The 144,179-nt window shown below is 38.9% G+C and overlaps 5 protein-coding genes and 1 long non-coding RNA gene across 6 annotated transcripts in view; 3 read left to right on the top strand and 3 right to left on the bottom strand.

Moving 5' to 3' along the window:
- The window catches only part of LOC131952470 (cilia- and flagella-associated protein 300), a 68,300-nt gene extending 58,906 nt beyond the window's left edge, over nt 1–9,394 (top strand). Inside the window, exon 7 of the mRNA XM_059315153.1 lies at nt 9,218–9,394. Within this exon, the coding sequence (XP_059171136.1) occupies nt 9,218–9,343 (126 nt within the window). The 3' untranslated portion in view covers nt 9,344–9,394. The remainder of the gene's footprint in view (nt 1–9,217) is intronic.
- Nucleotides 9,395–14,218: 4,824 nt separating this feature from the next.
- LOC131952546 (integrator complex subunit 4) lies at nt 14,219–31,806 on the bottom strand. Its single transcript, XM_059315268.1, has 19 exons — nt 31,738–31,806; nt 24,305–24,617; nt 23,937–24,043; nt 23,516–23,704; nt 23,283–23,422; nt 23,043–23,163; nt 22,507–22,578; nt 21,589–21,763; nt 21,090–21,295; nt 20,826–20,968; nt 19,903–20,018; nt 19,553–19,686; nt 19,018–19,172; nt 18,305–18,398; nt 17,622–17,693; nt 17,201–17,388; nt 15,775–16,072; nt 14,933–15,053; nt 14,219–14,536 (listed from the first exon to the last, which is right to left on the bottom strand). The coding sequence occupies exons 1-19, from the start codon at nt 31,801–31,803 to the stop codon at nt 14,403–14,405; spliced, it is 2,844 nt and encodes a 947-aa protein (XP_059171251.1). The 5' UTR covers nt 31,804–31,806; the 3' UTR covers nt 14,219–14,402.
- Nucleotides 31,807–40,184: 8,378 nt separating this feature from the next.
- LOC131952576 (uncharacterized) lies at nt 40,185–44,667 on the bottom strand. The gene is made up of 3 exons (XR_009388546.1): nt 44,536–44,667; nt 42,913–43,085; nt 40,185–40,613 (listed from the first exon to the last, which is right to left on the bottom strand). It is a non-coding gene; the product is annotated as an uncharacterized LOC131952576 (long non-coding RNA).
- A 16,119-nt stretch (nt 44,668–60,786) lies between these two features.
- Nucleotides 60,787–89,685, top strand: LOC131952629 (run domain Beclin-1-interacting and cysteine-rich domain-containing protein). The gene is made up of 25 exons (XM_059315377.1): nt 60,787–60,818; nt 65,462–65,615; nt 65,989–66,217; nt 67,167–67,271; nt 69,631–69,737; nt 71,769–71,949; nt 72,468–73,892; nt 79,645–79,754; nt 80,135–80,320; nt 80,524–80,569; nt 81,007–81,063; nt 81,290–81,340; nt 82,630–82,707; nt 83,759–83,801; nt 84,230–84,365; nt 84,475–84,549; nt 84,967–85,040; nt 85,293–85,357; nt 85,704–86,004; nt 87,325–87,403; nt 87,702–87,776; nt 88,016–88,106; nt 88,417–88,489; nt 88,711–88,876; nt 89,560–89,685. The coding sequence occupies exons 1-24, from the start codon at nt 60,787–60,789 to the stop codon at nt 88,874–88,876; spliced, it is 3,939 nt and encodes a 1,312-aa protein (XP_059171360.1). The 3' UTR covers nt 89,560–89,685.
- A 2,097-nt stretch (nt 89,686–91,782) lies between these two features.
- On the top strand, nt 91,783–98,294 carry LOC131952617 (mucin-2-like). The gene is made up of 4 exons (XM_059315366.1): nt 91,783–91,868; nt 96,177–96,301; nt 96,759–96,951; nt 97,276–98,294. The coding sequence occupies exons 2-4, from the start codon at nt 96,248–96,250 to the stop codon at nt 98,292–98,294; spliced, it is 1,266 nt and encodes a 421-aa protein (XP_059171349.1). The 5' UTR covers nt 91,783–91,868; nt 96,177–96,247.
- A 551-nt stretch (nt 98,295–98,845) lies between these two features.
- LOC131952607 (phospholipid-transporting ATPase IF) lies at nt 98,846–129,138 on the bottom strand. Its single transcript, XM_059315356.1, has 31 exons — nt 129,004–129,138; nt 126,769–126,907; nt 125,789–125,911; nt 125,287–125,376; nt 123,948–124,028; nt 123,362–123,472; nt 122,814–122,942; nt 121,886–122,096; nt 121,528–121,609; nt 121,200–121,335; nt 120,468–120,549; nt 119,784–119,899; nt 119,520–119,678; nt 118,681–118,847; nt 118,010–118,152; nt 117,465–117,568; nt 117,016–117,129; nt 115,768–115,890; nt 115,365–115,513; nt 114,373–114,529; nt 113,663–113,765; nt 113,227–113,372; nt 112,532–112,591; nt 112,103–112,230; nt 111,277–111,335; nt 110,859–110,938; nt 110,536–110,601; nt 109,968–110,074; nt 109,383–109,584; nt 106,437–106,529; nt 98,846–102,347 (listed from the first exon to the last, which is right to left on the bottom strand). Exons 2-31 carry the CDS (start codon nt 126,841–126,843, stop codon nt 101,715–101,717), a joined length of 4,029 nt encoding a protein of 1,342 aa, XP_059171339.1. The 5' UTR covers nt 126,844–126,907; nt 129,004–129,138; the 3' UTR covers nt 98,846–101,714.
- Nucleotides 129,139–144,179: the final 15,041 nt, after the last annotated feature.

Raw genomic sequence — 144,179 nt, 5'->3', positions numbered from 1 at the left:
CTTAATTTAAACTTCTTAGTTATCATTTTTTATTTCTATAAGAATGCATTTCTAGCCTCTGATTGTTTCCCCTGCCTGAAGATCTGTATGGGTTGCTTCCCTTTAGTGCCTGCGCTTGGGGATTGTCGATGACTTGGTTATTTCTTACTTGACCGAAGGGGAGAGAAGTTGATTTTCTCTTCACTGCTTCTTTCCCCTTCTGCTCACAGGGGCGACAAATCGGGATGTCCTGAGGAAACCAAGGCCCATAACTCGTCTTTCTAAGAACCGATTTACTGTGGGTTTTTTTTTTTTTATTACTCCGTACGCTTTATTTAAAGATTAAAATAAAATAAATTACTAATCTTCAATTGGGTTTTAATCACCTGGGTTAGAGTAGGAATTAGTAGAAATGGATTAACTTCATAATTAAATGTTTTTATTCCATTTGACCGGCTGGTTTAAACAGCCGGACAAAATAATCGAACTCGTGAGTTTTCGGATCAATCACTGTGCCACGGCTACCATCATCGACGGTGGTAAAAAGATGTGTGTTTATTTAGATTAATCTCTCTTAATCCTAGTCCTAATCCAACCGTGATTGCTACCTCGCGTCTCGCGTGGTCCCGTTTAACGGAAAAGTTCGACGGTTTCCGAGACCACGCCCATGGTGTAAGACCCCAGCGGCTGTCAGGGGAAGACAATCCTGTCCTGATGGTAACTGCGGGTTGTTGTTCATGTCATCAATCGTCGGGAGCTTCACATTTGTAACTTTAGTGAGCACGCTCGTCTGCGCATGTCCGTGTGGTTACCACACCCACACGGCGTGATCACCACACACCCACACACTCGCACCGCCGACCACTCTATAGTTCAGCGCCCTCTTGTCAGCCTCGAGTTAAATTAACCTCAGCGACGTTGTTAACATTAATCTCAGTGAGGTGCCGTTAACATTAATCTCAGTGAGGTGCCGTTAACGTTAATCTCAGTGAGGTGCCGTTAACATTAATCTTAGTGAGGTGCCGTTAACATTAATCTCAGTAATGTGCCGTTAACATTAATCTCAATGAGGTGTCGTTAACATTCATCTTAGTGTCGTTGTTAACATTAATCTCAGTAATGTGCCGTTAACATTAATCTCAATGAGGTGTCGTTAACATTCATCTTAGTGTCGTTGTTAACATTAATCTCAGTGAGGTTCCGTTAAGCTGCGATTAATCGCAGTGAGATGCTGTTGAGCTAACATTGATCTCAGTGTGAGCCTATTGTGTTAAAACACCGCACTAAGGTGACACTAGTGACACCATTTTGCACAGGGGAAAGAGGTCACACCAAGGCCAAAGTCTGGTAGAAACACTTGCTACCTCGCAAAAATTTCAAGATTCACCAACTTTTGTGTGAAAGTTAACACTTTAGGTTACTTCCTCCCTCCCCAACACCCCACCCTCACCCATCCCCCCCCCCCAAACCATGCCCCTACCCTCACCCATTCCCCCCCCCAAACAACGCCCCTACCCTCACCCACCCACCCCCCAAACCACGCCCCTACCCCTCACCATATTGAAATCCTGTCACCATCGATCCGATTATCTTTTTTTTTTCGATGACGTCACTGATGTCGCGTCACTGGATCACATTACCCGTGCAAATAGCAAAGGGTGTTCACACGAAAAACTATTTGAAACGTCTCGAATAATTGGCGCGAAAACACTGTCAAAATTGCACCGCCGTGAAGAAAATTTGTTCTAATTTGTTAAAACACGGATTTTTTTAAATGCTTGGATTTGGTTTGAACTAAACTCCTGTACTGAATAAACCAGCCAAAAAGACGGGAGACACGTGACCAAGTGCTGGAGATATTTGTCTGGGTTTAAAACTGAACCCAGACAACATGAATTATCGTTCCTGCGTACAATTACTCGCGGATTATTTCCCCTGCACGAAACGTTTTTTTATGACTAGAAAATCCCTTGTGCTGACTGACACAGGATAGATAGGTCAAGCAGACGGCATTGTGTTCAGACATATTGTTTTTGTATGTGTCTTGAGTGTCAGTTGGTTTGTTGGTTTGTGTGTTTAGTCCGTGTATGTATGTTTATTCATGTATGTGTGCGTTACGTCTGTGTATGTGTGTGTTTAGTTTGTGTATGTGTGTGTGTTTAGTCTATGTATGTGTGTATTTAGCCTATGTATGTGTGTGTTTAGTATGTGTATGTTTGTATTTAGTCTATATATGTGTGTGTTTAGTCTATGTATGTGTGTATTTAGTCTGTGTATGTGTATTTAGTCTATATATGTGTGTGTTTAGTCTAAGTATGTGTGTATTTAGTCTGTGTATGTGTGTTTGTGTATGTGTGAGTATAGTTTGTGTATGTGTGTATGTTTAGTCTATGTATGTGTGTATGTATGTGTGTGTTAGGCTGTGTATGTGTGTGTGTATAATCTATTAATGCCTTTATGACAGCTTTGTTTCTATGCCTTCTTGTTGAGAGTTACAAATCCCTAAACCAAACACACACACACACACACACACACACACACACACAAGCAACTTTACAATTCTTTCAAGCTTCTCGCAGATACACAAATATATTCACGTACAGTCCCACCATCTGTTCGCTCAATCGCCCTAACACCCCCACACCCCACGGACACTTGATATCCACACCCCCGCATACACTGAGGCCTACATATACAACCAGGCTACTCCCCCGAGCCCAAATAGAAATGTTTTGACGCTCGGTTGTCTTGTTGAATTATTTTTACACTACATCAAAGCTTCTCTATTAGCTGATAGATCCCATTCAATGATGGAACAGGCCACACGCTAACGGTCCTTACATTAATGGACCAGGCCACACGGCCCTTACATTAATGGACCAGGCCACACGGCCCTTACATTAATGGACCAGGCCACACGGCCCTTACATTAATGGACCAGGCCACACGGCCCTCACATTAATGTCCACGTCACACTCTAACGGTCCTTAAATTAATGGACTACTGTCAAACGTCGAGCGCCCCCCCCCCCCCCACTAGCTCTAACTGTCGATTCTCGAGCCCCCCCTCCCCAACTGTCACTGTCAAATCCCGAGCGCCCCCCCCCCCTTGACTGTCACTGTCAAATCTCGAGCGGCCCCGGAACATATTGGTCTGAGTTAACTTTGTGAGCCGCGTCTATTTATAGCCACAGATTTATGCCATATCACACCCGTGGCTCACCCATCTCACGTGCACAATTGTGAGACGTGGTGCAGACGACATCCTGCACCCCACCCCCTCCCCCACACCGTCTCAATTAAACTGCTTTCAACCCCAAAGTTTGCTTTCGGTTTGAACTGGCCTGGGAATTAATCAAGACATTCCAGGTTCGCCGGCCATGTCCAATGGGCGAAAACGAGGACAATTAGTGCACATTGCTGTTGTGTCTACAGCAGCGACGTCTGCTTGTAGCTACACCGTCAATCTTTGCTACATGTAGCTACACCGTCAATCCTTCCTACATGTAGCCACACCGTCCATCCTTGCTACATGTAGCTACACCGTCAATCCTTGCTACATGTAGCTATACCGTCAATACATCTTTTCTAACAGAGTAAAGGGGGATCAGGGTGGCATCTCGGTTACATCTGTCATTATGTAGTACCTTGGCTACCTACACATTTCGTGATGTATCATCATGGCTACACCTGTAATGATGTAGCACCATGGCTACACCTGTCATGATGTAGCACCATGGCTACACCTGTCATAATGTAGCACCATGGCTACACCTGTCATGATGTAGCACCATGGCTACATCTGTCATGATGTAGCACCATGGCTACACCTGTAATGATGTAGCACCATGGCTACACCTGTCATGATGTAGCACCATGGCTACCTACACCTGTCATAATGTAGCACCATGGCTACACCTGTCATGATGTAGCACCATGGCTACCTACACCTGTCATAATGTAGCACCATGGCTACACCCGTCATGATGTAGCACCATGGCTACACCTGTCATAATGTAGCACCATGGCTACATCTGTCATGATGTAGCACCATGGCTACACCTGTCATGATGTAGCACCATGGCTACCTGCACATGTCATGATGTAGCACCATGGCTACACCTGTAATGATGTAGCACCATGGCTACCTACACCTGTCATAATGTAGCACCATGGCTACACCTGTCATGATGTAGCACCATGGCTACACCTGTCATAATGTAGCACCATGGCTACACCTATCATGATGTAGCACCATGGCTACACCTATCATGATGTAGCACCATGGCTACACCTGTCATGATGTAGCACCATGGCTACACCTGTCATGATGTAGCACCATGGCTACCTGCACATGTCATGATGTAGCACCATGGCTACACCTGTCATGATGTAGCACCATGGCTACCTGCACATGTCATGATGTAGCACCATGGCTACACCTGTCATAATGTAGCACCATGGCTACACCTGTCATGATGTAGCACCATGGCTACACCCGTCATGATGTAGCATCATGGCTACACCTGTCATAATGTAGCACCATGGCTACACCTGTCATAATGTAGCACCATGGCTACCTGCACATGTCATGATGTAGCACCATGGCTACACCTGTCATAATGTAGCACCATGGCTACACCTGTCATGATGTAGCACCATGGCTACACCTGTCATAATGTAGCACCATGGCTACACCTGTCATGATGTAGCACCATGGCTACCTGCACATATCATGATGTAGCACCATGGCTACACCTGTCATAATGTAGCACCATGGCTACCTGCACATGTCATGATGTAGCACCATGGCTACACCTGTCATGATGTAGCACCATGGCTACACCTGTCATAATGTAGCACCATGGCTACATCTGTCATGATGTAGCACCATGGCTACACCTGTCATGATGTAGCACCATGGCTACACCTGTCATGATGTAGCACCATGGCTAAACCTGTCATCATGTATCACCATGGCTACACCTGTCATAATGTAGCACCATGGCTACCTGCACATGTCATGATGTAGCACCATGGCTACACCTGTCATAATGTAGCACCATGGCTACACCTGTCATGATGTAGCACCATGGCTACACCCGTCATGATGTAGCATCATGGCTACACCTGTCATAATGTAGCACCATGGCTACACCTGTCATAATGTAGCACCATGGCTACCTGCACATGTCATGATGTAGCACCATGGCTACACCTGTCATAGTGTAGCACCATGGCTACACCTGTCATGATGTAGCACCATGGCTACACCTGTCATAATGTAGCACCATGGCTACACCTGTCATGATGTAGCACCATGGCTACACATGTCATGATGTAGCACCATGGCTACACCTGTCATGATGTAGCACCATGGCTACACCTGTCATAATGTAGCACCATGGCTACCTGCACATGTCATGATGTAGCACCATGGCTACACCTGTCATAATGTAGCACCATGGCTACACCTGTCATGATGTAGCACCATGGCTACACCTGTCATGATGTAGCACCATGGCTACACCTGTCATAATGTAGCACCATGGCTACCTGCACATGTCATGATGTAGCACCATGGCTACACCTGTCATAATGTAGCACCATGGCTACACCTGTCATGATGTAGCACCATGGCTACACCCGTCATGATGTAGCATCATGGCTACACTTGTCATAATGTAGCACCATGGCTACACCTGTCATGATGTAGCACTATGGCTACACCTGTCATAATGTAGCACCATGGCTACACCTGTCATGATGTAGCACCATGGCTACACCTGTCATGACCTGTATTGTTATGTCCATGTCTATCTCCTGCGTTCCAGCCAACAAAACTATTTTTATCTACATCAAAGAGTTCCGCCCCCTTCCTATAAAACCACCTAATCATCGCCATAGCTTTAGATCGAGATATTTGAGTTGACGCCATTCTTCACGATAAGCCTTGTTAACCTATGTATCAGCGGAACTAATTGCTGTATAATCGCATTGCGCATGCGCTGTTAACTAAAAATAGCCTCGTGATTTGTAAAAACTGTAAAGCTGATAATATTTTAAAAGCTCAGAAATTCTTTGAAGTTGCGAGTTGCATCAGGTTGTACCATCGGTTGATGGTTGGGTTCATACTGTGATCAGTTATTGATTGATTGCGGATAATTATTGGGGATATCTGGTAATAGGTGGCTACTTTAGCTTTGGTTTGAGGCTACCTTGTAAGGAATTAAAGGCTACCTTGTAGGTAATCTAAGGCTACCTTGTAAAGAATTTAAGGCTACCTTGTAGGTAATCTAAAGCTACCTTGTAGGTAATCTAAGGCTACCTTGTAGGTAATCTAAGGCTACCTTGTAAGGAATTAAAAGCTACGTCATGTGTAATTCGATTCGCTTAATCAAATCATTTGAGTACGTCTGTACTTCCCCGTCCATCATTATTGTAGCGGCCTAATTAGTTTTAAATAAATATAGCTAATTGAAATTCAATTTAAGCAGCGCTATTAAGTATTTAACAAAGATCTAATTGCAATCGTGTTTGGGTAATTGTTGGTCCAATTAATTTACATTTTTTTTAAATTAGTGTTTGATAATGAAGTTAGGAACCTTGGATGTAGTGGGCTGTTACACTGAGTTGGAGTGGGTTGTTACACTGGTTGGAGTGGGTTGTTACACTGGTTGGAGTGGGTTGTTACACTGGTTGGAGTGGGTTGTTACACTGGTTGGAGTGGGTTGGTCACCAAGTCCACTGGTTGGAGTGGGTTGGTCACCAAGTCCACTGGTTGGAGTGGGTTGGTCACCAAGTCCACTGGTTGGAGTGGGTTGGTCACCAAGTCCACTGGTTGGAGTGGGTTGGTCACCAAGTCCACTGGTTGGAGTGGGTTGTTACACTGGTTGGAGTGGGTTGGTCAACAAGTCCACTGGTTGGAGTGTGTTGTTACACTGGTTGGAGTGGGTTGTTACACTGGTTGGAGTGGGTTGTTACACTGGTTGGAGTGGGTTGGTCAACAAGTCCACTGGTTGGAGTGGGTTGTTACACTGGTTGGAGTGGGTTGTTACACTGGTTGGAGTGGGTTGGTCAACAAGTCCACTGGTTGGAGTGGGTTGTTACACTGGTTGGAGTGGGTTGGTCAACAAGTCCACTGGTTGGAGTGGGTTGGTCACCAAGTCTACTGGTTGGAGCGGGTTGGTCACCAAGTCTACTGGTTGGAGCGGGTTGGTCACCAAGTCTACTGGTTGGAGTGGGTTGGTCACCAAGTCCACTGGTTGGAGTGGGTTGTTACACTGGTTGGAGTGGGTTGGTCACCAAGTCCACTGGTTGGAGTGGGTTGTTACACTGGTTGGAGTGGGTTGTTACACTGGTTGGAGTGGGTTGTTACACTGGTTGGAGTGGGTTGGTCACCAAGTCCACTGGTTGGAGTGGGTTGGTCACCAAGTCCCCTGGTTGTAGTGGGTTGGTCACCAAGTCCACTGGTTGGAGTGGGTTGGTCACCAAGTCCACTGGTTGGAGTGGGTTGTTACACTGGTTGGAGTGGGTTGGTCAACAAGTCCACTGGTTGGAGTGGGTTGTTACACTGGTTGGAGTGGGTTGGTCACCAAGTCCACTGGTTGGAGTGGGTTGTTACACTGGTTGGAGTGGGTTGGTCACCAAGTCCACTGGTTGGAGTGGGTTGTTACACTGGTTGGAGTGGGTTGGTCACCAAGTCCACTGGTTGGAGTGGGTTGGTCACCCTATACTTAAGACATCCTCTGGGTCAGCTGACAATTGCTACCCCCGGTGACCAGAAGTCAGCCCCGCCCCTCTCGTCTGCTGGTTCCCCTACCCTGCCATTACAGCCAATCTCTCACACCGTTCTCCATCTTACAGACACCATCGGTTTTCTCTCCCTATCTCTCTCACTCTCTCACACCGTTCTCCATCTCACACCCTCAGTTTTCTCTCCCTACCTCTCTCACTCTCCCATCTCCCTCTCTTTCACTATATCTCCCCCCCCTCTCTCTCTCGCGCGCTTTCTCTCCCGATTTCTTCCCCACCCTCTCACGCATCTCATTCCCCCTCCCTCTCCCTTTCTCTCCCAATCTATCTCCCTCCCTCTCTTGTTTCGCTTCCCTCCCGCCTCTCAATTGCCCCCCCCCCTTTCTCTCTCTCTCTCTCTCTCACCAAAAAGAGCGACCAAATTAACCCCATCTTTAAATCTCTAATGTGATCTCTCCACCGCTCAACTTATTTTTAACTCAATTATTTCCAGTTTAACGTCTTTTAGGATTCGGTTAACTTCATTTTGGATACGTTAATTTGTATTGTTATCTCATTTGGGTTATTTGAACTTGTATCGTTACATCGATACTTCATTTGGGCTACGTGAACTGGTATCGTTACCTCAATTACTTTTCAACACAATCCAAGACTGATTGGATTGTAGCTAGCGGTTTTTACAAAACTCAAAACGAACAAATTTAATGGGATCAAACTGCATTTTGTGCTCATTGAAACGAAATAATTCGAATTTTATTTTTTATTTAAAGGCATAAAAGGGTTGATTTTATTCTTAATTGGCTTTGTCAAAATTGGTTTACCAAATTAATTCATCGACTAAAAATATAAATATATTGCACAGAACTCTTGAAATTTTATAATTATGGTTTACTAGGCGAAAATTTGCTATTGATTATCAATTCTTGAAATATTTGGGATATCTACTATAGGATATAGCTATAGGATATTAACCTTAGGTGTCTACTATAGGATATAGCCATAGGATATTAACCTTGGGTGTCTACTATAGGATATAGCCATAGGATATTAACCTTAGGTGTCTAGTTTAACTATAGGATCTTGACCTGTCTTTGTCATATTCAAATGACATTTTGTAAAAATTGTTTTAAACAATAAAAAATATTTCTCGAGCTGATTTTAATCTTTTGTTGACCTTTGTACACAAAACGATTCCAACTTTGATATTCTAAACGCCCATACATGAAAACTAAAACCACCCCCTGTGGATTTGGTATCTTTTAACCCCCTTCATCTTGCGGCCAGATTTCAAATATTCAAGTCTAGATTATCATTTTTTTTCTACCCTAGATTTTTTTCCCCTCTCTCTTTCAACCACAATTATTTTTATTCATGATAAAAAATTTATCTCATTATTAACAAAAATACATTTTCTCACATTTTATATTAACCCAGGCTCTGTATCCAAATCTGATAAATTTTGATTTTTACCTTTTTTTAAACAGGATGACAAAGGCGGGAGTTACTTCCCCTCTAGCAGACGTCACAGACAAAACTTCGCCTACCTAATCGTTGACCCACTTAAACGAACTGTCATTTGCCTCTCGCACACATTTGGTGGAGGTTTCTAGAAGCTCTGAATAGCTTTTTTATCGAATGTTAATAAACTTTTGTGAATTTTCTTTTTTATTCGGTTTTGCTTTACTGTTCTTCGTTGTTTTTTGTCGGCTTTTACTCTAGTATGTTTTAATAAATTTGTCTTGGGCGCTGTTCTCAATGTTTTTTTATGTCCTCACCAGAGTAGAAAAATGTCTAATGCAGATTAGATATCGGTAGATTAATTTAGACTGTCTGCAGGTTAATCCTGAATCCGCGAATTTTCGCAGATTAATCCTGTACCTCTGACATTATACAGGTTAATCTTGTGACTGTATGAAGGTTAATCCTGTAAATGTGACAGCCTGCGGGTTAATCTTGTACCTGTGATAGCCGGCAGGTTAATCCTGCACTTGTGTCAGACTCCAAGACAATCCTGTGTCAAACGATCCTTATAACGGAGTCAAAATACAAACTGCTCAGGTTTTATTCATGCCAGCTATTTACCCAACACAGAAATTTCCCCTTTTTCTCATGACCTTTAAAGGATATTTTTAAAAATTGTAATTCATTTTAGAATTAAAAACTAGAAATACGATATTTTATCAGGATGGTTTAATGTGCCAGCGCGTCTGGTTTCTGCGCATGATCAATCGTCTTTTATGTCTTCTGCGCATGGCAAGAGATTTCTTCCTAATAAAAATTTATTTCTGACGATGGTGGCATAGCTTCCAGCCCGTTCGAATTTTGTTGCTGCTTTCAGACCGGATGTGGACATTAGACAACTGCGCATGTCAAGGCATGAATTCCCACAATTTTATGGGAAAACAAACTTTGGAGAGGTGGGGGAGGGGAGAGAATATTGTGTCTGAAGCTTTAGTCGATACAATAATGGCGGGCAAGGTAACCGATTTTTTTTTTCTTAAAGATGTTGATGTTTTGTAGAGATTCACTACCAAACTTTCCAGCACTTAGCTTTGGATATTTTGTAATATTTTTTAATATATTTGAATAATACAGTACTAGACTGCTAACCTGAAAGTCTTGAGTTCGAATCCGTGCTCAAGTAAGTAAAACGTCCCTGAGTCCACCCAGCTCGTTAGGGAATGTAAAGGCAGCTGGGCAAATTGCTGACCATTCATTTGCCGAGGTCACAGAAACAGGTGAACTCTACTTCGCTTGCCTCATGGACTATCAGATTCGAAAAGGGAACTTTACTATTTTAATACTGATAATACTTATCTTTTTTCATGTTTTATTTAGTTTTAAATTTTTTTTTTTTTTTTTTTTTGTCGTTTGTTAAAAACTTAAATTTGTGCATTTTGATGTAAGCTCTGCATATTTTATAACGTTACTTCCCGGCAGTTGTGTAGCAATTTAATGTTTATTGATTTTTACAACAAACATACATTTTTTTTTATCATAGGCAGGTGATGTAAAGCTCACCTGGTGGACGCTCTTAAGGGGTAGGGGAGGGTGGTAGTGAGTGAGGGACGGAGGCTCTAAAAATTATATGAGGGGTTTGTCTTCAGAAATGTTATGTAACGTCTAAAGATCTTCCAGTCTAAAGGGGAGAAGCGGGGACCAAAAAATGTATTGTTGTGTTACATGGGCTGATGCAGGAATCCTAAAGTTAAAACTATGATAGTCTAGTATTTCGTTATACTTGAGTATAAGAAACTCCAATTGTTGGAGTTGCAATATAAGGGTAAATTACACAAACATTAATTTGAGGGGTTGGGACAGGGACGGACTGGCTATATCTAAGCGGCCCGGGCATTAAATAAAAGCGGCCATCTCCCGACTTAAAATTTTCATAGAAAATTTTTTTTATCCAAGTCTGGAGACCGAGGCCTACAAAGTCACGTGTCACTTTACAGATTGCAATATACATTGACAGTGATAAACAAACGACAAATAGGAAGGGTGAATCAAACAAAGATATTGTTTTGTTTAAGTCAAAGCACTCAGTGGCGTAGGCAAGGGGGAGGAGGAGGAGGGGGAGGGTTTATAACCCCTCCCATAGACCCCTTTATATATATATATATATATATATATATATATATATATATATAATATTGTATACATATGGAAAAATGTTTCAAACCCTCCCATGACCAATTCCTGGCTACGTCACTGAAAGCACTGATATGTCAATAACAGCATTGATTTTGGCGGCCCACTGGGATTTTTTGTCTGCCCACCTGGACTTACCCCCGTCCACCCCCGGGGTAGGGGCGCGGACGTTAGTCGCTAATTAACGGTTTCGTTTCTCAGATCTAATGAAGGTGCTACTGTAACAAAACATTGTTTCTACTCAATGCGGGGTCAGGTATCGATTCCCTTTATGTGGAGATTAAGTATCGATCCCGCCTATCGGAGTGAACGATGCTAGAGTTCTGTCATCCAGAAAAAAAAATGTCCATTGATCTTCCAGTTGAAGTGGCAGCTCTCAAAAGGTGAAAAAAAATCTGGAAGATTCTAAATTTTTAAGTTTCTAAAGGAGCGTGTTGAAATATTGCTAAAAACTGTCCACAATATTGACAGGACTCATTCATCAATTTTTATTTTTTGTTATCAATTCCAACGGCGATTGTTTTCACGAGATATTTTTATCACGCTGCAGTTAAGGGGAGAGAATTCTGTTAAACCATATCCAAGGGAGGTAACAGCACGATGAAAACCTGTATCCAAACACAGTCTTCTAGAGACTTAAATAAATTTATTATGTTATCTTTAGTGATGGAATAGTAGATTGGCATTTAACTGTAATATAATAATTTAGGTCACGTATTATAATGTAGTGCAAGATATCAAATATTTTGCAATGTAATCATTCTGATTATGCCTTGACTTCATATCATTTTTCCCATCCCATAGACTTATTTTAAAACCACATAGTGCCAGTAATATGTAGCAATTTGTGTTGTGTAATATTAATATACTGCTCTGTTACAAGTCCCTATAACAAACAACTGAAGATCATAGAAGGTCTTCAGTGATGATATCTAGGCTTATGGTGGGACCCCATATCTCAAACCACTATGGCCCTTATCAAGTCTAAATCCAATCCCGTCCATAGACCAAAGTCATATTGATACACCTTAGAGTTGGGTCTGGTTTGTTTGATGCACAGTGTATGTTCATAAAACATAATAAATATGCCAAGAAAATATACAACGGTTTGCCTGTCCATTTCATTAAGTGGTCATATGTGACATCCATAAAACAGTCGAATTTTAGTCGTCATCCCCCCCCCCCCTTCCACAATTTTACCCCAGACTTTGGACCCACTGATCCTGATGTGGATATCCACAGAAACCAACCAAACCTCTCAAAAAGTTCTCCCAATAATTATGCTAATTTAATATGTTTTTGTACATGTACCTTCCATGATGATAATTGAAGTGTTTTATTTTTTTTAGAAGTATCTTTTACTATATTTCAAAAGTAGAATCTAAAATGTGTTTGGAAAAAAAATATTTTAAATGACTAAATATATGTGTATTATTTATTTTATGGTTTTTTCATATTAACCAAATTTTTTTGGTATCATTACAAGTTATTGTGTATGCACAGAATAATAGCATAGCGCAACGATCCTGTAAAACCATGAGGGTTCGTTACTTCTATTTCCTGCATCGCTCACTTAGTGAGACGCACTACTTTATAAATATGGCTACCGTGATTAAATAAACTGTTCAGCTGGGTTTCTATGGCAACAGGGGTACAGCCCTGTACATGACAGTGTGTACATTGTGAATGCAGGTTAACCCTTTTGTGTGTGGATGTGAGGGGGGAATTTTACAGTAAATAATAAAGTAGTAAATATTGGTGAACAAGTGCAAGTAAGTTGATTCAGTTAGACAAGTAGAAGTATACACCTAGGCCTACAGTTGGGCAGTTGAGCTAAATTTAAAAAAAAAATATTCTAGGATCAGTTCACATAAATTCCACAAAATTATTTAATCTCTTTAACAATTAATTACACTTTTTACAAACACAACAAAATTGTGTCCAACAAAATACATGTTTTCAGATAAAACAATGCCCAAAAAACACCAATAGCCTTGCTTGATGCAAGCAGTCTATCATGTGAACTAACATTTTGTTCCATGGCAAGTATATCTGTTTCAAGTTGGTCGGCCAGACTTGATTCAAGCATTACGATATCAAAGATTTAGTCCCCCACTGAGGATCTTGACCATGGTGACCAGCTTAAAACTTGTGGGCCTTGGTGGAGACCAGGATCTTGACCATGGTGACCAGCTTAAAACTTGTGGGCCTTGGTGGAGACCAGGATCTTGACCATGGTGACCAGGATCTTGACCATGGAGACCAGCTAATAACTTGTGGGCCTTGGTGGAGACCAGGATCTTGACCATGGTGACCAGCTTAAAACTTGTGGGCCTTGGTGGAGACCAGGATCTTGACCATGGTGACCAGGATCTTGACCATGGTGACCAGCTTAAAACTTGTGGGCCTTGGTGGAGACCAGGATCTTGACCATGGTGACCAGGATCTTGACCATGGTGACCAGGATCTTGACCATGGTGACCAGGATCTTGACCATGGTGACCAGCTTAAAACTTGTGGGCCTTGGTGGAGACCAGGATCTTGACCATGGTGACCAGGATCTTGACCATGGTGACCAGGATCTTGACCATGGTGACCAGCTTAAAACTTGTGGGCCTTGGTGGAGACTAGGATCTTGACCGGGTATGACCAAGATCTTGGCCATGGTGACCAGCTTAAAACTTGTGGGCCTTGGTGGAGACCAGGATCTTGACCATGGTGACCAGGATCTTGACCATGGTGACCAGCTTAAAACTTGTGGGCCTTGGTGGAGACCAGGATCTTGACCATGGTGACCAGGATCTTGACCATGGTGACCAGGATCTGACCATGGTGACCAGCTTAAAACTTGTGGGCCTTGGTGGAGACCAGGATCTTGACCATGGTGACCAGGATCTTGACCATGGTGACCAGCTTAAAACTTGTGGGCCTTGGTGGAGACCAGGATCTTGACCGGGGTGACCAGCTTAAAACTTGTGGGCCTTGGTGGAGACCAGGATCTTGACCGGGGTGACCAGCTTAAAACTTGTGGGCCTTGGTGGAGACCAGGATCTTGACCGGGGTGACCAGCTCCACCATGGCAGGTTTCTTGAAGAGCTGCCTGAAGCTGCTGCATGGTTCTACCACCAGGGAGATTTCAATGTTACAGCTCTCTGTGTGGTGGGGATGGTGGTGGGGTGTAGAGTGGTAAGGGAGAGATACAAAGTGTGAGACAAGTAGGGATACAAATGGTGAGACTTGAAACAAGTGGTGATATAAATAGTGAGACTTAGAACAAGTAATGTTACAAATATTGAGACAAGTGGTGATACAAATGTTGAGACAAGTGGTGATACGAATGGTGAGACACATGGTGATACAAATCTTGAGACAAATGGTGAGACAAGACAAGTGGTGAGACAAGAAACAAGTATTGAAGTAAGAAATGTGAAAAGTGGTGAGACAGAGTGAGATATTTAACCAAGAGAACTGACCTACAGCTGAGACACCTGAAGGTCAGAGGTTAGGTGAAGACCTAGTGAGCAGCTGTATATTGAGGTAGGTCTTACCTGACCAGAGGGCGTGGGACATGACCACTTCTGTGTCCAGTCTATATCGAAGGTTACTCAAGCGTGTCCAGCAGGATGACGGGGGACTCACCAGTTGGCTCTGTTGGTCAGGGTACTTCACCTGCGTCACAATACAACATTAGATGGTGCTACACCTGCGTCACATACAACAACATTAGATGGTGCTACACCTGCGTCACAATACAACAACATTATATGGTGCTACACCTGCGTCACAATACAACAACATTAGATGGTGCTACACCTGCGTCACAATACAACATTAGATGGTGCTACACCTGCGTCACAATACAACAACATTAGATGGTACTACACCTGCGTCACAATACAACATTAGATGGTGCTACACCTGCGTCACAATACAACAACATTAGATGGTACTACACCTGCGTCACAATACAACATTAGATGGTGCTACACCTGCATCACAATACAACATTAGGTGGTGCTACACCTGCGTCACAATACAACAACATTAGATGGTGCTACACCTGCGTCACAATACAACATTAGATGGTGCTACACCTGCATCACAATACAACATTAGGTGGTGCTTCACCTGCGTCACAATACAACAACATTAGATGGTGCTACACCTGCGTCACAATACAACATTAGATGGTGCTACACCTGCATCACAATACAACATTAGGTGGTGCTTCACCTGCGTCACAATACAACAACATTTGATGGTGCTACACCTGCATCACAATACAACATTAGATGGTGCTACACTTGCGTCACAATACAACATCAGACAATGCTACACCAGTGTCACAATACAGCATTAGACAATACTACACCAGCATCTAAGCACAAACCTGAATCCTAACCAGCTTGACGTCTGTAATATTTTCCACCACCCCCACCACCCGTAGCCCTGCCGTCAATCCAGCAGCCATCTTGATTGCAGTTTCCTGGTTTTCTATTGGCTCTTCCAACACAGCATGCATTACCCTGACTCCGCGCAGGTGCGGGACTGGGCTGGGTCGTAAGATGGCGAGCGCGGTCTGCAGCACACTGTGTGTACCCTGCAGGTGTGTTGGGTCGATAAGGTCAAGGTGAGCGAGCAGGTGGTGTGTCAGCACGTCTGTCTTGCCAGTTTCTGTCTCCATGGACCTGTGTAGCAAACAAACAACACGCTGGATCTGAGGGTCAAGGTCAGAGAGGTGCTGTGTCTTCTAGAGTTTTAGAAATTTTACGTAATTATTATGAGCTGACCCGCAACGTAGCATACGTCGCTATCTAGTTGTTTTATTTTTTGCTTATCAGCAATTCATAATTTGTGAAACCAACACCGGCTCAACGATTGTAAACCAAAGCTCGCCAGACTGGTGGGGATGAGGGTGTTGGCGATATGCTAGGAGAGCAGGGGAGTTGCGGTGTGTGTTTACGTTGTGTCTCACATGGTCCCCATGAAGAGAATTATATATATAGATAATATCATGGTTGTGGTAATTAACATAAAAGAATAAATTTTGTGGACAACAGCAAAAAAGACATTTGACTTGGAACTAATTAAGAATTATTTTAATGATTAGAAAATTGAATTTCTAGCAGGTAATTGATATCAAAAGTTTCGTGTCAGGATCTAATATAGGACAGAGAATATAAAGCTATAGAAAAACGGTAAAATCAATCCTTTCCATCGATCCCAGTGTATAGTTGCCATAGTCAAAGACAGGCTCTGCCATATCAGCACAATCAATTCATGCGCCTTTGACAATATTTATTACTTTTAAAAAAATGCTTTATAAATTTAATTTTTAATATTGAGACACAGTTCTTCAGATAAACTGAGGTGTTTTAAATTGAATGCAGGCTGTAGGTCTAATAGCACAATTCTTTTTTTCATTACAGGCCAATAAGTAAAATTATTTTCATAAAATATTCTACAATTTGTTTTTGGGGACTTTAAAACTTCAGCATGAAAATCTGGCAAGTTGTTAATCCTATCCAAACAATAAAAATATGGCTACCTGTGGTAATGTGAGTCAAACAATAAAAATATGGCTACCTGTGGTAATGTGAGTCAAACAATAAAAATCTGGCAACCTGTTAATATAATTCAATATAAATCTGGCTACCTGTTAATATAATTCAATAAAAATCTGGCTACCTGTTGATGTGAATTAATAAAAATCTGGCTACCTGTTAATGTGAGACAATAAAAATCTGGCTACCTGTTGATGTGAGTCAATAAAAATCTGGCTATCTGTTGATGTGAATTAATAAAAATCTGGCTACCTGTTGATGTGAGTCAAACAGTGCTTAAAACTTTCACACATCCTCTTCTTCTCCTCCGTGGTGCCCCGGCTCAAGGTGACCACGAGCTGTAGGGTGAGGGCCTTAAGTTCCAGCTGACGAACTGACCAGATCAGGTCACTTGTCAGGCCCAGGTACATGGTCTGTAACTTTGTTGTTAGCTCTAGGATCTGTGGGTTCAACAAGATAGATAACCTGCATCAATATGCCATGAATTATTTCCCTTTTCTCTGCACACTAAAAAACTCATTTCCATTTTAATAAATTCCACATAAAAATGTAATCAATTTTGTAAAACTAATATCATATAATAATCATAAAAATTTACTAGCAAAAGAAAAAATATAATGTGTCATTTTTGTAGTATATTGTTTTCAGTTATTCTGTTTCTGGTAGGGTTTACCTTCTCCACTGAAGAGTTCACCCCATCTGTATCTGAGTCACACTGGGAAGGGTCGTTGACCCGGGTCAGTAACTGGAACAAAACAAAATCTTGTTAGCAATTTGCCCAATTCTGATGCTAAGACATTCTAATAACAAAATATTGAAAAATCTATTATTTTCTGCTTCATGGGTACATCTAATTTCTAATTAAAACTTAGTTTTGATTATATTTCATTAGCAGTACATTGTTTCTAAAGTGGAATGATTACCACTGCGTCAAACCTAAGTTTGAAATAGCTCAGACAATTAGCTCTTCATCATTAATTAGTTTAAATCCCACTGCCTTAGAAGAAATTAAAAAAAAAGGCAGAACTAATTAATTATCTAAGTATATAGTTAGAAGATGAATTATCTAAGTTTGGTTACCTTAGAAGATGTTGAAACAATTAGCTTTAACTCGTTAATTATCTAAGTTTGATTACCTTAGAATATGTTGAAACAATTAGCTTTCACTCGTTAATTATCTAAGTTTGATTACCTTAGAAGATGTTGAAACAATTAGCTTTCACTCGTTAATTATCTAAGTTTGATTACCTTAGAAGATGTTGAAACAATTAGCTTTCACTCATTAATTATCTAAGTTTGATTACCTTAGAAGATGTTGAAACAATTAGCTTTAACTCATTAATTAAGTTTGATTACCTTAGTGAGAAGAAGCTGAGCCTGCAGAAAGATGCTGGCACAGTCCGCTGATGCTGAGATTCTCTGGTCCAACTGTTTGGCTTGGTGTAAGTCTCTGTCAGAACAAAATGGCAAGTAGTGCTCAATTTGGACTTCAATGATCTACACACATGAACAAGGTCAACAGAGTAAATGTAGACAGTCAACAGAGTAGGTGAAGACAGTCAACAGATGAAGACAGTCAACAGAGTAGATGAAGTCAGTCAACAGAGTAGATGAAGACAGTCAACAGAGTAGATGAAGACAGTCAACAGAGCAGATGAAGACAGTCAACAGAGTAGATGAAGACAGTCAACAGAGTATATGAAGACAGTCAACAGAGTAGATGAAGACAGTCAACAGAGTAGATGAAGACAGTCAACAGAGTAGATGAAGACAGTCAACAGAGTAGATGAAGACAGTCAACAGATGAAGACAGTCAACAGAGAGTTGAAGACAGTCAACAGAGTAGATGAAGACACTCAACAGAGTATATGAAGACAGTCAACAGAGTAGATAAGGACAGTCAACAGATGAAGACAGTCAACAGAGTAGATGAAGACAGTCAACAGAGTATATGAAGACAGTCAACAGAGTAGATAAAGACAGTCAACAGAGTAGATGAAGACACTCAACTGGGCCCAAAGATGTTTGTTTACATTAAACAAAATCTGGACACGACAAAGTGTACTCACCTTACAGCCACCTCTAGTATAGAGACAACAGATGAGAACTCCATTGAGTCAATGTTACGCAGCCTGTGGGTGAGCTCCTCCAGGAACTTGCTCGTGTCCATGCTGCTGGTCACTTGATGCTTCACACCTTGGGCTGGCTCCACCATTTCAAGACTCTGATAGTCAGGGGAGAGAAAAAACAAATTTTGCAGAAAGATATAAACACAATTTGGACGTGGAAAACAGCAAACTAAAAGTTCTCAAATGATTACATGAAAAGGGAAGCGCTAGCAATTGCTAAATGACAGGACAGGAGAAGAATATGGACATGAGGCTACAAAAAAATTGATATCTAGGGGAGGTGGGTGTGGGTTGATAATGAAGAGGACATGGCATTGTGTTCATACTGTTTAACTGACTAGACCCTGTATAAATGTTGTTTAACCAGGCATGGTCAGGAAAGGATATGAAAGGGACATACCCAGAAGACAGGGACATACCCGGATGTAGGGACATACCTGGATGATAGGGACATACACGGCTTACTGGGACATACCTGGATGATAGGGACATAGCCCTGTAAACAAGAGCGGAGGTAAGAGTAGTGGCGTCGTGTATGTTCCTGGAACAGTGGTACCATTGAGGGGGTGATGGAGGCTGCATTGAACACTAGAACAAGAACTGTGATGTCTGTGCTAGTCAAAGAAATCAATGCTGAACACTGTGTTTTACATTTTTTGGACAAGTTTCTTTTGTGTTTGATAGCGCTTAAAATTTATTGGCATAAACTTGTCTTTAAGTTACAAATGTACGTTAGGAAATTAGCTCAAAAAATGTGCTTTGATAAGTGTATGTAGAATGATATGTTGCATGGTGTGTATATATATGTGTGTGTAGCAAGGATACACGCTGGGTCATCCATGTCTGGTTCAGGTGTGTCCAGGTACGGGTGTAAACAAAGCAGGTCTGGCGCCAGAGCCAAGGTGTGGGCGGGATGTTTGGTGCCAAGCTGCTGGGAACACCTGGACAAAAATTGTAAACATCACAGTACAGGTGAGGTAACAATGGTGTGGCAAGTGAGGGTTGAAAGATATAGAACTTCCTTACACACAGAAACTCAACACACACAACGCCTATGACCTTGCTACACACAAATCCCATGACCTAACTACAAACAAATCCCATGACCTGCCTCCACGCACAAACCCCATGAGTACTGCCACACATAAACCCCACAACCTTCCACCACACAGTACCCTACAACCTACCTCCACACAGAACCCTACAACCTACCTCCACACAGAACCCTATGACCTACCTCCACACACAAACCCCATGACCTATCTACACACAGAACCCTACAACCTACCTCCACACAAAAACCCCACAACCTACCTCCACACAGAAACCCCATGACCTACCTCCAGAAAGAAACCCCATGACCTACCCTACACAAAACCCCATGACCTACCTCCACACACAAACCCCATGACCTACCTCCAGAAAGAAACCCCATGACCTACCCTACACAAAACCCCATGACCTACCTCCACACAAAAACCCCACAACCTACCTCCACACAGAAACCCCATGACCTACCTCCAGAAAGAAACCCCATGACCTACCCTACACAAAACCCCATGACCTACCTCCACACACAAACCCCATGACCTACCTCCAGAAAGAAACCCCATGACCTACCCTACACAAAACCCCCATGACCTACCTCCATACAGAAACCCCATGACCTACCTCCACACACAAACCCCATGACCTATCTACACACAAAAACCCCATGACCTACCCTACACAAAACCCCCATGACCTACCTCCATACAGAAACCCTGTCTTGTGGGTACCTCTGCAGGTTGTCTAGCAGCGCCATAACACACATGTTGACACAGTTCTTTGTGGCAAGCCTGATGTGGCCCAGCAAGTTCCTCAAAGCTTCACGACTGGTTGGGGAGAAATCCTGCCAGATAAATCAAACAGTTTTCAAGTTCAATTCAACATAACCACATTGCCTTCACAGAGTCTTAAATAGGATTCTAGACTTGGGTTCACATGACATTTCTTAGAGCAGCCTGATTTACCTGTAACACCCCCAAAATTATTTCCACCTGATCCTCCCTCAGCAGTAGGTGGTGGCTGATTTTACGTAAACTGTTGATGGCGTTGAGCCGGACACTCTCAATCTCATCGTTAAACATGTCTATGATGCTGTCTTGAGAAAGGGCAGAGAACTCTGGAGAATTGGAGGCCAGCTCACAGAGTGAATCAAGGGCAGCATTTCTAACCTCTGATTTGAAAAGAAATAAATGCAGTATTAATTAAAGCAAGACAAAAACAAAATAACCATTGTTATGTTCCTTAAGATACAAAAATGTATTTAATTTACAATCACAATTTATAAACAGTAAAACCTGCATTCAAATATAATTTAGGCATAAAAAATTAATAAAATGTAAAACCCTTATTAAAATATAATTTAGGCATAAGACAATGAATGAAATGTAAAACCCTTATTAAAATATAATTTATGCATAAGACAATTAATGAAATGTAAGACCTTCATTAAAGTAAACTCTTTACCTAAAAATTCATCCTCCAGCCCATGAACAAAAGCCCCACAGGCGCCTATACTGAGTAGATTGACAGAGTCAGGGTCCACGTCTTCCTTGGGTGCGTCGTCTGCCCACTTTTGACCAGTTGACCACTCACCCGAGGCAAAGTGTTCTCTGGCCCTCTCATGGGCAGACCTTTTACGCTGAACAAAGGTTATTTCATTACATTGATTTTAAGATACAATCAACTATTTTATGTTATAAAAATAAAGCCTGTATAAAACAGAAAGGGTTTATGTACTTCTATTCTTTTTCATGCGAGTTCTGCTTCTCTTCCTTTTTTAAAACTTATCTTCATTTCATCTAAAGTTCCTTTTAGAACCTGGTGGTCCATGGGGCTAGTGAAGTAGAGTTCACCCATTTGTGTGACCTTGACACTATGCCAGGCCGCCTTTACTTTCCTTAACGTGAACTGTGTGAACTCGAGATTTTCAGGTTAGCAGTCTAGCGCTCTACTGCTAAAGCATGCAGTCCCCCCATTTGACCTAGGCTTCTTTCAAATAAATGGATCTGATTTAAATAGGATTGGTTGTTCCATTACAAGACACTCTACAAAGTCTAGGATTGGTTGTTCCATTACAAGACACTCTACAAAGTCTAGGATTGGTTGTTCCATTACAAGACACTCTACAAAGTCTAGGATTGGTTGTTCCATTACAAGACACTCTACAAAGTTGAAACTGAATTAAGCCTCAAACCTAGCCCTTATGTTTTGGCCAGTGTGTCCACTTTCAACTTCAAGCAGCCCACACAGTTGAAATAAGTCTTGCAGTTTGATGAATAAAGGCAGATTGCTACTGAGCAACCCATACAGGATGACAGCTGTGTTTATAAAACCCCTAGAACACATGTACATGAAAGTGAGAGGTCATGTGATCAAACTTACCCGCAACTGTGACATGATCTTCTTGTCTAGCGTCTGCTCCAGGAATTTGGGGCTCACTAGATGAAGGGACCCCTGGAGAGAAGACAAGATTAGCAACACGATAAAACTTTAAGTGGGGAGTAACAAATCTCGGATGTCAGCAATGTTTTCATTTTGCACTGGAGTTCACACAAAAACAAAACTAGTTTGTCTGAATTTTAAACTGTACATAAATGTACCCACAGTGCACATGTTATCACAACACAGCACAAATGTGCCCACAACACAAATGTGCTCACAACACAGCACAAATGTGCCCACAACACCAATGTTCCAACAACACAAAGGTGCCCACAACACAACACAAATGTGCCCACAAAACAAATGTGCCCACAACACAGCACAAAGGTGCCCACAACACAACACAAAGGCGCCCACAACACAGCACAAATGTGCCCACAAAACAAATGTGCCCACAACACAACACAAATGTGCCCACAAAACAAATGTGCCCACAACACAACACAAATGTGCCCACAACACAACATTGTACCCACCAATAGCTGCAAGGCCTTGACCCTGACTTTGACTGAAATGTCTGTCACCATGCTACAAATCTTAGCAAACCCATCATCCAGTAGTCTGAGCTCTTCAGCTGAATCTGTCACAGGCACAAAACTGGAAGAAAATTTTGAAACTAACATTTCTCTTAATGAAAACAATTTTTTTGATAAATCAAGTGGCCTGTTAATAGTTAAAAGTTTGTCTGACGTTAAAAAAAGAAATCAAATAAAGACCTTTCTGGGTACAGGTGACTGAGGACCCAGATCAGTTGGACGGCTGCTAATCTCACGCCCTCGTAGTCATCCTGCAGGGCGGAGCAGGCTTGTTGGTAAACAGATAGCCCTAAATATTGACCACTGTTGTGTAGTGTCAGCTGTGAAGTTTTAAAACAACAAAGTCATTGACAGTTTAAAAACACAATCTAAAGTAAAGCAAATAACTAGGAAGATGTAAACCCTAACCCTACCATTGCCTCAAAAGCACTGCATCTGACCCTAGGGTCCTCATCGCTGATGTATCTGGTCAAAACTTCTTGGATGGACACAGGCCAGTCAGGAGATGCTGGTGTATCTTTCCGCTGTTGTTCACACGATGCCAGGCAGCCAATCAGCTGCAAACAGCTTCTGCGCACTTGATGATCGCTGTTAGAAACATGCTAAAATACAAACAGGGTGTAATAATTAGAGTCTGAAGAATGCCTGTTGGTAAAAAAATATTTTAAGAATTATTTACATCAAATAAAATTTAGCAAATTCACAATGTCATTCAGATAGACATAGCCGCTTTTACCTTCTATTTTTAATATTTGAACATAAATTGTAAAAGGTTTGCTAAAAGCAATGTAATGGTAAGTGTGTGATTGGGAGGTTAACTGAGCAGGATTTTACCTTAAATGCCGCCCTCATAAAGCGTTGAATATTATGGCTGCTGGGAGAGAACATCTGACTGACAGACCTGGCAGTGACAAACAGCTGACCAAGCACTTTATGTGAGCCTAGAATGAAAATAACTAAAACTGCATGTTTTTTACATCAACTTGATCTCAGGAAATTTAATTGCAATTAACAAGCTAAACTTATTTAAACAAACAAGCTAACTGATTATTTCAAGTTTCAGGTACTTGTTTTTGCCAGGATAAGAAAAACAGTTTATTTATTCAAAAGTTATCTTATGGTAAATTGACTCAAACACCTTGTTATTTTAAAAGAAAATTGTATTTATGAAAAACCGGATTTAAAAAACAAAAGAAACAAACTTTCTGAGCCTATTTTGTTGAGTAAATCATCAGCCAGGAGTTGTATGTTGAAGCCAGGGACCAGAGCAAGCTTGGCAAACATTGAAATAATCTTGCACCTAACTATAGCATCACGTTCTCCAACCAAGTGCTCAGAGAGTTCATTGTAAACCGACTCTGCCCCTTCCTTCTCTGACGGTGAGTTTTCTTCTAGCTTAAGAAGAATAAAAATAACTTCCTGGGGTGAGCTTGCACTTGACAAGTTCAGTGAGATGGTGGGTGCAACGGAGCGCTGAATAAGTCTTAACCTTTTTACAGGTTGGGGTGGTTCTTCCTGCAATAATTACAAAATAATAAATTAGAAAAATACAAAATGAAAGTGCAAGCCTAAGCTGATCTAAATTAATGCTCATGGTGATTCAATTTATTTTGAGTTTTTATTCATAAAAATGGATTTAGTATTAAATAGTATTTTAACTTATTTTAAGCTAAGGAATAATTACATTAAAAATTTTAAAAGTATTAAAATGTAGGCTAACAAGACTAAAATAGTTTTTTTCAAAATCAGGGTCTTTCACTTTCATTAAATTACAAAATATGACTATTCACTTTTTTCAGTGTTTTTTGGAAGGCCTAGAATAATTCTAGATCTAGTGTAGTCAGTAAGTAGTAGTGTAGTTAATTAATTTATAACTAATTAGTAATAGTACTAATTAAGTAGTAGGGAGTAGAAGTAGTTCTAGGTAGTAAGTATAAGTAAATTCAGTCTGTCTTCTGGCTGCAAATACGGAGGTGCTATTGAAATCCTTTAACATCGCGCTCCAGTTATTTTTTTTATTTTTTAGAATCATATCTAGATCTATGACAAATGAAAACACACTGCTTATCTCTCTCAATCTCATCATGGTTTCAATGTGAGACTATTAATATATGATTCATCAGCCTTTCTGTACCACAAAAAAAAAATTGAGCAATTTAAGTCCAAAAGTAATAAATGCAATTTATGTGGAAATTGAGTGCAATTTTAAGTGGTTGGCATCTCAACTTTGTATATAAAAATAAACACTTTTTCTTGATAATCATCACCGTGAAAAGTTTTTATATGAATTATTTTAATTTTTATTATTTCAGTCTCAAAATTATTAGGCAATATTAGGCTTTGACATTTGTGGTGTGTTGTCAAATAATGGAGATCGATATACTTTGCAATGGAGTAGGTCAAATTAGGGCATACTTTAATCTCCAATTTAATGAGAAAGATCTAGATCTAGATTTCTAGTAGATCTAGATCTAGCACTTTTTCTTTAGTCCTGACTTTTCACTGAAATGTTTATTATATTATAAGTTCTCACTTTTCTGTTTCACTGAAATGAAAGTAGATCTAGAGGAGTTTACACTTTTCGGACACACACCAAAAATTACGTAGGAGCGAACACTTCGTCGGTTTTTGGCTCATAGAAACTTTAATTAGCATGTCTCACGCGAAACCACGGCGCCTGCACGTAAACTGTTCATTTATGAACACTTCCGTGTCAAGTACTTCCGTTTCCTTTCTCAAGAATTATTTTTAGAAATTTTTTAACGTTGCATGGTACGCACATTTCTATTTTTACACCAGCCGGATGAAGTGACCTAGGGTTGGACTTAGGGGCAAAACTTGAACCAATCAATGCTTAGCTAAAAGGTTACACTATAAATAGCTTCTATATATGTATGGAACATCGTAAATGTCAAGGTTAATGGGTTTTTTTGTGCTTGAACAATAAAAAAGGGGTGTTCGCTAACTTATTTGGCCTTACATGGGACCGGACAGCAACACAAAAATATTATTAAATAAGAATTTAGAGCATAAAAGGGGCTGGTTATTGAAGGGAAAGGGTCAAAATAAGGTCAAGAAGGCAGTGGAATGCGAAAGAGGAGGGGGAATCATGTGACCTGGCTGGCTTAGCAGCGTACTGCGCGAGCCGCAATGGCTGAATGGGATGAACTTTGGGAGTGTGGGAAAAAGGTTTTATACTATTAAAATTACCTCACAAACAATCAATAACACAATATAAATGCATATAATATATGTTTTTATTCATTAAATTGACTTTAAATTATTCTAAATGAACAAAAAGTGCTATGTCCGATGACGGGTAAAGGTGTCCGAACACATGTAAAACTGTATTACATGTGTTCGAACACACGTTAAGACCCCCCAGTCACTATAACAAGAATAGCTTAAGTTCTATGCGTATGAATACAAAATGACACACACATTATTAAAGTAGAATGGTTGCGGATAGATATGATACTTTTTTTTGTTTTCTATGTTAAGCGGTTACTGAATGAGACCGCATGGAATTTTTACGTTGCGTTTTTTCGCTATGTGTGTCCGAAAAGTGTAAGCTCCTCTAGGGTAATCTATCGCTTTAGCGTAATCAATTCGGCCGTCACTAGTAATGTAGGGATAAGGTAACTAATAAATATGGCTTAAATATGGATATATTTTTGCATATTTTACTAAATAACTAAAGATAATTGAATATTAAACCACATTTAAGGTTTAAATCAATAAAAATGTCAGGAAATTAAAGTTTAACAACGATGTTACAGATACTAAATTTGCTATTAAAAACAGCGGCCATCTTAAGAAAATATTATTTTGAGTCATTTCCCTTTAATTTCTATTTGTATGGAAATGTATTGATGTTTGCTGTTAAATAGGTTAGTCTTGTGTTTAAATACAAAGCATGCGTTTTTTTTTTAAATTCTGCCCTTTAAACAATTTAATTGACTGACAATAAACATCAGTTCTATAATTATTATTATGAGATGCAATTTTTATACATTAAGATACTCCCTATTTTTATAGAGCTACCACTACATATCTAATGTTTATTTAAATATTAGTTTGAGTTCATTCTTATTGTTTGTGTTATTGTTTGTTTCCTATTTTCATTTAATATTTTCATGCTTTTTTCCTTTAATTAGTGATTTAATCACAAATGACGTCCCGTTTTTGACCTCTCTTCACCTTAACCCCCCCCCCCCCCCCATTTTCGCCGTCACGAAATAGTCGTAATGTTGAAAATTACCTTTTTGTCCTGTCTATTAAAAAGTCAAGCCATAATTCTAATGAAAAATATTTTTAGCATTTTTGTATTAGGCGAAATACATAACGTTTCACGTTTCTTACCCCTCCCTCTTCCCGCGTAAAACGTCGTCTCAAAACCAGTTACTCCACCCCTTAAGTGTGCGATGTCATTTAGGGTAGATGTCAAGTCCTATATACATTTTGAATAACCTTTGTTGTCAAAATGTTGATACCAAATACCCAAAATGAGTTTTTTGGGGTTGCCCATAAACGATGTCACATATGCAATGCTAATGTGACGTCAACTTACCAGTGGCGGAACTAGAAAAAAAAGGCTCCCCCGCAAAAAAATTTTTTGGCCCCCCCCCCCCCTATATGTATATATATATATATGTATATATATATATATATATATATATATATATATATATATATATATATAGGCCCTATATATATATATATATATATATATATATATATATATATACATACATATATATACATACATACATACATATATATAAGTAGCCCGCTCCTCTAAATTTTAAATAGTCTATTACCTGAGTATTTTAATCAATTTTATAGCAATGTATAACCACTCTGAGATAACGAACCAGACATCAAAGTCAACAATAAGTCCGAACTCATTTCGGGCCCGTAATAATCGTGTTTAACAAATGTTTGTATTACGTTTTATGGTTACCGAAAATTGCCACAATAGTGTTGGCTGGTCAAAATTATATAAACACGTAAGCTTGATTTTGCAATGGTTTCTCGCGTTATGTTTATTTTTATGATTTTTTGTATTTATATTATTAGTTTTGAATACATTAATTTTTATAGCTATAGAATTCTTTAGTATGCCTCATTTAAATAATAAATAAGAGAATAAATGGCTCTTTAATTTACATAGTACAAAACTATTTAAATGAGGTTTATGGGCACTTGTGTTTTAATGAAGGGCAGTAAGTCATGGAAGTAGTATGAACGTTTGCCTATCTTTCAAAGCAGAGCTCTTGTAGATTTTATATTTTTCTACGCAACAGTGTGTGTTAGTTACTGTAGAACAATCACTGCTATAGTAGACCTGTTTGTTTTTTACAAAACCACTATCAAGGTGCACGAAAAACATTATTTATGAAAAGAAAATTCATTGTTTTTTTGGTCGGAATTGGGCCCCTAAACGTCGTGGGCCCCCCCGCATTGCGGGGTCTGGCGGCACTGTAGTTCCGCCCCTGCAACTTACGCAGGGTGGTCGGGGGGGGGGGGATGCGTGACGTCTATTTTGGAATCTTCTATAAAGCTGTGCTCAGTGAAAATGAGGAACATAAAGCGTTCGTTTTCATGCATACATTTGTTCATAACTATTGCATGCCTGTTGTACTAAGCGGTGTTAAACAACCTCAGCACATCATCCCCGCCAAAAAGGGCCTGCCACTAAATGCCTACCGACGAAAATAGGCCGCACTATATTGACTCCAAATGAAATAACTTCTGACAACAAGGCTCAAACCAAGTAGCTCCTGTCAACAATATTCGACAATTATTGACTAGCAGGTAAAATGGGACAAATCGAAAATTGAAAGTTTGTCGCCTCTGGGGGGTGACACCATTAAGTGCCGCACCGGGTGACACTCGACCTCGCTACGCCACTGAGCTAATGTAAAGCCACAGCTCAGTATAGGCTTGAATTTAACATAAAATAGTGTTAGCAGTGGACAGCCTCTAAGACTGTGCATTAGGAGTACGGCCGTCGGCAAAACGCCTGAGTCCGACGATATCTGAACATCAATTTTGTCTTTTATGAAGTGCGGAGCACCTTTAAGACCTGAGCTTGGCCCCTGTTGACACCACCACTAGCTTATGTCCATATATTAATCACACGTTTTGCGTGGAGCTTAATGGACAGACGTTTATAGGTGGGACCGGGAACCTAAATGCATTTACCGAAGCCGCTGTGTCGCGGGCATTTTAGAGCCGAACGTCTCAGGGCAGCAGGTTGCAGAAATTAAAAGCACGTGAATTTGTATAGTAGAGGGAGAATATCATGCCACTGTAATAAATTAAACACCAATATAATTCACCGAACTAAGGTTATTTAGATCTATTCGTCAGGCTAAACGTCGTTAAAGTCTCATCGCCATAGTGATTTAGGGCCTGTTTTGATTTTCTTTTAATTACGCGGTATCTTTCTTAAACATTAGCCTAATGACAAATGACGTCACGCGCGCCGCGAACTTTGTGACGTTGTGCTTAGTGGGGGATGAAACGGCGTGGTTGAGAAAAATGACGTATTTCTTTTTTTTTTTAACAGACGAATAAGTGATAGATTCTAATTTTCCTACGAACTATACGTTGATCTAGTTTTTTTTTTTTTCTAGAGTGGGATATCACTATATTGTGATGGGCGATTTATATATAATCTCAATATATTCTGATCTACTACTATTCATACGGCAACTATTATACTCGTGAGGAGGACGGGAATCACTCTTATGTTCCGCAGACACTAATTAACAATGTCAACAACTTAGTTTATGAAATAACATGAACTTAATTAACACACACTTATAGATCATTTTCACAATATCAAATAATACGTCAGTCTTCTACTATATCTAACCCCCAACTAACTTCACTGCTGCGTCTTACGTCATCGGTACATTGTCGCACCATGCTCACGTCACACTCACGCCACACATATTTTATTGAACACGCGCACAATACTCTCGCACCAAATCGTCTACCGTCAAGTTCGTACCGTCCTTAGTAACCTCTACTCGTCTAGTCTATTTCTATATATCTACGCTATGACACATATAGTGGGTGTTTTTTTTTTTTGGTAATAATGGATGGTGGGGAGGGGTAAACATTGACTACTGAAGAAATCAAAAACTGATGACAGCAGAAGGCAAAGAAAAAAAAACCCATGTGGTATTCAAATGTAACTAATTAAAATTTGAACCTATTTTAAAAAACACAGTAATCTTAATTCAGAAAAAGTGTAGGCCTAAGACTAATGTCTACAGACACAATAAACAACTAGGCTTAATTAAATGGATCGCCCATAAATGACATCATACTTTTCCCGACAATTTCCCTCTCACCCAATAGTTACTAAAAGCAAGATGATGATTTAATATCATATCGCAGTTCTACTATACCCGAACCCTTAATCACAATTTCTAACGAAAACGAATATATTCTTCATCATTTTTGAAAAAAAATTTTTTACACCGTCCCATATTTTGAGTCCAACGTCATTTATGAGGAATATGGACGACCTAATAATTGACAAGTTAAGGGGTCATCCATAAATGACGTCACGCTTTTTTAATATGATTTTTACCTCCCCCCTCCCCTCCGTCACACGTCGTCACAAAAAGCCAGACCCCCCCCCCCCCTAAAATGACGTCACACATCAGCCTACACCCCCCCACCCCCCTCAAAATTGCAGTTGATTTTTTTTTTAAACATTGATATTTTTCCAAAATCTTGTCTGAAATATGTCAAAATATAGTATTTTAATCAATTCCTATTATAATTTATTAAAACTGTTTTTTTAAAAAGCTAAATAATGTCTAAAATTCGTTTTCTAACTTTTCTTATCTATAAAGCAAAAGTGTGACGTAGCACCATCTGAACCCCCCCCCCCTCCCCGTCATCACACATCGTCACAAAATTACCGACCCCCCCCCCCCCCTCCCCCCTACGATTGTGACGTCATTTATGGACGACCCCTAATCAGTACAAAAGGGTTTAGTAAATGTTGGACCTCCCAAAATTTTTTGAGATCTTGGAATGTACATACATACATAGCCTTCATTTCACTTGAAAATGAAATTAAAGATAAGAAGACGGCCCTCTGACTTACTTATATTAAACAAGACAGGTATGTATATTAAACAACAAAGTCAACACAATATACATACGAATAGACATTTTTATCCAGGGAAACTACTCTAAATTTTATTTGGAAAGATGGCCGCTGTTTTTTTTCTACTAATATTTATCTCAAACACCTAGTTTAAAGTTAGTTTCATGTTATTTAAATTGTTTTGGTCACTGTTTGTTATTTTAAATCAATTATCTGTGATATTTTGTAAAATTTGACTTAAATAAACTTATTTAAACAAATATATTCATCAGCTACCTCTCCCGCACATTACTATTGCAGCCGAATTGATTACGCTAAAACGATAGATTACCCTCCTCTAGATCTAGATCTAGTTAAGTTACTTTTTTTACTAGACGCCTCAGAACACAAGGGGCTTTATTTAAAAGTTAAATTACCAAATTAAATAATTAAGATGGATTAAACTAGAAGTTGGGTGACTAATAATTAATGAAAGTAGCATCGACAGTAATCTATTACCGTTACAACATAACTAAACTCCGCAAGGGCTCGTTTTTTCAACTTTGCAGCCATTTTTGTAAACATGAAACGCTCTCTTCTTTTAGAAAAGAAAATAGTAGGACGAAAATGAGAAAACGAAGAAAGTAAAAACTATAACTAAATTTGGAATAAAATAAAACAAAACAAATATTCCATGTAAGGTGGGAGGCCGGGGGTTGGTCTAAATCATTTGCTACATTTTTTAGCGGAATTTCCATACTCGACAATTGCAATTATTAACTCGTCATTTCTGGATGGATGAATGAATGGATGTATGTCCGCAGCTTTAAGTCGTATCTCCTCCTCAACGAAGCAATATCGAGGACTAGTTCCAAAAGCAAATATGTTAAGCAAGTTCAGAGGATGATTGTGGGCTAAAAAAATTCCCCGAATTCCTTCCTGGATTTCCCGGAAAAGCCAAAAAACCTCGAAAAAAATGCAGTTTTTGACCCATATCTCGGCAACCAGACCACTTAGCGACTTGAAACATTTACCAATCGATTCCTGTCATAATTTAGAACAATATTGCCGAAGAAAGTTTTCAAAAATATCCTTTCGTTCGGTCACAACAAATTAATTAAGAACATTTAAACAGAGCATCGCGTAGGCCTAGGATGATATTTCTTTTTTAAACTGAGCATCGTGTAGGCCTACTCGTTAAAATAAAACTATTTCCGTTGATGTAGGTTAATATAGTTGTCTTTTTTAGCGCAAAAAAATATCCTTTCGTTCGGTCACAAAAAAATTAAAAATTGTTATGGATAACATAAGGAAATTGCGCTTAAATTGTCACTAGAATTTTATATTAACTTGTTTTAATCAGAAGCCATTGAGCTTATCAACGGTAGTCTTTAAATTACAATTTACTTTTTTACTGAACGACTTTATGACAGAGGCGTAGCGACCCTTCCCCTTTTCATTTGCACCCCCCCTCAAACTTTCGATTTGCACCCCCCCCCCCTCGAACTTTTCATTTGCACCCCCCCCCCCCCCTCAAACTTTCGATTTGCACACCCCCCCCCCCCCTCGAACTTTTCATTTGCACCCCCCCCCCTCAAACTTTCAATTTGGCGCCCCCCCTAAGGTCGGCGCCCGGGGACATATGTCGCCCCCCCCCCCCGCCCCCCCCCCCCCTCGCTACGCCTCTGCTTTATGAGAAAAGCCTATGCCCAATCAATAACAAGGGTGGGGCGAGAGAACGGGAAAATAAGCTGTAATATACGTCAGTTTTTAAGTAGGTCTACAATAGATTGGGAGAAATGTTCATTTGAATTGTATACCCCATTTTTCCGACTGTTTTTGTATTTTTATGATCGTTGTCTAGCTTTGCAAGCCTTGTAACGTAAAGTAAACAAAGGCATAATTCAGATGTATTCTATGCTGAAACCCTCCCTTCGAAAGAAGCCGAAGTGTAGTAAGCCAACATGGGATAAAAACGTTGCAATACGATACTGAGATTTCTCAAGTTGACGGTTTCATGGAGTAAGGAAAAAAAATTAACGGAGTGACGCAAACCAATACTTTATATAGCCTTGTTATTCTCTCATTTGGTGAAAACTAAATAAGGGTTGTCTCCCCCCCCCCCCTCCCCCCCCCCTCCAAGCCCGCCCGTTATAACTGATCACACACAATCAACATACATCAGCACTTTACATTACCTCTCTACCGTGGCTTCACCAGGTCGAATGACGCTCGATGTGGTAACCCAGGTGTCACCCCCCCCCCCCTATTCTGTCAATAACTATGTATATGAAGTTTTAAGATAGAAAAAGTTTAGCTCTATTTTATTTTGTTGACAAACCTTGGACGGTGCAACACGGTGCGATCCACATCCCCCCCCCCCCACCACCACCACATGACACTACTGCCTCTCCTCCCCAACTACACCACATCGAAATCCACTTCCCTCCCCACCTACACCACCCTCAACATCCACTTCCCTCCCTATCCCCAACATCCACTTCCCTCCCCACCTACACCGCCCCAACACCACCCAACATCCACTACCCTCCCCCCTACACTACCCCAACACCACTTCCCTCCCCACCTACACCACCCTCAACATCCACTTCCCTCCTCACTCCCAACATCCACTTCCCTCCCCACCCCAACACCACCCAACATCCACTTCTCTCCCCACCTACACCACCCAACATCCACTTAACCACTACCCTCCCCCCTACACTACCCCAATATCCACCTCACGATTAATGCCCTACTCTTGTTTGTTTCACCACTCAATGATTAATAAATCACGCGGATACATTACCTAACACCTCTCGCGTGAACATGAAATATCGTCCTCACCACGTGACTGTTATCAACCAATTGATTGTGGCACCTGACGTAATCTTGTGCTGTAATGAAGTCAGCTGTCGATCACGAACCAACGATAAATCTCAGACGTCCGATCCGTAGCAAAATTTAGATTAGCTTTTTAAAAAGAAAAAAAAATGTGTTTTCTCTAAAAATTTAATAAAACGGTTGTGATATTTCTCGTAAATACTTATGTCACAGTAAAGGGGATGTCACTTGTAGCGCAATCTGGCTAGAGAAAATGTTTTTTTTTTTTTAATTAATCTTGCACAAAAAAATGACTAAGTTTTCCCAGCTCAGAAAGGTTGTAAAACATCTAAATTTGTCAACATCTTGATTTAGATTTTTGCACGAGTAAAATATAGACCTATCCCTTATATTCCGTATGATAAGGAGGTGTAAAACGGCGAAAACGGTCAAAGTATCTGTTATATACTCAGCATGATTACAATACTTCCTCTATACTCTGTATACGAGAAATTAAAAATGAAAAAACCAACTCTGACTTGTTTATGGTTAACTGTCAACACAGCCCCGCACCTCAAACGTGAATGTAACGGTTATTTGTGTACACAGCTCTACACCTTTAACTTTATTTTAAAGATACACCCACCAGGTCCCACCATAGCAGAGGCGTAGCGACCCTTCCCGGCGCCCCTGGAAAAAACTTTCAATTTGGCGCCCCCCTCGGGAGAAACCTTTCAATTCTCAATTTGCACCCCCCCCTCAAACTTTTGATTTGCACACCCCCCCCCCCCCCCTCAAACTTTCGATTTGCAGCCCCCCCCCCCCCCCAAATTTCAATTTGCACTCCCACCCATATATTTTTTTATATTTATAATGAAAAACTGCAGCTAAAATGAGATTTTAATTTGTTTTTCCAACCCATTTTGGCGCCCCCTAAAGTTGGCGCCCGGGGACTTATGAACCCCCCCCCCTACGCCTCTGCACCATAGCGACTAGAGTTTCCAATACACTCGAACAGGTTTTTTTTTAAATTCTTTTTTATAGCTATTCACTGCTGTTGTAGTGTTTTTGTCTAACCCAGCATTTTATAAATACCTAGCAGGAGTTGGGAAAACTTACTCAGTTCTTAAAATTACGAGACCATCATAATGTCAAAGGAAGAGACAGTTGCTACTGTTTGAATGTGATTGCGTGAGTGCTCGTGTGTGTGTGTGTGTGTGTGTGTGTGCTCGTGTGTGTGTTGGAAAAGTGGGCGGGGGCTTTGAGGCAGATGTTGGCAGGTTAATGTGGAAATGTTTGCTTGTTTAGGGCATACACTTTTTTAAATGCGTTAACGGTGTTTAAATGTAATCATTGCCCCAAGCTATCCGTGTTATCTCAGTGTTGTGTACACACAAATTGCAAGTATATGTCCCAGTATATAAGCATACTGTGTTTTGTAATATGTAGGCATTATAATGTAGGATCTATTATATATGTATATCATGTTGGTCTGTATGTATAAATACAATAAGAGAGATTGGGGTGGAAAATCATATAGACATGAAGGGATCATCCATAAACCACGTCACACGTACTTAGGTTACCCCCCCCCCCCTTTCCGTCCCCAGTCGTCACACATCACCATAAAAAGTCAGACCCTCCTTCCCTCCTAAGATGATGACTCACTTCTTCCTACCCTTTCCTAAATTTTATTCCTAAAATATTAACTTAACAATGTCTAGATTATTTTGTCTTTCAAAATGCGAAAGAACTGTCATAGTGTAACGTCACGTTTTGTAAATCCATCCCCTTGTCACACATCGTCACAAAAGTATGAAACACCTTCCTCTGCCAGTGTAGTAGTAGATCTAGTGGTGTAGCGTTCACGAACGACCCCTATTATTAGTATTAGCCTATAATAATGTTATTATGTTACCCCTTAGAAATACAAATACTGCACATTTTCAACTGCAGCCTTTAAAAAAAAATCTTATCTACTTTTCTATTAAAATATGCTGGACACCTCCCCCCCCCCACCACCACCACACACACCACGATTGGCCCGAAGTTTTGACTACATTTTCAACATGACGTCTGTTATTCTATTCTAATCAACCAACTACACGGTCGAGCAAGTCAAGGAACAAAGGAGTCATTCTACAGTCTACACGTTTCCATTGTGTGTTAATCACCGAGCCACCCCTACCCCCAGTAACCACGTATCATGGTGTACGACATACACAGTACACAATGTGTTTTATTCCAGTGTGATCATCATAACGAAGATCGCGTCGCTAAGCGATAATGTAAACAATGGTTGACAGCCGTAGCAACTGGTGTTATGCCAGATTTTTATACATATGCTAGTTCACTTTGTTTATTTTTAAAATTAATTGTGACCAACTTCTAAAAATAAAAACATGCATGCGCTTGAAATTGGGTAAATAAACTAGTAAGTTTAAAATTAGTTTCATAAAGTACGGAGGTAATTTGATAAAACGAACGGTCGTTGCGCAGTAGTTTCTAAAAAAAAAAACATTTAAAAAAAACACAAAGTAAAAACATAGGCCTAATATGGCACAGTACCACACTAATGTTTAGTTTTTAAATAAGGTCTAAGTTTGTTTTTTTCCTGATGCAGCACTTTCATGAAGCGAAGTACCTGGTGCTGATGTACTTGACAAGTTCTAAGTCAAATAATTTATGTCAGTGGTTCTCGTGCCGTTCGCATAGGGTAGGCCTATATCATTTGTTGTTGAAGTGTCGAAGCAGCTCTTCAGATCTTTTATAATACACGTGTAGACCCTACACTACAATGTACTGTTTCGTGTTGTTATGGTTTTGTCAATAAACGACGTACATGGATGATAAAAATCGACAAAAAACGTGACGTCACTAAAGGGCAACTGCCTATGCAGCACAGCCAACAGAGCAGAACGTGCCCTAACAATGTTGATTTTGATACCTGAAGTTAGTAAAACATTTCGTTCGACTAATAGCCCCCAGCATCATAGTGCAAAAAAAATTGCATAGAATAGTCAGTTTGTTATTTACCCAAGGGGCCTGTGGGAGGGAGGGTATTGGAAAAAAGTTCAAACTAAACTTCTAAACAAAGGAACGAATCAATTCCATCACGAAAGAGGACCGCAGAACGTTCAATATGTATGCACCCATCCAAGTGGGCTGTAATGGCCTCTCTGGCACATGTAAACAAATCAACTCGTGAGTGAAGAGTTCTACACATCGTGAATAAATGACGTCATAATTTTTAGTGCAGTACTACCACAGATAGTGAGGTAGAAAGATAGAGCACACAGCTCCTAACTCGAAAGTCTCGAGTTCAGATCCCGGACTCAAGTATGTAGTATCTCCCTGAGTCTACCCGGGGTGGGGGAAACGAAAGCAGAACCGACCCCACTATCATCCCACTTGCCGAGATCACAGAAACAGAAGAACTCTACTTCATCTACAGTTTAGACCGTTTGATCTTGCAGGTTGATCATAATTTAACTGACTTGCTTATATAGATTTACATGAAAACATTTCATTTATAAGTGACGTAGTGCATCACTATCTGAAAAGATCCATCTAAGTAATAATCATCTGATAGTGGCTAACAAAACAAACCTACACTACCTAATCAACATACCATGGTAATTCCCAATCTACAGGCAGTTCGTTATTTTTGGTGTAACCTCCCTATTATATTTTAGTATCAAATTTGTCTTATTTACTTGTCATCCGAAACCTTTTTTTTTTTTTTGCAAAGCCAGCTAGGTTACGAGCCTATGTTTGACAGTTTTGGAGAACAGTTAGTTCATTCACGAGCTATTGGAGCACGATCTAGTCATTGACTAACTAGCAGTGCCCCTGGACATGCGTCCTTTTCAGAGGCGTAGCTAGGGGGGGCGGGGGGGGGGGGGGGGGGCGGCCGCCCCGGGCGCCGACCCTTTGGGGGCGCCAAAAGGGGTGGGAAAAATTTTTTAAAGCTGATTTTATGCTGCAGTTTTGAATTATAAACTGTCTAAGTTAAGAAATGTAATGGCTACACGCCTTTACAAACTGATTTAACTGTTTTCTACCTTGATTTCTTAATGTAAAACATATACTCTTAAGAAACAGTGACCGGCAAAACCGCTTTGAAGCTTTACCTAGATGGGGGGGGGGGGCGCTTTTTCGAGACTTAAAACGGAAGAATTTACACTAGATTGTTGAGTCGATAAACGTTACCACTATTAAAAGAAACCAATTGTATTGAAACGTATTGTACGATTGTTGAACTGTAAAATACGTTAGTGACTTTTATCAAGATGGTGCAGGGGGGGCGCTTTTAGGCTAAATAAAATAGCAAAATTACACAGGATTCTGAGAAAACAACCTTTAGCTCTCAGAAAAAAACGAATTGTACTGTGCATTGTATAATTGTGTAACATTTTTAAAAAAAAGTTTGTTACGTTAAAAACCGCTCTACAAACTTTGTCCAAGATGGTTGTGATGAGTGTGTGGGTGGGGTAGGGGGCGCTTTTTTCGCTAAAAAAATCGCAAGTATTTGTACTGGATTGGTGAGCAGATAACTCTCTTAACACTTAGTAAAGAAACCAAGTGTATTAACGCGTAATGTACAATTTCAATAGCCAGTTTTGTTTTAAAAAAAAGACGCGACTAGTTCTTTGTAAGATTCTTACGATTCTCTCAACTTCAACGTGAGAGATCAGATACTTTTGATTGATTGCATTACATCTTACCTGGATCACTGAACTATATTAAAGAGAACTAAATATCACGGATTCTTGAATCCCTAAGCCACTAACCACCACTTTTTTCCATGCTCTTATTTCATTCTCCACTGTCTGTAATCTAGCTCCAAGCCATACAGTAAAAGAGACCCACATTTAGTTATAGATCCTGATTGAATTTTTTTGACAATGCATTTGAATTCTACATTTTCTTAGAGTATTAAAACCGCGTTTTATTGCTGCTGATTATAATCAGAACGTCATGGGCTATCATTAAATTGATTGTTACTGCTTCTTCCAATCAATACAATTAGTTTCTGCATTTGTTGTTGGACGTTGTGCGAGCAGTGTTTCTTCCAGACTTTTTTCTTCGGGGGGGGGGGGGGGGGCACTTGAAATTTTCGGGGGGGGGGGGGGCGGTAGACTTTCTTCGGGGGGGGGGGGGCGGACACTGTTAAACGTATATATTTTCTATATATAAATTTCATTTCGTTCGGGGGGGGCGGTAAAATTTTTCGGGGGGCTTCGCCCCCCCCCCCCCCCCCCCGAAGAGATGCCTGGAAGAAACTCTGTGTGCGAGAAGGCAGGGCTAATCTGCGAAATCCAAGACTACGAGCTGTTAACATCCGTTGGATTCCAGTTTGTTTTCTCTAGCTTGTTTGTCATACCATCAACCAATCAACGAAATACCCATGTCGTATTCCAATGTGAACTATAAATATTTCTGATAACTTCTTCTTGTATGTCACTTGTGTGTCCTTACTCTAACAAACTTCGAATCCAACTATGTACCATATCACAACAGAGATCGTTCCAAACTAGAACATTAAAGGCTGGTCTAAACATATTAGCGTTAGCTACAAACTACCCTCTAACACAGATCAGGCTTATTTTTTTTTACTGACATTACTAATCTTTCGTAAAAAAAAAGTTAAACGCATCTTAATGGGAATTAAATTATCGTAAAGTTTTAAGGAATGAAAATCATACAATGTAATTATTAAACCTTGTCCGGACTGTAGCGTACACGCTTACTCACACGCTTACACACACAAATACACTCTTACCCACACACAAGCTTATATATAAACACACTATCACACACATAATTATACACACACACATGTATATATATATATATATATATATATATATATATATATATATATATATAATATATATATATATATATATATAATATATATATAAGCGGGGGAGGGGGGGCGCCAAATTGAAAGTTCGCCCCGGGCGCCGGGAAGGGTCGCTACGCCTCTGGTCCTTTTGAGTGAGACCTCATCATTGGAAATAACTTTTTGTAATTAAAATTCTCGCAACAATCAGCGATGGAAGCAGGTACTTTGCCTTATTGAAAAACACATACACCTACTTCATCGTGTGCTAATGACATATTGCATTGACTTCGTATAACTTTTGTTTGTTTTGTTCTGTTCTCTCATCACAAACGTTGGGTTGAAGGTCTTCAAACATTAAAATAACAGCCAACAACCATTTGTTTTGTTTCATGTTTAATCTCAATTATTAATTTTTATAATACTGAAAAAATGTAGGAATGTTGTTGTTTTTTTTTAAAAATGGTATGTACACATTTCAAGTTGTAAAAAAAATAAAGTATATTATAATCTCTCGATTATTATTTTCATACGTTAAAAAACTTGTGTAAAAGTAAAAATATAAACTCATGTTTTGTACTGGAACAAATTAGTTATCACAGCTGTTCATATGTTGTAAAATGAAGGAATTTCCAAAAGGTTTAATGGATGACATAACAATGGACGGAAAGTTGATGATAATTAAATAATAACATTTGCAGCAATCCATCTCATATAGGAGAATCTGAAATTACACAGAGAAAAAAACGCTCGTATGAATAACAGTTGGCATGTTAATAGCAGACATGTAAAATGTTTTACCTCATTTTGACATAAGCACCCCCACCCCACCCATGTTCAGTCGTTCACTTTACGCTGTGGTGTAAAGAGCTTAGACTGACACTTTTATAAAACAACAACTTGAAACACCCGCTCTTTATCACACCGATGTGGAGTGTTGGGGTAATGGGATCACTAGCACTGAGTTATGGGATCACTAGCACTGAGTTATGGGATCACTAGCACTGAGTTATGGGATCACTAGCACTGAGTTATGGGATCACTAGCACTGAGTTATGGGATCACTAGCACTGAGTTATGGGATCACTAGCACTGAGTTATGGGATCACTAGCACTGAGTTATGGGATCCAAGACTAGTCAACCCATCTCTATAACTTGATTGGGCGACCGAGTCTATCTAGGAGGGTGAAATGAACCCTGAGTCTATCTAGGAGGGAAGAGATGAACCCTGAGTCTATCTAGGAGGGTGAGATGAACCCTGTGTCTATCTAGGAGGGTGAGATGAACCCTGAATCTATCTAGGAGGGTGAAATGAACCCTGAATCTATCTAGGAGGGTGAAATGAACCCTGAATCTATCTAGGAGGGTGAGATGAACCCTGAATCTATCTAGGAGGGTGAGATGAACCCTGAATCTATCTAGGAGGGTGAGATGAACCCTGAATCTATCTAGGAGGGTGAGATGAACCCTGCGTCTATCTAGGAGGGTGAAATGAACCCTGCGTCTATCTAGGAGGGTGAAATGAACCCTGCGTCTATCTAGGAGGGTGAAATGAACCCTGCGTCTATCTAGGAGGGTGAAATGAACCCTGCGTCTATCTAGGAGGGTGAAATGAACCCTGAATCTATCTAGGAGGGTGAGATGAACCCTGCGTCTATCTAGGAGGGTGAAATGAACCCTGCGTCTATCTAGGAGGGGTGAGATGAACCCTGAATCTATCTAGGAGGGTGAGATGAACCCTGAATCTATCTAGGAGGGTGAGATGAACCCTGAATCTATCTAGGAGGGTGAAATGAACCCTGAATCTATCTAGGAGGGTGAAATGAACCCTGAATCTATCTAGGAGGGTGAGATGAACCCTGTTGGTGGGTTTGGGTCACGAGACGAAACATATACCTCAGGGGTCACATATCCATGGTGGAAGCCCACTGTTCTCTCTCTTTCGCCACAACCCTCCCTCCAACCAGTGCTTCTTTCAGACATCTCTTAGCCCCTCCCCCCCCCCCAGTAAGCCTACAACTATAATTTATATAGAAAATATGTTTTTACCAATACCTCCCCCCCCTTGAAAAATTTAGTCCGTCCCCCACCACAAAAATTTCAAGTGCCCCCTCCCCAGATAAAACAGTCCGAAAGAAACACTAACCCCCACTCCTTACAGAAGTGTACATATCATTAAAAAGATTTGAAAAAGAAACCTTGTATCGTCCCAGCCATACCCCAGCATGGAACCCACTTAAAACCAAACCTATGTCATGAATTGAACTAGTTACCTGTTTTCGATAACCGAAAAGTAAAGAAATAATTATGTTGACATATACATACACAACTTGAAAAGTTGGACACATTTTTCCGAGGATCTCCCACCCCTATCTCACCCACCCTTTGGTTGTATGTCAACGTGTATGACGTAACCACCAACAACGTTGTGTCCCCCCCCCCACGGTCTGGCGGTCACCGTGACCCAGTTAACCAGGAGCCTGTCAACCGTGTCCTTTTTGATCAGACGAGCCGTAGACACGCAATCGATGATCTGTTCGATAGCTGGATATTGATTGGTATGAGATCAGCTTCAGATCACAGGCTATTGAATTGGGTTTTTGTAGATTTTTTTAACCCCTCGTCAACTCTATTGTTTCCCTGTTGTTAAACTAGTTTTATTCGTCCAGTCTTTCATTCAACTCATGGGGGGCCTGATTTTAATGGCCACATTGATTTGTGTATATCACAGCCATATATATATATATATATATATATATATATATATATATATATATATATATATATATATATATATATATATATATATATATATATATATGAAAGAGTAATATATAATTATAGATATACCCATGTATATATATATATATATATATATATATATATATATATATATATATATATATATATATATATATATATATATATATGTGTGTGTGTGTGTGTGTGTGTGTGTGTATGTGTGTGAGTGAGTGTATGTGTTTATATGAAATGTTGATGTTAGTGCCACTGTTGTACTGACCTCTGACTCTGCCCCCGTCACACATCTCCATGAACAGTTCAAATGTGACGTCACGCTGTGCACTCTCACCTCCCTCTGTCGTCTGCTCCTGGGTGGTCTGAGGCTCTCCCCCTTCCTTGGCGGCACCGGCAGCAGCTGTGGACTTTGACCCTTTGCAACCCATGATGCTGAAACTACCAGACACCAACGTTAAGACACGAGACTACGAGACACTAACGTTAAGACACGAGACTACGAGACACTAACGTTAAGACACGAGACTACGAGACACTAACGTTAAGACACGAGACTACGAGACACTAACGTTAAGACACGAGACAACGAGACACTAACGTTAAGACACGAGACTACGAGACACTAACGTTAAAACATGAGACTACGAGACACCAATGTTAAGACATGAGGTTACAAGACACCAACGTCAAGAGAAGATATTACGACACCAATTTTAAGGCAAGTGACTGCGAGACACCAACATTAAGACGATACTACAAGACACCAAGGTTCAGAGTTTCTTCCAAGCATCTCTTATACTTTTAACGGTGACCGCCCCCCCCCCCCCAGGAAATTTTACACCAACATTAAGACGATACTACAAGACACCAAGGTTCAGAGTTTCTTCCAAGCATCTCTTATACTTTTAACGGTGACCGCCCCCCCCCCCCCCCCCCCCAGGAAATTTTACTCCGCCCCCCCCCCCCCCGAAAATTTCAAGCTAGTGCTTCCCCCCCCCCGGAGAAAAAAGTCTGGAAGAAACACTACAAGATACCAAGGTTAAGACATGAGACTACGAGACACCAACCCTCCAACGAAGACAGTGTTATTTAAACATATAGTAAACACTTGAAAGACAGAAACTCCAAAAAAATTCACCAAACTTCAAGTCTATACCTAAGCCTTGTCTTTATAAATTACACATCTAAGCCTTACTTAACACAAACCCTATCGAATATAAAGACGTCATACTATATAATCTGACAAACCCAAACCATTAAACTAAACCTCAACCATAATTTAAACACTTGTAAACCTCTATAAACAGTGTCTACCAAACTAAAAATTAATCTAAGAGAAACATTTTTCACATTTTATACTGCTGATGAAAATTTTAAAAATTGCACTGGTTTAACACAAAAGGATAGCATTAGGCGAGGGGGCGTAGATCTACATTTATTTAGAAAAGTGCGCTCCCCCCCCCCCCGCCCCCACCCCATTGGTGCCAAAGTCTTTCGCTCCATGCTAGCTCCTTAAGTCTGTACATGTTTCTATCAACAATTAAGAAATGAACACTTTATAAATGAAATCTACTTGCATATTTATTTTCTAGAGACTTTATTCAATACAAAAGTCAAATTCATAATTCACGAGGCACGTAGATACATTTTAAATCAAACTGAAATGTTTTTTTTTAGCTAGGTCCATCAAAAGGCGTAAACAAAACTCTTTAACTATTCGTTTGATTATTTAGCAATTTAAAAAAAAAATTACGAATCTCGTCAAGGACAATATTGCCATTATATTATAAAGTATAAAAGCGAAAAAAAAAAGAAACGATTCGAAATACAATAGTAAATAAATAATTACATTTGAAAAACTTGCAGATGCTAACAAGAAACAAGTTACCTTTTTTTTCCCACGTAAAGGCACTGTCGTCGGCTGTTGTTAGCGTGTGGTAATTGAATGCACGACTCCCGGTCTTAAAACCCAGACAAACCCCCGCTAACAAAACATCCCGCGGCGAATAACTGGGTAAACAAAGCCCCCACAACTCCCGTTAGCCGGGTAGTTAAGGAGTGGGGGGGGGGGGGGGCAATAAGGTGATCAGGGGGGTCTTTTTTTATGCGAGGGTAGAGTAGATAAACAAGGTAGGGGTGGGTGACGTAGTTGTTAAGTGTTGACTTGATTCTTCCGTGTTGGGCTCTTCAGACTATTACGACGTTACGTTCTAACGCGAACAATGGCTCGGCTCGCGTGTTGGGGTGTGTGTGTGGGGGGGGGGGGGGGGGGGGGCGGGCGGGGGGTGGGGGGTGGTGAGGGGGATATGTACGCCGAATGTTGCAAGTGCAGGGAGGATTTGAGTGTGGACAGATCGGAAAATCATCGACCGTGACAGCAGAACCAATAACCGTGGCAGAAAAATCTCAGACCCACAAACTTGAAAGACGTGGGTCGGTTGTCGACACGACAGGATGGAGCTTGTCCAGAATTGGGGCCAATTTCTTGGAACGGTCATCGAGACTTCGGCCTCATTTCTAGGACTGTCCAGATTTTGGTCTAGTTTCTAGGATAAATCAATCAGATCTTTGTCTATAGTTTCTTGGAAATATTTTGTCAAGATGTCTAGAATATACTGCAGATTTTTGTCTAGTTTCTAGGTAGATTCTTCAACATTTAGCCAAATTTATAGAATAAAGACCAATTATTATTTTTCTAATTCTTATGATTGATTCTATCTTGATCTAGCTTCTTATTCTCGAGTACAGAGTTTCTTCCAGGCATCTCTTCGAAAAAATTTTACCGCCCGCCCGAACGAAATGAAATTTATATAATTTAAATAGAAAATATATACTTTTAACAGTGTCCGCCCCCCCCCCCCCCCCAAAAGAAAGTCTCCCCCCCCCCCCCCGAAAATTTCAAGTGCACAACCGGAGAAAAAAGTCTGGAAGAAACACTGCTCGAGTAAAGGTCCATACACCTAGATCACTTTAGTGTTAGTACAGAGTCACGTTCAGACACTGATATCATCATCATCATCATCACCATCATCATCATCATCATCATCTTCGTGGAGCATTGGGACGCAACAACACCTCTCCATCGTCGTTGGTTTTTTGGCGATTCCAACCAGCCACTTTGTCCACGTTGAATTTTAAAGTACACATGGCATCCAGATGGCAACAAAATAACTGGACAACAGACGATCACAGTACACGGAAAATTATCACTTTATAGAAGTGATCACATGGCTGTGATCGCCCTTCCCTTGACCCCTCAGCCTTGACCTTAATGGTTTTCTTCGTAGTTTTTTGAAAATGTAAACTTATTGCACAGGTGTTGGTTTATGGGTATTTTGATCGTTTGGTGACGGTTGTGGTAGTCTTAGATTTAGATCAGGGTTAGGGGTAACTTGTGATTAACTAAATGGTAGATGTAGTCGAAAGCCGGGGTTGCCAAAAGGTTAGAAAAAGCTAAGTTTGGTGAATGGGCTAGAAATTATATTAAGATTAGAAAAGGGCAACATTAATGGGTCTTACTTTTATAGGACGGCGTGACCTAGCGGTAGAGAGCTACACCGCTTACCCGAATGTCTCGAGTTTGAATCAGGGTTCAAGTCAATAGAACGTCACCGAGTCCACCCAGCTCAAATGGGTACCTAACTCACGTTAGGGAAAGTAAAGGCGGCTTGCCATAGTGCTGAGCTCAAAGAAACAGTTGAACTCTACTTCCCTTGCCCCGTGGACCGTCAGGTTCAAAAGGGGAACTTTACTTCCTTAGACTAATTGGCACTAAATTCGAGTTTGGGTGGAATAAGACTTGTTAGATGACCATGATTTAATAGAGAACATGAAGTGACAATCTAGTTGAGAAAATTCAATGAAGTGACACCCCCATAGAAATGGTTTGATGTGATAATCAGATTGACACAAGCAAGCGAAGCGACAAGTTGATAATGACAATGCAGTTACGTTAAGCTTGTTTACATTAGATAAGTTATAGTCAGCTGACCAGAGACTACTGTCTGCAGGCTACCGTCAGCAGGCTACCGTCAACAGGCTACCGTCAGCAGGCTACCGTCTACAGGCTACCGTCAACAGGCTACCCGCTACAGGCTACCGTCAACAGGCTACCGTCAACAGGCTACCGTCAACAGGCTACCCGCTTAAGGCTACTGTCAACAGGCTACCCGCTACATGCTACCGTTAACAAGCTACCGTCAACAGGCTACCGTCAACAGGCTACCCGCTACAGGCTACCGTCAACAGGCTACCGTCAACAGGCTACCGTCAACAGGCTACCCGCTACAGGCTACCGTCAACAGGCTACCGTCAACAGGCTACCGTCAACAGGCTACCCGCTTCAGGCTACCCGCTACAGGCTACCGTCAACAGGCTACCGTCAACAGGCTACCGTCAACAGGCTACCCGCTACAGGCTACCCGCTACAGGCTACCATCAACAGGCTACCCGCTACATGCTACCGTCAACAAGCTACCGTCAACAGGCTACCCGCTTAAGGCTACTGTCAACAGGCTACCCGCTACATGCTACCGTTAACAAGCTACCGTCAACAGGCTACCGTTAACAGGCTACCCGCTTAAGGCTACTGTCAACAGGCTACCCGCTACATGCTACCGTTAACAAGCTACCGTCAACAGGCTACCGTCAACAGGCTACCCGCTACAGGCTACCGTCAACAGGCTACCGTCAACAGGCTACCGTCAACAGGCTACCCGCTACAGGCTACCGTCAACAGGCTATCGTCAACAGGCTACCGTCAACAGGCTACCCGCTTCAGGCTACCCGCTACAGGCTACCGTCAACAGGCTACCATTAACAGGCTACCGCTACAGGCTACCGTCAACAGGCTACCGTCAACAGGCTACCCGCTACAGGCTACCCGCTACAGGCTACCATCAACAGGCTACCCGCTACAGGCTACCCGCTACAGGCTACCCGCTACATGCTACCGTTAACAGGCTACCCGCTACAGGCTACCGTCAACAAGCTACCGTCAACAGGCTACCCGCTTCAGGCTACCCGCTACAGGCTACCGTCAACAGGCTACCCGCTACAGGCTACCGTCAACAGGCTACCGTCAACAGGCTACCCGCTACAGGCTACCCGCTACAGGCTACCGTCAACAGGCTATCGTCAACAGGCTACCCGCTTAAGGCTACTGTCAACAGGCTACCCGCTACAGGCTACCCGCTACAGGCTGCCCGTTACAGGCTACCGTCAACAGGCTACCATTAACAGGCTACCGCTACAGGCTACAGTCAACAGGCTACCATCAACAGGCTACGCGCTACAGGCTACCCGCTACAGGCTACAGTCAACAGGCTACCCGCTACAGGCTACCGTCAACAGGCTACCCGCTACAGTTACTTCCGCTTCACACCATCCCATTTCTCTTGTCTCAACAGCTCTGTCATTTATTATTTAGCGGAAACTGAAACCTATTTTAATTGCGTCCACTGTACCATAAGCTCGCTGTAATATTTAAAGAATTTATGTTCAACAGTTTTCTCAACAGCTCTGGCCAGCCAATGTGGGATACACACATAGACCCGGCTAGCGTCGATATCAGCTCGACTAGTCGTGTGTTACGAAACCATTGTTCCAGTGATCCAATGCCACGACTTTGTTTTCCCGGCTGCCTAGCAACCAGCATAAACAAATTCCGGGTCGTATGCAGCTGAAGCCATTGCCTCTTGGACCCATTGTATAAATGGACATTTTTAAATTCTAGACTTGTCTTGGGGCAGGTTAAGGCATGACGTACAATAAACCGCCGAGGGGAGGGGTGGTATTTATTAATGACGATAAGCCCACCCCCCACATAGTTTACATAGTTTACACGAAAAATAAACTAACATACTACGTGCTATTTAACGCAAGGGTTAATATTAGTAAAAACAAGTTAATAAAAAGTCTAGTGACAATTTAAGCGCAATTTCCTTATGTTATATATCAACGGGAATAGTTTTATTTTAACGAGTAGGCCTACACGATGCTCAGTTTAAAAAAGACGTATAATGCTGCGGTGCATTCAAGCTAGGAGAACGATCGATTTGTAGTTGTTTTCTAATTTAAAAAAAAAATTTGTGACCGAACGAAAGGATATTTTTGAAAACTTTCTTCGGCAATATTGTTCTAAATTATGGCAGGAATCTATTGGTGAATGTTTCAAGTCGCTAAGTGGTCTGGTTGCCGAGATATGTGCCAAAAACTGCATTTTTTAAGGTTTTTTGGCTTTACCGGGAAATCCAGGAAGGAATTCCGGGAATTTTTTTGGCCCACAATCATCCTCGGAACTTGCTTAACATATTTGCTTTGGAACTAGTCCTCGATATTGCTTCGTTGAGGAGGAGATACGACTTAAAGCTGCGGACACACATCCATACATCCAGAAATTTCGAGGTTTTTTGGCTTTTCCAGGAAAATCCAGGAAGGAATTCCAGGATTTTTTTTGGCCCACAATCATCCTCGGAACTTGCTTAACATATTTGCTTTTGGAACTAGTCCTCGATATTGCTTCGTTGAGGAGGAGATACGACTTAAAGCTGCGGTAAAGCTGCGGACACACATCCATTCATTCATTCATCCATCCAGAAATAACGAATTAATAATCGCAATTCCAGTATGAAAATTGCGCTAAAAAATAGCTGAAAAAGCTTGAGTAGGCATAAACATGAAGTTATCTAAACAAATATAGGCTATAGGTCTATATATATATATATATATATATATATATATATATATATATATATATATATATATATATATATATAGTATATATATATGTAACTAGGGGAAGTTACCAAGAGACATAACGTGTTACAGTCTGACGTCACAGTGCAGGTGTTGGCTGATGCCAAGGCGTAGTATCTCGGGAAGCGATACGAAAGACGGTCTGTCAACTTTGATGTGACAGGATGCAAGTGGCTTATTAAAATCGGACTGTACGACAGAAGCGGCGTAATTAACAGTCTGATGTAACGATTAGAATCGATTACAATTACGATTATGATAGGACCGAATATGAGTACGATTATGAAGGGGATATAAGGAAGGCGACGGCTGAGCTCGAAGTCTCTCTCAGTCAGAAAGTCGGTCTCTCAGAAAGTCAGTCTCTCTCGGTCAGGCAGATCAAGTTGGTTATATTGTGTTAGGAAGGACGTTAGACATGTGTATTCAGTTAGATGAAGCCTAGTGAGGACTGTTGGGGGTCCGTTGATTCAGACTATTATTGTGAAACATCTCTCTTGATTCAATATATTATTGTGAAACATTCTTTGATTCATGTAATAAAAGGATCAATAATGAACCTGCATCTTCGAGTATCTATGCTGTGGTCAATGTTGTGTGGAATGAGTGGTTAGACTCGGGAAGGTCACATTTGGCTCTGCGAGCAGGATAAGACTCGTTACATTTGGCGTTGTCGGCAGGATAGACTCGGGGACTCGTTACATTTGGCGCTGCGGACAGGATGAATTCAACGAGACTTGCCGCGTTAGGCACCCATAGTCAACCTAGTTCATAACTGTGTTTAGTGTGTGTGTGAATTCGGACATTCAGGAACAGTGAAAATTGAGGAACGAGGAAAATTTTTTCATACACACACGGTAAGAAAGAACTCTTTTTTTTTACTAAAGGAATAAAATGTCTACTCTGGACGAGAAGCAGACCCATATTGTGGTCCTGCCCAGAGAGTCCCACATTAACAAATTTTACGGGGACGGTAATCCAACTTTAACCAACAGGTTCAGTGAAGAGGTCAGGGCTGCCTGGGCCTCGAGAAACATGTCACCAGAGGAAAGATTAAGACTGCTGATGGGCAGTATAGGAGAGACGGTTAGGGCAGAGGTCAAATGCCACGATAAAACCGTCCAATCAGATCCAGATAAGGTGCTGGATCTAATTATGGAGACCTTTGGGGAGAGACGGTCGGGATCGCAACTGCTATCGGGGTTCGTAGGCGTAAAGCAGAGAATGGCGGAGAGTGTGATGGAGTATTCACACCGAATAAACAGGGCCTTTGATTCGGTAAAGGGCAAAACACCTGACATTGATGTACGCCTACTGAGGGACCAGTTCATCGAGGGGCTAGCAACCCCGATCTTAAGGAGAGAGTTGAAAGAGGAGGTCCACAAAGATCCGCAGTTGACCTTCCTTCAGGTCAGGAACTCAGCGATCCGCAGGTCCGAGGATGAGGACCAATCGAACTGTTCGGTGGACAAAGTCTCTGTGCCGGAACAGGAACAATCCCCACCCACGGGGACCGGCACGGTGGAAACCATGATGGCTCAACTGTTGGCCCACCTGGATAAGGTTAACCAAAGATTGGAGAGGTTAGAAAGCAGGTCAACAGCTGAGAATCAGGAAAAGAACGGTACAAAACAGAGACAGGTTGGACGGCCGCGACCCGCCGGTCCATCACTCCGGTGGACGGCTGACGGTCGACCAATTTGTTTGTCCTGTTCACAACCCGGACATATGGCACGGTACTGCCAGGGAAACGGTCGTCCTCTGTAAGGCAGGGCCAGGCTACAGAGGGGCGAGGTTATGGCCCAAGAAGCAAAATGATGGGAGTCTGTCCCGAAATGGTGATTACGATTGGGGACATCGCGGTGAAGGCGATTGTGGATACAGGCTCCCAGGTGACGACAATCACGGAAAATTTTTACACCAAATGGATGAAAGGAAAAGACCATAGGTTGAGGTCTGACACATGCATGCGCCTGACGGCAGCTAATGGACTAACCATTCCTTACTGTGGTTATTTTCTGGCGGATGTCGTGGTGGCGGGACATAGGTTGAAGCAGGTTGGGGTGTTCGTTACGAAACACAACCTAGAGACAAATGTGTCAAATATACCTTGCCTGTTGGGCATGAATATTCTTGGCCAGTTGCCAGAATTTCTTACAAATATGGTCGGATCGACCACACCAGGTCGGGGATCCAAGTTGGCCAGGTTTGCCAAGACCAGAGGAAGGATATCAGTCCCGGCAAACACGGTCAAGGCAATCACATTACAAATTGGTGATAGAGGCGTGAATGGTGATGTGATGATAGAACCATGTGGCGCCGCACTGAGGGCAGGCGTCGTGTTACTGCGGACATACACATCAGCGGAAAATGGACTAGTTCAAGGACTAGTGGCAAATGTTTTGGATGAGGAAATTTTTATACCGCCTAACACTCTGGTAGGAGTACCACAGAACGTCGAGGTACAAAAGTCGGCACAGTGCATCGAACTGAGCAATACCAGCAGTAATGAAGTAACAATTAGGTCGGTCAATGTGACGGCCGAGGTGAAGAAAAAGGATGGCCGATCATATACATTCCCGGAAACTGAGGACCCAAAACTAAATGAATTGTTGAATAAGTACAGGGATATATTTGCCTCGTACGAGGGTGATTTGGGTTACACGGAAGTAATAACACACCAGATACCCTTACTACAAGACAAGCCGGTGGCGCAACCTTATCGAAGATTGCCACCAAGTCACTACTCGGCGGTGAAAGCACACCTGAACGATCTACTAAAAAAGGGAATTATTACAACCAGCACTAGCCCGTATGCGGCACCGATAGTAGTGGTAAAAAAGAAGTCAGGGGAGATAAGACTGTGTTGTGATTACCGGAAAGTGAACAATATCACAAGAAGGGATGCATTCCCCTTGCCTCGTATTGATGAATGTCTTGATGCGTTGGGGGGAGCAAGATTTTTTTCTACCTTGGATTTGGCTAGTGGCTACCACCAAGTGGCCATGCACCCCAACGATCAACATAAAACTGCATTTATTTCTCCACTGGGACTGTACGAGTGGACCCGTATGCCGTTTGGTCTAACTAATGCACCTGCTACATTCCAGCGAGTAATGCAGAGTGCTATGAGTGACTTTCTATTTCAAATAATGTTGGTGTACTTGGATGATATACTGGTTTACTCAAAAACTTGGGAGGACCATCTAGAAAGATTAGAACAAGTGTTTCTCCGTCTTAGGGAGATAGGAGTAAAGCTGAACCCAGACAAATGCTGCTTCGGTCTGAAATCGGTACATTTTTTGGGTTACGTGATTTCGTCGGATGGCATCGCCACTGACCCAGATAAAATTGCAGCTGTTAAAGAATGGAAACAGCCAACAACTACGGTAGAGGTCAGATCATTCTTGGGCTTTGCTTCCTATTATAGAAAATTTGTGCCTGGTTTTGCAAAAATTGCCGCACCATTGCATGACTTGGTAAACAAAATGACAAAGAAACACAGTAAGGAGAAAAAGAAAGGTAAAACACAACGGATAGGTGAATTATGGACTGATGAATGCCTGAACTCGTTTAAGCTATTGAAAAAGGCTTTGACAGAGGCGCCGATATTAGGATACGCAGACTTTGACAAACCATTTCGGCTAGAAATTGACGCCAGCTCTAAAGGTCTGGGAGCTGTGCTATCACAACAACAAAAGCAAGGCTTCAGGGTTATTGCTTATGCCAGTCGAGCTCTGAAGGAATCAGAGAAGAACATGACAAATTACAGCGCCATGAAACTAGAACTTTTGACATTAAAATGGGCTGTGACGGAAAAATTCAGGGACTATTTATTAGGTGCTAAATGTGTGGTATACACTGACAATAACCCCTTGAGTCACCTAAAGACAGCAAAGTTGGGATCCATCGAACAGCGATGGGCAGCAGAATTGGCACTCTTTGACCTAGAGATAAAATATCGCCCGGGGCGGTCCAATGGCAATGCGGACGCCTTATCAAGGAATCCTTACGAGAGACCGGGCGATGAGGAAGAAACGCTGACAGGAATATGTGAGGTCAGAGCGTCAACAGATATCCCTCACGGGGTGCAAGTGAGGCAGAACGGACAGACCGGGGTGGAGCACATTTCCACAGAGCCCGGACATATGGACATTGGTAATTTTAATTGCCTTAATCACAAAGAGATAAGAGATGCCCAGAGAACGGATAGTGGCTTACAGCCGCTGTTGAAACACGTCCAGGAACAAAAATTCCCAGGAAGAAGGGAAAGAGAACAATTTGGTCGAGAAACAAAGAAAATACTGAGTCAGTGGGACCGTCTCAGTATACAGGATGGTGTTCTCATGCGGAGAATTTATGACCAAATTGATGGGACAATACACCAGGTGGTGGTGCCTGGACAATTACGAGAAGAAGTGCTAAGGTTGGCACATGACAGGGCAGGACACCAGGGTCAGGACAGGACGCACAAAATATTACGACGAAGGTGTTACTGGCCCAATATGGAAATGGAGGTCAAACGCCATTGTGAGGCTTGTGTGAGGTGTCAGCATGCGAAAATGCCAGTTGTCAAAATGAGACAGCCATCGGGACACCTATTAGCGACAAAACCACTAGAGATTGTGGCTATGGACTTTACGTCGTTGGAGCAATCATCGGATGGGACGGAACATGTGTTGGTAATGACTGATGTTTTCACCAAATGGACTGTGGCGGTGCCCACACGAGATCAGACTGCCAAAACAGTGGCAAAGGTCTTAATAGAACATTGGTTCATCAAATATGGCATACCAAGACAATTACACTCTGACCAAGGAAGGGCCTTCGAGTCAGAAGTAATTAACCAACTGTGCAGCCACTACGGGATCAACAAATCTAGAACAACCACATTTAATCCGAAAGGAAACGGACAGTGCGAGCGGTTCAACCGCAGCATGCATGATTTGCTGCGTACTCTAGAACCTGAACAGAAAAAACGTTGGCCTGATTTTCTCCCAGAGTTGGTATATCTATACAACTGCACACCCCATGCCACAACCGGCTTTTCGCCATACAGGTTGCTGTTCGGACGGGAGGCTCGATTGCCCCTTGACTTGTTCCTAGGAAAAAAGGAGAGTATGACTGGCTCATACACTGCACTGGAATATGTGAATGAACATATGAGACGAATTAGAGAAATGTACAGGGTAGTACAGGAAAGACTAGAACATGAAGCACGGCGAAGGGAACCGCCGGTACAGACAAAGGACCCGCCACTCAAACTGAACGACAGGGTATTACTGCGTAGCCACCCATTAGGCAGAAACAAAATCCACGATCTCTGGGGACAGGAGATATGGCAAGTCGTGGAGATGCCTAAAGTAGCAGGTGGCCCCTTTAAGATAAGACCCATCGATCACACCAAACCGGATCGGTGGGCGAATATTGCTCAATTAAAGAAATATTGTCATAGTCAAGGAGAGCAGTTACACACAAGGAAACCCAAGACAATTAGGGAACCGGAAACTATAACGGAAATTCTCATACCCATCCCGGAACCATGTCACCATCAACAGAACAACAGCGACACACAAGGGGAGGATACCGGCAACAAGGAGGATCCCGGTCCCTCCAAAAGCAGAGAGACAGTAGACCATCAGATAAGTGGTCCGCGGAGAAGTTTGAGAAACAGAAAGAATACGAAATTTTTTGTCAGCAACCATCAATTCTTTCATGGTCGCGCTGGTATGAAAACAGACTGTTCAAAAAGTCATAAAAGTGAACTGGTGAAGGCACCAAACGAAAAAAGGTGGATGTGAATTCTAGAACTGTTTTGTGTCTGAGGAAGATGATGTAGACACATTGGATATGTGAAATAGGGATAACTGTCAATCTTATACGAATGTGACGACATTGACAGTGAGTGGAACAATGGATTTTTTTTTTTACGGTGGTGCGATGGACTTTGAAGGACTGCACCTGCCAAGCGTTGTTTGTGGTTGATAACACACAAAAAAAGGCAGGGGTGGATGTAACTAGGGGAAGTTACCAAGAGACATAACGTGTTACAGTCTGACGTCACAGTGCAGGTGTTGGCTGATGCCAAGGCGTAGTATCTCGGGAAGCGATACGAAAGACGGTCTGTCAACTTTGATGTGACAGGATGCAAGTGGCTTATTAAAATCGGACTGTACGACAGAAGCGGCGTAATTAACAGTCTGATGTAACGATTAGAATCGATTACAATTACGATTATGATAGGACCGAATATGAGTACGATTATGAAGGGGATATAAGGAAGGCGACGGCTGAGCTCGAAGTCTCTCTCAGTCAGAAAGTCGGTCTCTCAGAAAGTCAGTCTCTCTCGGTCAGGCAGATCAAGTTGGTTATATTGTGTTAGGAAGGACGTTAGACATGTGTATTCAGTTAGATGAAGCCTAGTGAGGACTGTTGGGGGTCCGTTGATTCAGACTATTATTGTGAAACATCTCTCTTGATTCAATATATTATTGTGAAACATTCTTTGATTCATGTAATAAAAGGATCAATAATGAACCTGCATCTTCGAGTATCTATGCTGTGGTCAATGTTGTGTGGAATGAGTGGTTAGACTCGGGAAGGTCACATTTGGCTCTGCGAGCAGGATAAGACTCGTTACATTTGGCGTTGTCGGCAGGATAGACTCGGGGACTCGTTACATATATATAGTATAATATGTCAAAGTGTGGTGTAGATGACATCAGATAGTACCATACAGATGTCAACGTGTCACCGCGTCAGATGTCATCAATGAGACAGACAAAGTGACATCATGACGTAGACTAATTGACCTCTGACCCATGAGCTTTGGCCAAACACTCCTCTACCAGGAACAATGTGTTTTACTGCCACACTGACAACGTGCCTTCCCCCCCCCCCCCCCCCCCACTCCCTACACCCACCCTCCACCCCCGCATTAGTCTTATGCCACGTCAAGGGACATTGCTTTAACTTGAGACTAGTTTAGACTGATCTCACACTTGCCTATACGTGGGGACAGACTGGAAACACACATTTGGTGTGGGACTAATGTCAGTTTTAATGACCTTTGATTAGTTGCCCTCCCCCTCGACCCCCGCCCAGGGGCGGAACTACAGTGCCGCCAGACCCCGCAATGCAGGGGGGCCCAGGCCGTTTAGGGGCCCACAGCCGACCAAAATCAATTTTTTTTATAGTTAAAAAAATAATTTTCTTGTAAAAAAACCCAACAGACCTATTACAGTATTGATGTTCTACAGTTTCTAGGTAACACACGCAGTTTTGTAAAGGAAAAAAAAAGTATAGGCTACATGAGTTGTAGTGTGAAAGATAGACAAACATTCAAACCACTTCCTTGACTTATTTCCCTTTTTTAAATAGTCAAATACGTGTGCTCTTTAGAAACTTTTAATAGATTTGCACTAAACAAATTAAAAAGCAATTACTTCTCTTAATTATAATTTAAAAAAACATAATAAAGGATGACATAGTATAAGAAGGAAATTTATTAAAAAGTAATAATATAAATAAAAAAAAACAACATAAAGATTAACATAAGGCGAGAGACCATTACGCATACACAGCTTTCATGCTTCATATTCTTTTGACCGACTTGTAATTTGGGAAGGATTATGTCAGACATTAAAACAGAGAATTTCAAAATAGACTAATAGCACTCACACAAATAGCACTCACACAAAAAGCACTCACACAAATGATGTGTTGTTATAACGTGCTTTAATTAAAAATAAAAACTAAGAATTTTAATTGTTTCAAATTTTAAACAAGTCCGTATTGAGTATTCTATGTTCATATTTTCGTATTTTGTTTATATATATATATATATATATATATATATATATATATATATATATATATATATATACATACATATATATATATATATATATATATATATATATATATATATATATATATATATATATATATATATATATATATATATATATATATATATATATATATATATATATATATATATATATATATATATATAAATATATATATATATATATAACGGGGCCGAAATTATTTTTTTGCGGGGTGGCCCTTTTTTTCTAGTTCCGCCACTGCCCCCGCCCGACACACAAACAGATGCTTCTAGTCTTTACGTAAGCTGCCGTATTTTAACAAGACGCACGGAATTTTCCGGTCATTCGGCCTATGTAGTATTGGCCACTGTCTGAGGAGGTTTTCTTATTGCTAAAACAACAACACATTTTAATAACAAAAAAATAAATTAAAAAAATGAAATAAAAATAGAAATAGAAATAGAAAAATCACAGCCAAAGTGCTGACAGTGGAGTCAAGATATTTTCTGAAGGGGGGCGGGTGGTGTCACCTAGGGCCAGAGGCGTAGCGAGGGGGGGGGGGGGGGGGGGGCGGGGGGGGGACATATGTCCCCGGGCGCCGACCTTAGGGGGGGGGCGCCAAATTGAAAGTTTGAGGGGGGGGGGTGCAAATGAAAAGTTCGAGGGGGGGGGTGCAAATCGAAAGTTTGAGGGGGGGGGGTGCAAATGAAAAGTTCGAGGGGGGTGCAAATCGAAAATTTGCTCCCGAGGGGGGCGCCAAATTGAAAGTATGTCCCCGGGCGCCGGGAAGGGTCGCTACGCCTCTGCCTAGGGCTTCTTTCAGGCATTTTTTTCCAGGGGGGTGCTCTTGAAACTTCCGCGAAAGGGGGTGGGGGGGTAGAGGACACTGGTTAAAGAAGGGCCTACATATGTTCTGTATCAATTATTTTAAAAAAAAAATCGTCCGGGGGAAGGGGTGGTGGAGTGGTGGAGTTCTGGGGGCGGGGGGGGGGAGCGGTGGAGTTCTGGGGGCGGGGGGGGGGTGGTGGAGTTCGGGGGGCGGGGTAGTTCCTCCACCCGGGGAGATGCCTATAAGAGACACTGGTGACACCACACTATTAAAAGTTTAAAACCGTGCTTATTTTAAAAAGGATAAAACCTTTTTTCGGGTAGGCCCTTAGTGTCCGAACATTGTTAAACACACACATAAACAAAAGGGGCACAACCAACGGGGAGATAACACAACACAAACTTAATTAAAACTTGTACAACATATGTCAGATAGGCTTATACTTCCTGAATTAAGACAGACTATGTCTAGTAAGTTGCTGACATTTCCAAGAAGTAGTATTTTCTTTAATTAAAGCTTTAAATGCTACGTGCCCAAGAAAAAAAAATTGGCTATTTTAATGACGCAGAACATTAGGCGCCCACTTGAGAATGTATAAGTATTGAACACGATATGCTTAACGACATAGACACATAGAAACAACAAACAAACTAGGTCACTTCAGCAAACAATAGCCTAAGAAGCCGGTAAACCTGTTTGCAGAGGGGTCGCTAATTTTTCAGTAGGTATTGGGGGTGGGGGTGGGGGTAAGGGGTAGGCATGGAATAATTGTGTGAGGTAAGCAAAAATAATTGTCGAAGGATACGAAGTGTGTAGGGTAGAGTAATCTGCCCCTTTTTAAGACGAAGGCTTAAGTTTTGCCATACAATAAGTGTTTGAATGCCTAATGAACACATGGCAGATGTTTTATACATTAAACCTTAATAAATCGACTGGGCGATTCTAATTGGGTTAAGGCGTGTATATTAATGGTGGCTGTCTTGTTCCTCGTGACATCTAGGTTGCCATGGCTACAAAACAAACAATAAATCATGCATGTTATAGTAGTCTATCACACACAAGATTATATACACAGGTAGTTATTGTACCTTACATAATAGGATAGATTCTGTAACTAGTTATAGTTCCACCTACAATGGATTATGTACTTTGGTAGTTATAGTACCACCTACAATAGATTATGTACTTTGGTAGTTATAGTACCACATACAATAGTCAATAGATCATGTACACAGTTAGCTATTGTACCACATAAATAGAATCTGTACACAGGTATTCATAGTACCACGTACAATAGATTATGTATAGAAGTAGTTATTTTACCAGTCACAATAAATTCTGTACACAGGTATACTACCAAATACACTAGTTTCTGTACACAGGTAGTTTTAGTAATTACCAAGCAGTCACAATAGATTCTGTATACAGGTAGTTATATTACCATGTACAATAGTTTCTGTACACAAGTAGTTATAGTAAGCTACTAAGCAGTCACAATAGCTTCTGTGCACAGATAGTTATACTACCACACAGTGGCGTAGCGAGGGTTAGGGTTAGCATGTAGCATGTTTTCTCTATCATTTGCAGGTTTACGTCTTGGTGTCGCCCCCCCCCCCTCCCCGACCCTTATCGGGTTTGTCAAATTTGCTCTTAAAAGACTAACACTCTAATTAATCACTTAATTAAGTGGAATTTTCATTTTTCTGTATATATTTTGCTATTTTCTGCCTTGGTGTCACCCCCCCCCCTAAATGGTCCGCACCCCCGCCTCGCTACGCCCCTGCTACCACATACAATATATGTAGTACACGGGTAGTTATAATACAACCCACCCACAATAAATCCTGCATACCTGTAGTTACACCTAGACCACCTAAGGCGGGCCACAGGATACGCGTTATCTGGGCTCTACGGTAACTGTCGATTTCCGAACAGTTCACCCCTCCCCACCCCAACCCCCACACACTCGACAGTTTCACAAAATCTCTAGGCCTCTCATACTGTTTTATAATGACTATATGCACTCAGACGTCTAAAGATAACGATACAAATTTAGCAGCCTAAAATATTCGTGTTTAAAATTTGCATATTTTAAACTAAAAAAAAATAAACATCGGATTTCACTTTGCTGAATATTTACTTAAACTATGCTTCCCCCCTTAGTTCTCTTGGTTGTGTGATATAGACCTATATCATTTATGTGGACATACCTCCCTTCCCGCACCCGGGTTTCTTTCTCCTGGTTGGGGGGGGGGGGGGTGGACTTTTAACTTTCGTTGTGTGTGTGTGGGGGGGGGGGGGCATAGTACTGGTTAAACAATACTATATATTTTCTAAATTAATTAAAACCGTTTAAAAAAACAACAAAAAACCTTACTACAACTGAACCAGTAAACCACCATACATTCATAGGACATAGGCCTACTCAGGTAAAATACGACTGCACTACACTATACCACTAGATCTACACCTTTGCTTTTTTCCGACTGTTAGTTCAGGACCTTTTAAAGTTTAAACATCCCGGTCCCTATTAGTTGATATGTTTAACTGATAGAAATGTAAGCGTGTGATTTAATAAACACCAAACACTTGTATCTAATACTGATTTAAAAAATATTTTAAATATAATGCAGAATTTTAAAAAAAGTAGATCTTGAAAGAAATTATAATTTTCTTCCTTGATTATGCGAATCTTTTATATCACGTAAAATAAACAATAACAAAAATGGCGGATGCATCAGCAGAAAATCAGGAGAGGTGTGTCTGAATGTTTACAAATTAATAATTTCTTGTATTGATAGGCCAAAGCAGAGAATACAATGTATAGTTAATAATGTCAACATCATGCCATTAATGTAACATCGATTTTTTTAAAAACGAAATCCTACGCGAATTAAATCAGAATTGTTTTTAGAAAAAAAGATGTTTTTTTTAGTTTTCACTTTTCACTGAAAAAAAATGTTAAGTTACTGTACTACTGTAGACTAGATTCTAAAATCTAGGCTAGATCAATTCAGTTCTACCTCTAGCGCCCCATAACCTAAATTTAAAAAAAAGGAAATTTCTAGGCGAATTTCTTTTGGTCATCTATCGTTTTAGGTACGTATAATCGCCCGCGACTAGTAATGTGAAAAACAGGTGACTCTTTAAATTTTAATAATTATTTCACATTTTGAGGAGGATTTATGTTTTTAAAATTACAAATCAAAAATGTTATCTTGTTTCATTTATGTACCTATTTTTAAACAATTGAATTAAAACTTTTTGGTAATAAATGTAGACTGTAGACTAGCGATATTTCCAACAGATGCAACCATGCTCATTTACTGACATTTACTATAGCAGCTATCTTGTTTATTTTTTAAATTGTAAGCTTATACTTATAGCAGATAGCCGCTTTTTATATAGCAAATCCTCCTTGCTAACACTGCTGTTTAAAGTTAATTTCTTGCCTACATTGATATATTTAGCCATTGATTTAGGTTTATTATTCATTTATCTATAATATTTGACACAAAGATATCACAATAAACTTCTATTAAAGCCTTGACAATGAGGTGACTTTTTCGTACATTACTAGCCGCGGGCGATTTTACGTACCTAAAACGATAGATTACCTTTCTTTTATACCAGTGTGACTAGGCATTTTGATGAAAATTTTTCAAAGTCAACCCTGAAAAAGTTTTTCCCCTCCAAGCGCTATCTGGCCAGCAAAAGATGCAAAACACAATGACCTAAATATCTGCGCAATGGGCTAAAATTAAATACTGCGTAATGGACTCAATTTATTCTTATAGCAGCATAACTGCACAAGACAATGGGATCAATTACTCTTTTAGCTTTATTCTTCGGTAATCTCATGATATAGAGTCGGAAATTGTCTGGTAATGTTTGGTGAGTTTTGGTAACATTTGTTACTGTAAAACATAGTTTATTTGACCGTTGAAATAAAAATAAAGTCAAGAGCATTAAATTAATGTTTAAACTTAATTTAAAGCTTAATTGACAGAAAATTAGCAAACAATTAGTAAATCTAAATATTATCAATAAAGTCGAGTGTAGTAATTAATGTTTTTTTTTAAGAAACACAGAAAAAAACTTGCAGGAGATTTGCGACAGCTAGATCTAGATCTAGTAAAATAAGACGTTTAGATTTACTTAAGTTGAAAGTAGTAAGAAGAACTAGAACAATGTTAAGTAGCAGCAATAATTAGAACATACACTTAAAATAATTAGAAATACAAAATAATAAGCAAAACAGTATTTAAAATGCAACTAAAATCAATCCATGTACATTTTTAAACATTATGTATTAAGAATAATATGGCGTCAAATAAATGATGGTTTAAAGTATTTTCGGTGGTTTCCGGAATGGCTCGACAAACTACGCCATGGTCTTACTGTTTTTTACTGCCGTACAATTCTGGAATAATAACCGACGCTATATCGTGATTTTGCCTATTCTTCTTACAAAACTATCTGTACCATCACTACTGTGTGGTCAAGCAGTTGCGCTGCGGGTGGGTCGTCGGGGGTTGAGGGTTCATTGTATATAGTAGGCTATACTAAGTAGCCCTATAGCTAGCAAAGAGTTCTAGTCTATAAGTTAAGTAGGCTATAAATTAAAAATATTTTAAAAAATTCTATTTTAACAACCTATTTAAATCTGCTATGTAAGTATTGTGCTAATCCCTGTCCCATTAAGACAAAACATATACAGTGAACATGTAGATGACAAGAAAAACCAGATAATTGTAGAGGTATGCGCATCTTTTTCGGGCTAGAATCTGCCAATTTTTAAAATTAAAATTTAGGCCTATCAAAAAAGTATCAATAATCCACTTTTTAATAGTAAACTAAGATCCTTCATCACTTTTGAAAAAAACGAAATAACAATTAGAATTACTTGGTCTTGGCATGTGACCTCCATAAATAATTTAGTTTACTCTTGTTTGCTTTCAATTTGAAATAAAAACGTTCCAACTCTTACCCAAAGATGTAATAAAATAAAAAAATTAATTTAAATTAAGGTTGTAAAGTGTGATGAGCAGTTTATTAAACATATGCTTTCTTTAGGGGGTGTGGCAAATCACAATTAGAACTAAATATTTTTGTGTTTTATGACAATATTTTAACACAATAAGCATGCCTTGTTTTTTTTAAATATTGACAGAGGGTAAGTATACCAAGGTACAAAAACTAATGATCTAACTAATAAATCAATACTTTCAGTTTAAAAAATAATAAAAACAATAATCAACAATGATCTACCTAAGAACTCAATACTTTTAGTTCAAAAAGTAATAAAAAAATCATCAATAAGTTAATTCAATAAGGAAAGCATAATGCATTCTATTTTTAAGAATGATGCAACATTATATAAAAAATAATAATAAATCTAGCCTTATATGGTAGGATTTTGGTGTGACATACATTTTCCCGCGTTTTGTTTTTAGCAAGATGATTATAAAATATAATGACATAATAATATTGAGTGGTGGATTTTTTCACATGACACATCACATAAACCCATAATATAAATACCAGCTGATTGTCAGGTGTATAAAATTTGGCTTTCAAGCATGTTATTCACAAATGCTGGTTTAAAATGACATCATGTTGGAGTTATTCGATTTTAACACAACAAGAATACAGAGAGATGGTTTCACTAAAGCGCCACTTGCAAGATAAAGAAATGAGGCCAAAATTTCACCTGAGAATTCCTAATTAACAGACTTAAGTAGGAATGGGTAGTTCTAATTCCTAAAATTGATATATATATATATATATATATATATATATATATATATATATATAATGTTGGAAAAAATTTCAACTCCCCCCCATGAGATGATCCCGGCTACGCCACTGATACTATGCTAATACAGTTGTTTTCAGAAGTCTATTTTGATATTATCTGACATCGGTATCCTCAATCATCCCAAAATTATGAGGTTAGCCCAAGCCCTATACTGTTTTTTTAATAGCGGCATTAGCCAGACTACCCAAAAAATAAAAAAAATGAAAAAGAAGTGCTCTAGGGCAGTACAGAGCCTTAACTTTGATAGCAGGGCTTATTGTGGCCAAAAATATAGAGGCAATACGTAAGGTGCTTATATCCTCTCATATCCTGTCAAGACAAAAATCCCATTGAGCTTTTATCCTCTTACAGTTGAGAGGATATAGGCATGTTGCATATTTCTTCTATCAATACAAAATTATTAAAAAAAAATTAATAAAGAAACCCCTACATAACACATAGATGTTACAAAAGATGCTTATTTCAGTAATCATTGAATCATAGAATTCTTAATATTTGCTTTAATTTAAATTTATTAAACACTTTTCTTAGATTTACAATAACCTTAACACCAAGCACTAACAACCCCTAACCATAACTAAGATATAATGTGTTAAAAATTATATTATTAATGCCAAATTTACTATAAATGAAAAACAAACTACCATTGTCTTAATCATTCTGACCACAAAGCCATCTTAATAGCTGCCATACTTATGAAACAAACCTCAAAAAATTATTACATTAGGCCTATACTATATGAAATAAAACAAACATCCTTTCTAAAATTCTAACAATATGTAGGGGCCTATGCCTATTAATAGAAGCTAAATGTTGATCACTGTTGAGAGGAAATAAGCATGCTGTTTATTTTCTCTTCCAAGATTTTATAAGCACTTCCAAATGTGATTAATTAAAACTCTATTATTAGTCTCACTAAATGAACTAAATAGCTTTATAATTTGAATGCAAGATTCTAAATAAATGGATTATCTGCCTTTCTATGCCAGAAAAAGTTGCATGATTTTAATTAATTAAGAAAAGCATTTTTGTAGACGTAACCTCTATAAAGCTCAATACAGCTTTTCCCCATTTTTTTGCAAACTTTTCACTTTAGCACTGAAAAAAATTATTCAAAGAAATAGTGCTTAAATAATGAAAATTGAAGTTGTTGAAAATGTCATGATTGTAATGTTCATTTAATGTGATGATTGTAATGTTCATTTAATGTGATGATTGTAATGTTCATTTAATGTCATGATTGTAATGTTTATTTAATGTCATGATTGTAATGTTCATTTAATGTCATGATTGTAATGTTCATTTAATGTCATGATTGTAATGTTTATTTAATGTCATGATTGTAATGTTCATTTAATGTCATGATTGTAATGTTCATTTAATGTCATGAATGTAATGTTCATTTAATGTCATGATTGTAATGTTCATTTAATGTCATGATTTTAATGTTCATTTAATGTCATGATTGTAATGTTCATTTAATGTCATGATTGTAATGTTCATTTAATGTCATGATTGTAATGTTCATTTAATGTCTTGATTGTAATGTTCATTTAATGTCTTAATGTTCAATTTTCAGACACTGTCATGATCTGCTGATGAAGTTAAAGAAAACAACAGAAAGTCTACTAGTTGGTCAGTCGGCACAAGGGCCATGGGGGACGTATGGAGCCCTACGGCGTGTTTGTGTGGACACTGAGGCCATTTTGTGTCATAGAATTAAAGCTGCACATGTGAGAATCTCCGTTTTTGTCTTGTTTTCCTTTATAACTGTCAAGTAGTTTTTAAAATATTAGCCATTCTGTTAGGCTTAGGCCTTGAATAAACAAAAAACTAATTTAACACTGAAACGTAAATGTAAAATCTACATCACCAAGTGGAATTACAGAATATTAGCCTTTAACTTTACCCTGAATAAAATATTCTGATGTGTTTGTTACTGAGCACATAAATAAATCTTAATTAATAGAGTTTTTTAAAAATTTATACAGGCATGTGAAAACTTACCTTTTGTATTTTCAATGACTTAAGTTTAGAAAATAAATGTTGCCATATATGAGTTGAATCCTGTGTACATTAGTTGAATCATGTGTCACATCCTTGCAGGGAAAATCTAAGCCCACGAGTAGCTTCTGGCAGTTTGCTAACACTGCACCTAACACTGCACCTAGCAGTGCACTTAGTAGTGCACCTACATTAGGTGCCATCCAGGAGAAGTTCAGTGGCCAGGACTCAGCAGCTACATGGTTGAGTGAATCTGTGCACGACCACACCCTGATGGTGCAGCTGGAGGCCCTGATTGCTGACAGAGGTCATCTGCATGCCTGGTATCATGGTAGGTTGATAAGTGTGGTGTGTGTGGTGGTTGAGTGAGTTGGTCCACGACCACACCCTGATGACCTGGTATCATGGTAGGTTGATAAGTGTGGTGTGTGTGGTGGTTGAGTGAGTTGGTCCACGACCACACCCTGATGACCTGGTATCATGGTAGGTTGATAAGTGTGGTGTGTGTGGTGGTTGAGGGAGTTAGTCCATGGCCACACCCTGATGACCTGGTATCATGGTAGGTTGATAAGTGTGGTGTGTGTGGTGGTTGAGGGAGTTAGTCCATGACCACACCCTGATGACCTGGTATCATGGTAGGTTGATAAGTGTAGTGTGTGTGGTGGTTGAGGGAGTTAGTCCACGACCACACCCTGATGACCTGGTATCATGGTAGGTTGATAAGTGTGGTGTGTGTGGTGGTTGAGTGAGTTAGTCCATGACCACACCCTGATGACCTGGTATCATGGTAGGTTGATAAGTGTGGTGTGTGTGGTGGTTGAGTGAGTTAGTCCATGGCCACACCCTGATGGTGCAGCTAGAGGGTCACCTGCATGCCTGGTATCATGGTAGGTTGATAAGTGTGATGTGTGTGGTGGTTGAGGGAGTTAGTCCATGACCACACCCTGATGACTTGGTATCATGGTAGGTTGATAAGTGTGGTGTGTGTGGTGGTTGAGTGAGTTAGTCCATGGCCACACCCTGATGACCTGGTATCATGGTAGGTTGATAAGTGTGGTGTGTGTGGTGGTTGAGTGAGTTAGTCCATGACCACACCCTGATGACCTGGTATCATGGTAGGTTGATAAGTGTGGTGTGTGTGGTGGTTGAGGGAGTTAGTCCATGACCACACCCTGATGACCTGGTATCATGGTAGGTTGATAAGTGTGGTGTGTGTGGTGGTTGAGGGAGTTAGTCCATTACCACACCCTGATGACCTGGTATCATGGTAGGTTGATAAGTGTGGTGTGTGTGGTGGTTGAGGGAGTTAGTCCACGACCACACCCTGATGGTGCAGCTGGAGGCCCTGATTGCTGACAGAGGTCACCTGCATGCCTGGTATCATGGTAGGTTGATAAGTGTGGTAGAGGCCCTGATTGTTGTATGGGGAAGGTTGGTATATTGTGAATGGGGTAGGTTGGTTCACTTTGTATTGGGTAGGTTGGTTTATTGTGTATGGGGTAGGTAGGTTCACTGTGTATGGGGTAGGTTGGTTCACTGTGTATGGGGTAGGTTGGTTTATTGTGTATGGGGTAGGTAGGTTCACTGTGTATGGGGTAGGTTGTTTTACTGTGTATGGGGTAGGTTGGTTTACTGTGTATGGGGTAGGTAGGTTCACTGTGTATGGGGTAGGTTGTTTTACTGTGTATGGGGTAGGTTGGTTTACTGTGTATGGTGTAAGTTGGTTTACTGTGTATGAGTTAGGTTGGATATTTGTAATGGATTTACAAAAAGGATTTGTCTCATAGATGTATGGAATGTATCTATATAGTGGATGTAATAGATGTGTGTACTGGATGTAACGGATGTATGTAATAGATGTGTGTACTGGATGTAATGGATGTATGTAATAGATGTGTGTACTGGATGTAACAGATGTATGTAATAGATGTGTGTACTGGATGTAACGGATGTATGTAATAGATGTGTGTACTGGATGTAACGGATGTATGTAATAGATGTTTGTAGTGGATGTAATGGATGTATGTAATGTGTGTGTGTAGTGGATGTAATGGATGTATGTAATGTGTGTGTGTAGTGGATGTAATGGATGTGTGTAATAGATGTGTGTACTGGATGTAATGGATGTATGTAATGTGTGTGTGTAGTGGATGAAATGGATGTATGTAATGTGTGTGTGTAGTGGATGTAATGGATGTGTGTAATAGATGTATGTAATGGATGTCGATATTGATGAACACAGCTTAACTACTGTACCAGATGTTCCCCTCCTAGTGTTCACAGCTCCCCCTTCTCTACTGCAGTAATCCTCTCAAGTATTTATTCTGTTGAGCTATTGATTTTGGCAAGTGTCCAGAAACTTTTATCTGGCCATCAGCTGGTCATCTAATGGGTAGAAATTTTAAATTTTTTCATGACAGTTGTTAATTACCTTCAGTAACAGCACTCTTAGATGGTTGACTACAAAGGTCCAGTTCGGTTGGTCTTTTAAAATAATAAATTACATAAGCAAAAAATATTCAAAAAGAAAGTTTCCAAATTTGTATTAGTTTAGTACAGCATGTAATGAATGTAAGCTAAAAAAATGTGTTAAACTTTTTTTTTTTAAAAACAAAAAGGTGTTATTCCCACCAGATCTTAAAATAGAACCCATCAGAATAGTGCAGATGATGCGCAGGTGAGATGAGTTAGATGACAAAGACAGCATCTGCCAGTATGTTCAGCATTAAACCTGTTGTTAAACAATTTTCCTTTCTTAGTCATTGTTTTGACCCGTGGCTATAAATAGACCTGCACGCACCTTGTTGTTGTTGGTTGTATAACTAATGTAGAACAGCTGTATTAAAGAAACTTGTCATAGGGATCACTGTCCAGGTTTTAGAGCCGCTACACACTTCATCTATACCACACGCTTTAGTATGATATATTGATGCAGTGCTTGACTGAGGTACTTTAGTATGATATTTTGATGCAGTGCTTGACTGAGGTACTTTAGTATGATATTTTGATGCAGTGCTTGACTGAGGCACTTTAGTATGATATTTTGATGCAGTGCTTGAGTATGATATTTTGATGCTGTGCTTGACTGAGGCACTTTGAGGTCTGGCCTTGGCTAGCTATTGGATGACGGAGAATTTGAGCACCTGTCACGCAGCACACCTGGCGCAGGCAGGGTATTGACCCTGGGAGTGTGAGTAATTGACGGGATCAGTTTAAAGCTCACTAGCCACTCGACTGGTAGGAATATTTTCACAAGTCGATCAAATGTTTGATGTGTGATGGTGCCAAGTTCATTTAGCTTTGGCTTGTTGATGTGCATACGTGAAATGTTGGATAGGACGTAACATGTGATTGTAACGGGGTTGAAACAATTTCTCAGTGTACGTAAGCCTTTCTGGTTTATTCTGGTGGAGTGTATAAAGATTTTACTTGTAGAAAAAGTGTTCAATTTTACTTGTAGAAAAAGTGTTCAATTTTACTTGTAGAAAAAGTGTTCAATTTTACTTGTAGAAAAAGTGTTCAATTTTACTTGTAGAAAAAGTGTTCAATTTTACTTGTAGAAAAAGTGTTCAATTTTACTTGTAGAAAAAGTGTTCTATGTAATTAACATTTGAAAATCAAATTACAAAATATTATGTAGGTGTTCATATGGTTAAAATGTATGTTTCTATTTATTGTATATGATGCCTTATCAAAATATTATGTAGGTATTCATAAGGTAAAGCTTATGTTATTTTGTTGCAGATGATGCCTTCCTTTGTCAGCCTGACTATGTTAAGGCTATGAAGATTTGTTTTCGGGCCATAGAGCTCAACAAGCCTGCCTTACTTGTGGATATCAACCCTCATTTGGTCAGTTCTTGTTTGATGACTTTTTCTTGTTTTTTTTAGCCCAAACTTTGTTGGTTTCTTGATCCAGGTTGGTGGTGGTGTTGTGTGGATAGGCTTGTGGTTAGAGCCAGGGGGTGGTGGTGTTGTGTGGATAGGCTTGTGGTTAGAGCCAGAGGTTGGTGGTGTTGTGTGGAGAGGATTGTGGTTAGAGCCAGGAGGGTGGTGGTGTTGTGTGGATAGGCTTGTGGTTAGGGCCAGGATGGTGGTGGTGTTGTGTGGATAGGCTTGTGGTTAGAGCCAGGAGGGTGGTGGTGTTGTGTGGATAGGCTTGTGGTTAGGGCCAGGATGGTGGTGGTGTTGTGTGGATAGGCTTGTGGTTAGAGCCAGAGGGTGGTGTTGTGTGGATAGGCTTGTGGTTAGAGCCAGAGGGTGGTGTTGTGTGGATAGGCTGGTGGTTAGAGCCAGGAGGGTGGTGGTGTTGTGTGGATAGGCTTGTGGTTAGGGCCAGGATGGTGGTGGTGTTGTGTGGATAGGCTTGTGGTTAGAGCCAGGAGGGTGGTGGTGTTGTGTGGATAGGCTTGTGGTTAGGGCCAGGAGGGTGGTGGTGTTGTGTGGATAGGCTTGTGGTTAGGGCCAGGATGGTGGTGGTGTTGTGTGGATAGGCTGGTGGTTAGAGCCAGAGGGTGGTGTTGTGTGGATAGGCTGGTGGTTAGAGCCAGAGGGTGGTGTTGTGTGGATAGGCTGGTGGTTAGAGCCAGAGGGTGGTGGTGTTTTGTGAATAGGCTTGTGGTTAGAGCCAGATGGTGGTGTTGTGTGGATAGGCTGGTGGTTAGAGCCAGAGGGTGGTGAGGTTTTTGCACCAGGGATTTTGGTGCAGCTTAAAACTCTGGTGCTAGTAATGCAGACAGTTGAGGGATACATAAAGTTATGAATGAATTACTCGAGGTTTACTGCTTGTATGGCTTGTGTTGCTTTGTTCACCACTCTTGTCACAGTTGGATGTTCACTGTTTGAGTACCACTGTTGTAGCCCTAAGTTTGAGTACCCCTGTTGTAGCCCTAAGTTTGAGTACCACTGTTGTAGCCCTAAGTTTGAGTACCACTGTTGTAGCCCTAAGTTTGAGTACCACTGTTGTAGCCCTAAATTTGAGGACCATTGTTGTAGCCTTTGACAACTGTTGTAGCCCTAAGTTTGAGTACCACTGTTGTAGCCCTAAGTTTGAGTACCACTGTTGTAGCCCTAAGTTTGAGGACCACTGTTGTAGCCCTAAGTTTGAGGACCACTGTTGTAGCCCTTGACAACTGTTGTAGCCCTAAGTTTGAGTACTACTGTTGTAGCCCTAAGTTTGAGGACCACTGTTGTAGCCCTAAGTTTGAGGACCACTGTTGTAGCCCTAAGTTTGAGGACCACTGTTGTAGCCCTTGACAACTGTTGTAGCCCTAAGTTTGAGGACCACTGTTGTAGCCCTAAATTTGAGTACCACTGTTGTAGCCCTAAATTTGAGGACCATTGTTGTAGCCCTAAGTTTGAGGACCACTGCTGTAGCTCTAAAGTTCAGGGAAAACCTCTATAGCACCTCCTAACTTAGAACCACTGCAATAGCACAGGCTGCCCCCCCCCTCCCTACATACACCCACCCACCCACACTCACAACACAAGCCACACACAACCTGCTCCATATTAGTCAATGTTTCAAACGTTGATGACCCAGAAAGATAATGAAACCATGTCAGGCCTGGTGTGACAGTCCTTATGTAAATCTGCCACCTGTACGTGGATCAGCTGACTGAGGGTTGAATCAGACAGCTCACACTGTGCCATAGTACGTACAGTTGGAATAACATCATCACACTGTGCCATAGTACGTACAGTTGGAATCAGGAGAAGCTTCAAAAATTTGTTTTTTCTGTTACAAACTTGGCACAAAAATGAAGAGTTTTATGTTCTAACTCGAATGTAAATATTATTATTTTTATATTGAATATCAAAATATGAAGAATATATTTCAATGCTAATTTAATTAATATGATTCCATTGTTCATATCTTTCCAGCTGCGTGCAGGTCAGTCAGATCCACGTAGAACAGGTCAAACTGACCCACGTAGAACAGGTCAAACTGACCCACGTAGGTTGTCTGTTGAAGGTAAAACCAAACACCCACCTGGGTCATCATACACATCAAGGGAAGCAACCCACGACAACATCATGGGGAACCGTAACTCCCATCTAAATGGTAATGTCACTTTCTTGAACAATGGGTGGCTTGTCAATGGGAGAACGGGACAGTCTTTAATGAGCCTAGGTGATGCGCGGGGGTGGTAGATGTATGAGCCATTTTTTTAGTAGACTTAATTAACCGTGACTGTGATTAATGTAGTGTACGTGATGCTGATTAGGTTACTAGTGCAGTTGGAGGTTGTTGACCTCAGTTTATTTTATAGTTACTTAATTAAAAATGTATCTATAGTATGTAGATAGAAGATATATTTAATACAGTTATTCTCCGGATCAGGCTTAAAATAGTACTTTTGTTTAACTAGATTTAAACTCCCTAACCACAATGAGTCTTGAATATCATACATGTAAAGTCTAAAAAAAATATTAATTGTTTTTCAAAATTGAAAGCTTATTTTGTAGTTTATTTTATAGTTATTTTAATTCTTTGCTTTAATTGTGAGTTATGCCCCCTGTGTAGATCTTTGCTTTAATTGTGAGTTATGCCCCCTGTATAGGATCTGACTATACTTTCAGTGCACTACTCGTCCATGATGAGCAACTCCAACCTGTCCCTGTCCGTGGACCCCTCCCTGGGGGCTTCCAGTCTGGTGCAGCAGAAGATTTTGTCTGGCCCGTACTTCGTCAACTCTCTGGATTCCCCCGGTCTGCTGGAGAACCTGCGGAGCCATGATCCGCTATCCGATGCCATGAGGAACATCCAGCACTCCAACACATTTCACCGACTCCACAGTAGGGTAGATCCAGATCACACGCTGGATCAGACACACACGTCTGTCACCGTGCAGCAAAACAATCAGATTAACCTCACCGCCATGAGGAATAAGTCAGAGCAGCTGTCCTCTAAGGATAATTGTGAAGATGCTGCTGTTGATATACTTCAGCTTAGAATAGACGAGCCTGCCAGCTCTGATGTAAGAAAACAGTCACTAGAAGAACAATCCGATCAAATGGATTCATCCATGTCATCCAGTCACTGCGGCTGTCAGTGTTCTGACGGCCTCCACCATCCACACTGTCGCGGCTTGCCACATGAACAAAACACAGCAGAAGATTTCAATGAAAGTGGTTACCACGGCAACTCCGAATCTTTTCTCGTCCGTTCAACTGATTCCTGTTTTTCTGTCAAAAGTCAGCCAAGTCTTTCAATGGATTTTTCTCCCTGTTCCTCCTACCAGATGCACGACAATTCATTTGGGGTGGCACCAAAATGTGATTCTGTAAACTCTGCAAGTCTGGAATCTTCCACGGAGGTGGACGAGACAGACGGCGGCCTGAAGTTTAAATTTAGCTCCGTGTTTAAAAGTAGGGGCAGCGGAGTTTTGGAGAACAGCGGCGCTTGGGGTGGGTCCAGGCTGGCTGACTCCTTCAAACATTGTACATCTAGCTCAGAGCTTAACAGCTTCAGTATCAACTCAGACACGAGCTTACTGCGAGCTAACAGCGTCAAATCTGACCCTGCTATCAACGTCTCCGAACAGTTGATTCCCCGCAGGAGAGCTAGCCGGGGAAATCAGTTTTGTGATTGGCAGTTAGATAAACCTTCATCCAACCCAGCGAGCCCTCGTCCATGGGCGGAGGTGGACCTGTACAACATGTCAAGCCCAGGGACCTCTCCCTTCACAAAGCCGGGCAGGTCGTCAGGTCAGGTGTACGTCCCTGAGCAGCCTGGTACAGCAGGTTCACTGGACCGGAACATGTCTGCGTCTGGGAAACCTGAAGAGGCAGACACCCCCCACGGTGCCGGCCCAGCCGTGACCAACCCTTCTAATGGCACCCTGAAGCTAGAGGCGGTGCCGCCAGTCAGCAGGAGGCTGGGGCACAAGCGCTGGGTGTCAGACACTAGTGCCCTGAGGATAGAGGAGCCGCATGCTGCTACCCCTGTGGGCAGACGTCAGCCGCTGTCGTCATCAGAGAGTAGCCATCAGACCTGTATGAGAGGTGAGTAGTGGTAGCCCTGTTGGGTAGCCAACAAACGTGTAGCATAATGCTAGCTCCACTAGGTAACATGTCAGCTAATGTAGCATTTGACCATGTAGCCTATCTTCAGCATGTAGCACACAACTGGGTAGCATACTAGATCTCTTAATGTGTAGGATAAGGCTACAGTACTTTATAATGTAGCCCATAGCTAGGTAGCCTTATTTTCCATCCTGGATTGTATAACATTTCAGAACGGGCCTGGGTCTTGATTTTACCTCCCCCCCCCCCACTCCAGGGTATAGATTTTACTTCACTACCACAGGGCCTATTTTTTACCCCCCCCCCCCCCCCCCCCCCCCCAACCTCAGCGCGTATATTTTACTTCCCTATCCCAGATTTTACCTCTCTATATATTTCTGAGGCAGATGAAGTAGATTTCTTCTGTTTCATTGGGATAATGTGGTCAGCACTGTTTCCCTAACGTGAGTCAAGTACCCATCAGAGCTGGGTGGACTCAGGGACGTCATCGATATTAGCAGTTTTGCTGCATCTTGTTATGGTTAATGTACTAATTAAAAGTACATTTGTTTAAATACACCTGAGCCAAAGGTACAGTAAACAATACACCACAATATGAAATAAATCACTTCCCTTGTTTACCTCTAACTGGGTTGTCTCCCTGTGCGTTCCCGCCTTTATTGACGGGATTTGTTTACAATCTTGGCCCCATCTGTTGTGGATCTGTGCCCCAGTTATTGACGTACTTTCGTTATGTGGCCTGAGTGAGATGCCCACGGCAAGCTGGCGTTTGTATCCCGCCTCGTCAATCGGAAGGGAAACAGTTAATAAAATCTATTTCTTTTTATTCCCGCTGTTATGCTTTGCCGCGTACGGACTAGCGTCTAGTGTGTTAGCAGACGAGTTGTGTTTTCCGTCAACCGTGTCTGCCACGCACGCGCATGAGTGTTTAGCTCTAAGCGTCTGTTCAAGTTTTTCATTGATCAACAACACACGTTCAAATCGAATGATTCAGATTGATCGATTCGTTTAATTTTTTTTTAAATTCGTAAAAATCGAAAACCAAAATTCTCGAAAGTTTTACAGCGCAACGTGCGGACGCAGAAGTGAACCCGTTCGTTTTAGATCTGAGTTCTTGCATCGTCTGCTGAACGATGATTGATAGCCTAGGTCGTATGCCATGGACATGAGGTGTGGATTTTTGTGTGGATATATTTCCATGGATATAACTCATGTTACGTCACGCAGTTGACACTGGGACTAGAAACGTGCTTCTGTGTTCTGGTATTTGGTCAAGTGTGGGGTTCGTTGGTGACAGTTTAACTGGCCAAGTTAACATTTCAGGGAGCAAGTTAACATTTTACTGATCAAGTTAACTTATCTGATCAAGTTAACATTTCGATGTTAAAGTTTTTAACATTTTACTTGCAATATAGCTCTTTCGTTGGTATAGTGTTAACATTTCGTTGGACAAGTTAACATTTCGTTGGTTTAGTGTTAACATTTTATTGGACAAGTTAACATTTCGTTGGACAAGTTATCATTTCGTTGGGCAAGTTAACATTTCGTTCATCAAGTTAACATTTCGTTCATCAAGTTAACATTTCGTTCATCAAGTTAACATTTCGTTCATCAAGTTAACATTTCGTTCATCAAGTTAACATTTCGTTGGTTTAGTGTTAACATTTCGTTGATCAAGTTAACACAAGTTGTAAAACGTCTACCGGTTGGACAAAGCCTTGTGTTTGTGTAGTCCAGTGGTAAGATGAACATTTCGTGGAGCAGCTATGGGCAACTGTTTCTGGATATTTTTTACATGTGAGTTGATTGGGTTGGGTGTGTTGGTCTTTGCATGCACACACGGGGTGTGTTCATGACATCGTTTGCAGCCAGGCTGCAGGGTTTGGTGTCACCGAGTACAAACCATGATGTTAAGTTTGGTGTCATCTTTATCACCGCGTATAAAACATCGTTTTGTGTCAAGTAATCCACGTGGAAAGAGTCGGGTGAATGAAGGCTACATTGTAGCTAACCTCTAGCACGCCCGCATGCTGGTTGAATGACCAGATACATCAGTACTGCTTGGAGTTGTGGGCGCGTGACCAAACTTTACTTCGTGTGCACAAAGTAGACAAGTCTTTTTGTAAACATGTTGGCTGTTTTACGGTTGTGATTTATTTATAAGCTAATTATTTCTACTCTTTGGCCTGTCACTGCCCCCCCCCCCCCTTCATCATACACACCTAGAAGAAAATCTAGCCGTCACCTTTGCCCTCTACATCCCCCCCCCTCCCTACACACGTAATGCACCGCCACGAACTCTCGAAAAAATGCGATGTGGGATATCGTGTGTACATCCCCCATACACTCACTCTTTAATCCTGTGTATCACCCCACACCACTCACATTCCCCACACACTCACCCTTTAATCCTGTGTATCCCCTCACACCACTCACATCCCCCACACACTCACCCTTTAATCCTGTGTATCACCCCACACCACTCACATTCCCCACACACTCACCCTTTAATCCTGTGTATCCCCTCACACCACTCACATCCCCCACACACTCACCCTTTAATCCTGTGTATCACCACACACCACTCACATCCCCCACACACTCACCCTTTAATCCTGTGTATCACCACACACCACTCACATCCCCCACACACTCACCCTTTAATCCTGTGTATCACCACACACCACTCACATTCCCCACACACTCACCCTTTAATCCTGTGTATCCCCACACACCACTCACATTCCCCACACACGTAGCGTATCGATACCGACTCACGAATCAATACATCGTGTGATGATGTCACGTGACAGCTGTTTATTGATGGCCCAAAACATTCTAAACAAGTGAGTAACCGGCGAGGTCAAAGGTCAGCTGTGTCATGTCAACATCAACAAACTGGCGTATCAACATAGAACTTGGTCGGAGAGTGCTCGGTCACGTGATGGGCCTACAGGTGACCGGGTGCTCCAGCTGCGCACTTAGCCATATGGGGATAAATACACGGCTATTTTTAGATGACCCCCAATTACTAAGGGGCATTACTCTAAATGTTTGGTGACATTTGTTTGGGATGGGGGACATTGGTTTGGGATGGTGGACATTTGTTTTGGATGGGGGACATTTGTTTGGGATAGGGGACATTTGTTTGGGGTGGGGGACATTTGTTTTGAGTAAGGGTGAAAGGGAGGGGACATTTGTTTTGGATGGGGGACATTTGTTTGGGATAGGGGACATTTGTTTGGGGTGGGGGACATTTGTTTTGAGTAAGGGTGAAAGGGAGGGGACATTTGTTTGGGGTGGGGGACATTTGTTTGGGGTGGGGGACATTTGTTTTGAGTAAGGGTGAAAGGGAGGGGACATTTGTTTGGGATAGGGGACATTTGTTTGGGGTGGGGGACATTTGTTTTGAGTAAGGGTGAAAGGGAGGGGACATTTGTTTGGGGTGGGGGACATTTGTTTGGGGTGGGGGACATTTGTTTGGGGTGGGGGACATTTGTTTGGGGTGGGGGACATTTGTTTGGGGTGGGGGACATTTGTTTGGGATGGTGGACATTTGTTTTGGATGGGGGACATTTGTTTGGGATAGGGGACATTTGTTTGGGGTGGGGGACATTTGTTTTGAGTAAGGGTGAAAGGGAGGGGACATTTGTTTTGGATGGGGGACATTTGTTTGGGATAGGGGACATTTGTTTGGGGTGGGGGACATTTGTTTTGAGTAAGGGTGAAAGGGAGGGGACATTTGTTTGGGGTGGGGGACATTTGTTTGGGGTGGGGGACATTTGTTTTGAGTAAGGGTGAAAGGGAGGGGACATTTGTTTGGGATAGGGGACATTTGTTTGGGGTGGGGGACATTTGTTTTGAGTAAGGGTGAAAGGGAGGGGACATTTGTTTGGGGTGGGGGACATTTGTTTGGGGTGGGGGACATTTGTTTGGGGTGGGGGACATTTGTTTGGGGTGGGGGACATTTGTTTGGGGTGGGGGACATTTGTTTGGGGTGGGGGACATTTGTTTGGGATGGGGGACATTTGTTTGGGGTGGGGGACATTTGTTTGGGATGGGGGACATTTGTTTGGGGTGGGGGACATTTGTTTGGGGTGGGGGACATTTGTTTGGGGTGGGGGACATTTGTTTGGGGTGGGGGACATTTGTTTGGGATGGGGGACATTTGTTTGGGGTGGGGGACATTTGTTTGGGATGGGGGACATTTGTTTGGGATGGGGGACATTTGTTTGGGGTGGGGGACATTTGTTTGGGATGGGGGACATTTGTTTGGGGTGGGGGACATTTGTTTGGGATGGGGGACATTTGTTTGGGGTGGGGGACATTTGTTTGGGATGGGGGACATTTGTTTGGGGTGGGGGACATTTGTTTGGGATGGGGGACATTTGTTTGGGATGGGGGACATTTGTTTGGGGTGGGGGACATTTGTTTTGGATGGGGGACATTTGTTTGGGGTGGGGGACATTTGTTTGGGGTGGGGGACATTTGTTTGGGGTGGGGGACATTTGTTTGGGATGGGGGACATTTGTTTGGGGTGGGGGACATTTGTTTGGGATGGGGGACATTTGTTTGGGGTGGGGGACATTTGTTTGGGGTGGGGTGGGGGCATTTGTTTGGGGTGGGGTGGGGACATTTGTTTGGGATGGGGGACATTTGTTTGGGGTGGGGGACATTTGTTTGGGATGGGGGACATTTGTTTGGGGTGGGGGACATTTGTTTGGGTGGGGAACATTTGTTTGGGATGGGGGACATTTGTTTGGGGTGGGGGACATTTGTTTGGGGTGGGGTGGGGGCATTTGTTTGGGGTGGGGTGGGGACATTTGTTTGGGATGGGGGACATTTGTTTGGGGTGGGGGACATTTGTTTGGGGTGGGGTGGGGGCATTTGTTTGGGGTGGGGTGGGGACATTTGTTTGGGATGGGGGACATTTGTTTGGGGTGGGGGACATTTGTTTGGGATGGGGGACATTTGTTTGGGGTGGGGGACATTTGTTTGGGTGGGGAACATTTGTTTGGGGTGGGGTGGGGGCATTTGTTAGGGGTTGGGGACATTTGTTTTGAGTAAGGGTGAAAGGGAGGGGACATTTTCTTAGGATGGGGAGGGAGGGAGTTTGGTAGAAGAAAGGGACAACAGTTTGTGATGAGTGAAGGTGGCAGACATGTGCTCGTGGATGGGGTGGGTGGGTGGGGACTAGGGACAGTTGTGGGGGGTGGCCTTGTCCCTTGTATCAGATTGGGTGGGGTAGGAAGAATACTAGAACATCCCTGATTTACAAGTAAATAGAAGACTCTTGGGCTGATGTAAATAGTAGACTGGTGGGGGATTCCATTCTCTGGGAACTAAACCTGTGTTTATGTTTTGGTTGTCCTAACCTTTAACCTAATCAATTATTGACCTAGTTTGTTCTTGACTTAGAGAGACCTGATTAAGTTGCGACCTATTTTAGTTACTGACCGATCTTTCTTAGAGAGACATGATAAAGTTGCGACCTATTTTAGTTACTGACCAATCTCTCTTAGAGAGACCTGATTAAGTTGCGACCTATTTTTGTTACTGACCAATCTCTCTTAGAGAGACCTGATTAAGTTGCGACCTATTTTAGTTACTGACCGATCTTTCTTAGAGAGACATGATAAAGTTGCGACCTATTTTGTTACTGACCAATCTCTCTTAGAGAGACCTGATTAAGTTGCGACCTATTTTAGTTACTGACCAATCTCTCTTCCAGCCTCAGGATGGGACAGCTATCAGGGGACGCTAACCAAGCCAGTGGAGGGTCAAAGTTTAATGAGTTATCTCTCGTCACAGGACTTCAACACCTGCGCCAACCTGGAGAAGGTGAGAAGGCACCAGGTGCAGCCAGTGCTGCTACCTGCACCAGCGCTTACATCATGTTGCATTACGTTTTTTTTTGTTTTAAGTATAGCGTGATTGTCTGTCCTAAGATAAGGCCAAAAAATGTAGAACTTTATTGGAAGTACTAAATATTTACATTAGTGACCAAAATGTTTTAATTTTAAAAACACAAGTTTTTATCTAAATCCAAATATCAATATTAAAGAAATAATTTTTGAAAGACAATCTGTTAATAAAAAACTCTATTCCTTTTTTCTTTTCCTAAACATTTCATAAGAATTATTTTCCCACATACTCAAGCATTTATCCAATACTAATTATCTACAATTTATATTGTTTCCCCCCTACCCCCACTACTACAGGAGAACGCCCACTTCCACATATCCGAGGCCCTGATTGCAGCATTTGAAGCCATGAAGTGGAGCCGTATGATGAAGAAACAGGCCACAGGGAGGCAAACCTCGTCCTCTTCATCCTCCTCATCTGATGAGGAGATCCACGAGCTGAGGCAGAGGATACGCATACGCAAACGAGAAAAAATGCTGGCGGTAAGTTGTCATAGGATCAGAAACACATAGAGTAGTCTCAAGTCAAGTCTGGGTTCAGATTTTACTTTAGGTTCAGTAAGTACAACACCCCTCCCATAATCTATCTATACCCTTATGTTTTTATGTTATGGAAATTTTAAAAATTCAGGTGCTCAAATGCATTTCTGTTGACTTATAAAATTTGATGTATTTTGTTTTCCCAGAAAGGTCGACCTTTTCCTTCCCTGAGTAGTGATGGACAGACAGAAAGTAAGTATTAGGTCATTTTGTGGCTCACTTTATTTGTTGCTATCTATAGCTTTGTGTGGATCTCTGCAGTGGTTAGTGTGTAGGTCATTGGTCAATAGATTTGTGTGGATCTCTGCAGTGGTTAGTGTGTAGGTCATTGGTCAATAGATTATTGTGTTGTTCTGTTCTTGGTTTTGTGTGTGGGTAACTAGGTTCGCTATTGTGTGAGGGTGTGTGACAGTGTATGTTAGTGTGTTAAGTTCCTCTTTAGACCTACAAATCCATTGAGCAGATGAAGTAGAGTGTGTAAGTAATCGTGTAGTCTTCATGTCTCTCAAACTGTGAAATTTGTGCTGCATTTTTTTTAATGCTGAACATTTAAAGAACCAAATCATGGATAAAAGATTGGTTGTGTAAATGTAAGCCACAAATAACAATTTCATGTTGACATTTTCCAGATGATTCAAACTGTCAGGTCATGTCATCAGCTGATCATGACATCTCTTCTTCTTCAGGTCTGTTTAAAGGTCATTTTTTAAATATTGACATCCTTGTATATGTTGATACCATTGTATGTAGTGACATCACTGGTATGTAATGGTGATGGCATTGTATGTAGTGTTACATAAGTGTAATTGTTTTGATCAAGATCATGGAATGTGGTATTTTCTTCCAAAAGACCACAACAATGTTGTATTGTCTTCCCTTATGCATGACCAGCTCTTTGATTTTCTCCAACAGGCAGTTCAACATCAGATGACGATGATGATGACAGAAACATTGATTTAAACAGTGAGTAGTCAGACTTGAGCCATGTGTTTCATATGTGTATGGAAACAAATTCATCCACTGATTATCTTTACACCATCTGATAACCTTAAGGGTTTAATCAGCCCTGAGTGTACATGTGAATTAATAGCTCACAGTTTTTCCACAGAAAATGGAGAAAAAAAATGTTGCCATAAAATATTTTCCTTAATGTATTTGTTACATAGGTTTTGTTAACTCCTCTCTGAATTTGTGTAATGTTGTTTCTCCTGATTGGTGCACTCATTATCTCCCCTTTTCTTCCCATGCCATTGTGTACATATCCTGTGTAAATGTACTTCTTCAGAGCTTGTGCACCTGTTACCTCCCCTGATCTGAAGTGAAATATTACCTCCCCCTGTTATTGTGTACATGTTATATTATCCCCCTGTTATTATGTACTGATCATGTATACTTATATTATCTCCCACAGACCTTGTGTTATTGTTACCTCCCTTGAACTAATGTACTTTTTACCTCCCCCTATCTTAGGAACTATTTAAGTCCCCTTGTGTCCTTGTTACCCCCACTGTACTAGTTACCTGCCTCTTACCCTGTGCCCTTGTTATCTCCTCTGATCTTGTGTCCTTGTTACCTCCCTTGATTTCATGTACTTGTTACATTACCCTCTGCACTTGTTACCTCCCCTTGACTCAGTGCACTAGTTACCTCCCCTTGACTCTGTGCACTAGTTACCTCCCCTTGACTCTGTGCACTAGTTACCTCCCCTTGACTCTGCTCTTGTTACCTCCCCTTGACTCTGTGCACTAGTTACCTCCCCTTGACTCTGTGCACTAGTTACCTCCCTCTTGACTCTGTGCACTAGTTACCTCCCCTTGACTCTCTGCCCTTGTTACCTCCCTCTTGACTCTCTGCCCTTGTTACCTCCCCTTGACTCTCTGCCCTTGTTACCTCCCTCTTGACTCTCTGCCCTTGTTACCTCCCCTTGACTCTCTGCCCTTGTTACCTCCCCTTGACTCTCTGCCCTTGTTACCTCCCCTTGACTCTGTGCCCTTGTTACCTCCCCTTGACTCTGTGCCCTTGTTACCTCCCTCTTGACTCTGTGCCCTTGTTACCTCCCCTTGACTCTCTGCCCTTGTTACCTCCCCTTGACTCTGTGCCCTTGTTACCTCCCCTTGACTCTCTGCCCTTGTTACCTCCCCTTGACTCTGTGCCCTTGTTACCTCCCCTTGACTCTGTGCCCTTGTTACCTCCCTCTTGACTCTGTGCCCTTGTTACCTCCCCTTGACTCTCTGCCCTTGTTACCTCCCCAGTGTCATCTGACAGCCATGGAAACCTGGCAGAGTTACGCTCCAGTGGCCTGGCTCTGTCGATGGCATCCCTCTACTCAGGTGCCTGGCAGTGTGCTGTAGATCTTTTTTCTCTCCAGACATTATTTGTTTCTCCCTTAGTTTATGCCTAGCTTTGTTTTCACATCATAGACTTGGTTGCTTTGTTTTCACATGATAAACTTGGTTGCTTTGTTATTATAGACTTGTTTGCTTTGTTTGCACACTAAAGACTTGGTTTCCACATTTTTGGATCAGTTGCTTTGTTTTCACATTATAGACTTGGTTGCTTTGTTTTCATATTGCTATCTCTGCTATCTCAATATTTATAGATCGGTTGCTTAATTTTCTAATTTTAGACTTTGTTGCTCATGTACTCTATCTTATTTTTCTTTGTAATAGTCTTAAAAATTATTTTGAGTAGGTTTTAAAGCTTCTAGTAACATCTCTGCATGATTTCTAGTGTTTTTTTTTCTGTACAAACTAGTGTACACCATAGTCTCCACATTTCTTTAACTTTATCATCTAAACTTTCTGCTTGCTAAAAACACCATAGTCTCCACATTTCTTTAACTTTATCAACTAAACTTTCTGCTTGCTAAAAACACCATAGTCTCCACATTTCTTTAACTTTATCAACTAAACTTTCTGCTTGCTAAAAACACCATAGTCTCCACATTTCTTTAACTTTATCAACTAAACTTTCTGCTTGCTAAAAACATTGTCACGCCAATTTATCAATGCAAAAAAAAAATACCTTCCACTGCTAATAACTTTACACATTCTGATTCTTTACTTTAAATAGACCCTGAAATATCAATAAGCGCTAATATGGTATGGTAATTAATTCATTGTAGTCATGTATCAGTACTTATTATAACACAGGCATTGAACCCAAAACTTTCTGTCTAGCCATCATGCACATTAATGCCCGACCACTCTGATCAATAAATAATAAATATATTAAAAATTAAAATTTAAGCAGTCAATTTATAAATACACAAGATAAAAGTAACATTTTCAATGCCATAAAAAATAAATAAACTTTTTAAAAAATAAATTATAAATAACTTTATAATATCTGCTTTAATAATAATTTTTTTTTCACCTCCAGAAGTGGAACTAGCACGCAGTAATCAACAGATTGTGAAGATCAGGTAAACTTTACCATAAGCTTTCATGTAGTTCTTAGGGTAGATGAATAAAGTTTGTAACTTATATGTTAGGTATGTTGAATGAGCACTATGCAACATGTTTGTTAGGCCTTAGAAATGTTAGTTAAAACTTAGTCAACTTGTATGTCAGGCTACAGATAATGTTGTATAAAATTGTAGCTTATCCATATTAGGCCTTAGATATTTTGAATCAAACTTTGTAAATGTACCTGCTCTAATGCTAATATTTTGAATCAAACTTTGTAAATGTACCTGCTCTAATGCTAATATTTTGAATCAAACTTTGTAAATGTACCTGCTCTAATGCTAATATTTTGAATCAAACTTTGTAAATGTACCTGCTCTAATGCTAATATTTTGAATCAAACTTTGTAAATGTACCTGCTCTAATGCTAACTTGCCTCTTGCAGTAACTTTGAAGAATCCACCAACCCTGGATCAGCGGAGTCCATCGCCATCTCGCTGCTAAAAAAGTTTTCTGAAAAACATCTCCCAAAAGCTTCGGAACTGAAATGGCTGGTCTCTGAAAGAGATGCCCCTCAAAGTGTAAGTCACTGACCAACACTAGTTTGATAAAACTTAACACATCTCTTTACTAAAGATTCACTGAAAGTTGTTCCATGTAATGTCTAATATTAAACTTTATTGTTGGCAGTTGCTTCCCTTGCCGTCTTCCATCCCCATCTCACCAGATGATGTCAACAGTACAGTTCTGGCCACGCCCAACAGAGTGGGTTTCTTTCTTTCTTTAACACTAAACACTTGATTTCTTTCTTTCTTTAACACTAAACACTTGATTTCTTTCTTTCTTTAACACTAAACACTAAGTTTATTTCTTTCTTTAACACTAAACAGTTGGTTTATTTCTTTCTTTAGCTTAACACCAGCTTAAAAGTTTATCTGACATATGCTATGTTATAGTTTGGTCAAATATTTAGTTAAGAATCTAACCCGTCTCTTATCAAACTCTTTCACACAACATGAACCATTTCTTTCATTACAGAACCCTTTCTCTCATCATGTAAAATGTTTCTCTCCTCACATGAACCATTTTATCGTATGAACACTTCCTTATGTCACATACGCTCCACCTAATGTAGCCTTACAACTACACAAGTATTTTAATAACGTAACAAATCTTGAGCAGACGCGACTGCGAGGCAACATGGAATGGGCCCCACCCAGAGCACAGATTATATTTAGTGTTCACCCGCCTGAAAAGTAGGTCATGCTTTATTTTATCATGGGTTGGAATGGAAATTTTTAATGAGATTTACAAAATAATAATAAAATATTTTTTTGAACTACAATAAAGGTGTTTCTATAAATCATGGTATTAAAATTAAAGTTTAGTACGCTTAAGTAGCTATAGTATAGGTTAAAAATTAATTGGAGTTCTGTAAAAATGAGAACCCATACATGTGTATAATGTCATCAGCATTGGTTTACAATGGGACCATCTGTATCTTTCAGGCAATCTGTTGTGATGAGTCGGCAAAACTTTCGCTGTGCTGGCTGTGGTTTGAGGGTGGATCCAGGTATAGAGAAAAGCATTCTCACTGTCTTCATTAAAAATTTAATTAACCATTTTATCAATCAGCCACTAGCTAGATGTCTTTAATTTTACATTGAAAGATATTGATAGGTTCATTAACCACTATCTCTTTACTATTCTCCTACATTTTTCATCTTGTAAAAATCCGTCTTCTTTTATTCTTTGTCTTGACCACCTGAATCTAGGTAAACATTTAATTGAGAGTATGTTTATTTTTAAAATTTTCTATCTCTAGTATTGCAGTTGCTGAAAAAAAAAACTTTTTGTTTACTATACATTTAATTCTGCTTGTAATATTCAGAGAATAAAAATTGTTCCGCTGTCCCCAGCTTTGATGAAAAGGTACAAGTACTGTGAGTACCTGGGAAAGTACTTCTGTCAGTGCTGTCACACAGGGGAGACCTCCATCATACCTGGGCATGTACTGGAGCGCTGGCACTTCAACCGCTACCCCGTAGCCACATTCTCATACACCCTGCTGGAGAAAATGTGGGCGGAGCCTCTCTTCCACGTGGACACCATCAACCCGTCGCTGTACCGACGCGTCCGAGGGCTGGAGAACATTAGAGAGTGTCGTCAGCAGCTGGTCCATCTCCAGTCCCTGTTGGGTGTCTGCAAGAGAGATCCAAAGTAAGAGTGACTCCTCTAACTTTAAAAGAGAGATCCAAAGTAAGAGTGACTCCTCTAACTTTAAAAGAGAGATCCAAAGTAAGAGTGACTCCTCTAACTTTAAAAGAGAGATCCAAAGTAAGAGTGACTCCTCTAACTTTAAAAGAGAGATCCAAAGTAAGAGGTCTAGAGTGACTCCTCTTAACTCCCAAATAACTAGTGACTCCTCTAACTTTAAAAGAGAGATCCCAAGTAAAATGTCTAGAGTGACTCCTCTTAACTCCCAAATAACTAGTGACTCCTCTAACTTTAAAAGAGAGATCCCAAGTAAAATGTCTAGAGTGACTCCTCTTAACTCCCAAATAACTAGTGACTCCTCTAACTTTAAAAGAGAGATCCCAAGTAAAATGTCTAGAGTGACTCCTCTTAACTCCCAAATAACTAGTGACTCCTCTAACTTTAAAAGAGAGATCCCAAGTAAAATGTCTAGAGTGACTCCTCTTAACTCCCAAATAACTAGTGACTCCTCTAACTTTAAAAGAGAGATCCCAAGTAAAATGTCTAGAGTGACTCCTCTTAACTCCCAAATAACTAGTGACTCCTCTAACTTTAAAAGCGAGACTTCAATTTATTATTTTTTCAAATGTTTCTGCACTGAAATCATTAGCTTCTCAACCTATATATATATATTTGAACCCTATGACTTAAGACAAATAATGAAAAATACAATGACAAGGCTCTAAATTTAAAGAATCAAATTAAAAAAAAAACACCCAGTCACAAATGTTTCAACCTTAGTGTGGTGATGTAATGTGTATGAAAGGTGAATATGTGGAACGGATCACTGCGTGTGTGTATGTATCATGTAGTGAGATGTGAGGCCAGGTGTGTTGATGTGTATGTTGTTGTACGGAATGAACGAGGGTACAAGGGAAGCGACTGGTTGGGTGACAGTGGCTGTGTTGTGAGCGGGGGAAAGGTGGTATGAATGGGGAGGACAGTTGAAAGTTGGAGTGAAAGCAGACAGGTTGATGTGGGACTAGGTGGCGCGTTGAAGAGAAATAAAGGATACTGTGATACCTAGCCTCAATCGTGTTGGTTGTGTATTCTATTGAGATCCTGACACCCTCACACTTAGGTCTCCAACAGATTAATTTATTGCATTATATTAATATTATAATTTAATTCTTTTGTTTATTCTGAAAAATAATAATAAAGAATTTCTTAATCATTTTATATTTACATTTCTGATATTATGACATGATGTCACTAAAGCAACAATAATAAAAATTAAACCTTTTAAAAATTCACTGTCTAACGTTGTTGTATTGCCTTGTGTAGAATTCTGAAAGAGATGCGGAGACTACCCAGCCATTGGATAAGCAATGATGACGCCTACTCTATGGACGACTTTGTTAAGGTAAACTCACTGATAAACACACTTTACATTCTCTATAACTATACACTGAGGCTAAAATCATTCATATAATTTTTTTATTGTCTAAGCCTTAAAACATCTTACACTACGCTGCTGATACATTCATTGTAGTAGATGGATAAAATTTTCTTTAAAATTCTGAAATATTGGGAATAGATAGTTCAATGGTGTGAGTATTGAATTAAGTGATAAAAATAGTGTAGAGCAAAAAATCATTTTTATCAAAAGATCTGTATGGTCTATCCTTGTACCAATATTTTTTCCCTATATTTCCTTTCAGGTGAAAACAGGAGCCATGCTGAGCCACATCAAGGCTTTTATTTCTCTAGCCCTGTCTCATGTAGAAGACTGTCAGGTAATTCTTTAACATATGATGACAGACAATTTAAGTGCATATATTTCTGTTGCAAGCATGTTTGTTTAATTTTTCCAAAACAAGCATCAAGCTGCTTGTCATGAGTTAAGAGTCACATTTGTTAACTTTAAGCTCAGATGCCATTGATGTGTCTACTATAAAGCTCTGGTACCTGAGTTTACTTTGATGTGTTTACGTTGAGCCCTGACGTCATTGCTTTGTTTACCTTGTGTCACCAGCTGTGTCAAGGCCTAGGTTTCATCTGCGGGATGTGTCATGACCCCAAGGTTATCTTCCCCTTCCAGCTGGAGTCTGTTGTCAGCTGTCAAGGTAAGGTTTTAGTACAGGTATATCAGGGGGAGGTGTGGCTTCAATCTGGTGGGGTGGGGGGGTTGTAATTGGGGTGGAAGGTTGGGGTTCACTGGAGTGTTGGGTTTTATTGGGGGTGAAGGGTTGGGTTTTAATGGGGTTGATTGTTGGGTTCTATTGTGGTGGAGGTTTGGGTTTGATCTGATGGAGGGTTGGGTTTGATCTGTTAGTGGGGTTAGTAATGGTGTGCTATGTTAGGTTTAATCTGGGGAGGATAGATGGATTGGTTAACAAATGTCTAGCTTAGTTTATGAATTTGATTTCTTTTCAGTTTGTCAGTCCTGCTACCATAAAGGATGTTTTGTTCCTGATAAGTGCCCTAAGTGTATACGCATGGAAGCCAGGTTCGTGCCATACACGTTTTCATTCTGTAAAGCTAGATGTTGGTAGTCTAGTGGAAAAATTGTGTTAAAAATCTTTTGCTTTTGAAGTAATATTTGTCTTGGGTTCTTTGATGTGTTCACGGTTCAAAGATACACTGTGAATAGGAATTAAGTTTTGAGAATTTTGCCATAATTGTGTTTAAAGACGGGATGTATGTTTAATGTTGGCATTTTTCTTCAAGGATATTTGACACAATAAGCTTACAGCTCCGCCCAGTGCATAACAAATTTAAAAGAGTTAAGAAAAAATTTATCCTTGCTATACAAAAGAAATTGGCATTCAGGAACCGTTGGATATTTCACAGAAGGGAGTCGCAGACAGAGGTTGCTGTAGAATTTACAGTCTAAGTGAATAAACCACCTTTGTTTCTTTCCTCTCCTGGACATTTGAGGGATTCTTTTGGTGCTTAAACTATTTGTATTTGCATAAGATCAGCTACATTATCTAAATTAGCTGAAATAATTTATAAAAATTTAAATTATGCACATCTTACCCATATTCCTAGTTTTTATGCTGTTTCTCAAGTATGCATGTATTTTTATGTTTTAGGGTGGGACAAAATTTTTGGTTTAACCCTCTACTTTTCTCAATAAATTTTTTTTATACCTTTTCCTATTTTTAATTTTGTTTTGCTATTTATGATTTCTACTCATTTTTTAAAAAAAGAAATCCTAGATTTTCATTTGCTTTTATAAGTTCCCATGTAAAATTGATATTTTATAATTACATTTTCTGACTTGTGTCTCTTTATTCTCAAAGAACTCCAGCATTTATTACTTCTTCAACAATTTTTTTTTTAATCCTAAAATTAACTATGTATTTTAAAATTTAATCCCTAATTTTCTATTAAAGAGGGTTTTTGCTCATAATATATAAGTATTAAAATTGTATTTGTGATTTAATTATTGTAATGCTTACTTTATTTAATTAACATTTCTAGTTAAATTTAAAAACTAAAATTTTAGCGTGTGAAAACATTTAATGTAGTCAGTGAATTATACTAATGGAAAGACAATTTGTATGTCAATAGACGGAAGATGCAAGAGGAGCAGTTATCCCCTGACAGCCCAGACTCTGGAGAAAATGATGAGAGCACAAGCTCGGATAAAACTTTAGTGTCAGCGGGAAGCCCGATGGCCGACAGCTTGGATGGCAGCCCATTGAGTGGTGGTTGCAGGTGACGTCAGTGATATCTTGTTGCTTCATGTCAAATAGCTTTCATGTGATTTTTACCTTGATCCTTCTTTATGCTAAAAATTATTTATCTGTTACATTGTTTATAAGCTCAGGTCATCTATATAGATTATACTAATCTATTTTTTATGTATCCAGTGAATTGTGAGTCATTTTTTGAACATTGTGAAGAGGTTGTTTGTATTTATGATGTGGTGTTATCAAGTAAGAAATTCCATTTTTTAGTCATATTATTCATGTCTGTTCATTTTTCAAACAAAATATTATTATAATGATAAATTATTCAATAGGTTTTTTAATGATTTTTTAAATTGTGATAACCAATGCTGATAATTTATTATTTGTTTGCAAACTATTGTTTTTTTTTTACAAGTCAGGAAACATTCACCTGTACCTGACAGCTGTATTGTTTGTGTACCAACACCGAACCATAGTCTTTCACTGTTTATTTAATACCATACGCATCATGTCATTGTTAGTCTGTCCTTTCAGTTTCTTATGTCAAGTATAAAATTTGTTACAGTATAAAGTAATATCATTCAGTGCCTTAGATTGTTAATGTTCATTATATTAAAAAAAGCATACATTGTTTAAAAGTAAGAGATTTTATTTAGTTGCTAGAGAATTAGATGCCACAAATAAAAAGCAATATGGTTAACAGCCTCAATGTATTTCTCTCAATAAAAAATATCTTATGATATTGCAACATAAAATTTTTTATACCGACTGAGTTGGTGCATTATTAAAAAAATTGTTCTTCCTCTTTCTTTTATTTCAAATAATAAACAATTTGATTACATATATATTTCTTCTTGTTATTTCTTGTTTTGACCATGTATAAATTTTGTTTTATACATACTTGCAACTAGCCTGTTAGACAACATGCACAAAAGAAAAAAAATCCTACAATTTTTGAATATGAACAACCTTAACCATTAGGATTATTAATTAGAAATTATATATCTCTGTATAAATGACAGCTTCAGATTCCCCTACCTGTTGTTCTATATCCTTTCCTTCAAGAATCCTAGTTCTGATGTCTTAAGCATGCTAGAGCAATAGCAACATAAAGCTGGTCATGAATAAAACCATACTCTAAAATTTGCAAACACAAGTCAACTGGAAGCTCTTTTCTTTAGAGAACAATGATGTTTAGTGGTCATTGGGGATAAATCTATTTCAGGAAAAAGTACAATTTCTTTTAACCTGCCACATTCAAAATTTCTGAAATAATAAAATTTGTTTTTATAAGTCCTCATTTAGTATTAATTTTTCATAATAACAATTTCAAGCAACTAATTTTTAATCGTAGTTTTGTAATACTAAGGCTAATATCATTTATCAATAATATCAAGGAACTTGTTTGTTTAAAAATTAAATAGCCATTCCCCGTAACTCTTCTAGGCTTGTTCAAAACTCTGTATTATTTTGGTTGTCCTTAAAGCGGCAGCATATTATTTACTATTTACATAAAGTGTGGCATTTTAAAGTGGGCCTTTTATTTAGATCTAGTATATTAATAGTAATAAAAAGGTTATAAAACTGTAAGATTTATTCGAATGTAAAAGCACACAATGAAAATCTATAGATTCTATCGAAACTGAGTAATAAAATAAAATGGGTGGTGTTGATATCTTCAGAAAATAAAGACAACTACCCATTATATTACTATTTGAATAAACCTCAACGCAGCTGGATCTACCTTTTAATTTAGTTACACTCACTGGATTTACGATCTAGATTCTATACTATACACTACTACACTATACTAGATCTAGAGCTATTTCGATTTACAGGCGGACGAACAGGCAGAAAAAACAAACGATGAAATTGAGATTTAGGATTTAAAAAAAATTGTATCGATATCAGTACATTAAATTAAATTATATGAACGTGTTTAAGAATAACGAGAAAGAAAAAAAGAAGCAGAATATAACTGCGTGGTGTAAAAATAATGCAATAGTTAAAATGCGAAAATGTGTCAACATATACAGCTAATGGGAACCACCCTTGTTTAGTTCAGAGTGACTTCCCCTAATTTAGCGGCAAGAAGAAAAGTTTCATGTTGACTCGACTAGACTAGTTTTAAAATTAATCCTTGATCAAGACTTTCTACTCTTTTTAATTTTATTTTAGAAAACTGAAGTAATAAATCTACGTTTTTTTTTAGAATGTATTAGATTAAAATCTCGATCTATTCTAGAATCTAGTCTAGATTTAGATTTCTAAGTAGGCCCTACTAACTAAACTAACTATTAAATAAAGAAGGCCAATACTAAACTTAAACTTAAAACTAGGGCCCTAATAGTAGCGAGGCTCACTAAATCTTAATTTTAATTTTTTATTTTTTTAACCAATACCAATAAAAGCTAGAGATATTTTTCTAACTAACTAGGCACTACATTTGATGATTTTAGCTCATTATGAACTAAAATACATGATTTTAATTATTGGTGCCATACAGCTTAGCTGTGAAAGATTTTTCCATGACAACCAGTCTGAGATCTGATTCCTAAAGTTGACCTGAAAACTACCTAGGAGGTTCGTAAGGATCATGTGTGGGGAGGGGGAAGTGGAGGTATGCTGTAATAAAACGAAATCGAAAGGATACTCGTAACTTGGTTATGTAATCTATTTACTATATTTTTAGCAAACGCCAAATGAATGAACCAAAAATAATCACGTATAAATGTTTAAAAATATATAGATCTAAACTTTTTAAAGGTATTCATTTTCACGTTTTATTCAGTCTTGATTAATCAGTGTAAATAGGAATGTTTAATTAGGACAATTATGCATAATAATACATAGATCTAGATTGAGTTAACGGCGGAATCTAACCCTCCTCCCTTATCCAGCATGGAAGCTTTGTCTAGGCTGAGTTTTAAATATTAAAAAAAAGTATATAGGCATAATAAAATATCTGTTTTTATTTTTAAAACTGTCGTTGCATTAAATTTCATCACATGTGAGCGAGAAATGCATTCCAAACCTCGCCACTCATAGGCTGTGCGTAGTGACGGCTCGCTCGCGTTGTTTTGTCAACGAGAGAAACATCGCCCGTCCGAAGCTAGATCTAGATCCATGTGGAGTTTTAATACTTAAATTTGTATCTAGAGCTGGTGTGTAGATCTAGATAGATCTATTTAAAGATTGTTAGGCTACGCCTATCACATTAACGTTGATCACTTGTGAGTGAAAAATTATGCAAATTCGTCACGAGCCCGCTTGCGTTCTTTCGTCACGCGAGCGTGTGCGCAAGTCCCTGTACTGTGTCAACTAGATCTAGATCTAAGAATGCAAACTTTTGTTTATGCAGGCTGTCCTCTAATATGATTATTATAATTTATTAGCCTAGCCCTTCTGGATCTAAATCATAATAATCAATTATATAAAAATGAAAGCAAATGAAAATAATATTAACTATAATTCGATCTAGTAGTAATTAGTAATAATAAAATCAAGTAAATAATTTAGCACTTAGACTTTTTCGAGATCGCGTTTCACCACGAGATCACGGGTTTACGGGCTTTTACAGAAATACCAACTAATTCCTATCTTCCCGTGTTCAGATCGAAATACTTAATTAATTTGTCCAGCAATGTAAAAATCAAAATTGGAAAATATTCAATTAACGCTCGCCAACACAAACGTAGTAAAGAGTCGATAGAGCCACCTAGGCGAACGTCTGCCGCCAAATAGCGGTCACGTGGGTTATGGAATTTTTACTTCTGGTGGTGACCGTTTTGGAGAATTTTAAAAAAAAATAGCGCATGTAATATTCGATTTATTTTTACACAGACTGTTAAATCTAATATTGATGTACTTTCGGTTTCCGATCTACATCGTAGTTGCTAATATTTAAAAAGATCTACGAATGTTTGTCGGCACCACTTTTTGAGCTTCGGTCTTCATTATCCAAAGCAATTTATAGCGTTTCTCTGGCATATTTAGCACTGCCAACTATAGTTTGTTTACATTATGTGAAAAAAACGCAATTTTTCACGAGGTAAACATTTTAAAAATGAATTCCTATAAAGTCACTTGGGCAGACAAGAAAAATGTCCGAAACTAAGCGTCCGGTTTAGGACGCCATGTTGTTGTTACAGAGGCGTAGCGACCCTTCCCGGCGCCCGGGGACAAACTTTTCGATTAGCACCCCCCCCTCGAGATTTTGATTTGCACCCCCCCTCGAGATTTTGATTTGCACCCCCCTCAAACTTTCAATTTGCACCCCCCTCAACCTTTCAATTTATTTTTCCAACCCATTTTGGCGCCCCCTAAGCTCGGCGCCCGGGGACATGTGTCCCCCCCCCCCCTCGCTACGCTACTGTGTTGTTAGCAACCAGAGACGCTTTCAAGTTAGTTATCCTTGCTATAATAAGTATGCATCAAATACTCTCACCAATACCAATCTGAAGGGTAGATCGATGTGTTTCGCGGGCTTTTATAGCCTTGTAAGATACCTATCATCACATGGCCAGGTAAAAGATCACTAATGATTCTCAATTAGCCTAATTACGCATGAAATCAAGGCCAAATTGTGAGCCCATTTGAAATAATATACAACCCTTTTAGCGTCTATTGCGCATACTTCCGTACAGCATCCATCACAATAGCGATGACGTCACAATTAAAAATTACGTGCTTTCAGTGACCTTTTTTGGGCGCCGATTTCTTAAAATGGTTATAAAATAATTACAATATTTTTTCACTAAACGATCAGTCTAATAATAGCCTACCGAACAGTGCCATTTGGACACATAACAGACCATTATTTAAAGTTTTTAAACAACTCAAACTATACCCATGTTTACGTTTGACCTACATTGTCGGAAGCAAATTTTAATTTTTTTTTCTGGCAAAAATAGCTTTGTCATCTTCAGATAGCTTAAAATACGCAAAAAAAAACGCCATTTTTCGCGTGATAATTATTTTTAATGTTAATGTTAAGGTGGTCTCTCGAACAAAGCTGAAAAAATTGCCCAATCGTAGGCCAAGGTGTGGTAGCCATGTTCTGGTTAGCAACCAAGGACGCTTTCGAGTTAGTGAGCCTCTCTACCTAATAGTAAAATACTAGACATCTAGATCTAGATTAGATCTAATAACTTTACTTGACTTGGTACTAAAGAAAAGTACTAACTTATAGATCTAGTATTATTCTAATTTCTAAATAGGCTAATCTATACTCTATCTATACTAATTTTTCTATACACTGTCTTATACTCTATACGCAGTCTATAGTATAGTATTACTCGCTAACTTGGAGGCGTGGTCGGTTGCTAACAACAATATGGCGCCCGGACCGGACGCTTGACTTCCGACGATTTTTCGGCCAAATTCCAGAGACCTTCTACTAATTAGTATTTAAAATGTTTACCACGCGCTAAATGGCGGGACTTTCACGTTATAACAACAAGCTATAGGTGGCAGGGCTATATTTGCCAGAAAAGCATTTTAAAATTTGCGTTGGAGAATGAAGGCTAAATTTAAAAGTTGGTTTCATCAAAAATACTAGAACTTTTTAAATATTGATTTCCATATTACAAAATTGATTTCCATACTAAAGCATTATTAGTTTTATCAGTCTATGAAAAAATAAATCAAATATCGTCAACCGTTTTTTTATGAGACCAGCCGAAAAAATGACAACCAAATTTAAAAAAAAAAAAAACCACGTGACCACTATTTGGTGATCACTAGTGAGGAACTCTTGTGCATGGCCACTTAAAAAGTCGAACTTGATTTGTGGTTTTCTTTAGCTTCAAGCTTAAGAAGAGTTGTCATGGAGAGATGTGTTGGACATGGCAGTGATTGACAATAAATATTAAATTAAGTAATTTAGTTTAAAACGAACTAAAAACTCCAAAGTTAGTGCCTAATGGATTAAATATGGATGTCTATTATTCAGTGGTCATGTTTAAATTGATAATTGCGTAAATTCTAGATTTAGTGAGAAAAACTACTATAGTACAACAGTGACTTGGGGTGTCTGCATCTGGGGACACCATTTGCCATTTAGAATTTTGGACATAGGTTCAGAGGGGGGGGGGGGTGGAGACCGAAATATCAAATGTCAAACAATGACAATGAATGTGATGTGAATGTTCTACTTATGTTGTACCTCTATCCTATCTCTAACCCTAATTCTAACCCTAGCCATAGGTCACTGCGCAGAGCTATCTTTTGCAGACTAAGTGGAGATGTTGAGGAGAAAAATCTTCTTCCGAGTAGTCAATTCAAAATTTGTAATGCTAATAATGAAATTCTAACAGACCTAATAAATAACAATCTATTAGGCCTATATTTATAAGCGTTTATGATTTTGAGCTTAGCACTTAGTGTTTAGGTGTACATTCTGATTCAGATTGTTTTAGAATGTAGGCTATAGGCCTACATTTAATTTTTAAATTATAAGCTTGTAGGTAAAACAACTTGAACTATTTGTATTAGGAATTTTGGCTGCACTACAATAGAATTGTCAGAATAAATTTGACAGTTGAGCCAGCTGAGTGGATGACTTGATGGATGACAGCAGTGATCATGGCATCTGGTTATCTACAGCTTGCCCCCCAAAGGTAACTAAACTATCTTTCATGATGTCATGTTTACATAGGGGTGGTTGATTTTAAAAACTGTTGAAACATTTTTTTTTGTTTTAGATGGGTAGCCATTAATCAACATAGAAACATATTCATAATTTCTCAAGGGAGTGGCTTTAGGTAAATGAAATTAAGTTTTTGATTCCGTTGAAGACAGCTTAATGTGAATCCCTTTGTACAGACAAACACTATTTGTAGAAAATTTTAATATACATTAGATAAGTATTATAAGTTGCTGCAGTCACTTTGGAGGACTTTGTGTATGGTTTCATACATTCTGTGGATGAGTGTTTGATAATACATTTCTATAATGAGAGGCTCCTGTAGATGAACCCTGTTCATCACAGCAATCATTACCCCATAGATTTTAATTAGCTTAATTAGAAAGCATTTATAACATTTCCTATTGTCAATATGCATGTTGTTTTCTCAGGGTCAGCAAAAGGCCAAGGTGTCAAATGGCAGACAAAACAAACCGCTCTCAAGTAAAATCCCCCCACGAAAAATGATGATGCTTGGTGGAGGTTTAAGTTGTGGTTTCTTCACCCAGAATTCCCCGCCCCCACCTCAGCTGTTGACTGCGAGGAAACAGAGCTCACTCACAGACTTCTTTAGGTCAACAGCAGGTCTGTCGTGCTCAGTCACTCTTCTTTTAAGCTTTAACTAGTATAACATCATTTATAACATATTATTTGAGCGTCAAGTTACAACCAATAATCAAGTCTTAAAATTATCATTTTTTAAAGGATAAAAATTAATTTAAAAAAACCCTCTATAAATTAGACAAAGGATATATTATATTGTTTAATAATTTTATGCCTTTTGGGAGTAAAATAAAATAAACTTTTTCAAAATTTAAATTTAATATGGACCATAATTTTTTGTACCTGTTATTTTATGCTAAGTAAAAATAAAGATTTAGGGCTAATATTGTTAAATCTTGTGTTTAGAAGACAAAAATGTGGAGTTGGTCCAGAATGTCAAGCCATCAAGAAGTCAAGCTACACACAAGACAATGGATGCAGTAGAGTGTGTTGAGGCTGTTGACATCAGGACAGATGTTCTTCACCATTCACCAACCAAAAACTTGTACACACCATCCATAAACACACCATCCACAGACATAACCCCACCAACAGAAAAGATCAACACACCTACCAAAAAGAGCAACACACCATCCACACCAATTAAAAAGATCAACACACCAATTAAGAAGCTCAATACACCAATTAAAAAGATCAACACACCAATTAAGAAGCTCAATACACAATCAGTAAATATTGACTTATCCACTAATAACCTCAACACATCCTCCATGAGCATCAATACACCATCCATAAACATCACGGAGTCCAGTGACATGAACTCACAAACTAACGACTTCACCATGCTAACCATTAACACAACAATCATGAGCACTAACACACCAAACCTTGATATATACACACAGTCCCGTGACATCAACACACCAAACCTGAGCACAGAGTCTGACGACACCAGTGGAGATGAGAAACTATTCACGTCTGCTACTGATTGTGAGTTGGACATAGACAAGGAGAACTTAGAACCAGCTTCGTTAACAGTCAGCGTCAAAGAAAATACACAACGAAGAAAATTATCAGCAGATGAGTGGACTTTCTGTCAGGTTGCGAGTCCACAGACCAAAAAAATCAAACTGGCTAGGGGAGTGGACGATGACATACTGCCATTCTCTTGTCAAACTGCTGACACTAGGCACAAGCGTGAGAGGCCAGTGTTGTCTCCCCTTAAACAGGCTTGTCTAACTGGCATACTGCCTGGAAAAAATCTGGCCGATTTTGACAGCTTTACTTTTTCTAACTCCTTACAGTTGACTGTAGCAGCTGACAATCAGAATGCTGCGGTACTACAAGATGAGAAGTTCAGGAGGCTGAAGGAGAAACATTTGGAGGAGATGGGAACGCTTACTTTCACTCAAACTTTGGTTTAGTCATGTATGGTATTGTACTTAAAAAAAAATGTATGAGTATTATAAGAATTATAGGGATCTTTTTTTTTTCCAAAACATTTTAAAGACTAAATCAATATCCATCCCAAATACTTCTCTTACTCAGGGGCAAGTATCTGGAATAATCGTCCAAATCACAAAGTATTTAAAACAAAGGAAAGTTTTGTCACTTAATCAAATGTACCTCAATTCTCATGTTGTCTGCACATTTGGATTTAGTTATTCAGCATTTGGTTTGTTGTATAAATGTAAATGAGCTTTGTTATCCATGGTCTAATGTAAAGTCATGGGGATTGTCTATTTATTACTTTTGTTTCTGCAAAGTTTTCAGATAGTTTCAAGGGACATAACTTGTTGTATACGAAATTGCTTTTTTTTCCCCTCATCATCTGTACTTCTGCTTCCATCAACAAAACTTAAAAACTGTGAACCCACTACAATTATTACAAATCAATGGAATAAACAAACATGTCACTAACTGTTGAAAATGGAAAAGGACTTTTTTGTTTCAAATGACCAACAAACACTTGTGTAACTCTCACCTCTTTAATGAACCAACAATACATAAAAAATAACAAGATTGCTTGGATGTACAATGTAAATGTATAAAAATGGATTATTTATTAAAATGTTTGTCTTTAAAAATTATTGCTTCTTTTAGAAGTGGGAATTCTAAGATAGACTTACAAATTAGAATATTTTGAATGAAATTAAAAAGTGTTATTTAACAGTCTGTTTTATTGATTTATGTGAAGTTCTTTTAAATACAAATCAAACAATTTTTAGCAACAGCTTTTTAAATAGAATTTTAGCTCACTGACGTTTGCATAAAATATTGTACTGCTTTTGTGTATAAATAGCTTGGTTTAAAACATATTCAAGGCAAACATGTTCACAAAAATGTATGCCCGTATAAATCCACAAAAGTTGTGGCTTTAGCATTGCTTCATTAACTTGGAAATAAACATGCTTTATCTTGAGCTAAGAAAATAGTGATATACCACAGAAGAAGCTCTCATAAAATAAAAGTAAAAAACCTGCAAACCACAAGTAGCTACAGAGATCTGTGGTGCGGCATGGTTTTACTTTCTAGAAATATTCAGAAACACAGATTTAAAAAAATTATGCATCACTGTCCAAATGTTCAGTTTTAAAAATAAAAATTTTCAAAAAGAATTTAAAAATTGAGCAAGAAGATAAACAGCAACTTAGATTCTGTGTGTGGTGCAGCGACTGTAAAAACAAGAAAGACATTTCAAATAGACGGCTACATTTTAGTTGACTATATCATACAATATTCATGCAGTATTGCTTCTATTTAATCCTATAAAAAATTTTGGCATCACAAAATAAAATTTTGCTAACATAATTTTATCTAAGTAGTGGGATGTTGTCTTAACATTTTAGTTTCCATCCGTTGAGTAAACATGAGTTTTGGACTTAAAGGAATTTCCACAAACTTGAAGAAGTCACATTGTAATCATTGCTCATAAGTTAGCTTAAAATCTGTGACAATCCTTTCAACTTATGATTAAAAAAATACTGAGTTATTAACTACATAAGATTGGTAATGTTGACATGATTTATCAAGTAATTTTTACCCACTTATTTCTAAAAAATTGAATACAGCAGCCGAACAGCAAAAAAGGGTAAAAAATTTAGCAATTTGTGACAGTAAAACCTGTGATGAGGAGGTGGGTGACACAAACTTCACATCAATGACATACAACTTTGCATTATATTTACAATATTTCCTAATAAATAGTCATAGAACTATAAATAGTCATACAACATTTTTAAACATCATGAAGGCCTTGTCAGTTGTGACGCTACAATATCAACAAATAACAATTGTAAAAAAAAATTGATGGCAAAATGATTTTTCACCCCAGAAATGATCAGGGTAAAAACTGATTGCAAATTTTTTTGATTTCCCCGTAATACATCGAGGTCACAAAATAGAAATATAAAAAATAAAATTTCAAAACTTGGATACTAAACAGCCTTCTGAGATATTTGAAATTATTGCCAGATAATTGTTTGTTCCATTTATTATTGGTTTCAATTATGACGGATGATAGTTTTTTTATTGTCTCAGATAAGCAGCTTGATGTATCAAATAGTAGTGAAAAGTGATGAGTTATAAAAAAAAATTGTCATTAAGAAAGTAAAGGGCAGGTCATGGAAACTATTTAATTTTTTGCTGTTCACAAAAAACTTAATTTGGCAGCGTACAAAAAAGTATTTAAATGTTTAAAAAATGGCAGCACACAACTCCTCTTTTGGCCTGTGTCAACTGCAGCTCAGATTAAAAAATATCCATCATATGCACTGCACTGAAAATTACTTGGAATGTTTTGTGTAATCATTAATAGGCACAGCATAAATACAATTTAAAAAAAACATATAAGGGTCTTAAGGATTAATTATTATAATCTCTTCCATATTATTTATAAAAGATTAGCTATAATAATCCATAAAAATGGATTAGAAATTGTGAGCGTTCCTTAAAGGAATTAAATAAACTAGCACAGCTAAATAAAAATGGAGACAAGTTTCTTTTCTTTAACACTGGCATTAAGTTATGAAATTATTGGCCTTTTAAAGTGATCCTAATGATAAATCATTGCAAGCTCTGTGAAATTTTCAGTGCTGTTGTAAATAAACACTGTAAAAATATGAATAAAACATAATAAATAAGAGCATTTATCATTGATGGAGAATGCTTTGTACAAATTTAAAAAAATATTATGCATTAAACAGGAAAAAAATCTGAAAAAAAAAATATGGATGATATACTTTGTAAATAAAGCACATTTGGAATGTGGTGATGTACTGAGGAAAGCAACGGTAACCAGAGAAAAATGTTACAACATGCTCATTCATCTTTCAAAGATTACATTAAATTCATTTTAGCATAGGCCTGTCCATATTTCGTTGTACTACTCACTAGGTAAAAATACCAGGAATATGTACACCGTATGCAGGCTTTGTACACAGTGTACCTACAACTTGTTTGCATTGTACTAGTTTAATTTAGAGAATAAATGTGCATTTAAATGGTTTACACAAAAATCACATTTTATCATTTTAAAAAAAGTATGAGGAATGTAATGTTTAGTTTAACCCATTACAAGTGTGTAAATCATCCATCCTACAACTTACCACTTGAGGTGAGTAAAAAATACGCAGTTTGTAGTTTCACCTGTTCACCTTCATATAACTTCAATCTTTCTTTTGTTGGATGTAAGATTTCCATGAAAGAATTTCAGCATGATAGTTCAACAAGCCTACAAAGTTCTCTGAAAGTTTTCAACTGAAAACCAGAACATGTCTGAAATACACTTAGGCTGCCTGGTGAAAATGTATCTGGCCAACATAAAACATAGTCCCATCTGGCGTCTAAAGTTTATAGTTATAGGATTCAGTTTCTTCCTCTGGCACTGACACAGAAACCTGGGGTACTGAGAGTTTATTTCTATCACTGGAACTTTCTTCCTCCAAGACTGGAACAGAGATCTGGGAAGGGGAAAGTCTGGTGACAGAAACTGTGTCAGAATGATCCGAGTCAATTTTTTTATAATTAGTGGCGATCACATCAGGGTATGAGTCATCTAACACAACCTCCAACACTCGGCTCTTCTTCTTGGTGGCGGGCGAGGGCTGGGGTTTTTTAAACTGTTTAGGGGAGTGGGTCCTGTCATGTTTAGGGGAGTGTGTGGTCTGCTTAGCCACACCCCCGTTGCTAGGCACATGCTCCGGTGTGGGCAGATTGTGACTGATGTCCTCTTGCTTGACTGTCAAATCTTGAGTGGGGAGGCTGATGGTGAACACAGTTTCGGAATCTTTTTCTCTAGAGATCACTGGAGCAGAGTTGTTTCTATGGGGGTCCTTCATTTTTATAGCATGTCCATTGCTAGTGTGATGGGTGTTGGTGGGTGGGGCGGGCGCTGACAAATTTTCCGAGGAGAGGCTCAGGGCGGGGTTGACGTATCCGGTCAACTTTTTGTTGAATCCGTTGGGTGAGCTTTGTAGCTGTGGATATAAATAATTTTAGGATGAACTTTTTAAATCAGTAGGCCAACAGGATTTTGATGAATAAATTAAAACACAAAAGTTAAGCTTAAGAAAAGTAGAAACATTTACAGTAATTGACATTCTACCATCCTGAAACAGTAATACAAGAAATTTAATTAAAACAAGTTTAATTAAAACAAAAGACAAAATATATATTACAGTCAATACTCTAATGTAAGATTTTTAGGGTTATGCTATACATTATGACCACTGAATAATATCTTTAATTAAATAATCACATCCTAGCTAGAAATATAATAATTCTAATGTAGCAAAGTTTCATTATCACAAAACTAATCATAACAAAAATGTAATAAAAAAAGGGATGCAGGGCATTCTAGCAATGGAATAAAGGTAAAATGTATTGCTAAGTAAGAGTTTAGCATAAAAATAGATTTTGATGCAATCAAATTGTAGCTATCAAAATTTGATACTGCATTGCCTATTTAGCATATCAAATTTTAGTTATAATTACAATGTGGAATGTGCAAATTAACAAGCTAAAGATTGTTTTTTTTTTCTAAATAAAAGAAGCTTGATATTCAGATCAGAGCAATTTTTTCTCAAATGGAGGAGGAGTTCAGTGCAGATTTCAAAGCAGGAGAGATGTCATAAATTAAGGTCAGGATCTTCTCATACAGACACATACAAACAGCAAAACAAATTCAGTCCATCATTTCTATCACAACACCTGTTGATAACATTTCTTTTCTGTTAGATATTTTCAAAAATTTACAAATTACACTTAGTAGAAGATCTTGTATCTTTGACTATTTAAAAATATACATCAATAATATTTATTTTAAGCTATATAGTTTTCACAGTCTATTTATTAAACAATTACACTTAACAAAAGTCGTTGCTTCTTGACTAGATATTTTTAAAAAATAATTAGGCCTATATCTATATTATAAAAATCTTATAATCATTTCCAGGTGCAAAGCAAAGTAAATGGGAGAGCATCAAGCAGAAGAGGACTGCCACAAGCAACGGGTAGCCAGCTTTCAACTATGTAAATGTAAGAGGTTAGAGTTCAAACTACTGACATGTTAGTTGTGGTTCACATTTAAGTACAATGTCTTGTGACATATTATTATTTTTATACAAGCAGCCTTTGATATTCCTAAACCTTTATACTTCCCTGTTTCTATTCTACCATTAATTTATTTTTAATTCATTTGTGTTTTTTTAATAACCCTTTAACCAAAATACATATTTGTTTTTAATATTAAGGGACATGCATTAAATAAGCAGAATTTTAAAAAATGAATTAGGACCTAATTAAATGCTAATTGTTAATCTGCAGCAAAGAAACATGCCAGGAATACCAGCCATTTTCTTTAAATCCTACATCACTTTTATGAGGGTAGCTCTGAGGTTTTCCATTTCATTTTGAAGTTTCTTTAGGTTGTGGAAAAACCTGGCCAGAAATAAGTTAGTTGTTTCATCAAACAACAACCAACCAATCACAAGTTAGTTGCTTCATCAAACAACAACCAACCAATCACCTTGCTAATCAATATTTCCATCTTTAGTCTATTAAAATAGATTGGGTTAATATTTGTTTCTTTAAAATGACATTTTTAAAACTTTATATTTAAAAAAAAATTATCATTTACTTGTATATTAATTGTGTATTTATTAAATGCAGCTATTGCATGTATTTATAAACTTTAGTTTACAGATTCTCAAACCAGTTTTCAATAATGTATGAAGCAAAGGTATTTAGAAAATGGAAATACGAGTATAAGAGTTCTATCAAGGGAGGCAACTGGGCTTGTATCTAGAATAAACAAACCTAATCTCTGACTACTACACAGGTTTTGAGGGTCCCTTCAGTGGCTGTGTAGAACCAGAGAGTGAAATATTGTCAAGTTTCTTGACATGCCAGTATTCTTCATTACATTTGGTCAAGTTTCTTGGCATGCCAGAGTTCTTCATTACATTCTGTCAAGTTTCTGGACATGCCAGTATTCTTCATTACATTTTGTCAAGTTTCTTGGCATGCCAGTATTCTTTATTACATTTTGTCAAGTTAGGTTCTTAGAGATTGTTAATTTCAACTTGTTAATCTCAGCATTAAAAAATATTGTCAAGTTTTGTTCTAGGAACATACTACAAATAGCATTCTTTTAAACATTTAAAAAATTTAATTTGGACAATTATTAGTCGTAAATGCTACTAGTATTGTATCAAATTAGTCAGATGAATATTCCAGATTGTCATGTAAAGAGTATATTTTGATGAAAATGACTAGCAGGCAGAAAGCTATGAGACCCATATCCAGCTAGAAGATAGCCTACAGTTGCTGTAAGAAAACAGGTTAAATTACATCAGATATTATTATATGAACTACTGTGATTAGGTAGTGACAATCTTGTTGAGAATATTATCATTAGATACTGTTACAGTGTTGTTATTTGTATAACAGTGTTGTAATGTGACAGTAGCATAATTTAGTGAGTAGTTTTTGTATTAAATTGAGAATTATTGTATCTTCTAGACAGAATGATGTGAATTATTGAGTTGTCAAAAATTATATGAGAGTTGTCAAGTAATATACAAGAGCTGTCAAGTATTATACTAGAGTTGTCAAGTATTATACTGTAGCTGTCAAGTATTATACTAGAGTTGTCAAGTATTATACTAGAGTTGTCAAGTATTATACTAGAGCTGTCAAGTATTATACTAGAGTTGTCAAGTATTATACTGTAGCTGTCAAGTATTATACTAGAGTTGTCAAGTATTATACTAGAGTTGTCAAGTATTATACTAGAGCTGTCAAGTATTATACTAGAGTTGTCAAGTATTATACTAGAGTTGTCAAGTATTATACTAGAGTTGTCAAGTATTATACTAGAGTTGTCAAGTATTATACTAGAGCTGTCAAGTATTATACTAGAGCTGTCAAGTATTATACTAGAGCTGTCAAGTATTATACTAGAGCTGTCAAGTATTATACTAGAGTTGTCAAGTATTATACTAGAGTTGTCAAGTATTATACTAGAGTTGTCAAGTATTATACTAGAGCTGTCAAGTATTATACTAGAGCTGTCAAGTATTATACTAGAGCTGTCAAGTATTATACTAGAGCTGTCAAGTATTATACTAGAGTTGTCAAGTATTATACTAGAGCTGTCAAGTATTATACTAGAGTTGTCAAGTATTTTACTAGAGCTGTCAAGTATTATACTAGAGCTGTCAAGTATTATACTAGAGTTGTCAAGTATTTTACTAGAGCTGTCAAGTATTATACTAGAGTTGTCAAGTATTTTACTAGAGTTGTCAAGTATTATACTAGAGTTGTCAAGTATTATACTAGAGTTGTCAAGTATTATACTAGTGCTGTCAAGTATTATACTGGAGCTGTCAAGTATTATACTAGAGTTGTCAAGTATTACACTGAGCTGTCAAGTATTATACTAGAGTTGTCAAGTATTAATCAAGCAAACAGAGACCTCCTAAAGAGTGACTCTGGTATTGAATGACTTGAGTGGAACACCAAATCTTTTAGACAGGGAGGTAATTGGTTTTCAACTGCTGGAGCTACACTCAGTGGTGTAAGTTACTGCAGTAACCATGGTTATTGCCAGGTAAATACAGTTAGAATGGTTACTTGGAAGAATTAGTAGTGTTAGAAACAAAAAAAAGATAGCTTGCTGATCAGCAAAACCTGACCAGACCATAGTTTAATGTTTTAGATGTTATTTCCTTGAGTAAGATAAAATATGACAACTGTTAGCAAGTTTGTATGTATAGAAATAGGGATGTGTTAGCAGAACTAGACTCTCTGTGCTGATGCTAAGTACATATGTGTTATTAATAAATAAAATTGGGCATCTCTCCTTTGTCCTGACATCCTACATCAAAATTATTTTTTACTGGCTTTGCTACAACCTTAACCCTGGCTCTAATCTAAAAATAAAAAATAACTTTAAAATGATTTGTATTGCGCTTCTCTATAACGTTCAAGTACCAAAAATAATAAGAAATATAAAAACAACAACCAGAGTAAATACAAGAAATAAAACAACACAGTATTCAGACCTCTATCTCTTGGCCGTAAGTCTGGTTGGAAGTAAAGTCCACTTCCTGTGGCCTTCTTGCAGAAGTGGACCCTACTTGCGCTTGTCCATTTGCCTAAAGTAAAAAATAAATTTATACTTGATTATAAAAGCCAGCTAAATAGTTCCTAGCAATTAGTTAATCAAAGTTTAGTAAACAAGTGAAAACAAATGGGACGCAACTCTACTCTATCTTACCTTGACTAAACTCAGATTCTTATAAAATAATTTTAACATTAAAATATTTCTGAACTAATGATGGAGATTTAATTTTTACATGGATGGATTACAAATGTGATAATTCTAACCGCTACAAACTTAATATTAAGTTCAAGAGATTAAATGAGGTAACAAATATATTTTTAGCAGTATAATATTACAGGCTAACAAACTGAAACACATTCATTTCAATATCAGGCAAAACTAATAAGGAAAGCCATGCTTCAAGTAGGAAAAAGTGGCAGAGATAAGACTATTCCCACACTTGGCCATCATTAAACGGACACCACATGTGGCTAGCATTAATTAACCAGACATCAGCGCACATAGTTGGCATTAGATATCACCACATGTGGCTAGCATTAATTAACCAGACATCAGCGCACATAGTTGGCATTAGATATCACCACATGTCGCTTGCATTAACCAGACATCACCAACAGCCACTTTAACTACTAACAAGCTACTAAACAGCCAAACCACATGGGAGACACATGCCACATTGTAATGTTGGCCTAATACAGTTGGGTGGCCAGAACCCAGTCAAAATGACAGACCAAATTTATCTCATGCATGGTAAGGGAGCCCACCAATGTAAACTACATGCCTCAGTCATTGACTTGTTGATGCCACACTTCAACTCTTTTATTAGCAAATTACCAAATAATAGGCCACATAGAAGTAGCAATTTAAAATCATAAAAAAGTCAAATATTATATTAAAGTAAATATACCACCATTATTTTTTTAAAGCAACCCCCTTTTATTATTTAAATAAATGTTACCATTGAAATTTTTAAAAAAGCATCATGCTCAAAAATAGTTTTACCACCATCATTCAATGATGAATCTGTAATTAAATCTATTAACATGCAGATTCCTAGCACTTTTTCAAGTAAAACAAGATGCTACTTTTTAAAGTAGATGAAAACATACTTGGGTGAAAGATGTGGAGATGATAATGATGAAGAAAAATGTTGAGAGAACATGCAAGAAAATCTAATGCTGCTAGCATGCGCTTCACCACTCCCAAACTAACAAACATGCTATTTAGCTTTCACTGCTCCCTGCTTAACTATCTATATTGCTAACATCAGCATTTCCTCCTAAAATCAACACTGTTATCTTGTTATAATAAAAGTGGGTTATCGACATATGAGCAAGCAATCAATACAGCTACCTGACTTGCCTTCATAAAATAAATTAATGTGAAAGTTTGAAAATGATTTCTGGTTGTACTGTGGTAAAAATAAATGTTAGAAAATGATCATGCGAGACAGATGTAAGAAAACAAAATGATAAGGTGATTAATAAAATCATGTGCAAGCTGAACTGATAAGGTTTGAATGGATTGATTTGTTGTCTGCATGCAACTTTTGAAACAACTCAGCCACTAGTTTTACTTGTTACAGCTATGCTGGGAGGTGTTCAGAGGCCCATCACAAGTCAAACGGCGGGAGACTACATGACAGAAGCCTTCTAATTGCATTCGCAAGGCCAGGGTGAAATGTTTAAAAAAATCTTTTTTTTTACCAGTGAAGAATTTGTTCTTATAAAAAATGTAATATAAAAATTCAGGTGAGAATGTGTCTGTAAGGAATGGATGAAGCAGACCTCAGTTGCTCCGCCTGGAATATGGTTAACAGCTGCAGACAAAGGGAAATAATTACAGTTAGGGGAAGTAACTGGTGGACAGTTTTAGTCCCAATGCTTTAGTAAGGAAAAACAAATGCAAGTAGATTTGGTTTCCCTGAAGCAGAAATGACAGTTGTAAATAATAAGTCACAAAAAAGTAAATCTAGTTTTCTTTTAGCCTCAAAAATATATTTTAATCACAAATAATTGTGGAGCAAATTTTGTATTTATTTACTTTTTAATATTTCATCAAGTTATCTACTTCAAGTAAGTTATCTCAAATTACTTTCATTGACATTTTCTGACATTTTTATCAGAATGTTATTATTAGTGTAAACAAAGCAAAAATAGTTTTCAGTTTAAAAAAACTTGTCAATTTGTTAGTTATTGTAATATGATAATAGGATATTTTTGCTGGCTGTGAACATTTATTACATCAATGATTGATATAAGCCATAATGTGTGAGAAGCAATTGTAGCTTGTGACACAAGCAGCTAATGTGGAGTTAACTAGCCTCAACTGTGGAAAGCTCTTAACTACCTCCAACTGTGGAGAGCTGTTAACTATCTGACTGTAGAGAGCTGTTAACTACCTCCATTTGTGGAGAGCTGTTAACTACCTCCATTTGTGGAGAGCTGTTAACTACCTCCAACTGTGGAGAGCTGTTAACTACCTCCAACTGTGGAGAGCTGTTAACTACCTCCAACTGTGGAGAGCTGTTAACTACCAGCTAACTAAAAAATGTGTATCACAAAATATAAAGCAAGTACAGCCTTTGTTTTGTAGCTACACTATTCTGTTTCTAGTGTATATTGAAAGTAAATCAAACAACAGACATCTAGAACTTAAGGTACGATTGGTGTAGAGCTACTCCACAATATCCAATGGTAATATTCCAATCCAACATTTAAACTCATAGAGAAGAACTAGCACATTAGTTGAGGGATAAACAAAGATTTGTTGACTATATTTTACAAGTGTAGATCTTTAAAAAAAAAATTAGAGTCAGTTGTGTCACATAAGATGGAGTTCAAACCCCATTTTTAGTTGAACAAAGTGGACATAGAAAACTTACAGAGGAAATCCTGTTCTGTTTGTGGAAATGTCTGGCACTTTTGTTAGAAGATTTTGTGGCCTTGATGTCATTGACCACTCGCAGGATGTAGTCTGGCAGCAGGGCCAGGACAATCATGAGGAACATGGCCAGCCAGGTGACTGGACAGCTGTAGATCTGGGCCAGGGCTCTGTACAGGTCGTTGGTGGAGGAGATGAATGACCTGAGAGACAGAGGGTTCATTTAGCAGCAGTAGAAAATCTTGACTACAATACACCAAGTGGTATATGGACTATGCTGAAAATACCAAACATGGCAGTATCTAGATTACATTAACATTTTCAAACTGAACTATACTTGGACAACCAAACTTAGCAGTAGAAAAATCTGGACTACACTAAAACAATTTTAACTTAGCAGTAGAAAAGTCATGACTACTCTAGATCAATTAATTTTAGCAGTAGAAAAACATGGACTGCTCGATAACAATTTAAAATAGCAGTATATTAACTAAACTTCATTTAAACAATGAATTTTGATGCTGGAGTATTGACCCAATCATCTATAACTAGTAGATAACATCAACACAGTTAACCAAAGACTCACGGCCAAAAGACATTTGTGTAGACGGCAACTAGAAGAATGATGCCCAAAAATGTGATGATGTAAGAGATGAACGTGGGCAGACACCAGTAGTAAGTCTCTAGCATTAGCTGAAATAGATATATCAAATATAGCATATACACATAAGTCTCTAGCATTAGCTGAAATAGATATATCAAACATAGCTTATAGAGGTAAGTCTCTAGCATTAGCTGAAATAGAAATATCGAATATAGCTTATAGACTTAAGTCTCTAGCATTAGCTGAAATATAAATATAAAATATAGCTTATAGACTTAAGTCTCTAGCATTAGCTGAAATAGAAATATCAAACAAAGCTTATAAGTTATAGAGGTAAGTCTCTAGCATTAGCTGAAATAAAAATATCAAACATAGCATTAGCTGAAATAAAAAAAATAAACATAGCTTATCAAATTATAGCTAAGCCTATGAAAATTTATTGTTAATTTACTGCTGAATAACAATCAAATAACTGGTGCAAATACTGAGGCTAAATTTTAAGATTTAGTGGAAACAAAGAAAATTTAAGAAATTAAAATGAGTTCCAAACCTTTATATTGACTGATGCCACGCATGAAAAATAAATTAATGTACCAAAGTCATAGTTTCCTAAAGCCTGAAACAAATAAATGTTTTTTTAAAGGAAGGATGTCATTTCTTAACTATCAGTATCAGGCTTTTTTGTTAACATTTTAGAATTTAATTCACAGAATATATTTATCTGGATATTTTTTTTGTACTGTTGAATTATGGACTAAAAGTCAAGGAGACTTTTAAATGGAGGCTTAAAAATGTCATGGAATTGATGTATTAACAACTAGGTTATGTTACATGGTTTGTGTAGGTGATTCTTGATCTGATCATATGACTTACCTCCCCTGCACTGAAAACAGGCACACCCTTCCACTGAAGAAAGTAGGCCACAAAAAAGAACACACAACAGTGCCATAAGCCTGGAATGTACGATGTTTTAATGAATGAGTAATGATGAAGATTAGATGTATTTTAAAAGATAATTAATAAAACAAATGATTAATAATGACTTTTTTTGGTTCAATGGGAAAAAAAAGGAAAAAAAAAATTGAAAGCTAAATTTTAATATATTTAATGTAAAATAAATAATTAAACAAGTAGCTTATAACTAAAGTATTGATTTATAATGTTCTAGAATGTGGTATTTAATGAAACCATAGTCCATTGCACTATATACAGATATTACACTACTTGAACAGAATGTAGTTTAAAAAACAGGATGTGATAAGTAATGAAACAAAAGTTGAGTGAAACTTACCCAACATATTCCATTTAATGAACTGAGGCCAGCTCAGCTTGGCATTTCTTGTGACATTCCTGTTGACATCAAACATGAGAAAACTCGGTGTTTACTTTTCATGAGAAAACTCAGTGTTAATTTTTTATGAGAAAACTGTTTACTTTTTATGAGAAAACTCAATGTTTACTTTTCATGAGAAAACTGTTCACTTTTCATGAGAAAAATTCTTTGTTTTATTTTAAATACTTTAATGTACAAATATGGTAACCTATTCAGCCTTAAAAACCTATGTGGCACCTTAAATATCCCTGACCTAAGTCAAATTCTAATTAAAGCTAGTCACACCCAGGGGTGTTCAACATATGTAAGTTATGAACCAAACTTGGAACTTGATTTGGTTAGAAACTGCGAGCTTTACTACTTGACTCAAAATTTACAAATACAACTATTTCCTTGGTTGTTTGAAGGTAATTTTGTACTGCTACCAGTGCCCTTACATTCCCTGTTTACATGGAGGTCATATTATTCTTTTCAGATGCCTAGGACTTTATGTCTATTACACTATGTCTGTGACATAACATTTAATAACTCAAGTCTCTGTACGTATCATACGTGTCTCACACACACCCGACAAGAAATATGTCTATTACACTTCCAATTAAGTTTGTAAGAGAAGTTTGTTAAATAGAGCCACAGAGAAAGTTACACAGACCTGTGTAGTGTGTGTGTGGTAGAGCAGGTGAAGTAGAGCCACAGAGAAAGTTACACAGACCTGTATAGTGTGTGTGTGTGTGTGTGTGTGGTTGAGCAGGTGAAGTAGAGCCACAGACAAAGTTACACAGACCTGTAGAGCGCAGGGCGGTTGAGCAGCTCATCCTGTGCCTTGTGCTGCTCAAAGATGCCAAAAATGAGGATGGGCAGGGAGGTGAAGCACAGGTTGTAAAACACCAGGTAGAAGGGATCATACAACGTCTGGAACAAACAAACCAGCAGAGGATAAGGGGTGGCTCATTCTTTTCATACTTAAAAGATAAATTTTCATAGGGTGTAATTTTAAAAGGTCGATTGGCATACGGCCAAGTTTTATAGGGTCAGTTTCAATAACATCAATTTTGATAAGGTAATTTTCATAGGGTCTAATTTTATAAAGTCAGTTTTTATAGGGTCTGTTTTCATAGGGTCAGATTTAAAACATCAATTCTCATAGAGTTGATGTTTAGTAGTTCATTTTCTATAGTGTCAGTTTTTCTAGGGCTGTCAAAATCATTCTTACCTGCTCGGACCAGGCATTAAAAATAGCATAAAACAATTGGCCTGTGATCCAAGCCACATTCTGGGGACAAAAATATTCAAATATTAATTTTTTAATCTGTTAATCACTATACAGTTTTAATTTTAATTCAAATATTAATTTTTGATGTGTTAATCACTATATATAGAAGTTTTAATTTTAATTGAACTGTTAATTTTAATATGGTAATAACTATGTATAGTTGTTTTAATTTTAGATGTTAAGTATAGTGTATGCCATTGCACATGTAGGTAACTAAAAAATGGTAACACTGCAGAAAAATCTTCTAGTTAAAGGTTCAATTTTGTCTACAAGATAACTAAACTTTTATAGCCGCAACATTTATGGAGCTGTGTGCCTGTGCTGTTAGCCATTCTAGTTAGTTTCGTGGACCCAGCAAAATTTTCATATGGCCTAGTTCACTGACAAGAATACGCAGTGTATGTCTATAAGCCAATAATTGAAATGGCAGAAAAGTGGTCAGTGCTGGACATTCAATGGCCACATTCCTTTAACACAGCGGCTACACATGCAGGTGATCTACTACATCGGTCGTTCCTGGTCATTATTAAGTTAATTACCACTGATTGATTAAAGAACTGCAACAACTGTCCAACTAATTCATTATAAACTTAATTACCAATGATTGATAAAGTCATGAAACAAAAGAAACTCACCTTATAGAAAAAATATTGCACGAGTGTTGCTATTCTGTGGTAGTAGAGATGACCATGGAATAGTAATGCACGACGAAGAAATTTAAATTTACCAAAAGCGTAATCACTGTTACGCACCGCTTGCCTCCCTTCTTTACCCATAATTCCTAGTAGACAAAAAGTATAATTTTATGAAATTAAATAGATTAGGATCTATATATAATAAAATTAATAATCATCCTGTTTAGAGGTTGAACAATGTATCTCCCAATATCACTTGGTGGGTGTAAAAACATCTAATAGCTTTTTGTTTATCTAATAATTGAACTGAGTTACTACCAATACATCTCACAATACACAAGCTATAAATTAGCTATAAACATTACTAAACATTGTAGCAGTGAACATTACTAAACACTGAAGCACCGAACATTAAGGCTAGTATTTTAAATCTTACCAAAACCAACATCAGCCTCCTGTATCATGCTGACGTCGTTGGCCCCATCCCCTATAGCTGCCGTCACAGGCCTGGATTTACATTTTTTTATCATCTGAACTATCTGTCAACAAAATATTTTTATCATCTGAACTATCTGTCAACAAAATATTTTTATCATCTGAACTATCTGTCAACAAAATATTTTTATCATCTGAACTATCTGTCAACAAAATATTTTTATCATCTGTCAACAAAATATTTTCATCATTAGAATAATCTGTCAACAAAATATTTTTATCATCTGAACTACCTGTTAACAAAATATTTTTATCATCTGTCAACAAAATATTTTCATTAGAATAATCTGTCAACAAAATATTTTTATCATCTGAACTATCTGTCAACAAAATATTTTTATCATCTGAACTATCTGTCAACAAAATATTTTTATCAATAGAACTATCTGTAAACAAAATATTTTTCATCATCTGAACTATGTAAGAAAACATGTTTTCTAATTATCTTGACTTTCTGCCAATAAAATATGAGAAAGTAAACTATACTGTACAAAACAAAGCCATTAGTCATAAACTAGTACAATTAGATGCATTGAAATATGAAAAATTAGGCCAATGACTATGTCAGTCACAAATTTCACAAGACAGTCAGAAGTTGATGTGTGTCAGACACAGATTTCATGAGAGAAAAGTTATGTGTGTACTACACACCTGTGCCTTCTGTAGGGGCGACATCCTACAGCATAACACAGCAACACACTTGAGACACAACTCCCGCAACCAGTCAACATTTTTCTGGAAGGCAAACACCAAACTTTTCCCATCAATGATCAGAGCGTACTCCACATCAGGCTCAGACAAGGTGGTGCTGGAGAGACACAAAATGTATAAATATGAGTGTGCTTACACCCTGTAAGGTGATGGGGAATTATTTAATTATTATTTTATTACAAAAAGGTGAATGTCACTTTTTGTGTTCCTGGTGAGGAATGTTGTGGTTTTTAGTTAAGTAATCCGCTATTATGGCGCTAATATGATTATGATTTTAAAATGGTTTATAGTTGCTTTGTCTTGTTTATATTTTGATATTATTTATGCAAACTTTGTTTTGGCGTGTGGTTCCACTTTGTTTTATGTCGTGAATGTGTCATTGTTGTATTAGGGACTTATTTCTTGGGCGTAGTATTGTTTTTTTTTTAGTTTGTGAATGTGGTGTGTGGAAAGGGAGGGACATTCTGTGGGAATGTCGAGGCCTGCATGTTGAAGTGTTTCTGTGTCGTATTTCTGTCGTGTTTGGTTTGTAATCTGATTTTTTTATTAAATTGTCAAAGTTTTTTGTTTTATTTTTAGCGTAGACTAAGGTTAGGGTTAACCACTGTGGGTTTTACCATGGTCGCACTGACCAGACAGTTTATTAGATAATCCTAGGAAGGTAGATAGTAGTTATCCCCCCCCCCCCCTAGCAGGGCTTACATTACCAGTGTACCTGACCCTAACACTCTCAACATTTTGTGAGTACCTAGCCTTCCATCTTCAACCTTTTGTGAGTACCTTAGTCTTCCACCCTCAACCTACCAGTGTACCTGACCCTAACACCCTCAACCTACCAGTGTACCTGACCCTAACACCCTCAACCTTTTGTGAGTACCTAGCCTTCCACCCTCAACCTGTTGTGAGTACCTAAGCCTCCACCCTCAACCTACTTGTTCAGCAATATCGTGATCTGCGCCTCGTACTGCTCCTCTGATGCCACCTGGGTCAGCCTGAGCTCTGTCATGGACGTGTTGAAGTGACCAGCAGAGTGGCTGATGTTGACGGCTGTTTCCTCTTTATCACCAGTCAGCACCCACACCTGAGGGAGGCATGACATTTGGGGTTTAATGACATTCACAAAAACTTTAGTGATGACATCTGGGGCTTAATGACATTCACAAAAACTTTAGCGGTGACATTTGGGGATTAATTACATTCACAAAAACTTCAGCTGTGACATTTGGGGATTAATGACATCCACAACAGCTTTAGCTTTGGGGTTTAATGATATTCACAATCTACAACTGGAGATTTAACACTGCCTATGAGAGTTGAACACTGCCTATCGCTCACCTTGATGCCAGCCAGCCTCAATGCCTCAATGGTCTGTGGAACATCAGCCTGGAGTTTGTCTTCAACAGCTGTGGCACCCAGTAATGTCAGCTTGTCTTCCATCTCATTGTACAGTTCTGAGAGCTGGTGAAACAATCACATTATTGGTACAGTTCTAGTCAAACATTCACATTATTGGTACAGCTCTGGTCAAACATTCACATTATTGGTACAGCTGGTCAAACATTCACATTATTTGTACAACTCTGGTCAAACATTCACATTATTGGTACAGCTGGTCAAACATTCACATTATTTGTACAACTCTGGTCAAACATTCACATTATTGGTACAACTCTGGTCAAACATTCACATTATTTGTACAACTCTGGTCAAACATTCACATTATTGGTACATCTCTGGTCCAACATTCACAATATTGATACAGCTGTAACAGCTGGTCAAACATTCACATTATTGGTACAACTCTGGTCAAACACTCACATTATTGGTACAACTCTGGTCAAACATTCACATTATTGGTACAACTCTGGTCAAACATTCACATTATTGGTACAACTCTGGTCAAACATTCACATTATTGGTACAACTCTGGTCAAACATTCACATTATTGGTACAACTCTGGTCAAACATTCACATTATTGGTACAACTCTGGTCAAACATTCACATTATTGGTACAACTCTGGTCAAACAATCACATTATTGGTACATCTCTGGTCAAACATTCACATTATTGATACAACTCTGGTCAAACATTCACTTTATTGGTACAGCTGGTCAAACATTCACATTATTGATACAACTCTGGTCAAACATTCACTTTATTGGTACAGCTGGTCAAACATTCACATTATTTGTAAAGCTGTGACAGCTGGTCAAACATCCACATTACATTAGTGTGGCTAGCTGTCTAATACAGAGCTACACAAAAGGCAAAAGTATAATACCATGTTGAGCCTTACTGTCCATGAAGCAGGTAATGTTCACCTGTTTCACTGACCTGAGCATAGAAAGAGATGGTGTGGTCAGCACTATGCCCAACTGCCTTTACTTTCCCTAACGTGAGTCAGGTACCCATCAGAGCTGGGTAGACTCAGGGACGGCATATGGACTCACGCCCAGGATCCAAACTCCAGACTTTTGGTTTAGCAGTTGAATGCTCTACCATTTAACCACAGTCTTTTAAAACAATCGGCAATCAGTGCTTCTTAAGATCAACAATATTGAAAGAATTCTAACACTTTACCATTTCAGTTCGTTTGACCAGTGACCTTTTGGCCTCACACAAGAGCTGGTCATAATGCTTGTAATCCTGTTGGCTCAGCTTTCTCACTGCGATGCTCAGGGTTCTCAAACCAAGCTGTAAACAACACAATTATTTCTTTAGGGTTTTTCACTTTTCTAAAAAAACTACAGTTTATTGGGCAGAGCATTTCATCCAATGAAAAAATACTTCTTATCATTAAAAATTAGTCATGAAATTTTTTAACATAATTTTATAATGTAAAAATCTCATCCTAAATAATAACAAAAATTACTTCATCTTGTTTTAAAAAGTTATTCCACAAAAATTATTTTTAATTATAATCATAAAATATATTTTTTAAAATATATGCTCTATATAAAGTTTCTGTAAGGTTATAAAATAATTTTATTTATGAAATACATGAGATATATATATTAAAAAATGTTTACCACAGCATATTCATCAATGTATTTCTGGGTTTCAGGTATATCACCATACACAGCTCTATCAATGATAGCCATGTCTGCTCCTTTACACATGAGAATGATCTCCCCTGGTTAAAAAAAAAGTTTCATTCAGACCTTGGTAAACATTGGTCTTGGAGAAAAGAATGATTTTAACGAGAATAGTGGAGATTTTGCTAAATAAAAAAATTACTAATGTAAAATATTTTTTCAGTTTTAAACCTTAGTTATTTAAACTGCTAATAACTCAGGTAAAATTAAAAAAAAAATCTAATGTGTTACCTATCAAAATATTTATTTAAAAAATATTTAACACTTTTTAAAAATACTTTTCATTTTTCACTTTTTTCTCCATACACATCAATCAGCACCATGCACTAGCAGCGAATTGCTGACTGGAGCTATACATAGATCCTTATACTGTGGCCATTTTCAGATACTAAACATTTGTATTGCCTTTATGATCATCTATTATGATCCTGATTCATAACACTATTATCTTTAATTGTCATAGTGATCTATTTTCTTACCATTATCATCTTCAATTATCACACTCATCCTTTTCCTGGTAGGGTCAAAGGGCAAGGTATGCAAGAGTTTGAAATGTTTCATTTTCTTGTGGAATGTGACCTCCATCATGTCATCTTTCATGCCATGGTAGACAACTCCAAATCTATTGGTTGTATGTATGTTTGTATTAAATGTATGTATATATAGGCTATATATATATATAAGTTCTATTAAGGTAATACTAGGCTACTAGGCTATATATAAAAGGCAGTGCTAGGTTATATGAAGGCATTATTGATTAGGTTATAAAAATGTAGTTTTAAAATTTAATAAATCAATACTAATCATTTTAAAAAGTGATATTCTTGTTTAAAAAAACTAAGTTAAGTTAAAAAAATCTTTCAAATAGGGACAGAAGCTTAGGAAACTGTAGTGTGAACAATTAATGTTTCCTAATTCTGAAAGACAATGGCTGTGAATCAGAGGAAAATGGGTTAACTGATCTACAAACACATGGGGTGTAAGGGGTTAACTGTCAACTAAACTGATCCCCACTACATTGGGGTGTAAGGGGTTAACTACTAACTAAACTGATCCCCACTACATTGGGGTGTAAGGGGTTACACTACCAACTAAACTGATCCCAACAAAACTGGACTGTAAAGGGTTAACTAAATAAACTCATCCCCACCTTGCGCAGGCTTCCACCAAAGCCTTCTCATCAGGTGAGCTGGCCTGGTACACATACTCAGCCCCAGTTGGACTGTAAGAACTGGACGTGCCTGCAGCGGTGTGGTGCCGGTCAATCCTCACCGTGTGGCACAGGGCCAAGACTTTAAAAAATGTGTCCATGTCCGGCTGGTCAAATAAATATGAAAACATTGGCAAGAATATCTAGTAAATACATGTTACATCAGCACTATTGCCTCAGTAAAATATGAAAACATTGGCAACAATATCTAGTAAATACATGTTACATCAGCACTATTGTCTCAGTAAAATATGAAAACATTGGCAAGAATATCTAGTAAATACATGTTACATCAGTACTATTGTCTCAGTAAAATATGAAAACATTGGCAAGAATATCTAGTAAATACATGTTACATCAGCACTATTGTCTCAGTAAAATATGAAAACATTGGCAAGAATATCTAGTAAATACATGTTACATCAGCACTATTACCTCAGTAAAATATGAAAATATTGGCAACAATTTCTAATAAATAAATATTACATCGACACTATTGCTTCCGTAGGTTATTCTTACAACAATAAAAGTAAAGGCAAAGAATAATAGCAGAAATATTTATGCTTAGTTACCAAAATAAAAATGAAAAAATAAAGACTTTTAGCACTTGCGTAATATAGAAGGATATTATAGACTATCCATTTCAACTACTACCTAAAATTTCACACAAAAAAATTAAATAATTGATAGTAATATGACAGTGAGAATATGTAATAATTACAAGTTATGCATCATTTCAAGTCTAATTGTTATGTTGCCTGTTAACTGAAAAAACTTACAGAAAACTGGACCTCATTTTTCAAATCTGTCTGCTCCTCCTTCCTCTCATACAGCCGTCCATTGATTTCCTCAAACTGACGTTTTCCAATACAGCATTGCCTAAATGCCATTGTGTTTTCTGTCAAAGTTCCTGTCTTGTCGGTAAATAGGAACTCCACCTAGCAAGAAACAAGAGGCTGATTAAAATCTGAGAGTCCTTTGCTCTTGTGCAACAATGTACTGCACCATGTAATGGTGAAATTACTTAATTAATATATTATCACCTGTCCCAGTTCTTCGTTAAGATCTGATGTGATAGCTTTGGCTGGCTCATCAATTGTTGGATCATACATCAACACATCCCAACCAAAAAACAACGACCCTAAAAATTTCTGCAATTCTAAAAATAAAAAATAAATTGGCATGATAGTAGATTTCGATTTCCTCAAAAGCAGTTTTAAACACTACCACTATTTAAACGTTCAATTCATCAATAATCAGATCTAGTAGGGAAAGTATCATGGTAAGTTACCCTTGTGAATCTAGCAATCCATAGGGCGGATGAACTAGATTTCACCTGTTTCTGCGACCCTGGCTGATGAAGGGATAGTGTGGTCAGCACTATGCCACTGCCTTTAATATGCCATATGATTTTTCCAAAATGTCACTTACAGTCACATACATAGAGATGGGGATGACATGTAAATGTCATATTCAAAATGTCACTTACCCACAGTCACATACATAGAGATGGGGATGACATGTAAATGTCATATCCAAAATGTCACTTACCCACAGTCACATACAGAGAGATGGGAATGACATGTAAATGTCATATCCAAATGTCAACCTACAGTCACACACAGATGGGGATGACACGTAAATGTCATATCCAAATGTCACTTACCTACAGTCACATACAGAGAGATGGGAATGACATGTAAATGTCATATCCAAATGTCACTTACCTACAGTCACATAGAGAGAGATGGGGATGACATAGTTGTACAAGACCATGAAGGCCAAGGCTGTCTCTACAGCGTCCTTTGCCTGGTTCAAGAGGAAGAGAAAATAACAGGGCTATTCCAAATAGACACATCAAAGGTGACAAACCAAAACATTCATACCTATTACTGACCCATCAACTTGAGCAAATGTAAAAACATTATGAAATGTAGAACAAAATGTGATGAGGAACAAAATGGAGTGTAAAACAAAATGTATAACAAAATGTGGTGTAGAACAAAATATGGTGTAAAACAAAATGTAGTGTAAAACAAAATGTGGTGTAGAACAAAATGTGGTGTAGAACAAAATGTGGTATAAAACAAAATGTGGTGTAGAACAAAATGTGGTGTAAAACAAAATGTAGTGTAAAACAAAATGTAGTGTAAAACAAAATGTAGTGTAAAACAAAATGTAGTGTAAAACAAAATGTAAAACAAAATGTGGTGTAGAACAAAATGGGGTGTAAAACAAAATGTAGTGTAAAACAAAATGTGGTGTAGAACAAAATGTGGTGTAGAACAAAATGTGGTGTAAAACAAAATGTAGTGTAAAACAAAATGTAAAACAAAATGTGGTGTAGAACAAAATGGGGTGTAAAACAAAATGTAGTGTAAAACAAAATGTTAAACAAAATGTGGTGTAGAACAAAATGTGATGTAAAACAAAATGTCGTATGACAAAATGTGATGTACCTTATTGCTGACCTGCTCCTTATCAACATACCAGGGGTAGACATGGACATCTTCAAACCAAAACTTGAGACCAGCAGACACCACAGACTCCACCAGCAAGATCACAAGGAACACCAGGAGAAAGGCGTTCATTTTCCTGGGGGGAAAACAGAACATGTGGCTCATCTTCACATACAGAATTCTCTTTATCCAAACACACCCATAGTGTTGATCTTCTATGGGCAGCTAAGTGGTGTGGCTGGGCATTAAGTAGCCACACAGATATGCTTTGAATATGGTAACAGATCAACTCTACTTCACCTAGTATAAGAAATTTTTTTCACCTCACCTTTCAACACGAGAGAACTTGGCCTTTTTGAACTTGGAATTCAGGGCCATTTTAGTGTCACGGCCAGTGTATACAGCGCAGCCTGAAAATTAAAATAACACATTGTTTTCTCTCATTGATTACAACAATTTTGTTTGGTCTCGCAATTGTTTTATGCTTTAAACAACTATAGAAAGATTTTCAAACGCCTTATTTTAATCAAATTGATAACACTAAGCCCAAATCTTCTTCTTCTTTGCTCTTAATTTTTAGTGTTGGAAGGGATAAAGCCCAAATGTATTTTGATCTCTTTAAGGTGGCTCTATGAAGCAGATTATCTACATTAGGCTAGGGTAGATACCAGAAATATAGCACAAACCATAAATGTATTCTGTATTCTTCAACCTGGCCCCACGCAGCAGCAGATTCTCTGGGTTCAAGGGCTTGGCTTCAGCCTCAGATCCAAAGTCCATGACCCCTTCAAACGTGTAGAGATCTGCTATTGGCGCCTTACATTTGATCTTGGCTCGCAGGTTGAAGAGTTCTTCAGGTGTGGCATAGCCCCGGGTCTCATTCAAACAGTACAGTGTCTGTTGATCAACATCACATCATCAATAATCAACATCACAACCTCAATAATCAACATCACAACCTCAATAATGAACATAATCAACATCACATCAACAATAATCAACATCACAACATCCATAATCAACATAATAAACATTAAATTGTCAATAATCAACACTGATCAACATCACATCATCAATAATCAACATCACAACATCAATAATCAACATAATAAATATCACATTGTCAATAATCAACATTGCAGCATCAACAATAAACATCACATCATCAAGAAAACAGTATCTGTACAAGCAACATGTTAAACGTAAATAATCAACATCACATCTTTAATAATCAGAATCAAAACATCAATAAACAACATCATATCGTTTATCAACATAATAACACGAACATTCTTAGATCAACAGAGTTCAACTATTTCTGGGTAACCTTTGCCATTTAAAAAGAAAACAAAAACATCTACAATAAAAGTAAAGCTAACAGAATAGAAGAGTAAAGAAACAAGGACAAGAAATGTAATTTCTGAGTTTCTATCACAAGTTATTTCCCTTGGTGAAAAAACAACAATGCTGATGACCCACTGGTTGAACCTAACACAACAACTTTCAGTGTTGTTTTTTGTGTGTTGTGTCTGTCACCTGTCAGCTGAGATAATAAATGACAGGTGAGTTTCTCCTCCCCACCTGTACTGCAGGTAAGTGAATGGCCACGCCTACCTTCAGGTTGGTCTCTCCATCCAGGTTGGCGGTTGTCACAAAACATTGACCCTGGGGGTCATGGGAAGACAGCAGAACCAGGTCACACGGGAACTCTTCATTCATGCTCACCTTCACGATGTCGCCAACCTGCGGGGTTGACAGGTTACAAGGTCAGTTAGGGCATTTTTACTTTCTTAACTTAACACAATCTACCCCTAAACTATTTACCTAAATATACTCATTTAAACCCGAAATTTTATTTTTATTTTCCAACTCTAAAGCCTTAACCCCACCCCCCCATACCTTGATGTCCATAGCTCTAACACCCCCCCCCCCCAATTTTAGTTTCTGCCCCACCCATACCTTGATGTCCATAGCTCTAACCCCCCCCCCCCCCCCCCACAATTTTAGTTTCTGCCCCACCCATACCTTGATGTCCATTGCTCTAACCCCCCCCCCCCCCCCCCACAATTTTAGTTTCTGCCCCACCCATACCTTGATGTCCATTGCTCTAACCCCCCCCCCCCCCGCCCCCCCCACAATTTTAGTTTCTGCCCCACCTATACCTTGATGTCCATTGCTCTAACATCTGGCTGCTGCTTGCCGCTGCGTATGATGGATGCTGGACGCAGGTTGACCTCATTATCCGCTCTGTGACGCAACCAGTCCTCATAACCCTAGACATAAACAGACATGATGTTTAAAGTCATGTCTAAACCCAAATCATAACCCTAGACATAAACAGACACCATGTTTACACCATAAGTCATGTCTAAACCCAAATCATAACCCTAGCGATAAACAGACACCATGTTTAAACCATAAGTCATGTCTAAACCCAAATCTCAAACCTAAGCCTGACTACAATCTGTCGTGACTAAAACCTAAGTCATGTCTACGACCTCAACTTATTAAACCAGATTTGATTGTGTTCTTTTGTTCTCATGAGCATCAGTCTAAAAATGACTGATAAAGAGAATTTAATGAATAATTCATGATCTAACAACTAGCCGGACAATGGGATGGTTTACCTGTTCAAGTTATGACTTACCTGTTAAAGTGATGGTTTACCTGTTAAAGTTATGACTTACCTGTTAAAGTGATGGTATACCTGTTAAAGTTATGATTTACCTGTTAAAAGTTATGACTTACCTGTTTGATGGCAGTGACAGCGAGGACAAACACCAGAGGTAGGATGCTGGTCAGTGGAGTGACTGGGGTGTCGATAACAAACTACAGGTAAGAAATAAATAACAGGTGTTTACAATTTGTTTCAATATTTAGATGAGAAATAAATTACAGGTGTTTACAATTTGTTTCAATATGTAGGTGAGAAATAAATTACAGGTGTTTAAAATGTATTTAAATATTTAGGTAAGAAATAAATTACAGGTGTTTACAATTTGTTTCAATATGTAGGTGAGAAATAAATTACAGATGTTTACAATGTATTTAAATATTTAGGTAAGAAATAGCATGCAGGTGTACTAGATGTGTAATACAGTACATCTGGGTGTAAGCTGATGCATTAAATACGGCTATTTCAAGATAGAATTTGAAAGTATGTTGAGTTAAGGATTATAGTTATTTCTGATTTATTATTAATTTATGCATACTTTTGTAATGGAAGATTTTAAAAGCATAAGTAAGATATAATCTTTTTAAAAACAAATTGCACAAATTTTTGCATTTTATCTACATTAATATTTCAGATGAATGTCTATTGTAAAAAGGCCAAAGCTAAGAAATGATCTGTCAGAATAAGAAGTGTTTTCCCCCATTAAAAACAACATGATAAAAATTGAAGATTGAACTAGAGCAACTTACAATGGATGAGTTGTATAAGTACACTAACAAGCAAGGTGGCTGACACACTATCTGGAGTTGAGTGATTGGGATGTTTATGATGATTGGGAAGTGTGAGTGATTCGGATGTGCGAATGATTGGGATGTGTGAATGATTGGAATATGTGAATGTTTGGGATGTTGTGTGAATGTTTGAAGTGCATGAGTGGTTTGGATGTGTGAGTGATTAGGATGTGTGAGTGATTGGGATGTGTGAATGATTGGGATGTGAGAATGATTGGAAAATGTGCATGTTTGGGGTGTGTATGTAAGATTGGGATGTGCGAGTGATTGGGATGTATGAGTGACTGGGATGTATGAGTGACTGGGGTGTGTGAGTGATTGAAATGTGTATGAATGATTGGGATAAGAGTGAGTGACTGGGGTGTGTGAGTGACTGGGGTGTGTGAGTGACTGGGGTGTGTGAGTGACTGGGGTGTGTGAGTGACTGGGGTGTGTGAGTGACTGGGGTGTGTGAGTGACTGGGGTGTGTGAGTGACTGGGGTGTGTGAATGATGGGAGTGTGTATTTAAGACTAGGATGTGTGAATGATTGTGATAAGGGTGAGTGACTGGGGTGTGTGAGTGACTGGGGTGTGTGAGTGACTGGGGTGTGTGAGTGAATATTTATAATAGATCAGTTTTACCTGGATGACAGCCACACAGAGAAAATAAAAGTTGGCAACTCTTCGCAACTGTTCAAACAAATTCTTCGGCAGAAATGTGATGATGGTGTACTGAAATAAAATGAAATAAAAAGGTAGGTGAAATAAGAGTACTTATATGATAAATAAAAGAATTTAAAAAAAAATTATTAGTGCAGTAATGTTTTAGCCAAAATAACTTTTTGTTTAACAACATGACCTTTAGCCAAATCTAGTTGAGATAACATCTTGGGTCAGAATGTTGGCATATATTAGATGAATCCACTACAGTAGATAAAATCACCTACTTTAGATGAAACAACTGCTAGTACATGAAACCACCTACTTTAGATGAAACCACAGCTAGTAGATAAAAGACAAAACCTTCGACTATAGATGAAACCTCTGACAGTAGATAAAACCACCTACTTTAGGTGAAACCACAGATAGTAGCTAAAACCAACTACTTTAGGTGAAACCACAAATAGTAGATAAAACCACCTACTTTAGATGAAACCACTGTGTTGCTGGGGTATTTAATTTCCTCTGTAATGCCATCACCGGGCAGGGCACGGTTGTCAACGTAAACAACACGGTCTTCATTTTGTCTGTGTCTTGAAAACAATCGCTGGAAAATAAGCAAAGTCACACAACGGTCAGAGTGATCTAAATTACAATACATCACATGAGGTAACACAATGGTTTAAAGTGATCTAAATTACAAAACATCACATGGCTTGAAATTTTATTTCAAAATATCAGGTTGGTAAATAAAGCAGCATTAAAGAGCTAAAAAAGACGTAAAAAAACATGAACTAAAAAAGTGAACTTGTGTCTGACTGTGAAACAAAACAGACATGGCTGCCATCAGATCAAGATGGAAGATACTGTTGGTGTCACTTGATAGGTTTTGGGATCCCCTAGTTATGCTAATTAAAAATGCTTTAATTATCTGAAACCAACTAATGGATCCAGTGATCAGATTAACAGGTGTTAACCCGGTCTAAAAGTTGGACCATAAAATATTGGATAACAAAAAATTCATTTGAAACATTTAGAGTATACAAATTTAAAAAAACAAACAGGCAGGGGAAATAAACAAGTCAGAGAAATAAACCAATCAGCAAAATTTTTGCTCATGTCTATTTTTTTCAAGATCTCCATTCGAGTAAGAAGCCCATTAGTTATGAAATCAAATTTAGAATTTGAGATGCAACCCCCCCCTCCCTCCCGTTTTACCACTCCAAGTAAAACGAAATTATATTGTAGATTTCAGAGAGGAGAGGTTAACATTGATTTTCTTTTTTTTTTCTGATTAACTAAAGTTGAAAAAAGTTGAGTTTCAAATGCTAATGACCTTTCGTAACTTCTGTGGTATGAGATTAACTAAAGTTGAAAAAAGTTGAGTTTCAAATGCTAATGACCTTTCGTAACTTCTGTGGTATGAGATTAACTAAAGTTGAAAAAAAGTGAGTTTCAAATGACCTTTCGTAACTTCTGTGGTATGAGAGCGCTTCCAAATCTTTCATAGGCCGACAGCCGTGCTGGTCCCTCTGCCATCTGGGCACACTGCGGTCATCAACAGCTGTTAGGTAGGGTGCACCAGCATGTCCATCAGGGCCAGCTGAAATATTGCATACCATTTATATCAAGGTCTTGTTATACAATAGTTTATACCATTTATATCAAAGTCTAACTATACAATAGTTTATACCATTTATATCAAAGTCTGACTATACAATAGTTTATACCATTTATATCAAGGTCTTGCTATACGAATTGTTAAGTATTGACAATGAATTTGAAATCAGTTAAAAAAAAAACACAATCCGAGTCCACACTATAAATTGTGCTGTGTGACATTTTAAAGGAAATTGTGCCGGGTGCTCTTACTATTGCACCTAACCAGTAAACCAAGGTCTTAACTACCGGCTTTTAGACTTGTGCTAGATAAGAGGTCGGTCCTTACCGAGGGTAAGAGAAATAATGTGACAGAAATGTGAAGCAGGCGCGGGGGGGGGGGGGGGGGGGGGGGGAAGAGCAACTGAAACTTTCAGGGACGACAACGCTGGATGAAGTTTATATTTTCAATATTTATTATAGATTTGTTTTTATTCTTCGTTCAGGGGTACGGAGTGCATTGTGTCCTTTCCTCTAGAGATACTTGAAAGAAACTCTAGTTCCAATGTGGCTTTTTAGAAATTAACTTTTATAAATTTAGTCTAGTTACTAGATCTAGATCTATTTGGTATATTATAATGCATCTGGAAATAAATAGAGCTACAGTACTCCATGTAAAGGACGCCGCCGCTTTAGACCCTTCAGTTAAATGTTTCACGGATTTACCTACTATGGTGGCAGAGATCGAACAGAAAGATCAACGACTGACGCTAGCATCCCAGTCGGTCTCAGAATTGCCGTCATTAGATTACAGAATATAAGAGAGAAAGCTAGCCTACACGAACATAAATGTGTTGTTTATAGGAAAAACAATTTACACAGAAAGTAGCGAGGCTATGCGGGGTTGTTTGGGTGTGAGAGTATCACGCGGTTAGATGATGCTCAAGTGATCCAGAGTAGGCATCCAACTTTTATTTGATAGCGTGAGTATTTGGTCAGTTACAGATGGAAAACAATACAAAGAACGAGAACAATTAATGTTTTGGCCATAGATCTTCGTTTGTCTGAATACAAATCGAAAATTAAAAGGGTAAAAATTAAAATCACTATTAGATACCACTGGCTAATAAGGGGGAGTATATCTAAGTATTTATAAGTGCTAGTTTATTTTTAGAACATTGATCTTAATACAGTTTTAAAAAGTGGTATTTGAATCACTTAGTACTTAAAAGACATTTGTTCCAAAAAATGAAATGTAAATTTGAGTTAAGGGACATGATCCGACATGCGAACCAATGGGACGCTAGGAAGCCATTGTTTCTCACAGGTTTGTAAGCAACAGACAACCAATCAAAAGACGGCTAAATCTGAGACGTCACACCCGGCTCTAAAGGGTACCTTAAAATATTTGAGGGAAAAGCTCAAGGCTGATTGATTATTGAGTATCGATATATAGTGTACAATTTACCTTCAGAAACCTGACAGGTGAATGGAATTACTTTAACAGGTAGACAGTTGACAAGTAATAACTTTAATCGAGACATAAAAAGGCAGTGTGTGTGTGTGCTTTTAGTAAACGGTCCATTTCAATAACAAAAATAAAATGAATAGTTATTCATAAAATACGATAGAGATTGTAGGGCCTAGTGATTGGGATAGAAGTAACGTTGAAACGTGTAGTATTGAAAGCAATATGGCTTTCTGTGTGTATGTGTGTTGGTGAATATTTGAGTGAATGTGCATGTGTGTGAACATGTTTGTGCCTGAAAAAAAAAATGTGTGAGTGCATGTGTGTGTGAATGTGTGTACATTTTAAAACAGCACACAATGTTGGTCTGGACGTGGGGCTTACACTTCTCTGTCTTTGGACGGACCGTGGGGGGGGGGGGGGGGGGCGGAGAGAGAGAGAGAGATTTGTCATTTAATATTATTTATTTCCCTGTGGCCTACCTACTGAAATCAACACACGTGTGTTCAACATTAGGCGCTATCTTCACAATGGCCTTGTGTAGCCGTGTTTTTAAATAGCGTTATCTCACTCGTCACAAGACCGATAACTCACCACACGACCGATAATTCACAACACGACCGATAACTCACCACATTGTTTGATTAACTGGAGTAGAGATGTAATCCAAGCTAGGACTAGATTAGAACACACTTTTTAAAAATTACCTAACTTGATCGCGAACCATACAATAAAACATAAAGTATTGTATATGTATAGCAGATCTAGTTTTATAGAACACAACGCACATAATATTTAGCCAACCAACACATCAAGTATGCTGCGCACTGTTGTTATTGAAGGTAAACAAAAATCAACAACTTGTATGGGCCTGGTTCTACATACAGAGTGTAGCGACGTTTAAAGGGATCAACTTACTCCTACACGACCCAGCTAGCTATAGACACGGGGACGGGGTAGGTAGGCAGGTGTGAATGCGGATATATTTAGATACATACACACACGGCTGACTGGCGAACTGTTGAATTTCGTCACAATCGATTGCAGTCGTGTCCGGTGGGTGGTGCCGCTGGGTGGTGCCACCGGGTGGAAGGGGCGGGGTTAAAAAGTGGAAGAAAACATTCGTCATCGTGTCAATGTTCGGGGTAGACTACGTCATACGATGACGTCAGAACTACGGCGGTTATGGTCATTAGTTCGGGTACTTTCTTTCAGAGCTAGAGCGGTTATAGTACTGGTACTTTTCTATAAGTGTCAGAGTTTCTTCCAGGCCCCCCCCCCCCCGAACGAAATGAAATTTATATAATTTATATAGAAAATATATACTTTTAACAGTGTCCGCCCCCCCCCCCCCCGCCCCCGAAAAATTTCAAGTGCCCCCCCCCCCCGGAGAAAAAGTCTGGAAGAAACACTGATAAGTGTTACTTGTCCTACATCCGTGCACTGATAATAACACTGTCACTAACCTCTCAACCTCGAGACTAACCTTACACCCCCCCCCTAACATTAACCTTACACTCCCCCCTTACATTAACCCTGCCTTCCCCCTAACATTATAACATGAACCCCCTTACATTATAACATTAACCCTACACTCCCCCCTTACATTATTACATTAACCCTACACTCCCCCTTACATTATTACATTAACCCTGCCTTCCCCCTAATATTATAACATTAACCCTACCTTCCCCCTAATATTATAACATTAACCCTACCTTCCCCCTAACATTATAACATCAACCCTACCTTCCCCCTAACATTATAACATTAACCCCCTTACATTATAACATTAACCCTACACTCCCCCCTAACATTATAACATTAACCCTACACTCCCCCCTTACATTTTAACATTAACCATCCACACACCAAACATTAACCCTACTATAAACACAATTACTAAATCTACCCGACCCGACAACATTGTTTTGTAGTGCCGGTGTTTTGGTAGCAACCATCGACTCCACACATCAGCTCATGTCATTTAAGTAACTCATGTCATTTGGCCATCGATACACTGGTTCTTGTAGTTAAGTAACTCAAGTCATTTGGCCATCGATACACTGGTTCTTGTAGTTAAGTAACTCAAGTCATTTGGCCATCGATACATTGGTTCTTTTAGTTAAGTAACTCATGTCTAGCCCAGGTAGAAACAGGTGTATGACGTCACGGCACGGTGTAACTGGCCAGACGGGTCAGATAAGATTCTTCCCAGCACCGGAACCTGGTCACATGATGTCAGTCACGTGGTGACAGTCACGTGACTGACACAGGGGCTTAATCCAATTTGGGGTCAGGTTGACCTAGTTTTTAATGTGAAAGCGCTGCGGGGGAGATTGGAGGAGGGGGTGTAATGGATGAAGGTAAACGATCAGCATGTCAGTTTAGCCAAGGTTAGCTAAGGAATGTGAACGGTACGATCTTACCGACAACTTAAGCCTGGAACAAGCAAACTTTTATTTGAAGTAAAAGTTTTACTCATTCCGTCGTGAGGTTTATTACATTTTGTATCTGTAATTTCTGGGCATTTCTGCTGTATAGATTAATGTTATAAATAAGTCATCCGGACAAAGTTGGTCCGGACATGTCATCCGGATATGTTGTATGTCAATGTAATCACGTGATGTCCTGATCCTACCATTTTTCTTACAACAGGAACCTCTTATAAACAATGTTTCTTCCAGGACTTTTTTCTCCGGGAGGGGGGGGGGGGGGGCACTTGATATTTTCGGCGGGGGGGGGGGGGACACTAGTAAAAGTGTATGTTTACTGTATAAATTCCATCTCGTTTGGGGGGGGGGGGGGGGGGGGGGGTATCGAACTGTTTTAGGATTAGCTGCCCGTGTTCAGGTATCGAACTGTTTCAGTATTCGCTGCTCGTGTTAAGGTATCGAACTGTTTTAGGATTAGCTGCCCGTGTTAAGGTATCGAACTGTTTTAGGATTAGCTGCCCGTGTTAAGGTATCGAACTGTTTTAGGATTAGCTGCCCGTGTTAAGGTATCGAACTGTTTCAGTATTCGCTGCCCGTGTTCATGTATCGAACTGTTTTAGGATTAGCTGCCCGTGTTTAGGTATCGAACTGTTTCAGTATTAGCTGCCCGTGTTAAGGTATCGAACTGTTTCAGTATTCGCTGCCCGTGTTCATGTATCGAACTGTTTCAGTATTAGCTGCCCGTGTTCAGGTATCGAACTGTTTCAGTATTAGCTGCCCGTGTTCAGGTATCGAACTGTTTCAGTATTCGCTGCACGTCTCCAGTATCGATCTTATTTGGGCCCAGCTGCAGATCTATTTTTGGCCGAAAGCGAAAATGCTGTATCATTATAATCTATTCGAATTCACACATAGAAATACACGCGCGGGAATACATTCATTGCGGGGCGATTGTTCACCGTCACGGAATAAATCGATATCACTAATTTTAGATCGATTTCTAGCACTAATCGATTACACTTTATAATCGATATAATTGAGAAGTAAGTGTGAGTGAGTACTTTTGCAACATTCCCTTGTACCCTACAAAGGGAGGGGTGTATAGTATCTTACATTTCCTCATGAATAAGCCAATGATTAAACATATATTCACTTGAAAATATTGTATCGCGGATCAGCTGAACTAAAAATAGCAGCAAATTGACATCACTCACTTAAAACAATGGGAAGCGTACGAAACCACGTGACTTATGTTTATGTTTGTAAAGCGGATCGGGTCACGTGACACCGATCTGAAGTAGATTAATCTTGACGTCTGTTTAAACTGTTTCCCCATTCAAGTGGCGGCCGGTCAAGTTTTGTTGGCGGCGGGTTGGTCAACATTTGTTAACTGTTTACACGTGTTGGCGTGACGTCAACACACGGCTCACCAGCTCATTAGGCGGCGTGTGGCTCAGGTGAATATTTGGACAGGTGAGACCTGCTAGGTGGGGCACAGGTGGGGGGGGGGGGGGGTGCTCGGGACACTAATTAGGTTTGGGACACGCCGTTAAAACACTGGCCAGTCCCCCATATCAAAATAAGAGTTGGTGACTTCCTGATGTTGTCGAGATTTGTCGCCACCCCTCGCCGTACAGATAATCGATCAAATGACCACTTGACCAGTTCTACGTCACAACTAGAGAGTGACTAAACAACGATCCATTTGACAAAGTCAGGCAATGGCGAACTAACTTATGTAGAGAGTGCCCGACTATCCCATAAACAGAATGACCAACTACTCCATACAGAGAATGGCCAACTACCCTTATACAGAGAATGACCAACTATCCCATATACAGCATGACCAACCACTCCATACAGAGAATGACCAACTACCCTTATACAGAGAATGACCAACTATCCCATATACAGAATGACCAACTACTCCATACAGAGAATGAACAACTACTCCATACAGAGAATGACCAACTATCCCATATACAGAATGACCAACTATCCCATATACAGAATGACCAACTACTCCATACAGAGAATGACCAACTGCCCCATATACAGAGAATGACCAACTACTCCATACAGAGAATGACCAACTACCCCATATACAGAGAATGACCAACTACCCCATACAGAGAATGACCAACTACTCACACTGACACCTGGCTATTCATCAACCAACCAGCAACAGAGAATGACCAACTACTCCCACTGACACCTGGCTATTGATCAACCAACCAGCAACAGAGAATGACCAACTACTCCCACTGACACCTGGCTATTGATCAACCAACCAGCAACAGAGAATGACCAACTACTCCCACTGACACCTGGCTATTGATCAACCAACCAGTCACAACACAGGGTCCAGATCGACCAATGACCTTGACCCAGCTATCTGATAACGTGAGATATTTCATTCCACCTGCAGTCAATGACCAGTAGCTCCCTTTGTGTTGTCGCGTGTCCCGAACTGTGTTGTCTTTATAGGACAGGCATGCGGACATCTGGACATAGACTGACACATCTGAACACAGACCTACACACTTCACCAGAGACTGACACAGAGACCTACACACTTGACCAGGGCCGACACACTTGACAAGGACCGACACAGAGACCTACACACTTGACCAGTTATCGACACGCTTGACCAGAGACTGAGACACTTGATCAGAGACCGACACACTTAACCAGTTATCGATACGACACGCTTGACCAGAGACCGACACGGTTGATAAATACTAACACAGTTGATCAAAGACCGACACATTTGACCAGAGACCGACACGGTTGACAAGAAAGCGACACACCAAAGATGACTGTTGCATACCTATCGCAGAATATAATAATTTACTAGCTGCATCCCGTGCTCCGCCACGGTAAATCTTTTTAAATGTACATTTTTGGAACAGAACAAAACGAACAAAAACACAACACAAACATAAACACAAACAAAACACAACCACAACACAACCACAACACAACCACAACACAACACAACAACACAACCACAACGCAACCACAACACAACCACAATACAAACAAAACACAACACAACCACAACACAACCACAACACAACCACAACACAAACAAAACACAACCACAACACAACCACAACACAACACAACCACAACACAACACAACAACAACGCAACCACAACACAACCACAACACAAACACAACAAAAACACAACACAACCACAATACAACCTCAACACAACCACAACACAACCACAACACAACCACATCACAACCACAACACAACCACAACACAACCTCAATACAACCACAACACAACCACAACACAACCACAACACAACTACAACACAACCACAACACAACCACAGCCACAACATTAGAATCACCACCAAACAACACGCTTTTTTAGGCGTCCGCGCCCAAAGAGAGCCTTAATTTAAGTCACATAAATAGATCCTACTCCATAACTTACAATAAAACAATGCGATGCAAATAAATGTACGGCAAGTGGCGTTTACTTTTATGGTTCTAAGAAAACACATTGGTAATGTAATTAGAATCACCACCGAAAAACATGCTTTTTCCAAGCGTCCACGCCCAGAAAGAGCCTGTTCAGCATTCTCTATACTATAATCCTAAAATTTCACCATCTGTTAACACCGAAAAACAAAAACAAAAAATAGTGATTTTGAGAGATCATAGACTAATTAGAAAATAATATAAATAACCATAACATTTTTCTATTTTACTTATGAACCTTAACATATAATAATCAATGTGGAAGTAATAACAAAAATTAACTTAAATTATTGAGAGTGAGTTGAATATTAAAAAATAAAACACATTTTCCCATACGTCCGCGCTCAGAGAGAGCCTTTCCATTCTTCTCAAAAAGTCTAATTTCACCATCTGTTTTCATAACACCGAAAAACAAAAGCAAAAAGATAGTGATTTTTGAGAAATCATAGACTAATTAGAAAATAATAATAAATAATATTAATAATCTTAACATTTTTCTCTTTTAATTATGAACCTTAACATATAATAATCAATGCGGTAGTAATAAACAAAAAATTAACTTAAAATGATATTGATGAGTTAAATATATTTTCAAATTACCTCCCTTGCAAAAAATTACCAAAAAAAAAGTTGAATTAATTAGTTTCTTTGACCTACTTTCATAAAAATATATCCATTTTTTCTAGGAATATAAACGAAAATGATATTTAACATTGATTTTTTAAATATGTTTTAGCCATGTGCGTGTATTTAATATTTTATTTAAGTTATGCAAAAGAGTAAACACAGTGGCATTTATAAAATAGCTCTATGCCTCTATATAAACAAACCCTACTCTATTACCTATAATAAGACACTGCGGTGCACTGAAAAGCACAGCATGGTGCGTAGTTTACTTTTATAGTCCCAAAATCTATAGCGATGACGGACGGAAGGACACGCTCAGCCCGCTTATATTATAGACTAGCTGCATCCCGTGCTCCGCCACGGTAAATCATTTTTAAATGTACCAACTTTGGAACAGAACAAAACAAACAAAAACAACACAAACACAAAAAACACAACCACAAACACAACACAACCACAACACAACCACAACACAACACAAACACAACACAACACAACCACAACACAACCACAACCACAACACAAACACAACACAACACAACTACAACACAACCACAACAAAAACACAACCACAACAAAAACACAACCACAACACAGCCACAACACAACCACAACACAACCAAAAAACAACCACAATACAACCACAACACAACCACAACACAACCAAAAAAAAAACAACAACACAACCACAACATTAGAATCACCACCAAACAACACGCTTTTTAGGCGTCCGCGCCCAAAGAGACCCTTTCCAACATTAAAAATTTAAGTCACATAGATCTAAATAGATCCTACTCCATAACTTACAATAAAACAATGCGATGCAAATGAATGTACGGCAAGTGGTGTTTACTTTTATGGTTCTAAGAAAACACATTGGCAATGTAATTAGAATTACCACCGAAAATCACGCTTTTCCCAGGCGTCCGCGCCCAGAGAGAGTCTTTCCACCATTCTCTATATTATAATTATAAAATTTCACCATCTGTTAGCACCAAAAAACAAAAACAAAAAATAGTGATTTTGAGAAATCATAGACTAATTAGAAAATAATATAAATAATCTTAACATTTTTCTCTTTTAATTATGAACCTTAACATAGACTAATCAATGCGGTAGTAATAAAAAAAAGATTAACTTAAATTATTGTTGAGTTAAATATATTTTCAAATTACCTCCCTTGAAACAATTACCACAAAAAAAAGTGGAATTAATTAGCTTTTTCGACCTACTTTTATGGAAATGTATCCATTTTTTCTAGGAATATAAACTAAAATGATATTTGACATTAATCTTTTTAATACGTTTTAGCAGTTTGCGTGTATTTAATATTTTCTTGACGTTATGCGAAAGAGTAAAAACCGTGGCAATTATAAAATAGCTCTATGCCGCTATATAAACAAACCCTACTCTAATACTTATAATAAGACACTGCGGTGCACTGAAAAGCACAGCGTGGTGCGCAGTTTACTTTTATAGTCCCAAAATCTATAGCGATGACGGACGGAAGGAAGGAAGGACACGCTCAGCCCGCTTATATTATAGACTAGAATACCCGTCATCCGTTGGATAACTGTGGGTTTCGGGGGTCATCCATCAAAAAACATCACGTCTGTCACTCAGAGGCATAGCGACCCTTCCCGGCGCCCGGGGACAAAGTTTTCGATTTGAACCCCCCCCCCCCCTCAAACTTTTGATGTGCACCCCCCCCCCCCCCACTCAAACTTTCGATTTGAACCCCCCTCAACCTATCAATTTATTTTTCCAAACCATTTTGGCGCCCCAACATATGTCCCCCCCCTTCCCCCCTCCACCTCCCCACCCCCCCTTCCCCCCCCCACCTCCCCTCCCCACCCCCCGCCTCCCCTCCCCACCCCCCGCCTCCCCTCCCCTACCGTCCCCCCCCTCCTCGGTACGCTACTGCAGTGTCACTTATCGTCACAAAAAACAGACCCCACATTCAAATATATGTTTTTTATCTTTTAAAAACACCGAAAACACCGATTTCGGACTATCCCTTCATAAACTGACGTCACAGGTGACCTACTCAACTCTACTTCACCTGCCCAGTGTCCTGCCAAGTCTCAGACAACATGTTTTTATCGTTTAAAAAACAATTCCAGCCGAGCATGTATCTGACCACACTATCCTTTCATATGCTTAGGACAAAGAAACAGATGAACTCTACTTCACCTGCCCTGTATCTTGCCAAGTTCAGATAGGCAACGTTATCATTCACATCTATAAAAAAAAATTGAAAAAAAAAATTTCATTGACATATTGGTCTAGAACCCGTGCCTCCTGCATGAGAGCTGACTACGCTACCATTTTAGCTATTTACTCGTGACGTCACAAGTGAATTTTTATACTATACTATGTGTCTCCTTATGCAACTTGATTTACGCGTATAGATTCTAGATCTAGATCTGAAAATAAGTCTAGTAGTACTAACTTTCAAATTAAATTTTATCTTAAATAAGCCAAACAAAGATTTATATAAAATAATTAAGGCCTGAAATAGATTCTAGATGTAGAATTTACATTGAATCTAGTGACCTACATCTAGGCTAGATCTAGATCTAGGCTAGATTCATAAATTTCCTTCGATAGCTGATCTTTAGATCTAGAGAAATTTATCGTAAAACTAAATGAAAAAGACAGTTGAAAATTGATATAAGTGTTGGAACGTAATAAATACAGCAAACGGACGTATTGTTAAAGTTATGACCGACAGAAAATTAGCTTTGTAACGCGTTAAACTTTTGAATGGGCCACAAAGTCTTTGATGGGGTCCGCCATTTTTATTGAACCAAAAATGTAAACACATCAAGGGACGTCACTATCCCCACAAAGTTTATTCAAAGTATTAACATTTTTAAAAAAATACGGTTAATTTAACTATGAATAAATCAATTAATTAATTAACGTCTTTAAATAAATTTGTGATTAACAGTCTGTCTGCATTAAAAAATTATTCTCTACCTACATACTATTTTACAGCTCTCCACATAGAGCCGAACATATCAGGATACTTGATCAGGCAAACAAACAAACAAACAAACAAATAAATATTCAAACATGTAAACAAACTTGACTTTTAGTAGTATACTAGAATACCCGTCATCCGTTGGATAACTGTGGGTTTCGGGGGTCATCCATCAGAAAACATCACGTGTGTCACTCAGAGGCATAGCGACCCTTCCCGGCGCCCGGGGACAAACTTTTCGATTTTAACCCCCCCCCCCCCCCCCAAGATTTCGATTTTCAACCCCCCCCCCCCTCAAACTTTTGATGTGCACCCCCCCCCCACTCAAACTTTCGATTTAAACCCCCCTCAACCTTTCAATTTATTTTTCCAAACCATTTTGGCGCCCCAACATATGTCCCCCCTTCCCCCCTTCCCCCCTCCACCTCCCCCCGCCTCCCCTTCCCCCATCCCCCCCCCCCGCCTCCCCTCCCGCCCCCCCCCCCCCTCCTCGCTACGCTACTGCAGTGTCACTTATCGTCACAAAAAACAGACCCCACATTCAAAAATATGTTTCTTATCTTTTAAAAACACCGAAAACACCGATTTCGGACTATCCCTTCATATACTGACGTCACATGTGACCTACTCAACTCTACTTCACCTGCCCAGTGTCCCGCCAAGTCTCAGACAACATGTTTTTATCGTTTAAAAAAAACGATTCCAGCCGAGCATGTCTCTGACCACACTATCCTTTCATATGCTTAGGACAAGGAAACAGATGAACTCTACTTCACCTGCCCTGTATCCTGGCAAGTTCAGATAGGCAGCTTTATCATTCACATCTAAAAAAAAAAAATTGAAAAAAATATCATTGACATATTGGTCTAGAACCTGTGCCACCCACATGAGAGCGGGCTACGCTACCAACTTAGCTATTTACTCGTGACGTCACAAATGAATTTTTATACTATACTTTTGAGTCTCCGCGCATAGATCTAGATATTAGGCTAGTAGTAGTAACTTTCAAATTAAATTTAATCTTAAATTAGCCAAACAAAGATTTATATAAAATAAAGAAGTTCTGAAATTAGCTAGATCTAGATAATTCTATCTAGATCTATATTCTACGACTCGCTTGCTTAGGTCTTAAGTTTAGTTTTTCTTGCTAGATCTAGATCTAATCATTAGCTACGCTGATAGGCCCGGAGCGAGCATTTCAAAATTACCATATTCCAAACAAAGATTTATATAAAATAATAAAGGTCTAAGATAGTTTAGTATATAGAAAATCATTATTATCTAAATCTAGATAGAATTATCTATATTTTAGATATACGACTGAGCTATATCTAGAGTTTACGTCTATAATTTTGCACACTTAGTGGTATAGAAGCCGCGTATGAATCTTAAGCAAATGGATCTAGGCCTTGACTCCAGCACTTCAAAATTTGCATAGGGGCCTAGTCAAAACAAAGATTTATACAAAACAATAAAGGTCTAAAATATTTTAGTATATAGAAACTCATTATTATCTAAATCTAGATAGAATTATCTATATTCTAGATCTACGACTGGTTTGCTTAAGTCTTGTTTTTTTGGATTGTATTTATAACTAATAAATCTATGATTTGACCTAGATTCTAGATCTAGATCTAGTCTATAAATAACTTTCCTTCGACAGCTGATCTTTAGATCTAGAGAAATTTATTGTAAAACTAAATAAAAAGGCAGTTGAAAATTGATATAAGTGTTTGAACGTAATAAATACAGCAAACGGACGTATTGTTAAAGTTATAGCCGGCAGAAAATTAGCTTTGTAACGCGTTAAACTTTTGAATGGGCCACAAAGTCTATGATGGAGTCCGCCATTTTTACTGTATCAAAAAGTAAATACATCAAGGGACGTCACTATCCCCACAAAGTTTATTCAATGTATTAACATTTTTAAAAAAATACGGTTAATTTACCTATGAATAAATCAATAAATTAATTAACGTCTTTAAATAAATTTGTGATTAGCAGTCTGTCTTAAAACAAATTTTTTTCTCTACCTACATACTATTTTACAGCTCTCCACGATGAGTGCAACCATGCGAGATAGTCGATCAGGCAAACAAACAAACAAACAAAAAAACAAAAAAATAAATATTCAAACATGTAAACAAACTTGACTTTTAGTAGTATACTAGAATACCCGTCATCCGTTGGATAACTGTGGGTTTCGGGGGTCATCCATCAAAAAACATCACGTCTGTCACTCAGAGGCATAGACAAACTTTTCGATTTGAACCCCCCCCCCCCCAAGATTTCGATTTTCAACCCCCCCCACCCCCTTCAAACTTTTGATGTGCACCCCCCCCCACTCAAACTTTCCATTTGAACCCCCCTCAACCTTTCAATTTATTTTTCCAAACCATTTTGGCGCCCCAACATATGTCCCCTCCCACCCCCCTCCACCTCCCCCCGCCTCCCCTTCCCTCCCGCCCCCCCCCCCCCCTCCTCGCTACGCTACTGCAGTGTCACTTATCGTCACAAAAAACAGACCCCACATTCAAAAATATGTTTTTTATCTTTTAAAAACACCGAAAACAACGATTTCGGACTATCCCTTCATATATTGACGTCGCAGGTGACCTACTCAACTCTACTTCACCTGCCCAGTGTCCCGCCAAGTCTCAGACAACAAAAACTATTCCAGCCGAGCATGTCTCTGACCACACTATCCCTTAATTTGCTTAGGACAAAAAAACAGATGAACCCTACTTCACCTGCCCTGTGCCCCGCGAGGTCCTGATAGTCAACCTTATCATTCACATATAGGGCTTAAGAAAAAATAATTGAAAACGTAAAAAAAAAAAAAGTTCTATTAATGTTTATGACACTGGCTTTAAAATTTAGCCTTCATTCTCCAAAGCAAATTTTAAAATGCTTTTCTGGCATATCTAGCCCTGGCCACCTATACCATGTTTAAATAATGTGAACACCCGCCATTTTGCTCGTGGTAAACATGGCCTAAAAATGGTCGAAGTCATTCGTCCGGTCCGTACGCCATATTGTTGTTAGCAGCCGACCACGCCTCCAAGTTAGTGAGTAATCCTACTATATCTAGATATAAAACCTAGATAACAAAAAAATCCCATGTATTCTCGAATTAGATGATCATTGAAGCTAAACAAAGATTTATATAAAATAATTAAGGCCCGAAATAGATTCTAGATCTAGAATTTACATTGAGTCTAGTGACCTAGACCTAGATCTAGATTCTAGATCTAGATCTAGAATCTAGGCCCTAGCCTAGGCCCTAGGCTAGATTCTCGACAGCTGATCTTTAGATCTAGAGAAATTTATCGTAAAACTAAATGAAAAAGACAGTTGAAAATTGATATGAGTGTTGGAACGTAATAAATACAGCAAACGGACGTATTGTTTAAGTTATAGCCGGCAGAAAATTAGCTTTGTAACGCGTTAAACTTTTGAATGGGCCACAAAGTCTATGATGGAGTCCGCCATTTTTATTGTACCAAAAATGTAAACACATCAAGGGACGTCACTATCCCCACAAAGTTTATTCATGGTATTAACATTTTTAAAAAAATACGGTTAATTTAACTATGAATAAATCAATAAATTAATTAACGTCTTTAAATAAATTTGTGATTAACAGTCTGTCTTAAAACAAAAATTTTTCTCTACCTACATACTATTTTACAGCTTTCCACGATGAGTGCAACCATGCGAGATAGTCGATCAGGCAAACAAATAAATATTCAAACATGTAAACAAACTTGACTTTTAGTAGTATATAGACTAGAATACCCGTCATCCGTTGGATAACTGTGGGTTTCGGGGGTCATCCATAAAAGAACATCACGTCTGTCACTCAGAGGCATAGCGACCCTTCCCGGCGCCCGGGGACACATTTTTCCATTTTAAACCCCCCCCCCCCCAAGATTTCGATTTTCAACCCCCCCCCCTCAAACTTTCGATTTGCACCCCCCTCAACCTTTCAATTTATTTTTCCAAACCATTTTGGCGCCCCAACATATGTCCCCCCGCCCCCCCCTCCACCTCCCCCCGCCTCCCCTTCCCCCCCCCCCCCCCGCCTCCCCTCCCGCCCCCCCTCCTCGCTACGCTACTGCAGTGTCACTTATGGTCACAAAAAACAGACCCCACATTCAAAAATATGTTTTTTATCTTTTAAAAACACCGAAAACACCGATTTCGGACTATCCCTTCATATACTGACGTCACATGTGACCTACTCAACTCTACTTCACCTGCCCAGTGTCCCGCCAAGTCTCAGACAACTTGTTTTTATCGTTTAAAAAAACGATTCCAGCCGAGCATGTCTCTGACCACACTATCCTTTCATATGCTTAGGACAAAGAAACAGATGAACTCTACTTCACCTGCCCTGTATCCTGCCAAGTTCAGATAGGCAACTTTATCATTCACATCTAAAAAAAAAAAATATTGAAAAAAAAATATCATTGACATATTGGTCTAGAACCTGTGCCACCCACATGAGAGCGGGCTACGCTACCAACTTAGCTATTTACTCGTGACGTCACAAATGAATTTTTATACTATACTTTTGAGTCTCCGCGCATAGATCTAGTAGTAGTAACTTTCAAATTAAATTTAATCTTAAATTAGCCAAACAAAGATTTATATAAAATAATTAAGGCCTGAAATAGATTCTAGATGTATTAAGGCCTGAAATAGATTCTAGATGTAGAATTTACATTAAGTCTAGATCTAGAATTTACACTGAGTCTAGTACTCTAGTAGTGACCTAGAATCTAGATCTAGATCTAGGCTAGATTCATAACTTCCCTTCGACAGCTGATCTTTAGATCTAGAGAAATTTATCGTAAAACTAAATGAAAAAGACAGTTGAAAATTGATATAAGTGTTGGAACGTAATAAATACAGCAAACGGACGTATTGTTTAAGTTATAGCCGGCAGAAAATTAGCTTTGTAACGCGTTAAACTTTTGAATGGGCCACAAAGTCTATGATGAGTCCGCCATTTTTATTGAACCAAAAAGTAAACACATCAAGGGACGTCACTATCCCCACAAAGTTTATTCAAAGTATTAACATTTTTAAAAAAATACGGTTAATTTAACTATGAATAAATCAATAAATTAATTAACGTCTTTAAATAAATTTGTGATCAACAGTCTGTCTGCATTAAAAAAATTATTCTCTACCTGCATACTATTTTACAGCTTTCCAGATAGAGTCGAACATATCACAATAGTCGATCAGGCAAACAAATAAATATTCAAACATGTAAACAAAGTTGAGTTTTAGTAGTATATAGATAGAAGATAGATAGATATTATAGATACCGTCAACACACTCCACAGTATAAGTAAACCAACCTATCAATATACCCACACTATCTCTAAGTCCATATTATGCAAATTAAAAAAGAAAAACGAAACCCCGCTAAAAAGGTCTCCCTAGTAGGGGAACCAAATTTGTAATAAAACACGAACATGAAATATTTATTGATTTTATGGGACAGTTAGGTAAACAAATCGTTTTTAGCGTTATATGTACGTTTTATTTTTGTCTACAGAAGATTAGGCTACTGTATACCATGTTTAAAGTAATCAGTAAAGATTATTGTAGTGAATAGAGTTGGTTTGTGTGTGTGTGGGGGGGGGGGGGGTGTCCACCTAGGGGCTTGATGAATAAAAGAAACTGCTTTTGTATTTGTAAAAAGTTTTCGTTTTAAATGATCACAAATCATTTCAGAATGAGATTACAGTAATGAAGCCTGATAACAGTGGCGTAGCGAGGTCGGGGTGTCACCCGGTGCGGCACTTAATGGTGTCACCCCCCAGAGGCGTTGCGACCCTTCCCGGGGACAAACTTTCAAGTTTTCGATTTGCAACCCCCCCCCCCTCAAACGTTCGATTTGCACCCCCCCTCAAACTTTCGATTTGCACCCCCCTCAAGTTTTCGATTTGCACCCCCCCCTCAAACTTTCAATTTGCACCCACCCCTCAAGTTTTTCTCTATATATTTTGCTATTTTTTGCCTTGGTGTCACCCCCCTAAATGGTGTCACCCGATGCGGTCCGCCCCCCCCCCCCCCGCTACGCCCCTGCCTGCTAATATTATGTGGTGTGCTATCTACGTACTGATGGGGCATACATACCGTTACAATACGGACAAGTAAAATTACTAAAACTTAGTGATATGGGGGGGGGGGGGGGCAATTAAAATTAGGGTAATTTAGGTATATAGAGGGGACAAGAGGGAT

The sequence above is a fragment of the Physella acuta genome, unplaced genomic scaffold (genome assembly GCF_028476545.2).
Source record: "Physella acuta isolate Inbredline_101_S28 unplaced genomic scaffold, ASM2847654v3 ptg000072l, whole genome shotgun sequence".
Lineage (NCBI taxonomy): Eukaryota > Metazoa > Mollusca > Gastropoda > Physidae > Physella > Physella acuta.
This window is presented reverse-complemented; position numbering and strand designations above follow the sequence as displayed.

Excerpts from the sequence above, each read along its gene's own strand:
- LOC131952607 (XM_059315356.1), bottom strand. The coding sequence starts at position 126,843 with ATGGCAGAGGGACCAGCACGGCTGTCGGCCTATGAAAGATTTGGAAGC. Across the intron at positions 118,153-118,680 it reads TTGGTGGAAGCCTGCGCAAG|ATTTGGAGTTGTCTACCATG; the intron begins GTGGGGATGAGT and ends TACAACCAATAG. Across the intron at positions 110,075-110,535 it reads TGGCATCAGTCAATATAAAG|CTAATGCTAGAGACTTACTA; the intron begins GTTTGGAACTCA and ends TATCTATTTCAG.
- LOC131952617 (XM_059315366.1), top strand. The coding sequence starts at position 96,248 with ATGGATGACAGCAGTGATCATGGCATCTGGTTATCTACAGCTTGCCCC. Across the intron at positions 96,302-96,758 it reads CTACAGCTTGCCCCCCAAAG|GGTCAGCAAAAGGCCAAGGT; the intron begins GTAACTAAACTA and ends TTGTTTTCTCAG. Across the intron at positions 96,952-97,275 it reads CTTCTTTAGGTCAACAGCAG|AAGACAAAAATGTGGAGTTG; the intron begins GTCTGTCGTGCT and ends TCTTGTGTTTAG.
- LOC131952629 (XM_059315377.1), top strand. The coding sequence starts at position 60,787 with ATGGCGGATGCATCAGCAGAAAATCAGGAGAG. Across the intron at positions 80,321-80,523 it reads AACGAGAAAAAATGCTGGCG|AAAGGTCGACCTTTTCCTTC; the intron begins GTAAGTTGTCAT and ends TTGTTTTCCCAG. Across the intron at positions 86,005-87,324 it reads GTCTGCAAGAGAGATCCAAA|AATTCTGAAAGAGATGCGGA; the intron begins GTAAGAGTGACT and ends TGCCTTGTGTAG.
- LOC131952546 (XM_059315268.1), bottom strand. The coding sequence starts at position 31,803 with ATGTTTACAAAAATGGCTGCAAAGTTGAAAAAACGAGCCCTTGCGGAG. Across the intron at positions 24,618-31,737 it reads AGTTTAGTTATGTTGTAACG|GAAGAACCACCCCAACCTGT; the intron begins GTAATAGATTAC and ends TAATTATTGCAG. Across the intron at positions 18,399-19,017 it reads ATACTAGAGGTGGCTGTAAG|AGACTTACACCAAGCCAAAC; the intron begins GTGAGTACACTT and ends TTGTTCTGACAG.